The sequence below is a fragment of the Megalobrama amblycephala genome, linkage group LG23 (genome assembly GCF_018812025.1).
Source record: "Megalobrama amblycephala isolate DHTTF-2021 linkage group LG23, ASM1881202v1, whole genome shotgun sequence".
NCBI classification, from domain to species: domain Eukaryota; kingdom Metazoa; phylum Chordata; class Actinopteri; order Cypriniformes; family Xenocyprididae; genus Megalobrama; species Megalobrama amblycephala.
Window position 1 is genome coordinate 25,893,907 of NC_063066.1, and position 144,179 is coordinate 26,038,085.

The following is a 144,179-nucleotide window of genomic DNA, read 5'->3' on the forward strand; positions in this document are numbered from 1 at the left end:
CCCATAAAGCTAAGTAGTTTTTTAAGTTTGATAATTAATCTGCTATGTCATGTTTATGACAGGTTATGATGTTTTGCTAATGTCAAGTTGTCGTAACAAAGACATCTCAAACAATGTCATCTTTGCATTAAAAATGACATAACTGAGCGAATGACACTTAATGACAGTTGTCATAAACATGCATAAAACCTCCTTCATATTCATGACACGTGTCATTGTTTGAGATGTTCATTGTTTTATTTTTTTTTATTTTTTTTTTAAGTTTCCTCCAACAGAAGGTCAGATAATAGACAATTTCAAATTTCGTAAAAAAGATGACACTGTTATAAAATAATGGTAACACTTTATTTTAGGGTCTTTTAACTAGTTGCTTATTACTATTAGCATTCATATGGCTAAAATATTGGCTATTTATTAATAATTATTAAGCACATATTAATGCCTTATTCTGCATGATCTTATTCTACATTCTTAATCCTACCCAATACCTAAACTTAACAATTAACAGTAAATTAAGAGTTTATTGAGGGAAAAGTCATAGTTAATCGTTTATATATGTGTTCCCTATACTGAAGTGTTACCAAAATAATGTAATGTAATGTTAACCCATAAAGCTAAGTAGTTTTTTAAGTTTGATAATTAATCTGCTATGTCATGTTTATGACAGGTTATGATGTTTTGCTAATGTCAAGTTGTCGTAACAAAGACATCTCAAACAATGTCATCTTTGCATTAAAAATGACATAACTGAGCGAATGACACTTAATGACAGTTGTCATAAACATGCATAAAACCTCCTTCATATTCATGACACGTGTCATGTCAAGATTATGAAGGCGTCATGTCAGTCTTATGCACACCCCTTCAAGTAAAGTGTAACCAAAGTCTGTTATGCTGCATTATATTGCAAACTGATATCATATTATTATCATTGTTATCATATTATTTTAATGTATTCTTATAAACATAAACACACTTGTTTGCAGTGCTAATGGATTTACTGTTTACTGCATTTTGTTATTCTTAGTTATTTACCTATAAGGGCTTTTCACACTTGAAATAGTTAACCCTAGGTCATTCTAAACCTCGGGTAAACAGAATCCTTGGTTATCATGCTTCACGTTTCACATAATTTACCTGGGGTTAACAATTAATACTGGGTATTCATAAGCTGACGTTTCACATTGTACATTCCTAAACCCTGGGTTAATGTTCTTATTTGCATATTTGCTGTGTCAATGTCATTGATTGGATAAACGCAGCACGTGACCTGCTGTTTACATAGCTCTAGCATTGCGCTTCCTCATATTGCCGACTGTTCTGTTGAGTTTATACTGAATGGACATTTTGGACTATTAAGATAAGAATGAAATTGTCTCTTCTTCATTAAAATTGTTGTGTTTTCTGTCTGCATTTGACATTTTCCCTCTCAAACATTGAATTTATGTTAAGCATCTAGTCATAGCATTCTAACACTGTTGTCGTTTCACACTGCACAAGTTTGGCACCGCAATGCGGGGTTAACGCCGCAAAAGTGGTGCTAACCCTGCTCCGGAGCAGGGTTTCATAACCCTGGGTAAAAAGTGGTGCTAACCCTGCTTCTAAATTACAAGTGTGAAACGTTCCTTTACCCAGGGTTAAAAGCGGTGTTTAAAACGGCGATAACCCGGGGTTAAGTGCAGTGTGACAGGGCATATAGTGGATAATGAATCGGAAGTCTTGACTTTCACAGAAAATAGCTCACTTCTGTGTTGAAAAATAAGGTGGATACACATGGGTGGATTGATTGGATTGTTTGGGTTTACTGGTCATAGTGTTGCATTGTGGGAGACTGTGTGAGTGAATCTCATGAAGGAATGTCTGGGGCATATTTCACAGTAATATCAAAAGACAAAAAGTGAGATGACCCATCTTTTAGGACTAGGACCATTGTTTGTTTGTTTTTTTGCACAATTTTTTTTAAATATATATGAATCGTACTAAATTGAGAGGCACTACAGAGAAGAACCAGTCAAGCTGATTGACTGTGTGGACAATGATAGTCTCTGTGCCAACAAGCATTACATTTTTAAAGTGATTAATGTGAAGTGTCGGGTTAAGGCTTCAACTGGTGCCAAAATACTCTAATGACCTCATACTGAAATTTAATGCAAGAGGTCATGGAATTTTTTCCAGTAATTCACCAGCCTTTCGTCAGACACTCTGGATGTGTCTTAACGATTAAAGCACAGCTTTATGCCATTGATTTAGTCCTTCCCAAGGCCTCTCTTTAGCACTCTTGGGCTTCTCCCAAACAGACAGTGTCTTTGATGGCTGACTTGAATTCGTTGGACTTCAGTTAAAAGTCTTTAGATGAGTGTCAGAGTTGACAGTTCTGGCACATCAAAGCTTTTGAATTTCAACTGTCAGGGGATGCTATCTAAAACTGAGTCAAAAAACCCAGAGTCCCTCTGTTTGAACTTGGGATTTTACCCTCTTTTAAAACCAGAGCTGCTCTCACAGTCTAAGCTAAAAGCAGTTTATTGCAGCCAGCTAGCTTTTGACCCAACTGGCATGGAAAAAAACATCTAACAGATGCCTCCTGAAATGGAAACTTGATCTACAGTGGAGCTAAAGAGTAAACAATCTAGTAACCGAGTGCATTTTTTCAACAGCCAGTTCCTCAGTAATGATTTTCTCTGTTCCATTTTACTGCATTGTACTGACTCCATCTCAGCCTTCTGGCCTTGTTTCCACAAGCTCAAATGTGGAGTTGAATTGGTTTCTTGGAAAATCTATTGCAGGTAAGAAAGATTAATTCCTCCCCCATTACCTTTGAGTTATTCTTCTGCTCCACTCCGACAGTTTCCAGAGGCCCGCATTGCCGTGTATCATGATTTCTCTCGCCGTTTGTCTCAAACTCCCATGAGCTCCATCTCTCAGCCCTCTGTGGAAGATTGCCTTCATCTCTCTCAAAGTCTCTTGATTAAACTGCATTCATAACCATAAGCTTTGTATTCATCATAGAAACCCCTGTGCCTATAACATGCTCACATATTGGGTTGTTTACACAACACAAAAGAGTGACATGAAAGTGGCATTTCTTTTATTATGTAGTAGACCTCGGTTGTCATCTTGTCAAGGTGCTTGGCTGCCCTAGTATTGTAATAGTTGGAATTATTGGTGATCTCATTCAATATAATGCCTCATTGATTATTTTTGCTTTTGGTAGTCCTTTATTTTGATGCTCCAACAACAGACATTCTACCAACTATAAATAACTTTGCAACTAAATGTCAACTTATTGTACTTGAACCCTAGTCTCAGCCTCAGATGTCACACCCATGGACTGTTGGCTGAACATCTGATGCATGTGGCACACTTATCTGGAAACATTTCAGTAGTTTCGAAGTTGTCATCTGGTTGGTTGAATTACACAGGATGTCCGGGAGACGCATGTGTAGTGTTCTTTAACGGTCCGCCTGGAAACGAATGCCGTGACGCTAAACCCCCTCGTGGAAGAAGAACACGGTCATGTTTACAATCGCTTCTGTTATTGCAGGGACATCGACTTTACATTTTCACGCCCCTAAACATGACACAGAACAAAACTAACTGTGACATCCTCTTGGCTGGTCCTTGGCCATTGAAAGCTGTGATAGAATCCAGACCTTCTTCCATCAGTCTGAAGGTCTGGCTACACGAGACTACATGAACCCTAACAGTCTACTACAGTCTTCTAATTCTCTAATGAGAGTTAGTTGACATCTAGTTGACAAGTTACTTATAACTAGTAGAATGTTTAAAGTGGACCATCAAAATAAAGTATATATATGAAACTATACCATAGCTACACATAAACCAATGGAAGTGGATAGCAATGTTCCAGTGCAGTGACCACAGTTGATTTGTAGGAGAAAAAATACATTGTTATTACTTTGATAGAGGAAGATTTGTGATTCAGACAGGGTTCCCCGCATAATGAAATGTATTCCCTAGAACAATATCTTTTATCTGTGTATACACATCATCTCCTGTGTCCCAACTGAAATAAGCCACCTTTCAGACCATGTTCTCCATCTTGTAACTGAGACAAAACACTTCACTATTTAGAGTGAGCAAGTCATTTGAAAACATGCATAGCTGTTGCCTTGATGCTAAAAATGCAGTCCTGAATCTCCTCACATATAATCAATCATTCATTTGGTATTCAAGTCATTTTCACTCTCACGTGTAAAGGCGTGGCAGGCTTCTCACAAGTCTCCCTGTGAGGAGTGAATGTACAGATCAAAGAACAATAGGTTTAAGTCTCTGAGATGAAAAGAAAGTCTCTCAGTGCAGAGGTGGTGAAGGATATACTCACAGGGATTTATAGGTTTTGTTGCGATGGCAGTTAGCAGGCAGTGTTAAACTGTTCCAGCTCTGGGCAGCACACAGCTGTGACACGCTGCTAACGGTGAGCTGCGACTGGAGGTTTGAGGGGTTAGAATGCGGTCAGGGCCATTATAAAGATGTAATGTTGAGTCCTTGGATGACAGGAAGTCAAATGATCACAATCACGTTATGCTCGCCTAGATGCTCGAGTATGAATGCACTGCATTTTGGTTCCCCGATGGCCTTCATTGCTCATGCTAAATATGGCAAATCGAATTTGGGAGCCAGTATCATTACTAGTGGTGAGATTTCTTTCTTGTGCATAGAATAATTTTATTATTTAAAAGTATGTATAAGAGCATTTTTAATTGTTTTCCTGTGGCTACACACATCCTAAAATGATTTCTTTTTTCTGTGTCAACTTCACTTAAATGTGCCAAATACTGAACGTTATGTAATATATTTTTTTCTCAGTGACAAATAAATCATTTTTATGGTCTAAATTTGTCATTTTGTTCAAGTAGGCCACAAAAATTCTGCACAATTTAACAACTTCATTCTGGGCTCTTGTGTACTTAGTTGATGTGCACCTTCGAGAGATTTTGAAAGCTTTGTAGAAGTCTGAGAGCTGATATGGAGCAAGTGTAAAAGATCCGTCTGGCCTTTCACTCCCTCTGTCATTCTTCAACAGCGTCTGACAGCCTGATGCAAATCCGGTAGGAAGTTTGTCTCTATTTCGAAGCCACGCGCTGAGAAAATATTCCTAGGGCAAAGTGTCTAAAATTGCTGCAGAAATTAGAGTCTGAAAAATGTTCATTCAACCATGGAATAGAATGACAAAGTATGAAAAGTGTCTTTCAGTGTAGCAACAGGGATTCAAGACATGTGAGGACAACAGATATATAATTAGAGATGCCACAAAGGGCTTTTCACTGTAGGGAAATCTCTTAAGAAATATGCTTGTGGCAGGTTTTTATGTAGTGCTGCACACAAATGATTACAAATAGGCAGAAAAGAGCAGGTTTGAGAACCTATACAAATGAAGCAGTGGCACTGTTTCAAAAAGGTGTATAGAAGAGGTGACAGTCAAAATTGTGTGTAAATCAAATTCACATCTCTCCAGTGAAGATATGCTATTCCAGTACTATAATTCGTAATTGCAATCATGGTTGTTTGTAATGCTGTTATGATGTTTTATTAAAATCACAATGGTAGTTTTAAAGAGTTAGTTCACCCAAAAATTATTTTTTTTTGTCATTAAGTACTCACTCTCATGTCATCCCAAACCTGTAAGACCTTAGTTTGTCTTAAGAAGACAATACGTTTTTATAAAAAATCCAAGGGTATCTGATCCACACATACAGGCAGCAATGACATTTCACCTTCTGAGGTCCAGAAGGGTACTAAAGACATTGTTAAAACCATCGACGTGACTATAGTGGTTCAACTTTAATTGTATGAAGTGATGAGAATACATTTTGTGTGCAAAAACAAAACAAAAACTTTACTCAGCAAATTCGTTTGTCATACTGCTACGCTATTACGCTTTCATTGCAGAGCTTCAGTGTCTGAAAACGGGCTCAGTATTGTCCGGCTCCTGCGTCAGCATCACATGCATGCATCGTGCTGCTCACATGACCAGAGCCAGCCAATATTGAGCTGCCGTTCGGATGTAAACACTGAAGCTCTGCAACGAAAATAGCGTGGCAGTATGACAGGGGGCAGACAAATTTGTTGAATAAAGCCGTTATTTTTGTTTTGTTTTTGGGGACAAAGGTATTCTTGTCGCTTCATAATATTAAGGTTGAACCACTGCAGTCACGTAGACGGTTTTAACAATGTCTTTAGTATCTTTCTGGACCTCAAAAGGTGCAATGTTGTTGCTGCCTATGTGTGGATCAGATACTCTCGGATTTCTTAAAAAAAAAAAAATAATCTTTTTGTCTCTTTTATCATTTGTGTTCCTAAGACAAACAAAGGTCTTACGGTTTTGGGACAACATGAGGGTGAGTAATTAATGACAGAAATTTTTGGGTGAACTAATGCTTTAATATAAGGTTTTGAGTCAAAAATCACAATGTGTTTTTTCGGTGGTTTTCTTTGCTGTTTTCAAACACAAACTCAAAACTGTCATGTTTTATAATATGTAATATAATATGCTATTAGATTAAATATCAGACAATAGAATATATGAATATTTTATATATTTCTTTTATGCTCACCAAGGCGGCATTTATTTATTAAAAACAGTAATATTGTGAAATACATTTACAATTTAAAATGACTGTTTTTTCAGAATTATTTGATTTTTTTTACTGTCACTTTTGATCAATTTAATGCATAAAAATAAATAAATAAGAAAGAAAGTTAGAAAGAAAGAAAGAAAGAAAGAAAGAAAGAAAGAAAAATAATCTTACTGACCTAAAACTTTTAAACATTAGTGTGTATGTATGAAACAAGGAAATATTCATTAATTATTTTTAATTTTTTTGCCATATAGTTTTTTAATATTTAGATGTATGAATTTATTGAAATAAACGTACAAGTTGCTGTTTTATGGCATGTTCCTTTTGTGAAAACTTGCAGCGCATAGTGTGACAGCTACTGGCATGTTGTCACAAAAGGTCAAGTGTGTGTGTGTGTGTGTTTTTCTTGGGCAGCATTAATGGTGGAAATAGCTTTTCTTTTTTTGTAGACTTTATGATATGTACTTATACAGAAAAAAGTGACAACTAGTCCCTATATCTCAGACCTGTGAGCAAACCCTGTCCTTCCTTATAAAAGTTCCTATACATCTACGCTCATTATCCCATGGCCTTTCTGTAGTGTTGTGCCATGCTGCTTCTGTCTCTCTGAGAGACAGATGGACAACGTTCCCTGTCTGTCAGTGGGAAGAAACCAACCCCCGATGTCTCCGCGGCTCTCTCAACTTTTCCTGGATCCTTATTGTGCCACCTGGCACCAGAGCTCAAGCTTCTTCACGACACCGCTCACCCTGAATATCAGCATCAGAGGCTGGTGGTGAAGCTGTATTTTTAGATGTCCTGTGCTGTGATTGACCCACAATTATCTGCAGACTCCCAGCATGACGTTGTTGGGAATCAGGGGGTCTAATCAGGAGTTAAATGAAAGTTTTCTCTGTTTGTATTGCTGCTAAGGAGGACCTCCAGATTGCTTGTTAACACAGGCAGAGTCTGAGTCATTTCACTGTCAGCTCCCTGTTTGTACACTCGCAAAGCCCCAGGCCTGAGAACAGACCCCTGTGCTGAGAAAAGACCCCCCACCTTGTGTCATCTCCTCTTCTGTCTTTGGCAAAATAGCGGCTTGTTGCACAATATGCTGGGCTCTGACAGCACCCACAAACCCGGCGAGCATGATGGCACACACACATATTCAGTCAGGAGCTGTGGCACAAACATGCTGAAGAGGCCGTGTGTCAGAGCCTGTCACCTTACTTCCTGTGAACCTGGATCTCTGAGTCTTTGCTGACAGGAACAGAAGGGGCAGAGGAAGGAGGAGAGGGGTAAAACAGTGTCATTCCTGTAGTTCTTTCTTTTTTTTTTTTTTTAATGACAGGTCTCTTGCAAGTCAAAGTGTGATGCTGGAAGGCCAGATGAGTGGCAGAAACATGGAGTGGTGCCCTGAATTTTCACTTTGACGCAGGCTGTGACTCAGAGTGATTTAAAAAAAAATATATATATATATATTTATTTATTTAGTTAGTTTTTTCTGCTTTAAGCCTTCCTGTTTAGCTTCTTCTGGTTGTTGCAGTTCTATTGATCTTGATGGTCATACAGTAAAGCTTTTTTTTTTTTTTTCATTGTAGTCTTGAGCTGGAAAAAATAAGCATGTGACATAATTCAATGATCCAATTACTTTCTAATCTGCAACTACTGTTCAAAAGTTTGCGGTCATTAAGATTTTTTTTTTAAATGAAAGAGGATTTTGTGCCTTGCTGCATTTATTTGATCAGAAATACATAAGAAAATTATAATATTGTAAAATATTATTACAAATATAATAACTGTTTTCTATTTTAATATATTTTAAAATGTAATTTAGTGATAGCAAAGCTGAATTTTCAGCACTATTACTCCAGTCTTGTCACATGATCCTTCAGAAATCATTCTAATATGCTGATTTGCTGCTCGACACATTTCTTATCAATGTTGAAAACTGTTGTGCTGCTTAATATTGTGCTGTTTTTTTTTTTCAGTATTCCTTGGTACATAAAAAGCTCAAAAGAGCAGCATTTTTTGAAATAGAAATTATTTTAACATTATAAATGTCTTTACTGTCACTTTTGATTTATTTAATGGATCCTTGTTAAATAAAAGTATTGATTTCAATCAATCAATCAATCAATCAATCAAAATTAATATTGAGTTAACAGAACTGGTAATTATTAGAATTGAGAGATGTATTCACTGAAGAGTTGCATATTTCAGGTTAACAACCTTTGTCATATTCACTAATCACCTGCAATCCAGTTTAACTGGATGTTAAATGAGCACAAACACATCTCCTTTATATGAAAATACTGCTCATTATTAACTTAAATTTCAGTCAGTTTGTCACATAAAGCATTCGTTTTGTTTCAGGCTTGAAATACACAAGTCATATGGGTACTTTTATGATGCTTTTTTTTATGTCATTTTTGGAGCTTGACTGCATCCTCCCCCATTCACTGTCATTGTATGCTAAAATTGTGTTGTGATACAGGTTTGAACAACATAAGGATGCGTAAGTGATGGTAGATTTTATTTTATTTTTGGTTGAACTATTTACAGCATCATCCATTTTGTTTTGTTGAGATCTATGCTCTGGAAAAAGTTGTAGAATAAATGACAGTCAAGTGATTAACACAGCTTGAGTCAGAGTGAGACATGTAATACCATGATGTGCCCATCAGTTGCTGAATCACATCAGGTTTCGACATGGATATTTTAGCATACAGTCACATTCCACCATCACCACTGAGCTTTAACTGGCAGCAAACTCCCACTGGCATCAGTCACAAGGAATGACATCATATTCTGTCTGCATATTCAATTTCAAGGAGGTGCTGGTGCATAAAATTAAAGAATGAGGAACAGGGTTGATCTGAACCATCTATCATATCAGACCCATCCACCCACCTACACACGCTTTTGAAAGATATATTAGAGAGGATCTCTTATAGATGCAATGATTTTCATACTAAGATAATGATATTTGCGTTACTGCACACATGATCCTGTTGACATTAATACACACGGTTTGGCTGATTTGGAGCATTTCAAATAAGGAGAACTAGTTAAAATGTCCTCACAAGGCGATTTGACATGTTAACATGTCAGCAACTGTGGCTGAAATGAAGCGCACTATGAATGGAGTACAAAAACAAAAAGAAACCACTAGGAAAACAGAATAACTCAACCACACGAAATGCAAACATTGACAATACCAGACAGGAAACTAAGGAAAACTAAGGAACTAAGGTTTAACTCAAATCACCATAGAAACAAACAAGTGGAGGGAAAATGAGAACAAAGGAAACAGGTACAGGAACTAGGGTTGTGTTTAAGTCAATTTTTTTATGCCCTTCCCTTGCTAACTTCCCTCCGTCTCGTTCACTCGGATGTACATCATTGCTTATGTTGCATGCCCACTACTGGCGGAACCCTACAATAAACTATAACTGTGTTTAAAAAAACAGTCAGCTTAAGGTAGCTACAAGTCTTAAATGTGGTTAAATGTCAAAATGATGCCTATATCATACACTAGAGTTGTGTGGGGTGGGAGGAAATTGATCTGTTGTGATGTCACAGTCATGGTGCACAGTGGTATATGGATCTGCCTGAAGTGTACATGTTGAGTAGACTCGCTCCCTCAGTCAAAATCGAGGGGTCGAGGGTTTGTTCAAATAAACTTCCCTTGTCCACTTTGCTAAGTTGAACACACTTCAAAATGGCGGTCGGGATTCCCTCGAGAGGAAGTGCTTAGGTAAGTTCACGAGCGTATGTCTAAAAGTGGAGTTCAACACAGCCTAGATCTAAACCAAAACAGAACATACACATGACAATGGCCATATACAGTACATATGCATTTTATGAATTAAATGAATTTTGTATGAATTGTTTATCCAGTTATGAATGTCCCAGGATGTCTCCCACAGGTTGTTTTGTCAGATTTAGCTCACTTATTAGAACAATTTGGTCTTTAAAATATTGCTAAGTACACACATATTTTGTTTTTCATTGTGGGGATTTTCCTTTGACTTCTTCTATTATTTTCATATTGAGATAATTATATTTTCTGTCCGATAAACCTAACCCCCACAAGAAACATTTAGATTTTTTAGTGAATATTAATTAATATTTATTCTTATTAAGTAATGTTCGTAACTTAAAGGGTTAGTTCACCCAAAAATGAAAATTCTGTCATTTATTACTCACGCTCATGCTGCTCTACACCCGTAAGACCTTCGTTAATCTTCGGAATGCAAATTGAGATATTTTTGTTGAAATCCGATGGCTCAGTGAGGCCTGCATAGGGAGCAATGACATTTCCTCTCTCAAGATCCATAAAGGTACTAAAAACATATTTAAATCAGTTCATGTGAGTACAGTGGTTCAATATTAATATTATAAAACAACGAGAATGATTTAATGCGCCAAAAAAAAAAAAAACGAATTATTTATTGATGGCCAATTTCAAAACATACCTTCAGGAAGCTTCGGAGCATTATGAATCAGTGTGTCGAATCCGCAGTTCGGAGCACCAAAGTCACATGACTTCAGCAGTTTGGCGGTTTGACACGCGATCTGAATCATGATTCGATATGCTGATTCATAACGCTCCGAATCTTCCTGAAGCAGTGTTTTGAAATCGGCCATCACTAAATAAGTCTTTTTTTTTTTTTTTTTTTTGGCGCACCAAAAATATTCTCATCGCTTTATAATATTAATATTGAACCATTGTACTTACATGAACTGATTTAAATATGTTTTTAGTACACTAATGGATCTTGAGAGAGGAAATGTCATTGCTGGCTATGGAGGCCTCACTGAGGCATCACTGAGTCAAATTAAAAATATCTTAATTTGTGTTCCGAAGATCAACAAAGGTCTTACGGGTGTAAAACGGCACGAAAGTGAGTTATTAATGACAGAATTTTCATTTTTGGGTGAATTAACCCTTTAAGGGTCCTTTAGTTGGTTACTTCTCTGACATTACTTTTATTTATTTGTATTTATTTATTTACCTACCTACATACATATACATCATACATATACATATGTATCATTTATAAGGAGAAAGAAGTGTAATGTGTTAGGGAAAAAAAAAACTTCATACAATAAAACCATAATCCCAAATTTTGGAATATTCTAATTCCTTACAAATGGTGTCAGAGGTGGGATATAGGTTATTTTAAGTTTTGCTATCTTTACTCACATTTTAGGTAACCTTGTTTTCTTGGGTTTTTTTTTCAAACACAGTATTAAGCTAATTATAACTGGCTGAAAAACCCTTGAGGCTGTCATTTTTAGCTAATTGTCTATTTCCCATTAACGCATATGATTGTAAATATATAATGGGTGAAAAGGCCGCCATTGTGTCACAAACAATTACACAACAACGCTGGAATTATTCTTGGACTAGTGCGTCCATGACATTGTCATTAACCTTTATTAGTTTAACAAATTGCCAAGTTGAACTTCTCGTTCAAGTTTGACCTTTCTGATGTATTAGTTAAAGCTTTTTAAATCAAAAGAGTCCACTGGGAATGCTGGTGCTGTCTGTAGGCATTCTTGTGAGAACAGAAGGAACAGTTGAAGGTCATATGAAGATGACAGGCAGCTTCATGGTTTTTAACTCCACCACCAGGCTGTGAATTTTAGAGCAGACTCCAGTGTTGTAAGAAAATTCACAGTTTATATCATAGCATCATACAAAAGAACGCTAAATGGTTAGATGATATCAAGTAGGAATTTCCCACTTCCTCCCTCAAGCATTAATTTTTCAGGCACACCTGCAGGAATGGAGGAAGTAAGGAAGAGAAGTGTTCACGATGGAGAGAAAGAAGTGAAAGTAATGCCTTCCTGTCCTTCATGATTCACTGCCCTCCACGCCTCGCTGGTAATCCCGCTCATCAGACTCACACCTGAGTGGCAGCAGGAGAAGAGAGACTCTCCTGAGAGACTGACTGCTGAAACAAAAAAAAAATCTCTAACAGCGCAGTCTGCCCTCGCCGTCTAATGGAAACACCCCACTGAAGCCGGTCTGCATGATGGATGAGATGTTCACTATGTGGCATCTTTCAGTGTTGATTTAACAGGCTGCAGGCGAGTGTACTACTGACCTTGCTTTATCTTACAGCACTCTGTTCTCACAACACTGTCAGTTTAATATCAAAAGCGGTGTTTCCATTTATCCAATTTATGTTTTGCTGTGCTCCACCTTCCTGGTTACTTTTGTTTTCAGACATTGGCTATGTGCTCATAAAACCAGCATATAGCCTAGCTTACTGATTACAGCATGATATGTACTGTATTCCAGTGTTAAGGAGTAAATAACAGGAAAATTGCATTTTACAGTAGTGTGACAGTAGCTCGTACAGAAGATATCTAAAGACAGTTGATTGTAGCCATGGTCTTCCATATTAGGAAAAAAAAAAAAACTACGGAAGTCAATAGTTACAGTCAACTGTCTGGTTACAAACATTCTTCAAAATATCTTATTTTGTGTTCAACAGAAGAAAGAAACTCATACAGGTTTGGAACAACTTGAGGGTGAGTAAATGATGACAGAATTTTCATTTTTGGGTGAACTATCTCTTTAAATTAGTGGGACAAAAGTCAAATAGTTGTTTTGTATATTTAATCCAAATTTGTGTAAAAGTACTCTTGGCTGTCCAGTCAAATAGCCTAATTAAAGTGAAGACAGAAATGGTAAAATTGTGTCAGATAATATTTCCATTTGTTTAAAATTGGGTTGATAGGAAAAAATCTAGGTGCATCAATTAGGTTTTGCTTTTGATATTTTTTAGACAAAAGAACAATTTACATGACCTTGCACTTTGTCAGGCTGTTAACTCTTTTCCCAGCCATTGACAGAATTTTCATTCAATCCATGTTTTTCAATCCCAAAAGCATAAGCAAGTGATAATAGCATTGCTTATGAACATAGAAAATAACATGATCATCAAACATTAAACAGCATTTAAATCAAAACTGTCAACCGAATGAAATGTTGACCCAGGTTGAGGTATAGGACTGTGAAGCTTTGGGGGTGCTGATGGAAGCGATCTACACCATCTGTGTTTTGATAGTCATTCTGAATCCAATCCTGATGTAGTCTTTGACAAAAATGTGATTTTCTCAGCTTTTTGTTCAAAATGTTTTTTAATGAAACTTACCCACATTCAAGTAAGAGTGCTTGATTAAAACAAATGCAGCTCATTCTTGAGCAGTTAATTTTCTTGTGACTTTTAAAAATCCACATGATATTTTCAGGCTACTTGCATCGCTAAATGTCAGCTCAGCTTACCAAGAGAGACACCAACTGCACTTTCGCAGATCTGACACCATCGCTATTGAGTTACTTTCAGACGTGTTTCTCACCTCCCACCAGCAGGTTTGAGTGGTTTCCATCAGGAGACATTTGAATTATGCAAATGAAGTAAATAATACACCACCCAAAGGCAAGTCCTGTTTTTAATTTTGACTGTTTTAATTAATCTATTGTGATCTAAATGAATAATTAACTTCCCAATAATTATTTCAAATGATGAGTCTGTAAAGGCTCTTTGGGGGGGGGGGGTCAGATATATAAGTGTGCCTGTGTCTTTCTGGTGGTTGAGTCTCTTAAAGGTGCCCTAGAATCAAAAATTGAATTTACCTTGGCATAGTTGAATAACAAGAGTTCAGTACATGGAAACAACATACATTGAGTTTCAAACTCCATTGCTTCCTCCTTCTTATATAAATCTCATTTGTTTAAAAGACCACTGAAGAACAGGCGAATCTCAACATAACACCGACTGTTACGTAACAGTCGGGATCATTAATATGTATGACCCCAATATTTGCATATACCAGCCAATGATCAAGGCATTACACAAGGGCAGCCAGTATTAACGTCTGGAGCTGCACAGCTGAATCATCAGACTAGGTAAGCAAGCAAGAACAATAACGAAAAATGGCAGATGGAGCGATAATAACTGACATGATCCATGATTACATGATATTTTTTGTGATATTTGCAAATTGTCTTTCTAAATGTTTTGTTAGCATGTTGCTAATGTACTGTTAAATGTGGTTAAAGTTACCATCGCTTCTTACTGTATTCACGGAGACAAGAGCCGTCGCTATTTTCATTTTTAAACACTTGCAGTCTGTATAATGCATAAACACAACTTCATTCTTTATAAATCTCTCCAGCAGTATGTAATGTTAGCGTTAGCCACGGAGCATAGCCTCAAACTCATTCAGAATCAAATGTAAACATCCAAATAAATACTATAGTCACATGATCCGACACATGCATGCAGCATGCATGACGAACATCTTGTAAAGATCCATTTGAGGGTTATATTAGCTGTGTGAACTTTGTTTATACACTGTATTATAGTCGAGAGCTCGGGGGGCAGGAAGCGCGAGATTTAAAGGGGCCGCAGCCTGAATCGGTGCATAGTTAATGATGCCTCAAAATAGGCAGTTCAAAAAAAATAATTAAAAAAAATCTATGGGGTATTTTGAGCTGAAACTTCACAGACACATTCAGGGGACACCTTAGACTTATATTACATCTTGTGAAAGAACGTTCTAGGGCACCTTTAAAGGGATACTTCAAAAATGACAATTCTGTTATTTACTTGCATTTTGGACCCCACTGACTTTCAAATGGGCAAAAACAGTTGAATAATTCTTCAAAACATCTCTTTTTGTCTTCACACAGAAGAAAGAAACAGGTTTGGAATGAATATGAGGGTGCGTAAATGATTTTCATTTTTGGGTGAACTATGGACTTTAGGTACACTGGTTTCTACTGAGCTCCTAAAGGGAGATGGTGATGATAAATTACATGTTAATGCTTTTACATACACTCGCAAATGTTTGCGTTCCCTCGAGAAACTTTGCGTTCGCTCACAAAACTTTTGCAAGAGAATGCTAAAGAATAGAATTTTTTTTCTCCCATCCCATATTTTTTTCCACCACCATGTCCCTTTAGGGGCTCCATAGTTTTCAGACTGGTTTTCAGAGCCTCATTAAGTCACATCACAATGTTCTAGATTAAATTCAAATGAGCCTTGAAGAAAAATCAACCAAATATTTTATCATATGGTGAATTTGTTCCTCGTCCTTTAGGCTATTCTTGCAATTCAATCTTAAAAACAAACTTCATTTGATTCCTTAGAGTCTCTCTTATGTTCTGTGCTAGTTTTTTGAGCTGTTCTGAGTAGGAACATTTTTGTCAAACCGATGAAGTTTCTGATAAAAAGAAATCTGAAGCAGTCATATCTGTTTTAAAGAAGCTCTCTCTTTTTGAACCTCTTAGTAGTGTTCTGTATGACATTACGATGAGACATCAACAGAGGCAGGCTGAGTTGAAAGAGGAACTGCAAAACCCTTTTTAAGATGGACGTTTCTGTTCAAGGTCTTTGCTTTGACTTTGGTGGCAAAGAATGTAGTTCGTTTTCTCACAGCAGAGGAAGGAAAGAGAGTGAGAGGCAGGAATCAGTGAGCTGAGAATAAACTAAGTTAGACCCCTTCGATCTGTCACTTAGGCTTTGTTCAGACAGGCAGCAAAAATCCGATATTTCCGTATCCGTCCACAATCCGTTTAGTTCAGAGGTTCTTAACCTTGGGGACAGTGTCTGAACAAATGGATCTGATTTGATTACTTGCACAATGACATTGCACACATTCTGTCGTAAAGATTGGATTTGAAAAAAACAAGAGCCTTGGAGTGCCCCATCCATTTTTAAATAGCATAGAAATTATTGAACCTATGGTGTAGATCTTTTCTTAGCCTCATATATAGATGGTATACATATTTCATTGACTACTTTTTAATGCATGCATCTCATGTGGACTCACTAGCAGTGAATGTGAAGGGCTGTTTCATGCTATCTAGATGATAACACTTGACTAAAATAGAAAAACAGTCTATGATACACAACAGTGACTTTTATACTGAACATTTGATTGATTTTAATGGCAAGTGAACAGTTCCTTTAGTTAATCAAGATTTTTTTTTTTTCTACTATTGAAACTGGAATTTCATACAAACATCCATCTTGGCTTTTTGAGAACATTGCTCTGTTTGTTTGTGGTTCTAGTGCTGTTCAAGAATAAATGTCAAAAATAATAAGCCACCTAATCTCATTAGAGCCTCATAAAACACTGGTGTGTGTTTGCAGTTCCCACAGTGTAAATGATTTAATATCTACATTCAGTCCTTTAATTAAAAGTGTTCAAATAAGAGCTTTGGCAGATTAATTTAAAGGTGCAGTGTGTAATATTGACAGTTAGTTTTAATATGCCTCTGGACATAGAGATTTTTAGATGGATGCCAAGGCTTTTTAGGTCAGGTAGAATCTGTGATCACTGACCTAGTTTGTTTGCTGGCTTCCATGGCTACAATATGCAGTGTTTTCCACCAACTGGCAACCCGGGGTGCCGAAATACTATTGGGTAAACTGGCAGAGGGGGATATCAGACAGATCAAAACAAAAACAGACATTCCGATACGGAATGCACATTTCAAAATAGAATAACTGGCTGTAGCATATATGTGAACTTATCATGTTTCTTAAATCTCTGCAAACATATAATGATATATTTGTGCTTTATGGTGAGTTCAAGTCACGTTGAAAAGATCATATTTATGAGCTGAACGCACATGAATGCCACAAATTTGTAAAATACGAGTGGCAAGCTTGGGATTTTCTTTAAGCCCCAAGTGAGAAATTTGGCAGAATACCACAATATTTATAGGTATTTAGCAGTGACATTGTCAGGCTTTTTTTATTTACAACAAAATAAGCTAATTCCCTGCACAAAATATAATGGCATTGTAATACAACAATGTAATATGTAACAATATATTTTACAGTGGCTTCATAAATTAATTAAAACATTGAAATGCAAAACACACCTGATGCACATTCTTTGTTCTTCATTTTCTGGAATTAGAGTTTAAAAACCTTGCTGTATTTTTGTGTAGTTAATTAAGTGAAGGTAAACATCCTGCTTTGACAAAAGTGCCTTGAACACACCTGATATAGTACTTCCCAGGAGGACCAGAACGCACCAATAGTACAGTCAAAAAAAAAAACCCCAAAACAAACAAACAAAAAAAAAACATGTCGTTCCAAACCCTTAAGACCTTCATTCATCTTTGGAACACAAATTAAGATATTTTTGATGAAATCCAAGAGGTTTTTTTTTTTTTATCCCCCAGAAAGCAACATAATTACTGTCATTCAAGTTCCAGAAAAATAGTAAAGACATTGTTAAAGCTGCTAAAGCTGTTAAAGTCCGTAAGTTTTGCCTCTTTGTTGCCATCTCTGTTTGAAACCTGCAATTGCAGTTATATACGGAATTATTATTATTACGTGCGTTATGCATCGGCATGACTCCTCAGTGCGGATGAATCTAATGTTTGGTGTCAGTCACCACATTGGTGTGGATACTGTACTTCTTGGAAGTATGACCAAAGTAAGAATTTTCACCGGAAAATATCATCTGAACAAGTCAATAACATGTCTGCCACTTTTGTTCTGACCAACTGAGGATAAAAGCATTATAGGCCTACAATAAATCGTGCTGCCAATGATGATTAAATCACTTCGGATCATGCCAAACCATGCAAATTATTATTATTGTTATACTTTGTTCTCAAATTGTTAATGTTAACAACATCAGCATTGCGTGACTATGTGTGTATTAGCATTACCTGTAGATTTCAATTTCTGTAGCCCTCCACAGTCCGACATCTTTTGCTTTTGACTACAGGTGAATCTCCAGTTGTCACTGATGATGGTCATTTGGACCTTTCTGGATTACAATCCGCCATCAAAATGATACATTTAATTATTCCAGCTGCTGTGAGAAAAGGCTGTAAATGATCCGCTACAAGCAGCATCTTCACACGATATAGCTACTAGCTGGGACTCCTTCCTTTCTGTTTACAGACGTGACATAATGATGCAAAGACGAAGGGCTGCATGCTCGAATTTCCTGCGGAAACCCACCAGTACCGCTCTTATAATAAAACATTATTACAAGCTTACCGTTGTGAATCGAGCTAATGTAAGGAGATAGTTCTGAACACTAGAAAAAAAATGTTTGTTTGATCACTTTGTTTCTTACAATAACTTGGTAACAAGGTAGTTTACAGAGTGCAGTCAACACCATTTGTATAAAAACTGAAAAAAGAAAAGAAAGAGATTTATGTATAAATTGTATAAATCACTTCCTGATTGTCACAATTTTTTTTTATAATGGAGGACAAAATCATGCGGTAATGTGGCACAAAATGTGGGACCAGCTAAATGTTTTTGGTAAATAACTTACAGGCCCCTGATAGGCCAAAATCACAATTTTTAAGTGGATATTTCATGTGTATAAAACCACCTACAGTACATTTCATTCTAGAATAATTTTATGAAGGATCATAGTTTATCTAACATATTTAATAGTGCTTACTACAAAATAAAACATGGGATTTGTCCTTTAAAAAATAACGGGACACTAAAATGTTCTGTATTCTGTTTTTTTGTCAAAAGTGTAGACTAATGTTTTCTCCTCTTCCCACAGTTTGTTTTGAACACCATTAGTATGTCACCAAGGGCACGAGTCACAGAAAGATATATTTATTCTCATAACCTTTGCAGTATTTGTTCCTACTCTCCGCCTGAGTTCCATCACCTTGCTTTAGAGCTCACGAGAAAAGGGCTGGGTTATGTGTCCCCTACCCCCATCTACCCACTCTCGCTCTTTTTTTCACCTTTTTCTCTCTTCCTTGATCCTTTTTTGACTGAAAGTGCAGAGCGCAGGGATTTCCTCCACCCTGTGATTTGCAAGAGCTTGGCAGCTGTCGTATTCCAGCATGGAGAACAGAATGAATTATGGGAGCCCATCGGAGCATGAAGCTCCAACATTAATGAGATACAGCAACACATTAACGTAGTAGGTCTGCCTTCCACAGCGGCAGAACTTAGAAAATCCCCTGTTGAACAACATTAAATTGTGTGATGATGTGAGAAGTTGTTCTCTTTAGAAAGTTTTTGCTTGAAAATAGATGCTTTTAAGGCTTTGCTAATATTATACAGTGCCGATTGCATGCATTGCAAATTACTATTGATTTTCACCTCCTCATGCACGAGGTTTGATGTTTTAGCTTCTATAGAGCATATATTGTTTTATCATGCTTAAAATAGTTGCTTGTCATCCAATTGTTCTTGTTAGTTGCTTTTGCTAGAATGCCAGGAAATAAATGAATTGTGAAGAAGACAAAAGGTGCGAGAGAGGCATGCTTTCTGGGCTAAAGAGATAGACCATGGTTTTCTCACTTCCCTTAGCTGCCTCTTAAAGTGATTCTCAGAGAGCTGGTTACCACAAGGCCACCGTGAGCTCGTTTCACATTTAATGTTTGAGGATTTCCCGTGTCTCTCAGCCTCCTCCCCAGAGAGCCAATCTTGCCATGTTCTGACTCTGATGGACCACCACAGAGTCTTCTAAAGGCAGAGCAACAGGAGAGCTGTCACAATTGCAATGGTGCAATCACCTTCCTGTGAAAGCTATGCGAGGAAATGCTTTTAAAATAAAGCTTTGCCTCTTGAGTGACCTTCGTGTCTGCTGTAAACCCTGCACTGCCTTATATGATCCAAGTAAGCATGTTAAAAAAAAGCAATCAGCATTCCCAGAATCCTTGTTGGATGAAATGTCACCACTTTGACATTTTCAGGGCTCAGTTTTAGCCAGTTGTTGAGTCTGTTTACTGACAATATGGTGAGAATGCTATATACAGGTGCTATTTTCTATTCCAGTCTAGACAACACCTGATTAAACTGTATTGCAGTTTAATACTTTTAGATGAAAATATATTCTTCTCTCAAAGTTCTGTACAACCAGTCATGGAGACTTGAGTGGCATTGCAAGTTTTCATGAAGAACAGCTTTTTTGGTCTGTTATTATGACTGATTTTATTTTTTACACAAGGCACATAAAGGCAAAATCAACAGTTTATAACAGATTATTGGCCAGAATAAGCTGCGGTGTGAACCAGAATTTATCAATAGTAAAAATATACCTGACTGCATGTGACTGTGCTCTCTGTGAAGGCCAACAGGTTATCTTGGACATCTCCCAGGTTTTTTTATATAGCAGGAGACAATGACATTGCGTCCTTCAGCAGAGGTGAAGTGATTGGTGGCAGTGGTGGGGGAGGAAGCTTAGTTTTGTTGATGGTGGGCTTGAGGTGACAACCAGGTTGAAATGTCAGTGACAGATGGGATGTGGAAAATTAGAGTGTTGTTGGCAAGCAACTCATATCAGCGGTGTACAAAATCGAGGTTGATGAGCTAGATTCTTAAAGGTCCCGTTCTTCGTGGTTTTTTGAAGCTTTGATTGTGTTTATAGTGTGCAATATAACATGTGTTCATGTTTCGCGTGTAAAAAAACACAGTATTTTTCACATAATTTACTTATCTGTATACCGCTGTTTCCACTGTCATAAAAACGGGCTGATGACTTCCTTGTTCTATGAAGTCCCTCCTTCAGAAATACGTAACGAGTTCTGATTGTGCCAGCGGTTCCTGTGTTGTGATTCGACAGCAGCTTAGCGCTCCTTGCCCGGAAAGGTCACGCCTCTTACCATAACGGGGAGATGCATGCGCTCAGTGTTATTTTAAACATGTCTTTAATTTTACCCTATCAATTTGAGCCGGAATAGGACCCGGAGAACATAGATGAAGAGGATCGAGTAGAACCTGTGCAAACACGTCTTTTACAGGACGTGTCACAATGGAAAGCTGTTTATTTACAGTAGGTAACGTTACATAGGCCTAAACATAGAACAATGATTCGCGTGGCTGCAGCTAAACCAGCATGTGGTTAAACAGTAAACAACAGATATAATCAACAAATAATTTAAACTGATCATAACAAACACCAACAATCGATGGTGTCCGGTTGAATTACTACACTTTTTAAAAGTTTTGGTCGGATAAGTTTCAATTGCCATCTAGTTAACAAAGCTAAACAGCGTTGCCCTTTGTGTGATAAGTTACAGAAACTGTTAAACGCACCAACGTAAATAATAAAATGCACTTACCGGTTGTGGTCCACAAACAACGCCTTCTCCAGACAAAGAGGGAACTGCTCCATCTTTCAAAAATAATCTTTGTGCGAATCCGGCATTAAACTGACTGAGATTGAGGAAGCTGTCCTCAGTAAAATGTGCTGCACATAGTTTAACATGTGGATTATAATTTTCGGGAACCGAGTTAAACATCAATTGTAACCACTGATTTCTAAGTACAGCGTCCCTGGGAAGGCCAAACAAAGGTGATTGGACTGCGGGATGAAAATAACAGCGTTTCGACAACATGGCGACAAACACACTTTACAAACGCAACTCTTGCTCTTCTCCGTGGGAGCGCAACAAGACCACGCCCCCTTTTTTTGTGTATTCCTGTGGGCAGAGGTTAGTCAAAAAACAGTTTTAGTGACGTCATTAAAGAAGGAAGTAGAGGGATGTAGTCCAAACAGGCCGTTCGTTGTAGGCTATTTCTGTTAAATAAAATATCTCGCTTGGCATTGAACTTTGAGCTTTAAAATTTTACAGATTTTATTTATACTCTAACAACAACATTACACACTAACTAAAGTTTGAAACATGGGATCACGAAGAATGGGACCTTTAAAGTGACAGACTACCATTTATCAGCATGTTTGAAGATATGTTCTTTTGGATTTTTAAATTTATGCCAGGGCTCTTCAGCCCTTTTCAGGACTTCTTAGTGCCTAGAAAGATGGAGCAAGGACCCCATATATATATATATATATATATATATATATATATATATATACCTTCCTAATATTGTCCCCCTTTTGCTGCTAAAACAGCCCTGACCTGTCGAGGCATGGACTCCACTAGACCCCTGAAGGTGTGCTGTGGTATCTGACACCAAGATGTTAGCTACAGATCCTTTAAGTCCTGTAAGTTGCGAGCTGGAGCCTCCCTGGATCGAACTTGTTTGTTCAGCACATCCCATAGATGCTCGATAGGATTAAGATCTGGGGAATTTCAAGGCCAAGTCAACACCTCAAACTTCTTGTTGTGCTTATCAAACCATTCCTGAGCCATTTTTGCTTTGCGGCAGAGCATATTATCCTGCTGAAAGAGGCCACAGCCACCAGGGAATACAGTTTCCGTGAAAGGATGTACATGGTCTGCAACAATGATTAGGTAGGTGGTACGTGTCAAAGTAACATCCACATGGATGGCAGGACCCAAGGTTTCCCAGCCCAAAGCATCATACTGCCTCTGCCGGCTTGCCTTCTTCCCATAGTGCATCCTGGTGCCACGTGTTCACCCGGTAAGCGACGCACACGCATCTACGTGATATAAAAGAAAACGTGATTCATCAGACCAGGCCTCCTTCTTCCATTGCTCCATGATCCAGTTCTGATGCTCACGTGCCCACTGTTGGCACTTTCAGTGGTGGACAGGGGTCAGCATGGGCACCCTGACTGGTCTGTGGCTATGCAGCCCCATATGCAACAAACTGCGATGCACTGTGTTTTCTGACACCTTTCTATCAGAACCAGTATTAAATTCTTGAGCAATTTGTGCTACAGTAGCTCGTTTGTTGGATCGGACCACACGGGACAGCTTTCACTCCCCATGTGCATCGTTGAACCTTGGCCACCCATGACCCTGTCACCGGTTCACCACTGTTCCTTTCTTGGACCACTTATGATAGATTCTGACCACTGCAGACCGGGAACACCCCACTAGAGCTGCAGTTTTGGAGATGCTCTGACCCAGTCGTCTAGCCATCACAATTTGGCCCTTGTCAAACTTGCTCAAATCCTTACGCTTGCCCCTTTTTCCAGCTTCTAACACATCAACTTAGAGGACAAAATGTTCACTTGCTGCCTAATATATCTCACCAAATAACAGATGCTGTGATGAAGAGATAATCAGTGTTATTCACTTCTGTCAGTGCCTGATCGTGTTGTATTTTAAGACTCGCTCCGAAATATCATGCATTTAGTAAACTGATCACTCACGTGTTTTCATATTTTTGCAAAAAAAAAAAAAAAAAAAAACATGATACATTTTTTTTCAGGATTCTTTCATAAATAGAAAGTTAGACATTTGAGTAATAATGTAAAATAATCTTTACAGTCACTTCTGATCAATTTAATACATCATTGGTGGATTCAAGTATTACTTTCATTCAATACAGTACTGTGCAAAAGTCTTGGGCACATTAGTATTTTCACCCCAAAAAATGTTTGTTGTCAGACTCCTTGTGCATACAAAAATCTCCCTGGATTATTACAATTTAATGGCAAAATTAATGTTTGAAAATGTAAGATATTTCCTACTGACACACTATACAGCAAAAGATATAAACAACTTAAAACCTTTTTTTTTTTTTTTTTTTTTTTTACTTTTGCACAGTACTCTATATATAATGTATATGAAAAGCCATTATAGTAATTGTTATTTATATACAGAGACACTTGTACTTTACATTTATTGTACTTTTTTTCACAAGAATTAGTTTCAAGTTTACCATAATTGGCAGACCCCCTGAAGTACTGATGTGGACCCCCTGTTGAAGACTCCGATTAATGTGAAAAGTGTATTTTTTTCATTTGCTTTGCACTTTTACTATAATCACAAAGTACTGTGTAGAAACACATTGTGAAAAAATATCATTAACATACAACATCAACAATACTGTTGATATGTGTGACCAGTTTAAATATAATTATTTTTAGCATCGGATGCCGCTTATTCAATACCTCCCATATCTCTATTTTACCACTGACTTTGATCATTGTGAAAGAAGTAGAGAATAACTTTTCTCAGGAGCTTGCTTGTTTTGTACAGATGGCTCTGAGAGACACTTGTGTCTAATCAGCCAAGATTAATAGCTTCGGAGAGTTATGCAGTTGTTACAAAAAAAGAAAAAAAAGAAAGACAGACAGAGACTGAGAAAAAAAAGATAAAAAGATGATGAATCGCATTCCCAACAGAATTAAATTAAAAATGAGTGTGTAACACTTAATTATGATCAAGATAATTACAGATGTTGAATATTTAAAATCCATGAGAACTTTGTCTTTGTCAGACATATTGTACTGTCACTTTTAGGCGTTTAGAGGTTCGTATGAAGACAACATAATATACTTTAGCTATAATTTAGCCTGTTTGAATTAGTTTAAATTTATATTAAGTTTCCAGTACTGAATGTATTTATATATATATATATATATATATATATATATATATATATATATCTTTTTGCCTTGAGCCATGTGCATATATTTATATTACATATATTCAGCTGAGCCTTTCAACTTTCAACATCATGAGAAAGAGAAAAACGCTTCTTTCTCAAATAATATTTACTTATGTTTTGAACAAGATGGAAATTTATTGTAATGAATTAAATGCATGTACACTACAGAATCTCGGTTAAAGGCCCTAGTTCTGTGTTTGTGGAAATAACAATCAATCAAAGCAATCTCTGACATGAGACACATGAATTGGCCCCTAAAGCAAGGCTCTGCGATATAATCAGCTTCAGTGAGAGGCAGGTAGAAAACGAGCGTGAAGGTGCAAAACGAGAGGAGAGCCCCATGAGGTTCATCTGAACTTTCAAAGAAATCCAATTAAACGAGGGAGATAAAGAGGCAAACACCAGCAGGGTTCCCTTTGTCTGCAGCTCTTTTCGTACAAAATGTTATTTGTTCACTGCATTGCCAGGAGACGTTAGGAAAATAAATAAATAAATAAATGAAAAACAAGCCCGGTCTGCTGCTATTGAGGTATGACATGTATTTTTTTTTCTTTTTCTTTTTTTGTGCACGGGCTCAAAGTGAACTCAAACCGTGGTGCTCTGCAAAGCAAAATGGGTGCCAAGGTGCTTATCACATCTGCTTGTTTTCAATGAGTCACAATATACCTTTTCTTTGCATGTGACATGAGACGTGCACGCTGGAGACTAAAATAAAGCAAGGCAAGGAAATCCATTATTCGCACATCTCTCATCCATCTCAAATTGCGTAACGCAAAACTAAAGAGCATTTGTTACGGATTTCAGACCAGAGTTATTTTTATTGTTGATTTGCATTAAATTCATATTAATATTGAATTTATGTCTTAGATCCTATTGGTGTTTTTCTTGTTCTGATATTTTAGGGTCATTTTTTTAATGATGGATGGATGGATGGAACGATGGATGGAAGTGTAGAACTAAAGGGTATGTGTTGAATAATGGGAATAATTTTAACTAGTTAGCTGTGATTTAATCAGAGTCTAAAGTAAACTGGATAATATCACTCAACATACAACAGAAACATGTGACACAGTAGAATAGAGTGCTGCAGGCGTGACAACAAAACCTGGAAGACTAATAATTCAGTGGTTCCCTTGAGATTTTCCTGTGGCTTTTTATAATGGGGGTTTTCAATTTATATAAGGTTGGTTATCATTTAAATGTTAGTGATTCAGATTCCAATTCTGCTTATCGATTCTGATTTTATCATTTCCCAGTTTCAATTCCAATAAGGTAAAAAAAGTCAAAGATTTAGATATCAAAGAATACTAAAAATCTTTTGCTTTATCAAAAGAAGAGGAAGTGCAGCCAAAAAAAAAAAAAAAATCATGTAAATTGGAAAAAGGTGCAACACACAATCTTGAAGAAATCCAACTTTATTGATTAAAAAACATGCACCCTCGCTTAAGAAAGGTCTACCAGTGAGTCAGCAGCATAGAATTAAGTGCATCTGTGCAACAGAGAATTGGTTTGAGATTAGAAAAATTTAAAGAAAAAGACTAGATGGGTGGTTGTACTGTGCAGAGGATAAATTAAAGCTGCTGTCCGTAACTTTTTTTGTTTAAAAATCATCCAAAATCAATTATTGAGCAAGTACATAACCAATCATTGTTCCTTACCTTAGGAACGCTGTTCGTCTTTGCGTCGTTACGTCACGTCTGTTTAGAGTCTCGTGTGGATGTTGGAGGTGGCGGATCATACCCTCTCCTTACAGCAGCTGGAATAATTAAACTTGTCATTTTAATGGCGGCTTGTAAGAAAAAGAAAGTTCAAAGAAAGTTCAGAATGACAATCAGAAAGTCCAAAAGACAGAAAGTTCAAAACGACAATTATCACTGACAACTGGTGAATCACCAGTAGTAAAAAGCAATGTCAGACTGTGGAGTGGCTACAGCAAAGAAGGGAATGCGGCCAGGCCCGTGCGAAAACAAAAATAAATATTGACAGGGCCTTTGAAAGGTGGCGTGTTCGAAGGAGCATTAAATTGCTTTTTGAGGTTAAAATAAATTTTTTTTAATGTGAAATTCGAATGGTTAGAGTGAACGCACAGATCCAATATACTGTTACACATGCGTTTTATTTCTCAACTGTTTACGTTCACTAAAGACAAAACCGTTTGTGTTTACAAGGATATTTTGGCCCCATTTACACTGCACGGTTCAAGTGACCCAATTCCGATTTTTTCCTAGCCTGGTAATACCAGACTCTGCTACTTCACTTTGCTTCGTAGACAGAGTCTGGAATGGCATAATAGAGAAGTGTTTTCTCTCTCGCTAGGGGGCGCTTGTCTGAAGTTTAAAATCATTGGTTACCTGTAAGCCAATCAGATACGTTTAGTTATGACGTATGTTATGCGCCTGTACAGCCGCATCGAAGCACAGACATCATGCATCGAACTCAAATCTATGATTGAACTTCCACTGTAAACCTGTTGTAAACACATGATGATGCGAGCGAAATACCGGAGTGAACATGGTATCCATAACAGAGCGAATTGCATCCCGTGTCTCGTTTCCCATTTCCGCGGTCGTTTCGGTTTTCGATTTCTCTAACCTACAATGTAAAACTCGGCGCTTAGCATCTACGTCACGGCTCTCAGCCCGCCCTCTGTTCGTTGATTGGCCCGGCTGTTTCCAGACCGGTGGCAAACAGAAAGCTCTGACGTACAGAAGCGAAATGAAATTGAGCTGAAGTAGGAAGTCTGACGTAGTCAGGCTAATTTTTTCCTCCCATGTGGCACAGATCGGATATGAGTCACGACCGTGTAAGCAGGAAAAAAGCGCATGGATTCCGATTTTCACAGATCGGTTTCAGGCCTCATTCATATGTGGTTATAAATCAGATATGAATCAGATACGTGCGTTTGCGCCTGCAGTGTAAGCGGACAGATCGGATGTTCCCCTGTAAATGCGACTCCTGCGTCATTGAAAAGTGAGGGTTTTTTTAACATTTTGCGGTACAGACATAGCTATAACAAACGGAACATCTCTAGTTGACTGGCAGATTATTAATTTAATTTGTTTGTGTTAAATAAAAGGCGATCCGACGTTGAAATGTGTTGCTCTTGAAATCACACTGAGTGCTCGTTGCCGCTGTTGTCAGTGACGACGGCTCGTGCACAGACGCGCGCTTCAGTCCCTATTCGTTCTATTGAAACCACAAAATAAAAAGCACACAAACTTGCAACTGCCCTTGATATTCAATCACTGATGAATGCATTTGTTTTAATGACAAAAAACAAAACAAAAAACAATTGTATAGGATGGCGGATTCGAGCCCATGAAGCTGTGAATATCTACCCCTACCCGAGTATTATTCAACTCACACGCTTCCAGCGGAGCTGTGTACGCATACTGTCGTGAAGAATTTGTATTATTTTTATGTAGGGATGTAACTATTGCATTAAAAGGGTTTCTATATGAATTCATGTCAATAAATTAAGCTCAATGTACCATTGAAATTGATCTGTTACGTCATATAGGCTATTTTTGGTACGTTTCGCCAAGTGCAGTGTAAAAAGGAGACATCCGATATAGGTCACTTTTAAAAGAAATGTAAGCACGTCGTCCAAAAAAATCGGATATGGTCAAAAGATCGGATCTGAGCATTACGACTTGCAGTGTAAATGCGGCCTTTGACATAGTTCTGACATAGTTTGTCTGTTCAAGTGCAAGAAGACTCGAAAGAGAACTCAATTCCGTATTCGCACGCTACATGAGAGCCGACACTGTATATAAAAAAAAAAACATTGTGAATAATGTTGCTGCTTTCCTTTATTAAGAATAATATGCATAGATAGATAGATAGATAGATGTAATTTTTAGGAAAAAAATTCCTTACAACTGCAACATTGAGTCCTGCTGGTGCCTCTGGGAATCTGTCCTTGTAAAGGGTCTGCTCGAACAGCGAGGGTGCAGAGTGATTTACGATGTCTAACTGATGCCAAAAGCTGTGACCATGAGCTGCCAGTGTGGCTCCACTCACCTCCTTTACTGGTCAAGAGCCATGGCAACAGCCAGACGCCCATTATATTTTGCAATGGCGGGTCTAAATGGAAATATTTTAATGTTGTGGAGACTGGAAACTCTACAGTATATCCATATGTAGTCCACAGTGGAATCTATTTCCTGCTCTTACAGAGTTTTATTAGGTTAGACAATGATGTTCTTAAAACATGTTTTTCCAGTTTAATGTGCAGAGACAATAATGTTGAAGGCTGATTCCATCAAAAAAAAATGTAAGCACATTCAAAACCTGCCTGACACAGCAAAAATGGCTCAACCAATGGTATGAGTTTACAGCAGGAATATGTTTAATTGGCCAGTGGCAGATGGGAGGCATGTCTAGGAAACCATTTTGACAGCAGTCAATATTTTTGCAATTATGGTTGGTGGAACAGAAATTACACCCTTCACATCCTTGTGAACGTGTTCTAGATTATAATGGACATAATAGATTATAATAAAGAGTTCATTATTTCACTGCACTATAGTTTGGATGAACAAAGTGGCTCCCAAGTTTTTTTCTTTAAAATTCTGAATGAAATATGAGTTTGAAGTAAATTTTTTTCCTGTTGGCCTTCTATATGAAAATAGGTCTTTTCAAGCTGTGCAAATTAATTTGAGTAAAATCTCTCCCGGGATTAATAGTGTCCTTTGATGTTCCTTTGGGTTTTATGAAATGGTGAATTTGACTGCAGAGTGCGTGTTTTCACTCATGCAAATAATTTATGTCCTCTCTTGTCCTTGTCTTCTGGTGGGCCCTGCATTCTGTGATCTGTAATGGGTCTTCCAACACTTTTAATCTAATCAAAATAATTATTAAGAGCAGCAGCTCTAGTGACATAGCTAGCTCGTTTTTGTGACATTGTCATTTTGTCACATTTTATGTGACAATGTGCACACAGCTTTAATGAAGTTATAATCAAAAACTGCTCTAAAATATCCTCTCTATAGCATTGGAGAGATTGATTTGTTCATTTGGATTTAGCCTACATGAATATTTTAAAGGTGCCCTAGAACCAGTTTTTACAAGATGTAATATAAGTCTAAGGTGTCCCCTGAATGTGTCTGTGAAGTTTCAGCTCAAAATACCCCAAAGATTTTATTTAAATAAATTTTTTTAACAGTCTATTTTGTGGCATCATTAACTATGCACCGATTCAGCGCGCTGCTCCTTTAAATCGTGTGCTCCCTGTCCCCCCCCCCTGAGCTCTCGACGATAATACAGTGCATTTACAAATATCACGCAGCTAATATAATCCTCAAATGGATCTTTACAAGATGTTCTTCATGCATACTTCATGCATGCATGCCCTTGTGTAATGCCTTGAACATGGGCTGGCATATGCAAATATTGGGGGCGTACATATTAATGATCCCGACTGTTATGTAACAGTTAAAAAAAAAAAAAAAAATTAAATAATAAAATATTTAGTTAAATGCTAATGTTCATTACTCATACATTCATATTTAGTGTTAAAGGGGTGGTTGATTATGATTTCACTTTTTTAACTTTAGTTAGTGTGTAATGTTGCTGTTAGAGCATAAACAACATCTACAAAGTTACAACGCTCAAAGTTCACAGCAAAGGGAGATATTTTCTTTTAAAGAATTCTCTGTTTAAGGACTACAACAAACGGCTGGTAGGGACTACAACAAGCTTCTTCCCGGGAGATCACCAACCCTAAAATTTAGATAAACCCTGCCCCCGAGAACACACAACAAAGGGGTGAGGCCATGTTATTGCAATACAGTATGCAACACAAATGCAATAGCATGTCATAAATGCATGACAACATAAGTTATAACCATAATTAAACTAAACTATACCTGTTCTATCTTCATGCAGCATATATTCTCTGGCTCTGTAGGCATCTTACAACAGTTCCCACACAAGCGATTTATAGATTATCATGACAGAATATGCTAATCAATGACTTTAAGATAGCTACACCAGATAGCTAGACTTTAAATCAGCTACATAAATTAACTAACCATTCAGAAACGTCCTGTCGCATTCTACATGTTGTCACTTCTTCTTGAGTGTCTCCATCATTGTCTGACTCCGGTTTGAACATAAAAGGGTGAACAGTTTCTGACATTTTAAGTGAGTCTGCGTGAGGTAATCGTATCTGCTAATGCTAACACAAGCTCTTGAAACTCCGCCCTCTTCTTGAGAGCAGCAGCTCATTTGCATTTAAAGAGACCCACAAAAACTGAGTGTTTTTGCTCACTCTCAAAAAGTGACAAACTTGCTATAAAAAATGATCTGTGGGGTATTTTGAGCTAAAACTTCACATACACACTCTGTGGACATCAGAGACTTATTTTACATCTTGTAAAAGAGGCATTGTATGACCCCTTTAATGAATCTCTTCAAGATTAATGTTGTCACCCTAATCAAGATTCATTCAAAAACCTCATTCAACATATCACTGGGGAAAACATGCCTCTACTGTGTCTACATTTTTGCAAAAAAACACAAAAATATGCATACAATTGACTGAAAATTCCAGATTTACACTAGTGGCAGTAAAACACCAAAACATTTTATTCCCTTTCACAAATTAAGATTACAGGGGCAGATTTTTGGTACATTTTGATTGATTAATTTTTGATTTCCTTGCACAATACTTTATTATGAGTATGACCTCAAAACACTTTTACCATAATGCATGATTTGTAAAGTAATACATTTTGAAGCCTGCATCACATAACCAGCTCCATATGGCTTTTCTGACATAGTAAACTTGCTCTGTAGCTCAAATGATACAACATTGCACTTGTGATGCACTTTGGTAAGAGAAACACGAGTCACGATAAAAGAGATTGATTCAACAATGTTTTTGATCTGTCTACATTGACACCATTGTATGCAAACTGAACTGAGCTGGACAATAACTTCACTGTTTTCTCCAGTGCTGATATATAGATAAATTAACTAAATGAATAACTATTGATTTTTACAATGGAATGAATCAATACTGAATTTATTTAAGATGGTCAATGACACCATTTTCTTTAAGAGCTGGTGTGTAGCCAAAATTATTTACCAGTTATCACTATAAAGCTGCTTTGACACAATCTGCATTGTAAAAAGTGCTATATAAATAAAGTGCTATATAAATAAAGACTTGACTAACGTTTGCTTTTGTTAACGCTATCAGGTTGGTTTATTGCCAGGGGGTGGGTGGTATGTTATTTTCAAATGCGATAGAGCATTAACCTTTTAGCTCCTAACTGCTGCGATATTTACAACAACCAGCAAAATTCACGTTTATCCATTTCAGATAAACGTGAATGCGCTTTTAGTGCCGTTCACTGGACATTTCACTTTTATTGTGTCATGAAAAAGTGCAAGAAACTATTTCATTTTGCAGAAATGTTGCCAGAGGCACATTTTTCCAATGAACCTGGGTTTTTATCCTCATTTATTTTGACACAGGGAAAAATTATACATTATATAATCTGGTTATATTGTTATATTTAAATTATACTTTTATTTTATATATTTTTCAGTTTCAATGTATAGTTACATTTTGTTAGTAGCTTGTAGCATAACTGCTTTTCTCAGGTTTTGTTTAGCGTCTTTAAATTAAGATTAGCTTGTATCTTTCCAAGGTACAAGCTAAAGTAGCACTGATAATAAATGTAGTTCTGTGGTAAACAGAGCTCAGTGATAAAGGCTTGGTTCACAGTTCCTAATAAGAATGCAAGATTATTCTTTGCCATTGTGGAGTCATCAGCCTAGCCAACAACTTCTGAAACACTGGGGAATTACCATTTCAAAGGCTTTCATTCATTTACCTTCTCTCCTTTGCATAAATCTCATCTAGACTCCTCATATTGAGTGCACTGAACATCTTAACTTCAATCTGAACCAATTAGGTCTTCCACAATAAGTAATTGGTATTCTGATGGACTAGCCTGGTGGACTACACGTGACTTTGTTGGCCATAGAGAGTTGAACTTAAGTGGCCCAGATGTTTCATCAATCAGTAAGATAATAAGATATCAAAGGGCCCCTCTGGGATGGTGGTGATGCTCCACCAACTCTTGAATTTGTCTTCTGTTTCTTCATATATGGCTTGCTTTAATAAGCATGAAAAGCTGATTTACTTAACGCCACTCTTCTCAGGGGCTATGGAAAAAGAGAGAAATTTGTGTTCAGTGCATAGGCTCAGTAATCAAATTTCTATAGGTGGTTGGCAGTTCAATTTTGCAGCCCAGCAGAGCTTAATCCAAAAAATGCAGTGCGTGAAGTAAGAAAGCGGATTTGCTTGGGAAAAATGGGCTGTGATATTTAGTACCGCCATATTCAATGGCAGCAGAGCTCGTGTAAATATTTTTTCAGTGCACACTGGGGCTGTACTATCTGCTGTCTGGATACTTTAAACTGCATGAAGCACAGCTAAGCTCCTTCTGTATCTTAATGTTATTTCGGGGCTGCAAACACACCAGAAAACAAGGCATTACGTAAACCAAGGCACTCAAGTGCACAGATGTAAGCCCTGTTTATGTACACCAAGATCTGCTGTGTGACAAAAATGTGGTTCTATGGCCCTGTTTACACCTGGCATTAACATGCATCTCAGGTGATCTGGTCACAAGCAGTATGGCGAGAGAGATTGCTTTTTGCATTGGTAGTAACATGCAATCTTTTAATTAATCTCCTATGACCACTTGTGATTGGATTTCAAGAAGAGGGTAACAGATTTCATGACTGCATACAGTCAGTGTATTACTGCATATTTATAAGTAGCATTCTAACTTGGATCATTTCTATCACTTAACCCAGGGTTTCCCAAACAGGGCTTTGTGAGTTTATACTAATAATCAACTCACAAAAGCTATTAATTAATTAATCAAATGTAAAATTAAAATAAACAAATGGGGATATAAAACTGAAATAGCAGTACATCTTATCAAATCACTATTATTAAATCAAAGGCTGCCATTTAATTTAAACTCCAATCTCTGGAAGCACAGTGAGTTTAATGTGCATTTCGGAATGCAATGTGTGTTATATTTCAGCATTTCACCAATATTTTGCCAAAAAAAATGATCAAGGATTCGACAGGTTAAAAGCTTGAGGGTTTGAATGCTTGAAAGTGAGAAATGTAAAGGGGTGGTTGATTATGATTTCACTTTTTTAACTGTAGTTAGTCTGTAATGTTGCTGTTAGAGAATAAACAACACCTGCAAAGTTACGACGCTCAAATCTGAATGCAAAGCGAGATATTTTCTTTTAAAACGTTCTCTGTTTAAGGACTACAACAAACGGCTTCTTCCCGGGTTGGTGACATTCCCAACCCTAAAATTACATGACATGATGCTAATCAATGACTTTAAGATAGTTAACTCCACATCAGCTACATACATTTATCAACTAATTATTCAGAAATGTCCTGTTGCAGTCTACATATTGTCACTTCTTCTTGAGTCTCTCCATCATTGTCCAACTCTTCGTTTTGTGCATAAAAGGCTGAACAGTTTCTAACATTTAAAGGCAGGAACACACCAAGCCAACACCGACGAACTATTGGCGACAAAAGCAGACTGCAGGGTTGGCTCATGTCGGCAGCGTCTGGGTCCAAAGTTGCCCAGACACACCAAACCATAGCTGTCAACATTGAACACTGAAAATAAGGGAGATTTCCCGGAATCCATCCCCAAAATAAGGGATTTTTTTTACACAATTATTACGTTGGCACGGGGGACAGGGGGTCAGGACCCCCACAGTTTTGAAAAGACAGAAATCGACCCCCGCACTTTTGATAAGGGCTGCTTCAATCAGTCACTCTATATCATCTTTTAGCTTAGGATATTTTCTTTCAAATGAGACCATTTTCATTTTCACGTTTCTGTGAGCCTTCGTTCGTAAACAATCAACGGAAATGCGCTCTCGAACGGAGAAACACGCGATCTCCAAACCATCGATCAAAGCGTGCTAACGTTTTAGGACAGGTCCATGATGGTATATAAATCATGCCCGAACGTTAGCGTTTGTCAATCAAGCCAAACCGCCCATTCAGAAACTTGGTGGCTGATTTCTCAGGTTGACGCGAGAGCTGGCTTGACTGAAGTTTTCGTGAGGATTTATAGTTTATGGACTGTTTTGATTTCGGTAAATACATCTAGAAAGGTAAAAGCATTGCTGGCATCTATAAAAGATATATCTGAAAGCGAAACGAAAGTGATATTGCCTCATCCAGTGAGGAGGACGCACGAGAGGAGAACTTCGCGTTTAATTGCTATGTGTATACTGTAATACTGCATTTACAATGCTTATCAGTGGCGTGCACTTTGATCGTGAAAGTGAAAGTGCCCTTTGCGGTCGCATCGCGGTGCCCCCGTGTTCCCATTTCTCCCGATGTCCATTACAATTTATATACTTCATTTCCCGCGAGCCTTTCAAAGAAACTCCATGAGCGCGGAAAGACGCGTTTGGCGCATGCATAGCCTACGTGCATCGCCCGTGGTCAAGTGCAAGCCACTTCTCAGACACAGATAGTTGCGTGTTCTCAGTTAACACAATCAGAGCGTAAAAATACGGGATATTTTACGGGAAAATACTAAAACGGGAAGACATTGGGAAAAGAGCTAAAATACGTGAGAAACCCGAAAAAAACGGGAGGGTTGACTGTTGACAGCTATGCACCAAACCGACGCTCCACAGCCGACGGCCAACCAGCGCGTTCGTTCTGTGCCTGCGCAAGATGAAATGCCTTTCCGTACCAGCAGGTGACAGTAGCTAAACAGCCAATCAGAATGATCAGATGGACCGACAAGCTCCAACGCCGATTCAACATGTCGAAATGGCAGGAAAAAAAGCCGACGAGGACCAACTTCAGCTGACGGTGCAGAACACACTGAACAAAAACTGCCCGACGGCCGACCGTCAGCTTGGTGTGTTCCTGCCTTTAAGTGAGTCTGTGTGAGGCACTGCTAACATGAGCTATTGAAACTCCGCCCTCTTCTTGAGAGTAGCAGCTCATTTGCATTTAAAGGGACACACACAGTAACGGAGCGTTTTTGCTCACCCTCAAAAAGTGACAAATTTAACATGCTATAAAAAATTATCTGTGGGGTATTTTGAGCTTAAACACATACACACTCTGGGGACATCAGAGTCTTATTTTACATCTTGTAAAAGTGCCATTATATGACCCCTTTAAGAAATAAACATTTTTTTATTTTATTTTCACTTGCAGGCCTAGACGATTCTTGTACTGTAAATATGATCCCAAGTGAGGAACACCCTTAAAAGTAACTATTATTTCCATTAGCAGTAGAGTCTTTGTTCTTTGTCTTATGTCTTAAATTATTGAAATACTAAATCTCAGGGGGTACTTTAAGTAAATATTTTATGTCTAAGGGGTTGCCCATTTAAAAAAAAAAAAAAAAATTGGGAACCCCTAACATAACCTAGTCACAGTGCATTTTGGGATTGCAGTGACAACAAACTTTGAATCAGTACCATGCCTACAATGCCTTAAAATACTGTCTAGGTAGGCAGCTCACTAGGCATTGGAACAGAGCTATTATTTCTCTGTTGCCCATAAACCATGCAGTGTCAGTTTAGCTGAAGGTAACTGACTTTATCTCATGCTGTTTACTGCTTATATGTGTCTTGATACATTTTGTGCTGTTTTGTCGCATCAACTTGGAATCTTCTGGCATTTGGGCTTCCGACTGAGAGTGCTTTGTCCCTGCTCCTCAGTATCTGTAAAATGGCTAAGGACACAGACTCACTAATTGAGGTCACAGGGTCTCTCCAGTGGTGCTTTTCTAATCTCCATAGCCTTCAATCTCGCTCTTTATAACATGCTGAAATGGAGAAGTCCTCCAGGGGTAACCTTTGAAATGAAATGGCCCATAATTCTACTGATATGTGTCAGTGCCTGTCATTAGGAGGTGGGGTATGTATATGTATGTGTGTCTGTGAATGTGTGGCCATTTTCTCACCTGTCCCTAAAAGCTCCCAGAAGAGCTGCCTTCATTAACTTCAACCATTGCTCTTCCATCCCATATCACATGCTTCTTTTTACCAGTTGCGTGTCAATGGAGCTGTCAATCATGGTGTCCCCAGGCCATAAAAAATATCTATCATATTTCAGAGGATGAATCTCAATTCCAGGGCCAAAAACTCCATCTCTCAATGTGATGCTGCTGTGATGGAGATTTGATGATACAACACTCCCCCCAATCTTCCCTCTTCAGCCTCATTTACACATCTAATCTCAGAATCTATTGAATGCAAATAGATATGTCCTGACTAACAGACATGCAGATTTATGGGAGATAGTCTGGATAGGTGTTTGAATGCTTATATTCTTGGAGTGATACGTTCATAAGCAGAATTTAGAAAATTCTTGGTAGTCATTCATCATGATTTGCATGAATTAGAATATATAGTTCATTTAGTCGAGATAATTTATTGCCAATGCTAAATTTCTCACATGTTGAGATTCATGGAGACATCCATACTAGTATTAAAAGTGCAAACAACATGCAGTCATAGTGCTTTGTGACTTATATTTGAATAATTGAACTGGATGACTTTTGAAAGTAGGTAACGTGATTTAGGGCTTCAGAAATGTGTACACAAATTGATGAAAAGGGGCCTTTAGACTTTTACTTTGTCCAATATGACAGGAACAATAAATTCTCAACACAAAAGCTGAAAATGTCTGGTCTGACAGCCGGCCCTAGTGGTCAGCTTGCACTACACTGTTAGCTTGTGTTTAATACATTATACATAATGTTTGGTTCCCAAAACTCTTTCTTCTGTGGAACACCAAATAAGATATTCTGAAGAAAGTCATACAGGTTTGGAACAACATGAGTAAATGATGGCAGAATATTTAGGTGAACTATCCCTTTAAATGCATTTTGACACAATCAATTTTGGTCTCACAAAACAATTCTGTCATTATATTAACCCTCATGTTGTTCCAAACCTGTATGACTTTCTTCTGTGGAACACAAAAAGATATATATATATTTTTTTTATTAATATAATTGATTGCTATTTTCTATGCAATTTGATAATTTTGGGGGTGTAATTTGAGTGTACAAGCTTCTTAAAAATATCAGTCCATGACTTAAGATATCTAAAACCCCAAGGTCCAGTTAACTGTTTGCTAAAGGTTTTTCAGATCCAGATCATTCAGATTCATAAACAAAACACTCAGACCGGTTTTGTGTTCTTTCAAGATTTTCAGGTAAGGTTTTCATTTATTAATCACACATTTTGCCATTTTGACACTTGAAAAGCCTCGGTCCTGCGTCACATTCATTAAATATAGCATAATGAATCATACAGACTTGAAACAACATGAGGATGAGCCTAAATGATGACAGAAATGTCATTTTCATTATTCCTTAACTTTTACATACTACAGTTGAAATGTTTGGGATTGGTAAAAATATCTGAAGTCCCTTATGCTCACCAAGGCTGCATTAAAGGTGCAGTATGTAATAATTCTGTCCGCTAGAGGCCTATTTAAAACAAAGGCGTAGCTTGATGATGCCATGTTTGAGCGTGGAATCTTGGGACATGTAGTCTTCACCTCAATGGACAGTGCAAAAGAATCAGGATAGGACTCGGGAAGAAATCATGTTCATGGATGCGATTATTAATGTTGTTGCAGTATGAAGCAGAGCAGGACCGAGTGTTGTGGGAGCTGAACGAGGCCACTGGAGTGATTGTGCAACACACGCCTCACGAGCAGCAGAACTTTTCTGTATTACTTTTACTATAAATAAAGCTGCATCTGATTATGTTATGTTAGCTACTTCACAAAATAGTGTTTTTCTCTGAGGCATGGTACAGCAATCACAAAAAATCAAGAAAATTAGATTTAAACAATAAGACTAAATGTGTTGAGCTATATAACAATAATTAGTTTTCTGTCTATAAATATATCAAAACAGTTGTTCCCTTGTCTAATATAACATGTAATATATTAAAGCGTCTTTAGTGTCTGCATGGTTTCTACAAAATAAAACCGAAAACCGAGGGTAACGCGGGGTATGACGCAATTGACAGGCGACTCCTCACAAGTCCCGGAGCCTTGGTTAAAATTTCGATTTTATCACGATTTACAAATAGTTGGAAACATTTGCGATATTGTAATTACTCAAGTGAACAAAATATATAACACTGGCCTAGTGGTTTTTGGACATTTTACTGCAAAAATGTTACATATTGCACCTTTAATTTTAGTAAAAATAATATTGTGAAGTATTATTACAATTTAAATGAATGTTTTTCAATTTTAATATATTTTAAAATATAATTTATACCTGTGATGGCGAAGCTGAATTTTCAGCATCATTACTCCAGTGTTGTCACATGATCCTTCAGAAATCATTCTAATGTGCTGATTTGGTGCTTAAAACATTGTTTCTTATTATTGAAAATGTTGTTGAAAACATGTTGAAAACCATTGTGCTGCTTATTATATTTGTGGAAACCATGAATGATTTTTGCTCAGGATTATTGGTTGAATAGAAAGTTTAAATTAAAACTCTTTTCTGTCACTTTTGATCAATTTAATGTGAGTTTGCTCAATAAAATTAATTAAAAAAAAACAAAAAACAAAAAAAACTATTTTACCTACTAACATGAAGTATTTCCCATACTGCTGCTATTGTTTAAAATAAGCTGAATTCAGGTTGTCGAGAGAGCCATCTCAAGAGATTACCTCAGAAACGTTTCTTACGTAAGATGTGACAAGGGTCTCCTCACTAGCCTTTTGTTGGACCCAACAGAGACCGTTTAATTGACATAAACTTTTCATGGCCGCAGGATGCCAATTGAAGCCTGGATCTCCTACCAGCAGAGTGCTGTTCTGAGACGAAGAAAGCAGCTGAGTATGAAAAGGCCACCCTTGAGCGTAAATGATAATGGAATTGATTTTTTTTCTCCAGCAGCCTCATGTTTTTGTAGAGCAGGAAGTGGAGTGCGTACATTGGTACAAAAGCCCAGGCATGCTAGTAAATGGATATGCATGAATACCCTATACTATGCAATTAGAGCTCCAGTTGATCTTGATTTCCCCCTTGTGCAGTTTAAAGGAGCCACAAGTTGTCAGTTTACTTTCATTACAGGATTTAGACAAATGGAAATTTGGGGATGCAAAACAACTAGTTTCTTTCCCATGCTAATATCTAGCATTCAGGTTTTATCATGTTATATTAAATCTCAAAATTTCACAAGTAATACAATTTGGTTTTGAGACTTCAGATTCAATACTACACTCGAGCTTGGACCTAATTATGAAACTACAAGCTACTAGAACCACGAGAGTTGTGTCATGAGAGATGCCAGATGTCGAAGGAGTGTAGCAAGCAGCTGTATACTGTATATCTTCTCCGTCATCTTATAGCCTTCTGGCTCTTTCAGAACTGTCATTCTTAACTCATTTATTAAGATGAATCACTTAGCTCTTGAATGGCTGAGGGGATGCCAAACCTTATATTCATTTCTAATATGTTTTCTGAACTAGCAATCAATGGTAAAAGACTATAAATTATGTGACTTTTTAATGTGGACAGGATGTTTTGTTTGCACTTTTTAAAAAGGTCTCATAGATCTTAGGGTATATTTAATTTTTGACAAGAATGAAAACAAGGCTGTGATGGATAGAAATACAATGTGTTCAATGGATTGTACTGATGTTTACCAACAAACTGATTGTTCGATTGATGAAATCTATCCAAAAAACTTTCAGTTAGAAAAGGTCTCCAAAAAAAGTTGGGGGTTGTGTAATTTCTGTGATATAAGACCTTTATACAGTGCCATTGTAAAGACTGTAGATTTATCTCTGACAGCCTTGTTTTATCCACATAAAATGTAATCTACCCTCACCCTGACTAAGGTAAATTTTAGGGGTGTCCAAAGTCCGGACCGTGGGCCAAATACAGCCTGGGGATGAATTTCAAAAGGCCCACAGTTTGTGTATTAAAATATATTTGTTGCCTGCCACGCAAAATATTAAAATTAGGCAGTTTCACAATGTCAACACAAGGTGACAGCACTAGATTTTAGTCAAGGTGTAGCAGTAAACCATGACAACAATTTGAAAACTTATAAACGCTGCCATTTCTGTTTCGTATATATATATATATATAAAAAAAAAAAACATTAAAAGCGCCAAATTGAAAAGCACTACTTTTTAGAACCTCGCCACATGGATCATTAATTAGCTCTGCCCAAAAGACAGCACCATGCGAGCTCAGAACAAATTCCATAACTTGCTGACCAGCCTTGATCACACAACCACTAAACAGCTGTGAGATCCAGTGAAAAGTGTTCAAGGTCTCTGAAAAAAACACAAAATCTCTCGAAGATTTAGGCTGCATCCGAAAATTGCAAAACGCTACTCTCAGAGGCTGCATTCCAAGCCTCACTTCCTGTCTCCTGCGATACCTTCATCTGATCGATTTTTGAAGGCAGCATAGATGTGTCCTTAGCTGCCTTTGATATTCCACAATCCTGTGCATTCTATTCTGTGACAGTTGAAATAAAAAATAAAGATGGTGTCTGAAAGTTGCAGTTGGTGGTCAGTTTGTGTGTAAATGTACATTTTTGGCCAATGTTTTCCACTTTTGATGTAATTTCTAGAGAGAAATTACTAGTGTAGTAATGCTTAGTTATTACCAAAGCTTGCTCTATTTTACTGTAGATCATTAAACCGTTACGATGCCTCAGAAGTCTGTCTGTTTTGTGAGGTGCTTTCAGGTGCAAACGCTGCCTGTAATGTCATTGCCTGATATGACAGCGAAGAAACAAGTCAGCATGTCTACGTTTTCAGAAACAGCCTAAACTAGTGTAAAGCAGATGAAACTGTACTAACATTCTCAACAAAACCAATGCGGAAAGCAGGAGAAACATTGAACCACAAAGATCCGGTTAGAATAGGCTACTTTTCATTCCACAAATCACAAACATTTACCATGCATTTACTGTGGTAACACTAACAGTAACCATGGTATTGTGGCAGAAATGTGAGATATTCATATTGAATTTTATTATATTATTAATGTAGACATTAAATTTAGTAAAGGAGTAATGAAACAGAGGCCAAATAATCAGACATTTTATAAACTAGCACTTTTGTGCCTGTGGTCATCATTATCTAAATATATGATACTATGGAAGACCAATGGTTAAGTTTAGAGTTCTAACTCATTAATATTTCAGTTTTACCCTTTAAACTGAGGTTGTTAAAATGAGCATTTCTGGCCTCCTTTAAAAAACTTGTGGTGCTTGTGGCAAAGCTCTTTTTCGTTCTTCACTTTGGGGTAAAAAGAATTTCGAAATACCTGAGCAGCGGTACACTGTTAGTGCTTTTCTGGTAACTTATGGCAAAATTATGGTAATGTTTTAGATCCAGTTGCTGTCTTTCCACTGGAGTTGCTCCCATCATTTTTGTGATCTGGTCACAAATCCAATGCACTCTGGTGTTCAAAAAGGTCAGTTAATTAAGATTTGACAGATGAGCCCACACCTCTATTGGACTCATTCATTAAAAATCATTGTGTCAGTTGTGACATCCTGTTCTCAGAAGTCGTCATCTTGAATGTTTAATTTTGTCAGTCACTATGGTTACCTGCGCCATAGCAATCTATTGGTGAGGACAAAATAAACCAAGAAAGTTGGCACACTACAACTGTAAATAATGTTTCCTCTTAATTTAATAAGACATTTCCACATTGGCAACATTTCGAGCCAGCCAGCTCTTACTGGCTCTTTACTTTGTTTTCATGAGCACATACAGTAATGTTTTTTGTACTATTGAACTTTTATTGATGAAGATAGAAAATATAGAAGTTGGTGCTGTTATAAGCTGTTGTACAAAGATGATGATTTAGGATTCATTCTGTAAGTAAATAGGCATGTGGATGTGATGACTAATAACCTAGGTTATGTCAATGTTGAAAATACATTCATTAATATTATCTGATTAATCCAAAAGTACAAGTATCTTTTTGCATAATCCAGAAGTCAAATTGAAGTCATGTGTCACTGTCATTTTTGCATGACAGCTCTGATGTTCCAGAATACTAATGGCCACTGTCGTTTGGGCAAATGACTTTTGTTTTTAAATCCTTTGGCATCACTATTTTGTTATTTTATCATTATTTATTTAGCAGTGAGATTTATCAATTTCATCTTTTGGAAAAGAGGATCTAATCATCATTTGAATGAGACAGATTATTTTGTTCAAAGCCCTTTAATGTTTATTGAACTGATTTCATATTTTTTTCCAAAAATGTGTAAATGTAGTACAGCATCAAAAGAATATAAAACGAGAAGTTAATGCAAAAATGATAAATATTTGGATCGACATGGGTCACACTGCAATAAAAAAACTAGATGCTTTTGAATTTTTTTGCAGAAAAACTTCTTATAATATCCCTTGAATCACTGCATAAGATATTAAAGGAGCCATAGAATGGAAAATTGAAAATGTACCTTGGCATAGTTGAATAACAAGAGTTCAGTACATGGAAAAGACATACAGTGAGTCTCAAACACCATTGTTTCCTCGTTCTTATGTAAATCTCATTTGTTTCAAAGACCTCCGAAGAACAGGCGAATCTCAACATAACACCGACTGTTACGTAACAGTTGGGATCATTAATATGTACACCCCCAATATTTGCATATGCCAGCCCAAGTTCAATGCATTAGACAAGAGCAGGCAGTATTAACGTCTGAATCTGTGCACAGCTGAATCATCAGACTAGGTAAGCAAGCAAGGACAATAGTGAAAAATGGCAGATGGGGCAATAATAACTGACATGATCCATGATAACATGATATTTTTAGTGATATTTGTAAATTGTCTTTCTAAATGTTTCGTTAGCATGTTGCTAATGTACTATTAAATGTGGTTAAAGTTACCATCGTTTATTACTGTATTCACGGAGACAAGAGCCGTCATTATTTTCATTTTTAAACACTTGCAGTCTGTATAATTCATAAACACAACTTCATTCTTTATAAATCTCTCCAACAGTGTGTAATGTTAGCTTTAGCCATGGAGCACAGCCTCAAACGCATTCAGAATCAAATATAAACATCCAAATACATACTATATTCACATGATCCGATGTATGCATGCAGCATGCATGACGAACATTTTGTAAAGATCCATTTTGAGGGTTATATTAGCTGTGTGAATGAGGATTTAAAGGGGCAGCAGCCTGAATTGGCGCATTTATAATTATGCCCCAAAATAGGCAGTTAAAAAAATTCAACATTCAAGGGATACCTTAGACTTGTGAAAAAACGTACTAGGGCACCTTTAAGACTCTTTCTCAAAGAATGTATCTTTTGACTAAGTGTATTTTGTCCTACTGCACTGGTTGATGTTTTTCACTTGTTTAATACAGTAAGTCAAAATTAGTTGTATTAAAGATACATACTGTAAAAACAAGTCTTAATATTTTGTACAATTGTTGCTTCTGAACTAAACCTTGTTTCAAAGATTTTACATATTTTGAGTGGAAAAGATAAAAGAGCACACTTTTGGAAGAGCACACTTTATAAGCTATAAGAATCTTATTTGTAAGATGTCTTGTTTGTTCTTTACATGCTAAAATGCCTCTTTTTGTTTTCCTTCAACCTCAACAAAGGAGAGCCTGAAAGCAGGAACACACAACTATAAAACAATTATATGAAATCACTTTATTATCCGTGTGTGGTGATTCCATTTGGCAGGAATGTTACAGTCTAAAATCTGTCTATAACGGGCATGCAGTGAGGCCTACAGGTGGAGCGCTCGGAAAACACAGAAGACACACAGAAATATCATTTATAACCTCACCTACAGTGCACATCATATGCATGCATACAATTCGTCAACAAAGAAGAGGGAGGAGAATCTACAGTGACTTAAAAAAAATGCACCAAATAAGAAACAGAATTTTTCCAAAATACAACCACCTAGAGACAGGAACAGATTACAGACGGAAAATCACACCAAGATAATTTATCGTTTTTAACACAGAGGAAACCACATAGGACAATGCAGTAGAACAGTAGACACATACATTCAGATAACAACAATGGAATATTTCATAACGCTACTGTGTTAGGCAGTTTCTTCATTAGCATCTGAGAGACACGGAATGACTTTGAGTTAATGCATGTCAAATGCTGATTTACATTTAGAGAACATCATGATGATTATGCAATATTTTTTCTATACTCATACAGTACTGAAGTAAACATACAAAATATGTTCAGAGAATGGGTGAATGTTTTGTTGTTGATTTTTAAACTTTTAAATTTAATTGTGTGATAATTTCTTTGTTCTTTGTTTTAGGAATCTGTTTAAGACAATCACAAAGCCCAAAGAACTGACATGGTAGTCGCATATTACACCACTTTAGACAATAATGTAAAAGAACAACATTAAATTTAAGAAATCAAAAATGTTGATAATAAAAATAATAATAAAAGTTGATAATAAATAATAAAAGTTGATAATAAAAATAATAAGAGCAGACAATCTCACAAACAGGAACACTCTTTGGTTTAATAAAACAGGTGATGATATAAGATGAGCGATGGGTCTCGGGCAGTATTTATCAGTGCAGCTGATGAAAATTCACCATGTCACACAGACTATAAGAGCGGCAGAATCAAGGGCAGTTGATAGACATGTAGAAAAAACATGTTTGTGCTCCAAAAAAGACCTCTGTCGATTGTAAAGTACACTCTGGGTGGCGGAAATGGGAGATTTTAAGTCAGTTGCATGTATTTAGCTAACTATGCTAATGCTATGCAAATGTTTTTAGCTGAATCTCCTCTCCGAAAGCGGTATAGCTGACATTGTCATTTCTTGTGAGTAAAGGCCTTAAACACAAGTGGCAGTAAAATCTGACAACATTCAGTATGATTGACCACTAATATTAAATTTAGCATCTTAGCAACTGGCTAGTTTGTTCAGCTGTTGAAGGACACCATTCTAATCTGCAAGCACATTCATATCATAAACATTAATATAGATTTAATTAACTCCTTGGTTCGTGTGGTACATGGCAGGAAAGCTGTTACATCAACGTGCCCGTGTGCTATATGACACTATTTACTCTCAAAGCCATGGCGTATCGTATGATTTCTAGAGACACTGAAAAAAAACATTTTTGTTTTTCATTCACAGGCCAGTATGGATTGGATGGAATGTCTTAAATATTTGGAATGTTTAAAAACAACAGAATGGCAGCCTAATTCCTAGTTGTATTTTTCTGAATATTGAATGTTGTTAAAATTTAAACATACACATTTGCGACTAACAGGTTTTCCTGAATGCATTGTTACTTACAGTAATTGCGGACATAATCTAATGAGAATACAAGCACACGCTATCAAACCATGACCAAGTAGCTTATCTTTTTATTTTCTTAGTAAAAAAAGAGAGGATGGATAATACAATCTGACTTTGCGTCTTTCAAATCTGATTTTCTCATTATTGAGGAATTCAGTCCCGCTGTTTTCCCTCTTGTCAATGCAGTTACAGCAACGAGAAATAACGTCATACATAAACTAGCAACAAGCAAGCATAAAAACACAAGTCAGATCCATTCATAGCTCATAAAATAAGAGCCAGGCTTTGTTTAGAGACTCTAAAAAGTAGGAATCGCGCAACCTCCTTCTCCAGTTTCCTTTTTACTAAGCTTGCTTGACTGATACTAGGAAGACGACATGGCATTTGCACACAAACATTCTCTAGCAAATAAGCTGAATACATAACCATGAAGATTGTCTGTTATTGCTGATCTGGGATCAGAGTCCCATATACAACCAACGGACACAGGACATCTTCATTCAGAAACAAATATTGCACCATTGTCACTGTCTGTTTACGTAATGTGTGCTCACAACCATATTGTGAGAGCTAACGTAAATAAATGTAGACACTAAAGAACTAGATTCTACTGTACAGCAGTGAATATGAAGAGATTATATATTTATATATATATATAGCCCTATTGATCCAATTGTAGTTGTATGTGATCGATGTCACCCCTCACAACCTAAAGTACTGTAAAAGCACAAGCAAGTCAATTCAAGAAAACACCTAGCGCTATGGTTTCTCTTGCTGTGGCTGGCTAACATATGTGATTCGTTTTTAATCAGTCAAATCCAGTTTACTAGAGTGTGATGTGAATGTGCGTGACGACGTAATGAGGGACGTATAGTTTACTTTTCTCCAAAGGAAGATCTATATATATGTGAGCAATTTGCCATTTAACACTGGTTTATGTCGGACAACAAAATCCAAAACCAGAGTTATTGCCTTAAATTTTAGTGTATTTCAGCTAAAAACGGCAATGGAAATTGGATACAGTGTACTGATAAAGAAAAAAATTGTTATTATGCTTAGAGCAAACAGCAAAACAGCCAAATCATGTGATAGTGTACGTTCTCTTCCATATTACAGTTTTCAGTCAGATACAATGTGACAATTCATGATGGCAGCAACTAGTTTGAAGTATGGATGTTAAATTAATCTGTATACAGTATATATCTATAGGTATACCACATGGATTCATCAATAATATCTATAACAGAGCAACAATCAAAAATATGATATGATTGGAGAAATTCCTCCAAGATAAATTTATGGCTTTTACTCATAGTCATTGTTTATATATATATATATATATATATATATATATATATATATATATATATATATATCCTAAAGTCATATACAGCTATTTTTTCATTTGCTATTTACAAACAAAATTAATGAAGCATGAGGAATATTCTTGTTCTAAGGTCTGGACTCAGGGGGCATTAAATTTGTCTTCAAGCAGAGCGTATGCAATGTAACATTTCGAGTGCACAGATTGTATTTTTCCCCATTCTTTTCATCAAAAAATGTCACATGTATCGCAGTTAAAGACAGATGTTATGGCACACGTTTTGAATCCAGAGATCTTAGAACAAATGAGAGAGAGGGGAAGGGGAAAGAGGAAGTGGCTTTCATGACATTAATGATTCCTGTTTTATCACGACTTGTCGTGGAATGTTGTTACTTTTTATTGAACATATCTTGAAGCGGGCCTGGGAGGAACTTCATGACGGTGTCAACGATGCTTTCCTCCTCCTCTTCTTCATTGCCGCAGCCGGCAGGGATTGCTTTCTTGGGACGGGTCAGACTACCCTCTGACGCCTGCTCCATGGCTGCTTGGGCTTCTGCCTCCTTCTCTTCCTTCTTCTTTATACCATACTGAAAAATACACAGCAGCATGTTAGGCCTTTCCACTAGTTAGTATGTCACCTTTTTTTGTAAACTTTTGTAACTAGTTTTTGTTTTGGCAGTTTTTCTGCTGTATCATTTTTTATTACATTTTCGAAACGCACTTAAAGCAGTTGACCAATCAGAGCACACTGTGCTTTTTGGAAGGACGGTCTTCACAGAGACCGGAACTAAACAGAGTGTTACTGACAGAATGGGAAGAGAGTTGCTGCAAAAATGTAAAACGTGGAAAAATAGGTATTTTTTTAAACAATAAAGCATGAAAACCTATTAGACCCCAAAGAGAAAATCTTTTTTTTTTTTTTATTAAAAAAAAAAAAAAAAAAAAAAAAAAAGTCTGCAGTCAGTTGTATCAGCCTATCGTTGTATTGGGGGGTTATCACTGCTCTCCCCAGTGTTGCCAAGTCCGCAGTTTTCCCGCGGAATTGGTCTACATTAATACTGTTACCGAAGGTTGTTTTTCATGTCGCGGGTTGAAGTGGCCCCCAATACCATGATATTTAGCCCCTGGAATGTGAATTTTACCTGGTTTTACCTGGCTGGTTTTGGGCTGGTTTCGAGTAGTAATTGGGCAGGTTTTGTTATGAAAACCTGGCAACCCTGGCTCTCCCTGCTCTTACTCATACTAGGCTGCCCAGAACAGAACCATACTGCCAATCCAAACTGTATGCTAATTGTCAATCATCTTTGAAGATAGTGATCCTGACAGAAATCAAACGTAGCGTTAGTTCAGGCAGGTCATGAGAGTCAGGCTCACATCAGCTGACTCTCAGCTGATCCACATCTACCTATAAGAATATGATGCTCTCACAGCTTCCGCATACAAGGTTCATTCAGCTATCAGCAACTTATTGCATTGCTCAGGAGCAAATTACCCTCCTCCATCCCCAATTCCACCTCTCATTTACAATCAGGACTCGACCTCTGATATTCCTTCATAAGACTCATTTATATTGAATTATGTTTTACACTAAAATGTCATTAAGAACTAATGACATCTGTTTTTCTGCTCTGTTTACCCTAAGGGGAGTTATCGCTGCTCTCCCTGCTCTTATCTAGGTTTTTGCTTAGAACAGAACCATACTGCCAATCCAAACTGTATGCTAATTGTCAATTAAATTTGACGATAGTGATCCTGACAGAACTTTGTTTTAAAAAGTGGGTGAGACAGGAATGTGTGTGGTGGTGGGGGAGTTGCTAATACAATGGTGTATCAGATATGTAACAATTGCCTGGGACATTTAACATTACTTTTTATGGTATGCTTATATGCAGCTGTTGGCCGCAGCAGTTTTATTTTGTTGTTTATGTTTATTAAAGTTACTTTTAATGTCCACCTCCTTTTTCCATGAATTTGAACTTTGTTACAGTTATGTTTGATCAATTAAATTCACATTATTTTATTTAATTCTAATGAAATAGCCACAAGTGCTGAATTACTACTCATACAGGTTTATTTGAAGAAGAAAAATTGTGGGGTAACGCAACGCTGTTTTACTTGGCCAAAACAATCATACTAAAAATACACTTGTGCATTTAAAGTTATGTTATAATGTTACTGTCAGCAAGGTGCAGGCAGATGATGAAGCAGAAGATAATTCAAAACACAGAGTTTAATAAAAATCCAAAAGGTAATTCACAGAAGGCTTAGAAAAAACACAACTTACACAGATGCTAACTCGAACATTAACGCCAGCTGACAAACAGAACTGACAACACAAGAACTTAAATACTCAGGCAGACAGGGTAATTCATGATACACAGCTGAACTAATTAGCAAATCATATCTGTAACCAAGACAACTAAAGAGTGGCATGAAACCAAACAAAGGAACATATGTGACTGAAAATAACAAATTAAAAGTCCATGAAAATAAATTTAAGGTCAAAATAACTGAATGTTCGTGACAGTTTCTCTGTACGTTCGCTCTGTGGCTGGTATGAGACACTTGTTGCAGACTGCAGCAAGTTAGATTGATATTAGAATATCATATTAATAAAAGCTGGATTACCTGTGTTGCTAAATGGCATGCGATTTAGAATACTGATCCTTCATTAATGAATAACTACACAGGAACAAATGAGTAATGCATTATTAACACTCTAGTAACTACTATTAACTAACAAGTAACTCTGATGAATGAATTAGTAAGTAATAGTGCTCAGTTGAAGGTCGTAGTTCCCTATTAGCTAATCAGTAACTACTGTTTTTTTCATACCTCCCAGAGAACTATAAGAACTACTATATACATGTTCGTAATTAATGTGAATAATGAATAATGTATAATTAATTCTAGAGTAAAGGCCTTGGTAACCCACTAGTAATGACTGAAGTATTACCAAATACTTAATAAGGAATTATTAATTATTTGGATCAGTATTCTAAAGTGAAAAGCATGATAACTCTCTAGTAACTACTGTAGTCATTGTAAACTTTTGAGGTTTTTGTAAAGTATTGGATAGTAATAACTCAAGAGTTACTGTATAACTCTAAAGTAACTACTTCTTATTTGATCAGTACTCTAAAGTGAAGATCATACAGTAGTAACCCACTAGTAATTACTCAAGTGTTACTACATCCTTCTAAAGGAACTACTAATTATTTGGATCAGTATTCTAAAGTGAATATCATGGTAACCCACTAGTAATTACTTAAGTGTTACCAAATATATCATAAGGAATTACTGTACAAAAACATACAAAAACATCAAAAGTTTACAAAGACTTCAGTAATTACTAGAGAGTTATCATGTTTTTCACTTTAGAATACTGATCCAAATAATTAGTAATTCCTTCTTAAGTATTTAGTAATACTTCATTCATTACTAGTGGGTTATCAAGGCCTTTACTTTAGAATTAATTATACATTATGCATCATTCATGTTAATTATGAACCTGTATATAGTAGTTCATAGTAGTTCTCTGGGAGGAATGAAAAAACAGTAGTTACTGATTAGTTAATAGTGAACTACCACATACTGAGCACTATTACTTACTACCGGTAATTAATTAATCAGAGTTTATTGTTAGTTAATAGTAGTAGAGTGTTAATAATGCATTACTCATTTGTTCCTGTGTAGTTATTCATTAATCTTAATTTTAAAACACAGTATATTGTATGGTGGAGAAAATGCTGTATTATTGTTACTACAAATAAAGCTCTTTCTGATTGTGCTTTATTAGCTACTAGATTAGTATTGTCTCTTGATGCATGATAAAAAAACATGCTAAATCAAGAAAACAACAGATTCAAACAATAAGACTAACCATGGTGAGCTATATAACAATGGTAACAATTGTTAGTTTTCTGTCAATAAAGGTATCCAAACAGTTGTCACCTGTCTAATATAACACAAAATACACTGATCAGGCATAACATTATAACCACTGACAGGTGAAGTGAATAACACTGATTATCTCTTCATCAAGGCACCTTTTAGTTGGTGAAATATATATTAGGCAGCAAGTGAACATTTTGTCCTCAAAGTTGATGTGTTAGAAGCAGGAAAAATGGGCAAGCGTAAGGATTTGAGCAAGTTTGTCAAGGGCCAAATGGTTATGATGACTGGGTCAGAGCATCTCCAAAACTGCAGCTCTTGTGGGGTGTTCCCGGTCTGCAGTGGTCAGTATCTATCAAAAGTGGTCCAAGGAAGAAACAGTGGTGAACCGGTGACAAGGTCATGGGCGGCCAAGGCTCATTGATGCATGTGGGGAGCGAAGGCTGGCCCATGTGGTCCGATCCAACAGACGGGCTACTGCAGCTCAAATTGCTCAATAAGTTAATGCTGGTTCTGATAGAGAGGTGTCAGAATATACAGTGCATCGCAGTTTGTAGCGTATGGGGCTGCATAGCCGCAGACCAGCCAGGGTGCCCATGCTGACCCCTGTCCACCACCAAAAGAACCAGCAGTGGGGACGTGAGCATCAGAATTGGACCATGGAGTAATGGAGGAAGGTGCCCTGGTCTGATGAATCATGTTTTCTTTTACATCACGTGGATGGCCGGGTGTGTGTGTATCGCTTACCTGGGGAATACATGGCACCAGGATGCACTTTGTGAAGATGGCAAGCCGGCAGAGGCACTGTGATCCTGGGAAACCTTGGGTCTGCCATCCATGTGGATGTTACTTTGACACGTACAACCTACCTAAGCATTGTTGCAGACCATGTACGTTCTTTCATGGAAACGGTATTCCCTGGTGGCTGTGGCCTCTTTCAGCAGGATAATGTACCCTGCCACAAAGCAAAAATGCTTCAGGAATGGTTTGAGGAGCACAACGAGTTTGAGGTGTTGACTTGGCCTCCAAATTCCACAGATTTCAATCCAATCAAGCATTTGTGGGATGTGCTGAAATAACAGGTCCAATCCATGGAGGCCCCACCTTGCAGCTTACATAACTTAAAGGATCTTCTGCTAACATCTTGGTGCCAGATACCACAAGCACACCTTCAGGGGTCTAGTGGAGTCCATGCCTTGACAGGTCAGGGCTGTGTTAGCAGCAAAAGGGGGACCAACACAATATTAGGAAGGTGGTCATAATGTTATGCATGATCGGTGTATATTATCGGTCTTTGGTGTTTCCATGGTTTCTATGGAAGTAAAACAGGTAATCGAGGGTAATACAAATATGTTATATTACAAATACAAATGTTTGAGCTGAGCATTGGAGAATTCTGGCTACAACCAATTCTAGATTGTCTTATAACATGACTGTTAGAAACATTTAAATTGGGATGGTGTATGTACATAAATCCTTGGCAGACTGCCATTTGGCAAGCCAGTGTAATTATTTGGACCTGACAGTTAGCTTAGTGATTCACAGAAGCTTCATTTAGATCAGAGACACTTTCTCATTTACAAATAAATGCCCTGATTTTTAAATGGTGTGCTGAATATTGGCAAGGAAATCCACTTCATTAGAGAAGTACTTAGATGACAAATGGTCCATTTCATCTTTGTTTCACACCCAAAGGGTCTGAGGCTCGTTAATTCTTGCCCATTCAACTGTTTTGCCCTTTTAGCTACATTATAAAAACCACAAAGACATGAAGGAAATTTCACTTAAATTGTGCTCATGTTGTTATGTTCTCATGATATATGTAAGGTTGCGTTTGTTTTTAAGTCTCTTTTTTTTCACCAAGGTTGCATTTATTTAATCAAAAATACAGTAAAAAAAAAATAATATTGTAAAATGCAATTTATTCCTGTGATGCAAAGCTAAATTTTCAGCATCATTATTCCAGTCTTCAGTGTCACATGATCCTTCAGAAATCATCAGAAACCTGCTTATTTGCTGCTCAATAAACATTTCTGATTTTTTATCAATGCTGAAAACAGTTTTTGCTGCTTAATATTTAGTGGAAACTGTGATACTTTTTTTCAGGATTCTTTGATGAATAGAAAGTTTAAAAGCACAGCATTTGCTTTTGTAAAATTATAAATGTCTTTACTGTCACTTTTGATCAATTTAATCTGTCCTTGCTAAAAATATTAATGACCCTTTAAATACTTTTGAATGGTAGTGTACATGTATATACTGTTTCTGTGTTGCTTTTTTTAACTCTTACAGTCAGCACATGATGGGTTCTGTTTCATTGTATTGCTTCGGGAATCATAGTCACATCCTGAGGAATGACGATGTATAGTAATGGGAAGAAGGGAGATTTATGAAGGAATGATGTTATGGCAAGGCATATACCTCCCTTAGGACTCTTAGCTGCTCTGAGATATATTTAATTGTGATGTCTTGCCAATAAATGGATTTAACAATGAATGATTTCTCCCTCTGACTACTGAGGTCACAAACTAGCTCATGCAATCAGCGGCTGACCTTATAAACAACGATTTTCTATTTTTCTTAAACTATCTATGTATTAGGAATAATGTGGATTCCATCCCTTATGTAGACATGAAATCTTATTAATGCAGCTTAATCTGAGAAATACTCAAACGGGTTACTTGAAGGGAGTACTTGGCAAACCCTGCAGTTCAGCCATCGTGGATAAAACATAAGGACTTCCTTTATTGCAGTCACGTTTTGTACAGAATGTGGAGATGCTGCCTTAATCCTCGTGGTAAATAAGACCCATGGGGTGATGGCTTAGTGAAAAAAAAGACAGGCTCTCTTTGGTCTCCTATCCTCTCTTAACATGGCTTTGCATAAAAAACTCAGTTTGCTCATAAGAGGAGATCATCCTCCATTTTGTACAGCCATGCGTTCAGTCTCTGAGACTCAGCAGCCTAAGGTAAATTATCATGACAAATTTGTAAATGCCAAGTCTGTTAAGCAGAATAATCATTTTTATTTTTTATCTCTGACTTTAGTATATATGATGAAGAATATATTCTTAATGTCATTTAAACAATCAGTGTTTGGCCTGTAAATTTGTACTGAAGAAGAAAATTTGTAATTTATCTTCCAATTGATCTGTTGTGATTTCCAGAGTGTACGGTGAAGTAAATTTATATATATATATATATATATATATATATATATATATATATATATATACAGTTGCAAGAAAAAGCATGTGAACCGCTTGCAGAATCTGTGAAAATGTGAATAATTTTAACAAAATAAAAGAGATACAAAATGCAAAAAAGAGAGTACAAAATGCACATTATTTTTTATTTAGTACTCTCCTGAGTAAGATATTTTATATAAAAGATGTTTACATATAATCCACAAGACAAAAAAATAGCTGAATTTATTAAAATAACCCCATTCATAAGTATGTGAACCACTGATTCTTAATACTGTGTGTGGTTACCTGGATGATCTATGACTGTTTGTTTGTTTTGTGATGGTTGTTCATGAGTCTCTTGTTTGTCCTAAGCAGTTAAAATGAGCTCTGTTCTTCAGAAAATTCCTCCAGGTCCTGTAGATTCTTAGGTTTTCCACCATTTTTTGCATATTTGAACCCTTTACAGCAGTGACTGAATGATTTTGAGATCTGTCTTTTCACACTGAGGACAACTGAGGGACTCACACAACTATTAAAAAAGGTTCAAATATTCACTGATGCTCCAGAAGGAAACATGATGCATTGACAGTCGGGGGGTGAAAACTTTTGAATAGGATGAAGATGTCCAAATTTTTCTTATTTTGTTTAAATATACATTTTTTTTTTTCATTTAGTACTGCCCTTCGGAAGCAACAGAAGATACTTTCATGTTTCCCGGAAGACAAATTAAATACAGTTTACCTTGATCTTCAAATTCCAAATGTTTTCACCCCCCGGCTCTTAATGCATCATGTTTCCTTTAATAAATTCAGCTATTTTTTGTCTTGTGGACTATATGTAAACATCTTTTATGTAAAATATCTTACTCAGGAGAGTACTAAATAAAAAATAACATGCATTTTGTATTATCTCCTTTATTTTGTTAAAATTATTCACATTTTCACAGATTCTGCAAGTGGTTCACATACTCACATACTTTTTCTTGCAACTGTATATATATAAGACTGATGCCAGACTGGACCAAGAGAGTGCTACTCTCTGAGAAAACAAAGGAAATGAACATTTGAACTTTCTCTTGCAAATTAGCATCCCCATCTGAGACGAAATCACATTGAGTTGATCATCTCAGTATTGTCCCAAGTTACATCTCATTCCCTTCACCCATCTCTCACATCTCATGTGTTGAAATGACCTGAAATTCACAGAAAATCTATATGGTTTAATGTGAACAATTATCTCACAATGCTATACAAGTTTGGTATCATTTGAAATGTCTCAGTGTGACTGGTACAAAGGACTCATTCCCACAGAAGTAAACCAATAGGTAATAAAGGTTTGAAGGTAATAAAGGTTTGACCTGACTAATAAATTGTCACATTTGATTTTATTCTGACTTGCTCTGAAATTATTGACTCTAGTAGATTACGTTAAGTCCATAACCCCTCAAATCTACGCTATAGGTTAGTAATGGACTAAAGTACAGCTTAGGTGGAGCAGTGGGGCACACCAACTGATATTTTAGAGCTCCAACTAACACATTGGCAGTAGTTATGTATACTTAGACTGTGTAGGCTAATAATGGGTTTTCCATTCAGAACAACAGAGTGTTGTTAGACCAATCTGAATAGGGGTAGCCTCAACCACTGATTATTGTAATATTATTCTAATTGAGTGTACGGGGAAACCACAGCATGATTATATAAAGTTAAAATTAGAGGAAGTTAAATTGGTCAGCTTGGTTCTATGGTAATGGTCATGACCTCTGGTTAGATATAGTCCTACTTTAATTCAGTGTGTTTAGATCTATCGGAAGTAAATAATGTATTCTAGAATGAGCAAAGTGGGTATGGCCTCTAGAATATTAGTCATCGCCTCTGTCTAATGACCAAGACTGATGAGTTTGTAAGTATGAGATCATATACCCGGCCGGTGCGAGACTCAAAGCATTATAGGAATCTGAATGAACAAGTACATTAAGAGTAAAGAGTTAAATAGAATAATCAAATGTGTAGCTAAACTACTATACAAAATGACCAATAATCAATTGGCATTCTAAATTATTTTCGAGGTCATATAAAATGGAGTCAGATAAAAGTTTAATTGGAATTAAACTACTTTGTCATGTTGAAAAGATTGAACGCGCAAGAAACCTTCCCCGCCTTATGGGAAACCGCCATTGAGTCGATTGGGCGGGCCTTATATATATAATATGTGTGTGTGTGTTCAACTTATGGAATGAACGTGGCGCAAGTTTAATTTTTTTCCGTAAGTAGAATAGGGAAGGTGTAGGACATACGGCGTAAGCTTTTTGAAGAATGTGGAAAGCGGAAGCATGTGCAAGATGATAATTTGTGTTTATAAAGCTTATACAGTTGTATTTTTTTCGAAAATGACCAATCGTTACGCAGCGCTAGATAAGACCCTTATTCCTCGTCTGGTATCATTTAAAGCCCTTTGAAGCTGCACTGAAACTGTAATTTTGACCTTTAACCTTCTGGAGGCCATTGAAGACCACTATAAGGAGAATAATCCTGGAATGTTTTCATCAAAAACCTTAATTTCTTTTCGACTGACGAAAGAAAGTCATGAACATCTTGGATGACATGGGGGTGAGTAAATTATCAGGAAAATTTTATTTAAAAGTGGACTAATCCTTTAATTATTAAGTGCGCAACTGATCGCAGTTAATCCGTTATCCGTACGGATAAGGTCCAACGGCATGCATGTGATTCGCTGACTAACTGCTAAATTTAACCATCATAGAGTGAAAGTTTATCATTTGGACGTATTCTCTCGGTTTTGTCATAAGTAAACATTTGAGAAAGTAAGTGGATGTGTGTCAGTTATTCAGTCCGTGCTTTCCTTCTTAAAGTGACAGCAGCCTTTGCTGTTGTCTGTGTCATTAATGTTAGTAAAAAAAAAAAAAAAAAAAATATCATTAAATATTATCATTATCTACCATGTTCCAGAGAAAAGAAGATAGTGAAGAGAGCAGTCAAGAGGAAAGTGATGAGGACCAGTGGCGGTGCTAGGCCAGGGCTTACAGTGGCCAGAGTGGCAGTCTGACTTCACGCTGCAGCACTTCCGGGTCCAAACGCTCTGTCTCATACCACAAGAAAACAACAAATGGTGCTAATATACACACACGATGTGGTGTAATACTTCCAAAAAATTATAATCATAACCTTTATCTCCATACCAAAATCCCAGATGGCCAGACAGTGATTCATCTTTTATAAATCATTAAAATATTAATGTCTGTGACGCTGTGAGCACGGAGACTGTTGTGTAGACTGTAAGTATTTTAAATGTTAAACTTTAAAATGTTAAATGTTTAATATGAATAAATAGTGCTCATAAATGGCCGTGGAGATGCCATTCTCAAGTGAAACGAGTCAAGGCTTGGACCCAGAAACGGCGTTCCTTACGTCACGACTTAACAAGCAGATAGCCCCACCAGAAATGTGCTTAGCACCAGGGAAAAAGTCATTAAAAACCTTTAAAAAATTAAATAAGGTTAATAAATGTTGTAAACGTGCCTATACACAATGGCTTTACTGGGGAGGAGTCATTGCACGTTCAGGTACGGCGCGCGCATTAGGAATAGCGATCAAGCACCTCATCAACAGCCATCATATTGAAGAGTTTTCCTTGTGTACACTTTACAAGTAAAATTTAATAAAAGGGTACTGAAGTTAAGTTATTTATCTAACTTCCTTTTTTTCTTAGCACCCCCTTTGAACTGTTATTATAAGTGTGTCACGTAAAGTGTGAGTACCAAGCAACATCTCCAGGTGCTCCCTTGAGAACCAGACCACAAAAGTTATGTGCACCCCTGTACATTAACTAATACTCTTCATTGCATAACATAACAGTGTTTATTATAATAATGTAATGAAGCTGTTAAATATCACTGTCTTTTATTAGAACAGCATTTTCATTATAATAATCCCTGGGTCTTTCCTTCCATGACACCTTTTTCTTTCTTTTTTTTTTTTCCTTTTTTTTTCCATTTTATCGCACAGCACCGCAGCCATATGGTAGAATGAGCGCAGAGACTTAAGCATAGTCAATCTCTACATACAGTAATGGAATGCTTGCCAAAGCTAGACTGTTATTTTTCCAGTCCCTCTGGTTCACAGCATGCACCCTCAGGGCCCGTCCATTCCCATACACAATGTAGCACTCAACTGCATTCAGTCTCCCCATGAGTAAAACAAAGGAAAAAAAACATAAATACCTTTTACTTTATGTATTTATGTGGTCTGTTGACTTATATATAGAGAAATGTCTTAAATGATTGCATGTACCACAGTTTGAGAATTACTGTGTTATTTTAGTATCATTGATATAGTATTATAGTTTTTGTTATTAGTTTTATTTTAATATGTCTATATAGCCTTTATTAATGAATGTTGCCTTGGCAACTAGCTAAAACAATTTTTTTTCTTTTTCCTTTCTTTTATTTCAAGTAACATTTTTTTATTTTTTATTATTGGTTTAGATTTAGCTAACAATAATAACCCTGGCCTAGACTATCGTGAGTGATCATACAAATATTTTGACACCTCATAACATTGAATTATCTCATGGTACATTTACCTTGTCCCTGATGCCCTGTCGAATCGATTCCCTCTCCGCTTCCATTTTTGCATACTTTGCCTTCCTCTCCTCCTCCTGTTGCCTGAGGGCTTCCTGTCTTTCTTCCTCCTTTCTCTCAGCATCAGGGTCCTTCTCCTCCTCGCCCCCCAGCATTTTCCCCATGTCTTTGGTCGCCCCTTTGAGAGAAAGAAGGAGAGAATCGGGAACAGGAAATCACTCAACAGTCCACAAAATACATCCAAAATCACAAAGAGAAAATTCCAAAGACATTTGGAGAATAACCGCTAACACAAGGAGAATTGAAAAGCTGATAAATTAGTTCTCACTGTCATCCAGATTCTTTTATAAATACTCTCAATGGCAACTGCTATCTTTGTCGACATGAGATGCAAGTAGGACAGTCGCCAAGAAAAGCACAATGGGTCAGATCATTATAACAAAAGGACTCCATTAGGGCCATGAGAATACAGGATTTTGACAAAGCAGATAATAAGTTCTGATTGCATCTGCAGCTCACATTCATCTGTCATCAAGTCGCTTGTTAGTGCTTCGCAGTGTGACTGAGATTGCGTATCTCTCCGCTGTTGGTCAAACCGTATTAATGCAACACGTTGTAAGGTTGTGTCTGTTAATGAGGGAGTAATTAGCATTTAGCAAAAGACAAGTACTTAAAATCACACATGGTCAGAAAAACCTGGTAACACTTTATTTTAGGGTCTTTTAACTAGTTGCTTATTAGCATGCATATTACTAGAATATTGGCTATCAGTACTTATTAAGCACATATTAATGCCTTATTCTGCATGACCTTATTCTACATTCTTACCTAAACTTAACAACTTCCTTACTAACTATTAATAATCAGTAAATTAGGAGTTTATTGTCGGAAAAGTCGTAGTTAATTGTTTATACAGTATGTGTTCCCTATACTAAAGTGTTACCAATAACCCTTTAGTATTTGGGAACATTACTTTTAAATGTAAAATGTTACAGAATTGCACTGAACATTATAAAAAGTGATTAATTAGGGGCCAAGCACTGAAGGTGCATATAGGCATCTATTGTATGTTAGTGGTGTTCTTATTATTTTTCTTCCATCTTCTTCTTCCTCTCTTGAAGTCTATGGCAGCCCACATAACTGCTTGCGTCAAAGTTATGAAAGTTTCACTCTTATTTATGGAAATACCTTTTGAACTTTAAGGGCTAGAAACATTTTTTTTCCCTCTGATTCCTTGCACCCTGAAGTCATTTTTTGTCATGAACTACTTTTTTGAACTCCTCATAGACTATTTGTCCGATTTTCACAATATTCGACTCAGATAATCTTCAGACCATGTCGGCAAAAAGTTAAAGATTTAGGGCCCTATAATACACCCGGCGCAATGCTACGCAAGGCGCAGCGCAAGTGTGTTTGCTAGTTTGCGTCCGGCGCCGTTCGCGTTTTCCCGTTCAGCGCCACGTCCTTAAATTAGTAAGTGCATTTGCACCAGTTAGTGCGCCCATGGGCGTGCTGGTCTAAAAAAGAGGTGTGTTCAGGCGCATTGCCGGCGCATTGCCGGCGCATTGCTATTTTAAGGAGCTGAAAATAGACTGCGCCATAGACCAACTCAAACCTGGTCTAAAGTATAAAGTCAATGGTGCAATATTTTTTTGTTAGAGCACGTTGGTAGAAACTGCGCCTCTGGAACGTCCACAGTGCGCGTTGACTTTGCTTATTACATACAGGGATGCGCATCACACAAACATGCCAAATATTAAAAACAAAAGGATTACAGTGTAAAAGAATATTATTGTGTAGGCTACATAAATATAAAAATGTAATGATGAATAGTCATTGCGTGTATTAGAATTAGGCTACCTATTTTCAATTCAGCCTATTACTACTTATAATGATGAACGAAATTGGCTAATTAATTGAACAATTTTGCCAATACACACACATATATATTAACTGACTCATCGCACGGAGCTATTTGAAAGCTTGCATTTGCAAGCCCGCTTTAACTTCGTGCATGAGCAGATCGGTTTCTTCGCTTGAAAAGCGTTCAGCTTTTCCGCCAACAAATTCCGCTATGTAAATAGCAATCCGCCATGACGCGAGCGCATCTCACTCTTAAAGGGAATGGGAGATGACACTCTGATTGGTTTATTGAACGTTACGCCCATTACTCATTAAGAGAATAGGGACAACCCATTTCAAAAATGCGCCCCGGCGCACGGACCGTTTTTCCGTCGTTAAAATAGCAAAAGTGGATTTGGACACGCCCTGAGTGCACCTGTGCCGTGCGCTTTACACTTTGCGTTTAGATCGTTAAAATAGGGCCCTTAATGTCAATAGCTGGAAAAATATACCGTATCAACAATGTTGATGGCATGATGCCAAAACTTTTATTACTTTTTATTAAAATACCTTTTTATTAAAATCATTTTAAAATGTCTTTAATTGCTCATTGTTGCAGTCAGTCTGATGCTCCCAGCCATGCTGGCATGACTTATTATGCCTTCTTTGTGCTTGGCCCCTTAATTGCTGCTTGCAGCTATATATATATATATATATATATATATATATATATTTTGTAACTCTTTTGTTTCTAATGATAGGGTGAATTCAGGGTCATTGAGACACTTTTTTGCCATTGAGATGAATTGGAGAAAGTGCCCCAATCAACCTTAATTCACTCTATATATTTTACATAAATCACTAATATCTTGTATAATGCTGAGCTCAAATAATAGCACACATCTTGCCACATTAAAAACCAAACCAAACCAAACTTTTGTGTCTGCGTTAGGCTGACGTAGCAGAACAGAAGTTATCCAAGTTCATGCAATATGTATTCATGTCACGTCAGTTTATGCTGGGAGACAGAACACCATGTAAATGCATGAAGGGTTCTGTTTTCAGTCCAGGAGTTTTGTTCTCCCTGGATCAGCAGTTGAGGGCGGCACACTGCCATTGCCCACCAGTCCATGAGGTCTGCGTTCAACCTGCGTGACACATGGTCACGCATTTACTGCTCTCTAGAAATTGATTTTAATGAGGGCTGGGTCTCTCTGACAGCAGAGACGTGGAAAGACTTCAGCAGTTAGATCTGACGATTCATTTCTCTTTCATCAGCCTGGGCTGCTCATACATATCATATCTGCATGAGGGTTGAGAGGACAAGGCTTGTCTTTACTCTGGAGAGGGTTGGTGAGCATATAGCCATCTGCTTTTTATTGGGCATTTATGAGAGACCCAGTTTTACAGTTAGTGCCTGTAAGAGTTTATACATGTTGAAAAAGCTGCTAATGACTAGATCGGAAGTTATAGCAACAAAAACAAAAGTTTTACTGTACTAATTTAAGTTTAACATAAAATCAAAATTGAGCTTGCACGTTCCTGGTCTTATTGTGCATAATTCATGCTACATAATTTTGAGGAGAAATAAAAAGCTATTTTCCTTTTTGTTGTTATCTAAATTCTAGACCACATATGCTACTAGCAAATGCTAAACATTGTCAGAAAGGTTTTTAGGTCAAAAAGTCAACTGCAAACTCACATTCAGTCTGACTCTGTTATAGAACAATTTCAATCCATTTTTTTTTTTTTTTTTTTTTTTTTTTTATGAATCCAAGTTTAGCCCTTCTTTTTGTTTTCTTGCAAATAGTCAGATTTTAGGACAGTTTTGGCCCTGTGAATGATGTTTGTTGGTTTAAAAATGTGTTGGTCTAAAAATTTAGTTGCATGATGTGGGGTCAAAACATGAATTTATATCAAATACCAATTGACTTTTCAGTGTATGTGACTCACTTCACTTGCTGTAATTCCAACTGAATGAAACAATTATCCACACTCATATTACACTGGATCCAGCCGTTCAGCTTTAACACAATCAATAGCTTAGCAAGAGTCAGAACTGTACAACTTTATGAGCTTGAACAAAGCATGCCCTCAAGAACTGCAGGCTTACTAATATTCTCAAAATGACTTCTGGGAAGAAAATGGGAAAATGAAAGGAAACGTTGGTCTTCATCTTAAAAAAAAATCCAGTGATTTTAGAACAGTTGATTTGGGGGTTTAATTTTTGGGTAGGATTAACCTATGAAAACTGACTCAGAGATGACTGAAGTGAAACTACCCACTAGGGCATCCATGGAAAGGATTAGCTGACGTTACCGAAAACTTGCTGAAACCGAGAGATTCTGTAGAGAGCTGTCATCCTGAATTACCATTCGAGCGCAGAGTATATATCCCTGTACTGAACAGCTCTAGCAAACTCAAGGTTTGAAATAAGAATAGCTGGTGTGTATTCTTGGAGAATATCTTTGGTTGCTGTAGGTGAACATCTTGAAGGTACAAATAGAGCTTCACTGCAAAGTATATTTTGCTTTAAAATCACTCTTTTATATTGCTCAACATGGGCTGTATTTGTATCATTTCAGTGTAGGAGAGAATAAAGTAATGCCTGATATTTGAGGTAGCAAATAAATTCCATGTTTATTTTCTAAATATTTGTAAGTGAATTTGCATTTAAGTCAACATGAGATGGTATGTGCATTTTATGTAGGTCTACTTCTAAAATGTGACATATTTCAGATTGCATGAGGATATTCAACAAGTAAAAACTCTAGGGTAAAGGCCCATTCACACCAAGGACGATAACTATAGCTATAAGTTGTAATAATCGTTCTCAATCTGTGAGAATAGGGAAGTCCACACCACAACTATAACAGCAACACAGAGAAACGATATCGTTGGACACTCTTTCAGAACAATTCTTTTTCCAGCTGATGAATGATAAAAACATTGACAACCAACCACAATACAACATTCATTAAAGAGATTGAGCATTTAAAGCAGCAGACGACAAAACTGCAGCATGTACTTATAATAAACATATGCTAATATAATTATGGTTATAGTTATTGTTCTTGGTGGGAATGTGCCTGAAGACATGATTATTGTAATGGTGGCTGTATTGATCTTTATTAATAAACAAAACCAACATGCAGCACATTTCTGGACCATAATAATCCAACACAAACCAATAAATCATATGCAAGAACCAACAAGGGACTGAACATAACAGGGAGTTTAAATACAAGACAAACACAGTGACTGACAGGTGATAATTATACTTAACCGTGGAAACAAACAAAGATAATCAATAACCCAGGAAACCAGAACTAAACAGAGCAGGACTATAGAAACTAAAGAAACAGAACAGAATATCAACATAATATCAACATCAACAATTATATACTTTGGGAATTTATTTTAGATTATACTAATACCTAAAAACAACAACAATAACAACAACAAAATCCCAATAATGATCTTAAAATGGATAATAACCTTGGTTGGACCATATTCCCTAACCAAATACATTTGAAGGAAAAACTTGTTTCAAACATATATAACCACATCAACTCAACTTCCAGTCCAATTAATATTAACCTTCTTTTTTTTTTAGGTTTTTGAAGATCATAGGCGAAAGCCGTCACTCTGTTCTCCCGTTTGAACTCTAATGTTTTTCATTGTCTGTTTTTAATTAGAGCTGTTTTCAGCTGCTTGGCACTGGCTCTTGTCTCAGCTCCTCTGCAGCACGTGCTGTTAATCTGCGCTCCTGAGGCTAATTAGCTCATCTGATCGTGACAAAGTCGCCGCGTGACACACAAACTCTTTACGACGTCTCTGTGCAGCGTAGCGTTATCTACTGCTCAGCCACTTGTTCAGACCATACCAGAGTCCCTAAAGTAGACCTCTTCATAACAAGCAGCTAACCACGCTAAAGCTAACGCTGTTCAAGGGTTTCCTCTATGTGTCATCGTACGCCTGTCGGCCAGGAAGCACTGAGCGATTTGAAAGACTGCAAAGTGATGCTTGAATTTTGAAAATGGTACAGTCACATGGGCCGTGTTATATAAAAAGAGTGTGTTTGCTTAAGTATGTGTCTGTTGTAGCGGAAAAAGTCATGGAGATGGAGTACTTGACAGGTGGCGTATCCTCATTCCTTTGTGTGGCTGTCAGTGTGTGTCTATGTGTCCTTACTGTGAGAGGAAGTGTGGGTAGATGAGAACAAAATGTGCCACTCTTTAGCCGAGTGCCTGTGTAGAAAAGGAAAACATGCCCGTAGGGCTGTACGATATGTATCATGTGATAGTTGAAATGTGCCAGTTGGTGGAGATTTTGCTAAACCATTTATGCCACAATATATGTATTACTGGGCAGAAGTTGGCTGGTTAGCTTCAGCACTTAGATTCCTATTAGATGCCATAACTGCACCAAAAAGTGTATTTGTTCTTTGATGGCTGGTATCTGTTTATTTTGCTTCATATAAAATTTCATTAAATTAAATATATTTAAAATTATGTCCCTGGATGTCTCCAAAGGGATGTATTGTCAGATTTAGCTCATTTAGCTTTAGAATATTGTTAAATGTTACATTAATTGTCAAAATGTGAGCTTATTTCTTATGAATAATCTAATCTTTTGGTTTGCGTCCTTAACAGAGAAAATAAAAAAGTAAAAAAAATAAAATAAATTAAATTTATGTGTAAAGCATTTAAAGGTGCTAAAGAGGATCTTTTTGTCGACTGAGAAACCAAAGACCGTTAGTGAGTTTTTGAAATGAGCGCATGCATAAGAACAACCCCCCTCCTTCACAGCTCATTTCGAGGGAACGCCTCCCAAAACTCGTGCACGAGTATTGGAACACGAGTGTTTACCACCGGCATTCGCTGTGTTGTGTTAGTGGATTCATTATGTCGGACTCACCGCAGGTAACTCCAGTCTCCTGACAAAAACATTGCATGCGGAGCCTGTGGAGTGTGGAAAGTTACTGGAGCGCGCAGCCGCGCACGTCTCGCACAAGGAACGTCAAGGCACTGATTGACAAGCCAGAGGGCCGATCATCGCGTAAACGATTGGCTGATGTTTTTAAGGCCCAACCTCATGCACAGATGATGTATAATATTATTCATTTCAGTGCACCTAATAAATAGTCTTTTATCAGTTAGTAAAGACAGTTTCAAGTAATATTGCAATAATGTATAAAACAAAACATCCTCTTTAATTCACTGAATTAATTCCTTATAATAACAATATATTGCGATTTATACTCTTATTGTGCATAAATGATGCATCTCAACTATTCTTTTCAAGGTTATTTTTGTGTGTGAGTGTGTGTCTGTGCATGTGCCTGGGTGTGTGAAGGTCATCTACACACTAAAGAACTGTGAGGGGTGACCAAGTCCCCCGTGGAGTCCGGGCACATGGAGAGAGTGCAAACTCAAGGACTCTGTGTTCCCTTCTTGCTCCATCTGTCTTAATCTCGCACCTGCTAAACAGCGAGAGCCCAGTGGCACACCTTCCTCCCTGCGAGGACATTAATGTCCACCGACAGATCAGATACCACACAGAACACCCACAAACACAGTCTCTTCTACAGTGCCAGACAGCAGAGAGGGCACGACCTCTGCACTGCTCTCCGTATGTTAGCGGTAATCACGTGTCTCGTGTGACGTACTTAATCCATCCCAATTAAATGATAATTTATGGTGAAGGTGCATCAACCTTGAAAAAAAAAAAAAAAAAAAAAAAAATTATCTTTATGAGGCTTTGCAAACAGATTTTTTAAGACTTGGCATCCTGTCCTTGATTATCTCCATAACTCCAAAATAATGATGTCTTAATATTATAATAACTTCAAACCAGTGCTTCTGATTTTTTTATGTGATTTTTCCCTTGAATTTATTCAGTCTACAAAGTTTATTTTAAAGGGGTGGTTCATTGCGATTTCACTTTTTTAACTTTAGTTAGTGTGTAATGTTGCTGCTTGAGCATAGCAGCAGCGCTGAAAGTTCAATGCAAACAGAGATATTGTCTTTTAAGGTTATGGCAGTTTAATGCCTACAATTACGACCGGTTTGGACTACAACGAGCTTCATCCCGGATTGGTGACATCATAAACCCTGCAATTAACATAAACACTGTCCCCGGGAACACGCAAAAAAATGGACAAGGCCATGTCGCGCTGCAATACGGAAGACAGCTTCCAGAATCTTCACAAGTTCAATGCTGGATTTGCACAAAGGCTATTACTGAAAGATGAAGCAGTTCCCACTTTAAAAACAGAAGCTGCCATTTATAGATCCCAACCTGTAAGTATGTTTTATTATTTGTACATGTCTTTTAAATATCTATTTTTTGGTTGCATCAAGGATGTAAACAAAGACCAACGCGGTTTGGCTTCGCTAGCCAGTTAGCTAAATTCTATTCTCCAACAAACACCAACAAACTTCTATGTTCATAGACAAACAGTTGTTCATGCTATAAATTAAACAATACCTTTACAAAAATGATTCTACTGAGTCATGTATTCAGCTACTACAGTAAAGCTTTAATCAGGATAAAATCATATGTTGAAAGCTAACAGCAGTAACATTTACAAGTGACAGCATATCTAAACACTTTGACACAAATACAAATGGAAATACTTACTATTCAGAAACGTCCTTTAAAAACTGTGCTTGAGATCCATAAAGGTACTAAAAACATATTTAAATCAGTTCATGTGAGTACAGTGGTTCAATATTAATATTATAAAGTGACGAGAATATTTTTGGTGCGCCAAAAACCCCCCAAAATAACGACTTAGTGATGGCCGATTTCAAAACACTGCTTCAGGAAGATTCGGAGCACAAATGAATCAGTGTGTCGAATCATGAATCAGATCACGCGTCAAACTGCCAACGGCTGAAATCACGTGACTTTGGCGCTCCAAACAGCAGATTCGATACACTAATTCATTTATGATCCGAAGCTTCATGAAGCAGTGTTTTGAAATTGGCCATCACTAAATAAGTCGTTATTTTGGGGTTTTTTGGCGCACCAAAAATATTCTCATCGCTTTATAATATTAATATTGAACCACTGTACTCACATGAACTGATTTAAATGTTTTTAGTACCTTTATGGATCTTGAGAGAGGAAGTGTCATTGCTCCCTATGGAGGCCTCACGGAGCCATCGGATTTCAACTAAAATATCTTAAATTTGTGTTCCGAAGATGAACGAAGGTCTTACTGGTGTGGAACAGCATGAGGGTAAGTAATAAATGACAGAATTTTCATTTTTGGGTGAACTAACCTTTTAAGACATGTTAAACTGTGCCCCATAAACACAATCAAGCCTAGAAAAAAGCCAGTGAACCACCCCTTTAAAAAGTTGAACAAAAAATCGCATTAGGTCAATGCCAGATAATAACTTTTTTAATGTATTATTTTGTCATCCTATTTTTTTTCTGTTTATTTATAATTATTTAGCAATTTCATATTTAGACAGCAGGGAAGGTACTTAAGGGTTTGGTGATTATGTAAGGTAGCAGTAGGAAAAAATCCTTGTTGTTTTGTGTTTTATATGATTACATCAATAACAAATGCCTAAATTATAATTTATGATATCAGGCAAATGTCATCAATCTTTGATCTTTGATCATAAAAGTTTATGTGCTCCTGAATTCTAGCAGATTGTGTTGGACAGCTTTTCCTTTTCTTTTTTTTTTTTTTTTACACGCACACACTCACACACAATTCTCAGTACTGAGTACACCACAAAAAGAAGAGCAGTATGATATATGTGTCTTTCAGGAGAGGTCACGGAAACTAAGAACTGTGCAAAAGCCTGGAGCCAAAATTGAAGGATATAGCCAGTATTCCATGCTCTAATGAGATGTGGATTTTTTTTCCTTAGGGACTGGGTTACAGGAAGTGAGGTGTATCTCCTAAATCTCCCAAGAATAGATGGGAGAAGGTGGCAGGAGTGCTATCACGAAAGCCTTTTATCACCCATTCTCTGCCATTATCTTCCCTAACCAGTGTGCGGAGAGCCAGGAAATGGGACTGATTGTGCAGGGCTGGACAGATCCATCACCATCTGGGACATTTTACAGGCCACCATCTATCTGTACGAGTGTTTTGTTTAGTTGAGTTGTTTTGGAAACAATTTGACTCATAACAAAAGTAAAATCAGCTATTTCTACCTTGACTCTATGTCAGTTGATCCTATTTAATAGCTGCAGTGTATGTTGTATCTATCTATCTATCTATCTATCTATCTATCTATCTATCTATCTATCTATCTATCTATCTATCTATCTATCTATCTATGATATCTCTGTCTGTCAATTGAATTTGCTTGGAGAATTACTCGTTTTCTTGTATTCTAAACCATATTTGTAGCATCTGTTCTCTCGTGCAGATCCTCCACCTCTCTAGTCATGCGTGCTGGAAGTACTGCAGTCCTGGGCAGCTCAGCATGCTGATTTCGGTGGGCTGCCAGAAATCATGTACGACTGAAGCAGCCTTTCTCACACTCTATTGCTTTCATCTTGCTGGGTATAGAGTTATAGCAGTTATCCCTCAGTACAGAGAAACAGAGAGAACCCACTGCACAACATCTTAACCTGGGGCAAAAGGATTATTCGAACGAAATTCAAAGTGCTGCCATTGTTGCCCAATGATTGCCCTTCACCGCAGACGCTTGTGTCATGCGTAAAGGCTCGGTGAAGGGAAATGAAAGGGCAGGAAGTGGAGAGTGAGGATTGCTTTTGGGGACTGGCATCCATGGGATATTTAATCATCAGCTGAAGGATTCAGGGACACTACTTTGTCTCAGTAATGGAAGTCTGATCAGAGGAGCTTATGTTCTTGTAACTTTGAAGATTCTTTGGAGGGTCTATGATGAGCTGTGGTAATCTTGCATACCAATTAGCAGAGAGCTCAATGACACCTCCTGCGTAGTGTCCTCTGCTCTGGTGTCTAAAGGCATCAGGGAATATTTTAAAGCTGATTATTTTTAGATCCAAAGGGTTAAAAATAGTTTTCTTTTTTGTTGGTCTGCTCAGATAAATGATGGAACATAGAAGCCCTGAAAAGTGTGCAGAACAAGAACAATGAAAAAATTACATTCTAGAGTCTCAGGGTCTTGAGATACAATATAAAAGACTTCCTTCTCTCCCGAGGAGGTTATAAGAATAGATCCTACACATTGATGTTTAGGAACTAGAGTAATTCATCACCTAACAGCATCTCGGTCGTCTTTGCAAAAGAAAGATTCACATTTTCTTTTTCAAAAGAAGTGAGAGAAATTTATGACACCCACATTCTTATTTATGTGGAGCTGTTTAATTATGGCTTTTCCTTTCATGTTTCTGTTATTTGTGACCTTGAGCATTTTCATGACACACATAGGCAAGCTGTGCTCTTGTATTAACATGTATAATGCAGTCAAACAGAGCTCTACTTTAAGGGTTTAACTGAAGAAATGGAAAAAAAAAAGCACCTAATCCAAAACCATAAATTGTGCTTTCTATTAAAAAAATAGAAATACTTCTGCTTTGGCTTATGTATTACTCTGGTTTACTTTTAAAATTTAGTATTGCAGTATTGCTCATAATGGTTTCTGGTACTGTAGATTTATAAGGTCATGCACTTATTTTTAGATGTGATGTGATAGTCTAGCAGTGTAGTTTTTGTTTTAATATTTTGATAAGAGGGTGCACATACTTTGTGATTTTACTTGTCTGATAATGCAAAAATATAATGTAAATGTAACACTTGTCTGTGTTAATTAGCTAACATAGCTATTTGTAGCTATAAACACCACTGAACAGACGATACATCTCATAAATGAAAGTTAGCACTGCATGTTGGGTGCATTTTATGTTAAATTAAAGTGAGTATAAAAAGCTTTGATAATTTTATAGTTAGCAACACATTTCACATCTGTGAACCAAACAGGAATTTGAAGAAAGAAAGCCTACTCAGTGTAATTAAGGTATCTAACTCACCTATTTACTCTATAATCTAAAGAAAACCATGCGAATGAACTATAATGAGATAAGGCTCATTTCATTTGCATTTCAGGTGCAGCTACACATGCCCCTAATTGTGGATTCGGCAGCCAATTAAAAACGCTTCTCTGGCAGGGTCACAGAGATGAAGCCGGTTATTAACACCTACTCTAACACATTTACACATTAGCATTCAGCTAACCAGGAACTGGTTTAGACTCACTTACAAATTACATGCTGCATGTTTGCATTGTGTGGTCTCTTAATTGTCCTTGTCTTACGCAAAATTAGGACTTTTCTTTGGGCCATCTAATTGGTATTAATACTTTTAAGTCTGAAGTGTTTAAGTTGGTTTTTCAACTTTCTTTTCAGACTTTTTATTCCCACTGCTGGTAAAGTGTTAATAGGATGTCTTTTTAAAAAGTGCAAAGACACGGTTGGAAATATCAAAACAGCTATGTTTTAGTGTTGTGCTGTAGAGTGAGTGTTCATGTGTGATGTGCGCTGTCACCTCACTGTGAGAATAGATTCAGATGTGTAAATTAACGCATTGCACTGTCTGCTTGCCCTTCACCTGATATGTACCTTTTATATTTGCACATATACACTGTAAAATACAACTGCTGATATTTTAAAGTAGCTTTTAATTGGGTTATTTTATACTAGAAGTGCAACATAGGCGACCAACAGGGTGGTGCTAAAAGCCCAGTGACAGGTTTTATGTCATCTAATAACATGCTATTGTTCAACTCTACTCAAATAAAAAAGGATGTGTTCATTTTTCATTAATTTAACACATTTAAATATTAAAAGCAAAACTGCGTACTTCATAGTGCTATCAAAAAGAAAATTTTATGACTGGGATGTGCCCTTTGATACACTTACCATTTATGTTTTAGGTATCAAGTTTGTCTCACACTCTTAGAAAAAAGGGTCACTTGGGTTTTATATAGAACCCTAGGGTTCTTGATGCAATTTTAAAGAACACTGTATGCAGGAAATATGGAGAAATGTTGGTTAAACTTTATTTTGATGGTCCACTTTAGACATTCTACTAAGTAACTTTTCAAACTACATGTCAGCTAACTCTTATTAGAGTATTAGTAGACTGTTAGGTGTTAGGGTTTCAGGTTAGCAGAATAAGTTGGGGAACTGGGGAAATGTTAAGCAGAGACTCTACTAACACTCTAATGAGAGTTATTTGGCATGTAATTCCAAAGTTACTTATAGTTAGGAGAATGTCGAAAGTGGACCATTGAAATAAAGTGTTACCGCAATGTCTTAAATGATTACAATACTTTCATGTTTAATGGGTTATTTCATTTTTTTCCTAGTGATAAAGTGTGTTTACAAACTGTTTAATTCATAAAATGTAATCAAATGAATTACTTAATTAACATAAAAAATCAAAACTAAATGATGTGATCCCATAAAAGGTTCTTTAAATGAAGCGCCTAACAGAATAGATTAGAACATTTTCTTAAGAGTGCAGATGCTTTTTATGTCTTTTTTCTTTTTTTAAGAAGAAGAAGAAATAAAAACAGGAAACAAACAGGACAATTGTTGCAAGTAAGTATAGTTGCAAGTATGAAGTAACTAAACTTTTGCTATATAAAATTTTGGCAATACACTCAAAAAAATGAATTGTTGGATTTACTTAAAAAAGAAGTGTCAAGTGGTTCCACGCAAGAATATTGAGTAATTTGTTCAAAAAACTATTTAGTTGAATGAACAAAAGAAATTCAAGTAAAGCTGACAAAATTTATTTGAGTAAATACAAATCATTTGGATGTCACTGTTACATAATATTTATATGTGCAGTTTACTTAATAATGTTATGTTGATTACGTAAGGTGAACACATTTTTTTTTTTTTTTTTGAATAATCATTTAAATAAAAAGGATACAACATATCAGAATGCTGCCCCTTACCCCAAAATGCACTCAATAAATAACTCATTGAACAAACTCAATTGAATTGAGAGCAGGAATTTCATCCTATAAGCATGCATATACGAGTGCACACAGCCTAAACACAGGCGACACTCTTCTGCATGATGGTAACCACAAAATTCAAAACCATTACAGAAACGACTCTAAATGTCCAACATAACTGAACATTAAACACTAAAATAAACTAACATCTTTCCCTTTACTGAAAAACACATAAAATAACACTTTAATCCCTAAAATTACTCTCCTAATGCAGTCCCCTTGCAAAGCATGCTGGGAACTACGGATCCACTGCACAGTTAGTTATGTCAACAATAATGTGTGCGTTTTACACAGCAATGTTAAGTTGACTGAACAAACACTTACTAAGTAAAGCTGACAATACTCATTTTTAGTAGAAACAACGCAGTTAAATTACGTTCATGTAGTTACATGAGTTTTTTAAGTAATGTGAACAAGGGTGGTTTGAGTGAATCTAACAACAGTGAAAGTTCATTTTTTTGAGTGTACTCTAGTTTACGATCCAATTCTCACTATTAAAGGGGTCATGAATTGAGATATCAACTTTTCCTTTAGCTTTTGATATATAGGTCATCGTACTATAAGAATATCCTGTAAGTTTCAGAACTGAAAATTTCCTTGTTAGTCAAATAAAAGCTTTTATTGACACCAGGCCTGTTGAACGACTGATCCTGGAATGTGCCTATGGTGACACACCACCTTGGCAGAAGAAATCAACACCTATTTCATCATAGCAACGTTAGCCCCGCCCACTGGCATAGTGAGATGCAGAGGAGACGACTGATACAACAGGACAAAAATAACAAAGGGTCCTTATGCTAGGAATATGGTTATTTATTTACAACAATGTGAATGTCTCAGCTGAGCTTTATTTCTATTTGGTATTTCACTGTGGATTCTTTGGTAAATCAATTGCATTTCGGCGCAGGCTTTGCAAACAGACTTTTACGGCTTGACAGTAATGCAACAACATGTAAGTAACATGTGAGTTACTCCTACTGTTCAAATGCCTGATCTGATATGATTCATGTACAGATGTTCTTTTTCTATGTGTCAGTAAATCAAACCAGTGACTAACGGTCACTGGTCAACTTCAGTTGTTTCTCTTAGTAGGATGAAAATAATCTGTTGTTTAAACGATGATTAAATTATATAAAGAAAGCGACCAAAGAAAGCTCCCTTTGCAATCGTTGGAGCTGTCAATCAAAGAGGGCTAAAATCAGGGTAGCAAAATGCCTTTTATTTCTAAACTATGACAATTTTGGATGTAAAAAGCATACTAACATTATATGTGCACCCCAGAAAACATTATAAAACAATAAAACAGCGCAGTTCATGACCCCTTTAACTAGTTGCTTATTAGCATGCATATTACTATGTTATTGGCTGTTTATTAATATTTATAAAGCAGACATTAATGCCCTGCTTTTGAATTTTCATGGGCAGTGTCATTGAGTTTAAATGTTTATTTTTTAAGTGTAACTTTTTAAAGTTTGCATTATAAAGCACATTGATATGTATTCAGCAGATTTACAGTAGGTTTGTGTGCTGTAGCAGCAGTAGAGCCAGTATTATTCTCTGCATCTGATTGGCATCTACTAAAATCATATTTTCCTCATGACTGGAGGCTGTGCTGCTGTTTTCTCTGCTGAGTTCTGTCCTTTATCGTTTCTGTTTTTTGGAGCTCTTATTTCTACCCTGGATTATATTAGTGTGTATTATTAACCTGTGGTTTATAAATGATGAAAATTTGTACAGCGGAAATTGCTTTTTTGTTATAGAGGGAGTTTCACTTTTGTGTTTTGAGGAATATAGGTGAGGAGCACCATATATATCACTGCATTTACGCAGGCTTTTTAATGCACATAGGCTGCATAAATGTATTCACACAGAATCACACTAAATCAATTTTGTTTTAAACAATTCTAGCTCTGGCCACTGGCCCATGTTTTTTATTGCTTTTACCCACTTTTAATTTAATTTTGCAGCAGAAAGTTTTGGTACAGTAACACTTTACTGAAAGACTTTATGTATAATGCATTATAAAAGTATTTCAAATGCATTAATAATGACTTGTAATGCACCTTATAATACACTGCGTGGTCTCATGAATAATTGTAACCATAGATATAATACACATTTAGAAAGTATAATGCATTAAAACACAACAAACAACCAATTTCAGATGAAACAAGACATCTTTGAATATTATAATGCTTTTTAACTTAGGTTCCAATTATTTATGAAAAGATATAATGCATTATAATGTACATTATGGATACTTTTATAATGCATTATGCATAAAGGCTTTCAGTAAAGTGTTACCATTTTTTTTCTTAAGTTATCTGCAATATTAAACCAGCATTGCTTTTCACATGTCAGTATTAGGTGAGAGTGACTGATAGCTCATTACTGGGCCTGGTAAATGTCAAAATAGGTTGAATAAGGTCAGTCTTTAGGTCCACTGACTGAAACAGATAAAGGTCACAGAGAAAGGTCAGACTCAATGATTTGTCATTAGGACAGAATCACTGGAGCCCTAAAGAAACCAACACCAAGGTGCTGATATTAAAGAAAGACTAGCTCTCTGCTTCTGTTCTCTGATATGTGATTACAGGCATAACACGTACACATACAAACACTGACGAAATCACCATGTCACATCACACATACTACACACACATATTTTAAACCACTTTTCTATATAAACTCAGGTGCCACAACTTCCTTCCAATACCGTAGTAAAGAAAAAACACAAATGAGATTGGGATTAAATGGAATTGAGAAAGCAATGGGATGAAAGGTTAAGGATTTTTTCCCCTCGTTTGTTTCATTTTCCTCCTGCCTATCAGGCACTAAAAATCTCACATGTGTGGGAGGGGATGCATTATAAACCTAATCAGCCTGGCTCATGAATATTAATTAGCCGGCATAATTTTCACCAAGTAGTCCTGATTTGCTAAAAGGTATAGGTTTAAGAGATCAATAATGACTCATAATGTCCTCACACATGTGAGAGGGGCACATTTTTAAACATTATCAGCCTGGCTCATGCATATTAATGAGGTGACAACGTTCACCCAGTAGTCCTGATTTGCTGGAAGGTTGGTAAAAGATCTCAATAATGTCTCAATGTGCTCAGTTTTCCTAAATATAAACTAGAAGTTTTAGGAGAAGCATCTGAAACAGTTGGTACTTAAATGAAACAGGATTGAGAACTCCAGGTATGTTCATTAACTATAAATGGGTAAAATCTAAGCCCTCAAATTCTCTTCTGTTGTTCACTGGCACTTGACTTGGCATGGTAAAGTATTTGCCATCTAAATATGCCTTTTCTTATTCTGTGTAAACATATCAGCTTCCTCACTGTGACTCCCAGAAGTGAGCCATCGATCTCACAGCCGTTCTGATTCCCAGGATAACTAACATCATTATTCAAATTTGGTCTTGCCTACGTCCCTCACAGCCTCTGCCAGTGTGTGACAGAATTTGTTTGCATTCAGTTAATCGTAAGATCTGTGAAAACTCATTCGAGGACAATCCCATTCCCAGCATGACGCTCATGAGAACGCTATGGACGGGTCAGAGCGACACTCAAAAAGCTCTCGAGTGAGTCTCATCAGAATACATTATTCAAATGCACAGTGTTGGATAAGCAGCTTGGTATTTGCCCTCCTCTTTCATCTTTTTCTCCCAGCAGCCTTAAAAAAAAAAGCCATTTGGCGAGACATATTGAAGCATGCATTGAGCCAATAAGCCAAGGTCAAGGACAATTGCACTCCATGCAGGTCACGTCATTTGTCGATTCACAGGATTAGACTCACTTTATCTTTCTGACTCCATTAAGGTTAAGCTCTGCTGTTTGCCCTGCTGAATAGAACAGGATAGCTGGTCACTAACCAGAAAGAAACATGCAGTATCACCAGTTTGACAGGTGAATTGCATGGTTTTGTTGGTCAATCAGCTAGTCCAGCACCAAACATGATTATATTTATACCAAACTTATATTTAAATTTTAATTTAATAGCTTTCATGAAGCTCAAACAATAGAGCACGGCGCTAGCAATGACAAGGTCATGAGACATTCTTATTCAAAAGGTTTTTTTTTTTTTTTTTTTTTTTTTTTTTTTGTAATTTATTGTACAGTTGTAAATAGTCTGGTGAAAATGGTCAGCCCAGAATTCTCTAAAAGGTCTAAATAAAGGCACTTTTGTGTGTTGGTCCAATACATTATTTAGAAAAGTGCTTATCTGTTCTTTTCAAGGTGTTCAGGTATTCATCAATCTGAGGTGTCCAATAATTGCAGAGGGACGGGACCTTGACCTGATTATTTACTTACTGTCTGATTCAGAGCTCTTCAATGAGGGTGTGATTCTGCAGTCATTCTGAGTCCATTAATCTAGTGTTAATATGACAGTTATAGTGTTTGGGGTCTTTCTTGTCAGCCATTCTGGCCTCTGAAACCACAGCAATGAATGAAGCATGTTGATCAAAAGGATCTCTCTTCTAATGGTATAAGCAGGGTAGAGCATTTACTATTTGAAAGAGTATGTCTAATTTTTGATCAGTGATAATGAGTTGTTTTTAGCATCTTGTGACACTGTCACAATGCGGAAGCCATTGATGAGAACAAATGTTTAGCCTGATGTTTTTTACACTTTGCATTGAATTGAAACTCTGAATCTGAGTGCAAATTACACAATGGCGAGACGCAGTTAGGTGTAGGGCAGAGTGGTGTACCCCTGAGGCATTTAACATCCTTCAGCTATCTCCTCGATTTCACTTAGATTGTAATCATACCTTTTCCATTAAGGGACAATATTCATTCCCCAAATATTGAATTTCAGGTGCATTTTTAACCTTTATAAAGGCAAAGTTTTTCTAACCCTATTAACCCTTAAATGCATACCTCGGGTCTTTAGTGACCCGGGACATCATTCACTACCCTCCTCCTTGTTCATTTTTTAACGTTAGACATCAACTTTCTTAGTATTCCTCAATCAATTCATTATAAAGAATATAACAAGAAAAAAAAATCATAAAATTATAAAAGAATGCCTATTTTTGTATTCATTTTTTGTAAAAATTGTATAGGGTCGCTAACGACCCGAGGTGTGTATCAGTGTACCTGTATTTTTTCTTCACAACAATAACTGAATCTTAGATGACGGAATAAGTGCAATTCACCTTTATTCCACAAGGTGGCAATGTCTGATACACAATGCTGAAGTGATGACTCATTCAGACAGAAAACAAAATAATAAGAAAAACATAAAATGGCTCAGCGATTTACTACAGAGAAAGTACTGAACGCCATCAAATATGACTGTAACTGTCACTGGATGGATCTGGTGAAGCTGTTAGCGATTGAAATATTGATTTTGAAGATGTTGAAAATCATATAGTTTTGAGAATACATTTGAGATCGCGAATGGGCTCATATTCATGACTTCAAACATAAAACTAGCCTATTATTTGCTGAATTTACTGGGAAATGAGCTCTGATGAGGACAGGGATGATGGCATAAAACATCTGCTCAAACGGAGCCCCTTCAAGCTCCAAAAGGTAACAAAATGTGCTTTATTTTATTCTTCTGTAATTGTTACTCTAATATCAGAGGAGTTTTATATTATCACGACAGGTAGAGATCCTTCTGTGTTAGATATAGATCCGGGTCGATAAAGACCCGAATATGTAAGAATGATTGGCGAAACGGTCATGCATTTAAGGGTTAAATGTATGTATCATGATTTGTCAAATTCTGAAAATTCCATTAATTTAATTATTAATATAATAAACCAATAAATTAAACTAAATCAGTCATTTCAAACGAAATCAGTATGTGTCATAGTCTGTTCTGTTCTGTTTCAGTTCTCATGGACATTCAGTTTGTTTTCTCATGTCACATTGTTTTCCCACCACTCCTTGATTACCATGATAACTTCATTATTAGTTCATTCTGTTCAGCTGTGTTGCTCGTTACCTTGTTTGAGTTCCTATATAAGTTCTTCCTTTTCAGTCACTCCTTGTCTGTTCACTGTCTTAGTTTGTGTGTGCTGCTGCCTGATCGTCTGTTTGCTAGAAATACCATTAAACCTGTCGTTTTTGATTTATTATCTTCATTTTCCTCCCACAACCACTGTAACAGATGAACGGACTGCCTAATTTTGATGAACGGGCTAAGTTCATCACTGTGGCCCAGGAGAGCCATGATTTTTTTTTTTTTTAAGAACTTTTGTGTTTTGGCCAACAACAGCATTCTGGAGGATGAAGCCCTTAACACCCTGTTCTGGATCAGGACAAACTTCCACAACACCATCCACCTCCCAGACGCCACCGAACTGAGTTGGAGAGATGCCGTCGTGAAGTGTCTGGAAAGCGTGTGATCCCGATCCAGAACCCAGCCAGAGCCCAGCCCTATACCACTGTGATCGACGACGCCCGAGCCCCCCGCAGACTGGAAGCTTCCGCCTGCCATGACAAGTGAGCCCGTGTCCGAGGATGGGATGACGGAACACAACATCGCCCTGGAGCCGAAGCACCATGGAGAGTCCGACCAGGGGTGTTATCTGATGTCAACGTCCATCGCTGTGGGAGTCCTCCTAGAGCTCGAGGGGATGGAAGTGAGCCCCGCCCACCCTCCTGCCACTAAGAGCGAGCACCGGCTGGACTTGCTAGACCAGGCAAGTTCGGTCCTAGAAAGCCGCTGTCCTGCAGAGTTTAGCTCCAACCCTGGAAAAAAAAAACCTTCAGCTGCCTATAGCCTTAGTAATCCTGAAGAGCTTGATTAGCTTGTTCAGGTGTGTTTGATTAAGGTTGGACCTAAACTCAGCAGGACAGTGGCTCTCTAGGACCGAACTTGCCTACCCCCTGGGTCCTGTGCCTATGCTCCTTCCTCCCTCGACTCCAGCGTCAACCATCGAGCATTCGGCCTCGTTGGGCTTCCTCGGACCTTCGTCTCCACCAGGGTCAGACATCGCCAAGCCTCAGCTGCAGACTTGCAGGCCATCTGCTTCTCACCCTGCCCTCCACCCCTTTGGCTTCAGAAAGCTCCGCCCTCCCTCAGGCTCCACCTCCGCCTTTGGTCGCCCCAGCTCATCCTCTGCTCTCTGGATCTCCACCTCCGTCGCGGCCATTCAAGTCATCGGCATTCTATCACTGGCTCGGACTTCCGTCCGTGCGGTGGGCTCCACCTTCCAAGGCTCTGTCGCCGTCGGTCCTCTCCCCAAATCCATCACCATCATGGCTCCCACCGCCAACGACTCCGCCTTGGGCATTCGGCATGGCTGAGCTCTGGGTCACTTCCACCTGGCCACTCCTACCCTCGTTTCCACAATGGATGCTACCTCCTGTCCCGCCCTGGTCATTGTCCTCTGTTTGTCTGCCTGCCCCTTGTACCTGCCTTTTGCCACGTCCACATCCTCCTCCCAAGCCGTCTCCATCTTCCCTCTACGGCGTGAGGCCACGCCTTCCATGTTCTGTTTCGGTTCTCATAGACATTGTTTGTTTTCTCATGTCACATGCCTGTCTTTGTTTGTAATTCCCACCACTCCTTGATTACCATAATCACTTCCTTATTAGTTCATTCTGTTCAGCTGTGTTGCTTATCTTGTTTGCGTTCCTATATAAGTTCCTATATATTCCTTTTCAGTCACTCCTTGTCCATTCACCGCCTTAGTGTGTTGCTGCCTGATCGTCTGTTTGCTAGAAATACCATTTAAACCTGTCATTTTGGATTTATCTGTGTCTGCCTCGCTGCAACCACCGTGACAGTATGAACAAAAGCCATCTCTGCACTGCAGGGGCACAAACTGCACCCAGGGGTGTTTACACTGTTTAATGCTGTTCAGAGGTGGCAGGAATGCAATTACAATAGCATAAATAATGTTATGAGATAATTGAACTGTTTTTATTATTATTTAAAACATTAAGAAATATGAAATGAAAAACGAAGTGATACTTTTAAATATTAAATTAAAACTGCCAGTAGGTGGCGACAAGTCATTCATTGATTCAGTAATGAAGCAAGTGGCTGTATTTATGAATGGGTCATTAAGTCTCCTGATTTGTTCAAAGCCACAGATTCATTCACTAATAAAAAAAACACTGTGTGTTAGAGAGGCACAACAGTTCTGTGGCATTCATTTGGAACAATTATTTTTTTGCAAAGTAGAGCAAACAATATTGACGATACTGTGTTTACAATGCACATCACTTAATATTACCTTTTTGTTTGTTGAACCAACAGCCCATAAGAAAGATTAAACCAATGTCAAATTTGCAATCGTGTGGATATTCAGGGAAAAAATGCTTTTGCTCGTATAATATATTATCAACATTATAAAAACAAGAATTCACATAGGGTATGTTTCTGTATCGAAGAGAGTTGTAGAGAAAGGAAGTAATGTAGTGTGATTTGCTAAGGCAGTATAATCTGCACGCAACCTATCATATGCACGCTGCTTATGTGGATGCAGTCGGTTTTGACGGCAAAAGATGAGGATATCATGCATGTGATTCGATATCATGTATTTGACCTTTATGGCACTACCATTTTCCTGCTTTTACACTAGATGCAGTATTTTGCCTGTTAAAAATACATGCTCAGTTTTAAAGGTCCCGTTCTTCGTGATCCCATGTTTCAAACTTTAGTTAGTGTGTAATGTTGTTGTTAGAGTATAAATAAAATCTGTACAATTTTAAAGCTCAAAGTTCAATGCCAAGCGAGATATTTTATTTAACAGAAGTCGCCTACATCGAACGGCCAGTTTGGACTACATCCCTCTACTTCCTTCTTTAACGACGTCATTAAAACAGTTTTTTGACTAACCTCCGCCCACAGGAATACACAAGAGTTTGTAGAGTGTGTTTGTCGCCATGTCGTCGAAACGCTGTTATTTTCATCCCGCAGTCCAATCACCGGGTCTGATTCCGGCTCAAATTGATAGGGTAAAATTAAAGACATGTTTACAATAACACTGAGCGCGTGCATCTCCACGTTATGGTAAGAGGCGTGACCTTTCCGGGCAAGATGCGCTAAACTGCTGTCGAATCACAACACAGGAACCGCTGGCACAATCAGAACTTGTTATTTATTTTTGAAGGAGGGACTTCATAGAACAAGGAAGTCATCAGCCCGTTTTTATGACAGTGGAAACAGCGGTATACAGATAAGTAAATTATGTGAAAAATACTGTGTTTTTTTACACGCGAAACATGAACACATGTTATATTGCACACTATAAACACAATCAAAGCTTCAAAAAAACACGAAAAACGGGACCTTTAATGTTATTTTGAGGCGGGCTGCATTTTGTTCACTTTCCCCCTCTGTCACCTCACGTACCACCAGGGGTACGCATACCCCAGTGTGGGAAACTCTGGTGTAGGGTCAAAGGGCATTTCTTGGGTTTATTGATGATGTGCAATCTATTAAAATGTACACTTAGCCCAATGTAATGTATCTTGATAAACTTGTTTAAACTAAAGTTTAGAGCACTAAAGTTTTGTGTGTGTGTGTGATAAATAAAGCTACAATAAAGTTTAACAGTTTATGTTTTCTCAGTGTAGAACTTCACATAGTGATCCAAACAGGATGTGCTCAATAGCCTACTGTTGCTATGGTTACCCCCATCTGGCAAATACAACTTTTGGTAGCAAGCATCTATTTGGGGTCAAGTGAAAATACTTTTTTATCTTTTAACTTTTATGGTTACTAAAACACTGTTGCTTGAATTGAAACTTTTCTGAAACTTTTGCATTTGTAATAAAAAATAATTGGGGAATTGACTCTTTTTCAAATACATGAGTTGGAATTTTAATTGAATTTATATAACCCCACAGGAAGTTGAATTGGAATGACAGGAAGTGGAATTTACTGGGAAAATCTATTTATTCATCACTTAATTTTTAATACCACCACATTTCATAAATGCATATAATTATTTTCACATCTTATTTTATCATACATAAGGCCTGTGAATTAAAAGCTGAATTTCTTTGAATTTCAGTTCATTTTAAAAACTACTGCTTAGTCACGTTTGAATTGTTACCTCACTTCAAACTAAGAAATTCTTTCTTTTAATTTAATTCAGCATTGTGTACAACTTTGTCTTTAAAACCTAATGGACATCAGACATACAAGTTGTTTAAAAGAAAGTAGACAATTAAAGATTATAAAACAACAAAATGGAATATAGGCCTATAATAGGTGATATAAGCCAATCTATCTGCATCATGCACTCGTGATATCTCAGTTATGTGTCAAGCAGAGCTGCAAGTTGTACATTGTACAACATGTTCAAATGTTTCAAGGACAGCTGGCGACCTGACAATTATTCAGAGTTATTTCAAATGTCTAATTCCTTAAGCAAGTTCTGTAATTATTTGCCAATCCTCTAAGGTGTTGGTGTTCTAAATATCAAGAATTCCCCAATGTGAATGAGTGGACAAGGACATTGAAACAAAGAGAGCCAAGCAATATGTTGAAGGTTTTGATATATGCTGACTCATTCACAATGATGACCTTCTCCTGGAGTGCCCAGAAATATCAATAGATGTATCTTGCAGAGCCAGGCTGTTTATTTCTCCCACCGTTCCAAGCTTCCTTTTGCTATTGCCTCGTTTGGCTCATCTTTCAAACAGAATGTTTTAGACAAGGACAACAGCAATGGTACAGAAATACCCAAAAGGCACAAGAGGGAGGTCTTATTTTAACAGCTCTTCCCTTTCCTAGTCAGACTTCAACTTGGTTCTCAAGGCTGTCAGGTTTTAAAGAGCAGTGTTTTAAGATGTCAAAAACTTTACTGCAGACTTTATGCCTTAGTTAGCCCATGTTATTGGTGGTGTCCTTGAAAAGATGTTTTTGACAAGAATTTCAAAACATTTTCACATCTGGCAACTGATATTTCGCTAAACTCCATCCCCCTTGGTTACTGTTGTTACAGACTGTTGCTTTGGAATCCTTTCCATCAACAGTGTGATTTTTTTCAATAAAATGTATTCTTAAAATGTTAAAAAAAGAATTATTCTTGAGCTGAAGTGAGCTGAAATGAATTGTGGCAATGAAAAGCATTTTTCTTTAAACAAATTGTTAAATTATTCAGTAAAATCATTACAAATTGGAATTCATTTAATGATTTGAGAAAAATATTTTACATTCTCATAACATATATTTTTTTATAAAAGTCCCAGCACTAACATTTTATCATATTGTGGTACAATTATTGTAAAATATAATTTAAAATGATACAAAGACAGAACTTCCATAGACTTGCATTAGAAAAGAGCAAGTGGTTCTCTGGCAGATTGCTGATGTATGAATAGTCAGTAATGTTTTTAAGGCGGGGATTATAGTGAAGGCGTTACATTGCAAAAAAGATTTTCTTACTGTTTCTCTTACTCTCACAATTCTGTCTTTTTTTCTCAGAATTGCAAGTTTATATCACAATTCTGACTTTGTAACTCGCAGTTGCCTCTTTATATCATGCATTTCTGACTTTAAAACGTGCAGTTGCGACTATCTTGCAATTCTGACTTTATAACATGAAATTGCGACTTATATCTCGCAATTCTGAGAGAAAAGTCTGAATTGTGAGATAAAAGTGATGACCTTTTTTATTTTTTTTATTCCATGGCGGAAACAAGTTTCCATAAATATCTTTCAATGGGGTAAGAGAAATAAACTTAATTTAAAGGGAAAACAAGATTATTTTTCTGACCCCATTGGCAAATTTTTTTTCTTGTTTTAAGCATAAACTCACTTAATTTTGATACATTTTTCTGAAAACAAAACTTAATATCTTATGTCATTTTGCTTCTCAAGTAAATGTATCATGATTTAAAGCTGCTGTCCATAACTTTTTTTTTTTTTTTTGTTAAAAATGATCCAAAATAAATTTTTGAGCATGTACATAACCAGCCAGTGTTCAAAACTATCTCCTTACCTTAGCCCGATTCACAACGGTAAGCTTGTAATAATATTTTATAATTCGGGTGGTAATGGTGGGTTTTCACGGGAAATTCGAGCATGTCGCCGTTTGTCTTTGCGTCATTGTATCACGTCTGTTTACATAAAGAATGAGTCCAGCTAGTAGGCTATATCGCATGTGAGGCGGATCATTTATAGCCTTTTCTCACAGCAGCTGCAATAACTTATCATTTTAATGACGGATTGTATGGTATGACAAATTAACGCTAGAGATTAGACTGTACAGAAACTGAAATCTACAGGAATTACACACTAAATACACATAGTCATAGCTGATGCTGTTAACATTAACAATTTGAGAACAAAGTATAACAATAATAATAATTTGCATGGTTTGATGTGATCTGAGCTAAGCGATCATTAGATTTAATCACCATTGTCAGCGCGATTTACTGTAATGCTTTTTTTCCCTCAGTTAGTCAGAACAAAAGTGGCAGACATGTTACTTATTTGTAAAGATGACATTTTCCAGTGAAAATTATTTTTTTGGTCATACTTCCAAGACTACAATCTGTGATTCCGAAGAACAGTATGCATCCACACCGATGTGGTGATTGACAGCAAACATTAGATTCATCTGCGCTGAGAAGCCGTGCCGAGGCACAACCCGCGTAAAGATGACAACAACTGCAGTTACAGGTTTCAAACAGAGATGGCGACAAAGAGGCAAAACTCGGACTGCAGCTTTAAGAATGTTTAGATATTTGTACTGGATAACAAGACAAAAAAAAATTGTAGGAAGAAAATCATTTTTTTGCCATGTATTTCTGAAGCAAGTGTTGGGGAATTATCCGACTGTCACTGTCTTTCAGGGAATGTACTTACGATAGTACTGAATGATTTATACCTAGATAAAAGATGACACCTACTGTGGTATAGATGAACCTCTAGTAACTTGTTTAACTAGAGATATACTCATATTTCATTCAGCCTTGCAGGCACATTAAGTGTTGGAAGCCTTACATTTACTGTACATCATGATAGGCCCGGAAAGCTCAGTCTCTCCTCGAGTTATCTGACTCAACACTCAATGAGCCATACGGTGAGTGTACTGACCCTCTGGCCGTTGCTCAAAGACTCACACACAGTCATTGTAGAGATGCAGTCAGTGTACACACTGCCATTGTCTGGATCTATTACATTTGTCATTACTGTAATGCATCTGACAGGACCTGCTCACTTGGAAGATTAACCTTTTTATCCTTGAGGGGAGATTGGCGAACGGCAAGGGCCTGGTAGCCTTCTGTGCAAAATGCTAAAGAAAGCAAGAATGAACATGAACGTTGATTTATCTGGTGCCAGAACCACTTGCATTGTTGCACACTTGTGGTAAAATCCTGGGGCCGAACAATACAATGATAGGCTCAAAGCAACGCAAACAAAAGCCCACAACTGCCACAGAACCACCAGGACAACAGGCGATAAAACTAGCATACGTCTGTTATTTGTCCAAATAGATCTGTCAAGAAAGTTCTGGAAATGTTAAGGTCTTTTCAGACTAAGCTTTGTTTGTTTTTATGTGACAGTGCTAACCCCAAATTGTTGTGCCAAGGCAGAAACAATGCAGTGAATGCTAAAGCCAGTTGTTTAGCAAGACAACCAATCATGAAATGTCTCAATGCTTGCTCATTAAATATTCATGCGCTTTGTGGCCAGAGAAACTTTCATGTGTTGTGTTTACTTTCAATGGCTGAGCTGAAATATCCAAGAGTGATGGCAAATACTCCTTTGTATTTTGTTGTTTTGTTCACGTTTCAGAAGATTTTTGACACCTAAAATCAGTGTTTTTATGTAGTAAATAAGCAAAGAAAGGATCCTTTTCTTAATGAGTACAGTTGTATTATTTTCCTTTAAGAAAACTGGCACTAGAGAGAAACAACACTAGATTTTATTTAAAAATGGGTAACACTTTATTTTACAGTGCCGTAGTTACATGTTACTACATGTACTTACTATAGTAATAACAGTAAATTATGCATAATTACAAGTAACTAAACCTAAACCAAACCCTAACCCTAACTGTAACTTTATAGTAGTACATGTAGATAATTAATAGTACTCGGTACTTATTTGAGTAATTACAATGTAACTACGGCACTGTAAAATAAAGTGTAACCTAAAAATGTAATAAGAATTTTGCCGGTATCTAAAATTTTGATATTTTTCAACAAAATATGCTTGATATATACAATATAACTGTTATGAAATAAAGTTTTGCATAAATGCAGGTAGAGGCTTGTTTTTCCAATTAACCTATGTTGCAAAAACAGTGTATGGCATGCGATGTAAGAAGATGCAATAATGTATATATCTGGCAACCCAGTGCTGCACCTGGTGCTATACAGACCAACAATGGTAACCATTCTGAACCTTTAAAGACAAAGAACACACTCTCAAATTTTCACAAAATTCCAGTCTTTGTGAGCATTTGGACCCCAACATGGTCAGTGCTCATGCTCACCCTGCAATGCATGATGGGTAAGTGGTGGCACTACAATATTTTTAATAGAAGTGCATTTTGTCTTACTGTACTGGCTGATTTCTTTCACTTGTTTTAAATGTGTACAAGTGTAAAAATCTACCAGTACACTTAATCTATCAAGTGTTAATATCTTATACAGTGCTGCTTCTCAAGTAATGTTTTGTTTGAAGGATTTTTAGATATTTTTCCTAGGAAACCAGTCAAAAATGCAAATTAATTAAGTATTGTTTTGCAGTCTGAAGAAGAGTTAAAATGTGAGAAATTTGTGGGAAAATTTGTGAGACTAGCATTGTGGGAACTACAAACATGTAGCTTTGATTTTGGGTTTACACCCCTATTCCTGGTTAAATAATCTATTTTAAGGTCTTATCATGTAATGAGCAGATTCTAATTAATCAGCTTCACCCTGATTGCATTCCAACATCCCTCTTCCCTAATCGAAATCATTAGTAATTAACCGCTTCAAGCATGTACCACCATTGTTCCTGTCTCACCCCTGAAGCCTAGCATATCATTTTGGTTTCCCCCTCATTAACAAAGCTCAGCATGATGCCATCTCAACTTGGAACATGGCCCATGGTGACATCATGTCCTGTGATGGGACAGCCTTTGTACCATGAACACTGTGTAGACAATGTTTGCTTTTATGAATGCACTTCCAGAACCACCTCCTCTTCTTGATGATTGTGGATTCTGACATTATAATTCAACTTGGTGATTTTTCTTCATGCTCAAAATAAGCCAAAGCATTGTTTAAATAATTAATCATCCCTGGCAGAGGTGTACTAGTGACATAAATCACGGATTCTATGTAAACATGTTGACAGCTTACAGAGGAAAACAAGAAAAATGTCATTCTTTAGAAATATTATAGTGCTATCACATTTAGTCTTCAAATTAATTTAATATCTAGGTTATGTGAAATAGTTTAAATAGAATATTTTAGGATATTTCCACTATAGTGTTACATGATCCTTTAGAAATCATTCTAATATGCTGATTTGGTGCTCAGGAAACATGATAGATAGATAGATAGATAGATAGATAGATAGATAGATAGATAGATAGATAGATAGATAGATAGATAGATAGATAGATAGATAGATAGATAGATAGATAGATAGATAGATAGATAGATAGATAGATATTAGCAAGTGTGTCAAGAGTTGCATTATTTTCTGGCCAGACTACAAGAGAAAAAGCAAACCCAGTTTCTTTTGACCTGTTAATGTAAAGTAACAAAGGAACTTCTAACCTCCCCTTTGAATTGTATGTTATTATGCAGCTAATAGTCTCTATGTCAGCCCCCATTTTCAGCTATTACACAGCTATGTCTGTGCATTAGCCACAAATGGGTTTCTAATTACATTCTTACTTTAGCTTTGCTCGTCCACTGTCTGAGGTGACTTGCAATAACAACAAATGACACTGGTGTTCGGCCCTCTGCTAATGTTTTCTTTCATAGAGTACTCTGTTGTGCACTTTCTGAGATGTGCCTTCAACGTAAATGACATTCATTGTTGAAGTGTGCTAGAATATTGGTGTGCAATTCCATTCACGTCTCTGACCTTTCCATGCGTAGCCATGCGTGACTCTGGAATTGTTCACCTGCAGAATTGGTTGATTGCAATTGATCTTGCTCCCATTATTATTTTATGGGAGTCACACTATCTGTCTATGTCTTTGTTTGTCTCCATCCACCTGCCCCCCTTCTGTCATACTCATATGATAATCTAATGCAAGATAAACTAAGTGCTACAAATACACTTCAAACACGAAAAAACTTTTTGTTTTGTTTTGTTTAAATTGGATGTTGAATGTGGACTCTGCCTTTTGGATCCTGTGTTATCTTTCTTTCCCAGGACAGGTCGGTTTGATCCAGTGCATTTGGCTTGTAGTCAGATGTATTTGTGCATTGGAGTGCATGGACGAGACAGATATCACTATAGCTGTTGTTTCAAGGACAATGCCACTCTTTGATGTCAGTCCCAGAAGTCCACCAGTCTCAGAAGTCCATCTGTCTGCCAGCCATCCAGATGAGCTTAGCATTTCTAAAGATACAACCTAGCCTGTCTTCTCCAAAACACAGACTAGTTTTGAAATCAAGTTGATCTGAGCTGCCTGTACTGGTTTGACCCTCTTGAGGTGATATTTTTACGGTGTTAAAAATGTTCAGGGAAGGAACATGGAAGGAACTGTAGACACAAGATTGATTCTCTGTTTCATTTGCCCTATGAACCCTGCTTTTCTTTTTCTTTTTTTCCCCTGGAAGCAGGCCTGTCTGTTTATCATGCAGAATGCTATGACATTTTAGAGGCATCTCTAATCAATGGGAAAATGTTCTGTCTTTAATTCAGCTTGTCAAAGAAAACAATCACTTCAAAGTGATTTGCCACGCTTTTGCATCTTTGAATTTGTTAGATTTTCAATTTCTTTGTCAGATGGATCAATTTAGAGGGATAGTTCACCCCAAAATGAAACCTCTGTCATCTTTTACTCACTCTTACGTTATTCAGAATTGTCATTTTTGGATGAATTATTACTTTTATCAATGATTGTATGTAAATAACTAAAATTAGCAATGTTATCTTAACTACATTTTAGTGGCATTCCAGTAGGTTTTCCAGTAACACGATACTTTGTACAAATACTAATATAGTGTGACAAAACAGTAGGCTAAAATGTTAATTCTCTCATCCATATAAAGCAGAAGTCCATTTCATTTTAGTGAATCGGTTCAAAAAAAGTCCCATCATTTCCCAGTACTGTGACGGTTCACGCAAAATGAAAATTCTGTCATCATTTACTCACCCTCACCTGCTCCAAAAGATATTTTAAGAGATAAGATATCTTTGAGATCCAAACATTTGACCCCATTGACTTTCACTGTATGGATAAAATATCTTCTTTTGTCTTCCACAGAAGAAAGAAAGGTTTGATTTCTTGGCAAACTATCCCTTTAACACTCCTACCTTTGCTGTTGTGGTATGAGGTAAACTTGCAGATCTAATAAGGCCGGTGTGTTCAGATTTATTATTCTTATTAGTAAAACACACGGAATTGGCAAGCCCATGAATTTTAGCGAATCTGCAGCCTCATCGTTATAACACCAGCTGCAGCCACAACTGGGGATTTGTGTGTGTTAGTTACTAATTTGTCATTTTGCTGAAGATTTTATCCAGAGCAACATGCAGTACACTTATTAGATGCACAAGCTCCTTGGTTAAAGGGAACAATGCATAGTTCACAGCTCAAACATTGTGAATTTGAACCTATATCCTTATAGTTACCATTACAGATCAGATTTTAACCCATTAGATTAGACTTCCAAAGCTATAGCTCTCTGCTTTTAATTTCCTAGTTTATTTGAACATAACTAATGTCATATGCAAACTGAATGAATACCAGAAAAAGTATTCCTTGCATTGTCTGTTTTCTTTCATTGTGGTTTTTGATCTGAAAGTAGAAGAGTGCAAAATATAATAATATTACAGACATTATCCAGTTGCTAACCTAATAATGCAAAACCTAATAACGCAATACGCAATAAGAGAATGAATATGTACAATTTTAATTACACTTAAGTATTTTACTTCACACTGTGTTTGTGTATGTGTGTTGCAGGTATACCTGTCGTTACAGGGACAAAATGCCCTCACAAAGATGGCAATATCCGAAATCCTTGTCCTTGTGGGGAAATCATTTTTTTTCCCCATGAGGAAAACAAGAGCAAGAAGTTTCCTCTGCACAAACATCCAAAGTGCGCGCCCAGAAAGCTACCGGTCAGACAACGCGCAAATAGCCTATTAGATCGAGTTCTCTTTCGTATCTTCTTATGCTTGAACAGACAAATTCACACAAAATTATGTCAAAATGACATATGCAAGAATCCTTGTGAAACATAGTTAGTTATGTCTTAAGTGAATGTAAACAGTTGAGGAAGAAATTGTGTGTGTAACAGTATTTTGGATACTTGCATCTTTGACAGCAGCCTAATAAAAACTACTGCTGTCTTTGTTCTCAATGTTAATCTAACAACAAAAGACAAAGAGAAAATCATACATTATATATATATGTATAGAATTATATGTATATGTAATTTTTTGTTAGCAGAACATCATCTAAACATCTAAATACATATTTATTTGCATACATATGCACAGAGTAAATAGTGTTATATTAAAACTGTGGTTGGACTCTACGATATATAGGCTATAAATCACTGTGGATTTCAGAAGACAGGCATTAAGCAAAAGTCAACTGTAAGTGAAGAAGTGTGTTTGGCAGCTATTGCTCTCCCTGGCATTGAGTGCTGGCTAAATGTGTTTGTTTCAATGGAGGTGGTGCTTTCTGGCAGGGCTCTGCAGGGACTCTATAAAGTGTTGGTGGGTCAGCAGAGACCTCTCCAGACGCCCACTACCCTTTTCTGACGCCTACCTTCACCATGTGGGTATCTCTCCAAAGGCATACCGAAACACAAGATTAGTTCTGAGACCTTCAACTCAAATGAAAAAAAGCAAACCATTCGAAAGTAATTTTAAAGATCGCATAATTCTGTATTTTTTTTTTTTTTTTCTGACCCAGCATCAAATGGAAAAGTTTGGTGAACTCTGTTTTTTGGAAAGAGTTTAAAGTATTTTAAAAGCACATGCTTTGAAAGCATGTAACCTTTTGCAGCCATTTTATTTTTGCACACACAACCTGTTTTGAGGCCATGGACTCCCCTTTTATATTCCTAAGGTTGCTCACAGCGCAAAGCTCACTTTGATGAATGATTTTGAAATGGTGTCACTGTAGGCCATAACTCTCCACCAGCGTCACGAGGACCACAGTGACTGCATATGCTGCACAATTTCATATTCACCATTTGATAAAAGCAAGGCCGCTCTCTCTCCAGGAATAGATTTTAGTGGGTGTGTGGGGCCAGGTGAGGAAGTGGTGAGAGATGCTGAATAAAAGGTTTTTATTATCATTTTTATTATTTCTTTATGTGCTTTAGGATTCAAGGCCTTGGATTTTTTCAAGGTGTTTGCCTTTTCCAATAAAATATCTAAACATCATTATTAAACAAGATAAATTAACTTAAGAAGAAAATTATTAATTAACTTATTTATATGTGTATGAAATTAAGTTTGTTTTACATACACTGCACTAAATTGTTATATTGAAGCATAACACAAGAAAAAAATTGTCATTCACACAGAACACATTTTCCTATTCAATTGCACTACTTTTCCATTGTTTTTCAATGTAAACACACGCTAAACATATGTTTGACCGTTGTGCTCAGGTCCAAATTTTTTTGCAGCGTTTTGCACATGAAACAGTGTTCAAAAAAAGTGATGCTCAAGTTAAAAGTTCAACTTTTAAACGAGTCTCTAGAAAAAAATGGGCCCATACACTTATTTTAAAAAAATGTTAAATTAGTGAAAAGGTTTTTTTTTTTTTTTTTTACTAATTTAAAGACTTTTTGAGGATTCTTCATTTTTTATTCTTCTTATTATTTCTTTATTTTATTTATTTATTTTTTGCCATGTAAACAAATAGAAACATATTACTACTGCTTTAGTATTTCAGGGAATATTTTTTGAAGTGGTCTGGACTCCATCTGCCAGCAAACGTGAAGCCAAAAATAGCTAGCAATGATCAAAATGTACTGTAGATCCTCACTTTAGTTCCGTTCAGCCCTTCTTCTTTTTATCACTTAAGGCACAGAAAATTTATTACAACTTTCACAAGAAGGGGAAGGAATTTCCCCGTGACAGATGGTGAATGACGTAGCCTGCTGTCTGCATCAGTGGAAGCTGGGGTAATGCTGGGATCCAGTTCTGTCTGAAACTACTGACAGTATCATGGTTTTCTTCCTTTAACATATGGAGTGATATATGCTGGTGACATATACTTTAGTTGACTGTAAAGGTGTGTAATTATTCTGATGTTAAAGTGCATTAGATTGATGTGCAATGACAACTATAAGTAAACCATTCATAGCTTGAGTTCTTGAAGTTTTTTTTTTTAAACTGCAGTTCTGTGGCGCTTTCAGAACATGTGTTTGAAATATTTGACATATCAACTTCTGGCTCAGCCAATGGAGTGTTTTAGGAAACCTGTGTGGAAACAATAATAATTTTAGCATTTAGGTTTTGTGCAGCGGCACAGAAATCATACTCTTCACCTTTAAGGGACAATGACATTTCAGTAAATAAGATATCAAGACCTGTCATGTGAATATAATATATGCTCAATATACTGTTCAAAAGCTTGGGGTCGATACGATTTTTAAAATGTTTTTGAAAGAAGTCTTGTGCTCACAAGGCTGCATTTATTTGATCAAAAACACAGTAAAAACCATTATATTGTGTAATATTAGTACAGTTTAAAATAAAATGTAATTTTAAACATTTTAAAATGTAATTTATTTTTGTGATGGCAAAGCTGAATTTTCAGCATTTTTACTCCAGTCTTCAGTGTCACATGATCCTTCGCAAATCTGCTCTAATATGCTTGTTTTCTGCTTTAGAAACATTATTATCGTTTAAAAAATGTGTGCTGCTTTTTGTGCTGCTTATGATTTATGGTTTTGTGTAAACCATAATTTTTTTTTTTCAGGATTCTTTAATGAATAGAAAGTTCAAAAGAAAAGCATTTATTTGAAATATAAATCTTTTGTAACATTATAAATGTTTTTCCTTTCACTTTTGACCAGTTTAACCTGTCCTTGCTTTTGAAAAGAATTAATTTCTTAATTTCTATATATACTCTTATGTTTTTATTAACAATATTTATTCTCAAAATCTAATAATGATTGGTTATAATGAAATACTGATATAATGAAATATTTTGAAGTAATACTTTTATGTTTATATGATTTATATTTTGCAAGATGCTTTTGGCCTATGGAATGGTGTAGTTACAACATTCACCAGCAGGGGTTGAACCATGCTACCTGACAGATATAAATACTATAGGTAAAAGAACTCACACGACAGCTCATGTTACCACTGTATTGCTGTTGTATTAGTTTGAACGTAGCACCCAAAAAAGAACCCAAAGCTACAAGACCAGATTGGATAAATATTAATATAGATTTCAAATACAAAATAGATCAAATACAGAAGACTCAACTGAAGAATTCACATCAGTGGGCTTTCACTCTTGTAGCATGTTTCTGTATTGTTGATAAAAGGACTGACTCCATCTCTATGGTAATGAGGCTGAAATAGACATCCCATTAAAGAGTGTGATCACATAACGTGGTGTTACTGCCGGCAGTCCTAACGTCCATTGACGTTCACACGTACACTCTGTATTGAACACACACACACTGCCAAATGTTCTAGTAGTTCATCACAAAAGCACCAGACTGCTTAATAGACATCTATACCAGCCTGTGGGTCATAGCTGATAAGCGCTACAGAAGAAGTCGACAGAAAGTAGCGTCTGTGACTGCGGTCACAGAAAGGGAACGGCACACAACCTTTCCAGGACTGCTGTAGGATTAACTCTGCTAGTGATAGAAAGGATGCCAGAGTTCCTTGCTGGGCCGTGACCACCATTTTGGACAGCGGTCAAGGGCAAGCGGCGTATCGGCCAAAAGACCTCTGCCCTGTGCCAGCGAGCGATGGAGTTCTCTCGCAGGGATACCGGATAGCAGCTCGGAGACCCAACCGCTAGAGCGTGGCACGTCAAGGTTATCTAACAGCTGACGTCGGCAACCTATTTTTTGCTTGCCGAGGTTCCTTTATGTAATGTGCTTCGCAATGAGAACATTAAAGGGATAGTTCACTCAATAATGAAATTTATCCCATGATTTACTCACCCTCAAGCCATCCTAGGTGTATATGACTATCTTCTTTCAGATGAACACAATTGGAATTATATTAAAAAATCCTGGCTTTTCCGAGCTTTATAATGGAAGTGAATGGCGCTCAAGATTTTGAAGCCCAAAAAAGCGCATCCATCCATCATAAAAGTAATCCATACAGCTCCAGGTGGTTAATAAAGGCCTTATGAAGTGAAGCAATGGGTTTTGTAAGAAATGCAAGTCAAGTCAAGTCCCGGCAGAAGAGTGACCTCTTACCCGACGCATGACGTATTGACGAACATGGAAGTGCAGGGGATAGAGCAAAACAAAACACCGCTCACGAATTAGAAGTATAACATGAGAATTTTTAAAGAGAAATGTCTGAGGATTTCAGTATAAGAGGAGCTTGAATTTGTTGTCCAGCCCTATTTGATTGAACCACGAGAGGCGTCTGCTCTAACCTAACCTAAGCTCACCGGAACTCGACTTGCATACTGACATTACTGAAAGCCACTGATTATACGTTTTAAATATGGATATTTTTCTTACAAAAACCCATCGCTTTGCTTCGCATTTTTTTGCACCCCCTGGAACCGTATGGATAACTGGTGGATGGATGCACGCACTTTTTTGGGCTTTAAAATCTCGAGCACCATTCACTACCATTATAAACCTCTGAAGAGCCAGGATATTTTTTAATATAACTCAGATTGTGTTCGTCTAAAAGAAGATAGTCATATATACCTTGGATAGCTTGAGGCTGAGTAAATCATGGTATAATTTTCATTTTTGGGTGAACTTTCCCTTTAAGGGTGTAAGGAGTTAATTTTCACTTATTAGTTTGAGATTTTATTTAGAGCCTGTTCAATTCTCAAGAGACATCCTGAGTTTATTGTGTCTGGATCTATTTCTATACATGAATATTCCTAAATTAGGTCAGACGTCTTTATTCTTGGAGCTTAAAACAAGGACATTTTAAAGTTTTTGTCATGCCGGCAGACATATAATAATCTTCACTGAGGAGCTCTGGGATACTGCGTATGATAATTTTTCCCTGGGCCAAGGCTGTTTTATGGCTGAGATTAACCTCACAATGGTATCATGACACTGGATTAATATTAGGCCGACTGCAGGAGGAAAGTAACATTTGAGGAGAGAGCTTTGAGAGCTGCCTGTAATGAATCAAGGAAATGAAATGTCAAACAGGTTTTAATGGGGCCATTTGGACAACGTTGACCCAGATCAGTAGGTAGTAAATCATTTTTTCCCCTTATTTTCCTAACTTTTTTTTTTTTTTTTTTGTCAGACGAGGCAATAATGACTGTGTGTGCATCAGGAAAAGAGAATTAGCTTCTTTTTTTTTAACAAAGGTTATTATAAAATATTTATTTAGTTCTGATAATCAAATTTCAGTTTATGAAATGTTTAACAATGCTGTAAAGTTGCCATGCTGAAGGTGAGGATGAGGAGAAGCATGACGTCAGTAGTTTGTGACGATAATGATGATTACTAATGAGAGAGACCTTTCTAATGGTCTACTAAAATCAATAAATCAATTACTGCGCGGGACAAATCGAGATCACTGATCATCTGACTAGAACACGATAGATAGATAGATAGATAGATAGATAGATAGATAGATAGATAGATAGATAGATAGATAGATAGATAGATAGATAGATAGATAGATAGATAGATAGATAGATAGATAGATGATCAGCATAGCTAGTCACCCAAATGTTGAGTTTTGAATGCTGATTTTGTCTAATTTTCCAGTTGAAATCCTCAAAATAAGATATATTAACTTGAGAAGCAAGACTTCATAAGATAGTAAAGTCCCCCTGTGGTGAAAATCAAGTTTTTAATGTTGTTTATGTCTATCTGTCTATCTGGTGTTTTTAACATGTTTTAAGACAAACCATGTGCAAATTCATAAGTCAACACTGTTGATGAGTATTTTCTCTTTAAAACTGCAGTAAACCAAAGACAGTCTAAAACCCACCGTTTGAAATCGCTGGTGTTTCTGACATCATAACCAATCATGTCAATGTGCTGGTAGGCTTCAGCATATCATTAACTGACCACGCAAGGGAGTCTCAAAAGAAGGTTATCCCAGTATATTTTTCTGTTGATATGAAAAATCGGGTAGATTTAGCAATATGGAGGGTGTATGATGCATATTATGATGTTATGATGAACTATATGCCTTCCTCCACTAACGTTCTGAGTTGTTCAAAGCGTTTCTAAGGATACTGATTGTAAGAAGTCAGCTGTCTGACTTGTGAATGTAAACATGGTTTGTGTAAAATTAGCAACACATTATTAGCTGTTTGATAACGTAGTCAAGCAAAACACTAATCATATTAATTACCGTTATGTGTCTGACGTTGTAAAAAAGCCACCATTGTGCAGAGTTTACCTCAAGTTGACCAAGTGGATCTCGTCTGAGCTTGTGCAAGTGAGTGGAGGTGGGACTAATTATCAAATTCATAGATTCATCTATATTAAATGAGGCAGGGGTTTAGAGTTACATTCAAGCTATTTTAAGGCATTAAGATTTTTTTCACAGGGAAAAAAAAAAAAAAACGTTTAAATATGTTATTTTGGTGATCAAAGATGAGTTTTAAAAGATAAAATTATTGACTACAGCTATTTTGAAGTCTTGCTTTTCATCTATGATTTGTTTTTAGAGTATTTATATTTAATACTAGTGAATTTTGTCTTGCTACACTGACAGATTTTTTAACTAGTTTAAAATAAACAAGTTAAAAAGTTAATTTATCTTGTTTTAAGGATTTTTAGATTTTTTTTATTACAGCAAAACAAGTAAAAAAAAAAAAAGACTAATTAAAAACTCATTAAGAAGACATTTCTAGCAGTCCAGCATGGGATGTTGCCCACCCATGACACCAGCATGGAAGAATTAACTGGTGTAACTGGCATAAACCAGTCTAAGCTAACTAATTGGTCTTTTCAGCAAGATCATCATTAGTCCAAGATGGAATCTATGTAATGAGAATTGACTTTTTTTTGTGTGTGATGATTTGATTGGAAAATCTGCAGAAAACATTTAGAAAGAAAAATTAAACTATGAAAGTGCTACATTGTTATTGGTATGCTATAATGATAAGTAACGGTTCTTTTTTGGCATTAATGGTTCTATGAAGAACCTTTACATTCAGAGAACCTTTCCAATGCATAAAAGATTCTTTAAAATGGAAGAAGGTTCTTTAGATTAACAATAAGAAAAATATGGTTCATGGGGAAAAATATGGTTCAGGGAACTAAAGATGGTTATTCTCTGGCATTGCTGCAAAAAAAAAACCTCTTTCTAAGAGTGTAGCTGAAAACAGGGATAGGTAGATTTTTAGTTTAGGAATTAAAGGAATTAATTTTGCAGAAATACAGTTTTTTTTTCAACTGCTTACATTTTCCAAAGTTTACAGAAAAATCCAAGGATTGCACACACAAAATGCAAAATGCCTCACATCTCTTGCAAAATGAAGCACTGCATTCAAAATATCACAAACACATCTCAAAAACAAACATTTGTCTTACGTTGTAAACACCTTTGCCATATTCTATTTTTGAGTATATCATAAATACACAGTTATTCAAAATTTAAAGCTCTTCTTTCATGAGCTCCTATGTACATTTCTGTACAAGATTCAAAGTAATTGGGAGAGAGATGTTGAAAAATTCACAGTAAACATGAAAGCAAGACTGAAACCAAACTATTTTTTTTTTTTTTTTTTACTGTAAGCATTTGTGGTTGTGAATACAGTGTTACACAAAAGAAATGAAATACATCAACCATGTGTAGAAACAATGGTTGTGTTTGAAAAAGGAAAACAAGATACTTCCTTATAGATTTTTGTGTTACATAGAGAAATTGTGTGTTGTGTTTTTCAAAAAGTGTTTTATGAAATTGAAAACTGAGTCAAAGGCCGAGGATTAGTGTGTGGTTTTGCAGATTTGGTGAGTGGTTCTGGTGTTTGAGTGTCAGGTTTCAAAAATTGTGTGACAAGTATGGATTTTGTGTGCAAGCAGTTGAAAAAAAAATACCTTACTAATGAAGATCATTTCACTTCCAGTTTTTTGCGCTTTGCTGTGTCTAACTGGCAAAGACCTTTTGGAGCCACATGGCACCGTGTAGGACCATAGGCCAGTCCAAAGTCATGACTCATCCATTTATAACACACATGAATGGCTTCAGCTTGACCAGATATCTAACCCGCAGTCATTCTGGGGATAGAGCCCATCTGTGCTGTGTCTGTGTGTGTGCTTATATGAATGTATGTGCAAATGTGACACTGCATGTGACTTGGCAATTAAAGGACATTGATTGTGAATTGATGTGTTGACAAGGTGTCCACATGGCATCATTTGCACATGAGCAGATCACAATGTCAATTTGATGCATGAATTGGTGCATTGTGGATGTGTGTGTGTGTGTGTGTGTGTTTTCATGATTTATGAGGACACAAATTTGTATAATGTGTATATTACACTGGTATTATGACGTAAACATGAAATATGAGGACCTTTAATGAGTCCTCATATTTAAAATAGCTTTACATACTAAACAATGTTTTATTAAAAATGTAAAAATGCAGAATTATTTCTCTGATGGGTAGATTTAGGAGTAGGGGTAGTGTAGGGGGATAGAATGTACAGTTTGCACAGTATAAAAACCATTACGTCTATGGAATGTCCTCACTAAGATAGTAAAACAAACCTGTGTGTGTGTGTCATGATGGCAGGTGTTTTCTCTGTGTGGAACTGAAAGGGCCATTGCACACATGTAGTCCCTGCAGCTCAGAGTCATAAACCTACAGCCGGAGAACCTGCCCATGTGTCCTACCATGTGGTCATCTGCTGACCCAAAAGAGAGATGGATTGAGATAGTGAAAGAGAGAAAGAAACAGAGAGAGCACTGTGTTCCGCTCAAAGGTGTAAGGTCAGGCACGATTCACAGCAATACTGTTTCTTACACTGTCTACAGGAGGGACAGGAGAACATATTGCATCCTGTCCTGGAGAGCCATTAAAACAGGTGTGAAAATGTATGAGGAATTACAGTCTGTGGATGGGTATGAAGGTTTACTGTAGACCAGTGTTTTTCAAACTTACTGATGCCAAGGACCCCCAAATATGATAATATCCTTGTGAGAGACCCCTCAAAATATAAAGGCAGCTCTATGTATTTATTCTGTATGAGCAAATATTATATATATGATATCAAAATAAGATATTTAAATATGTTGGTATACTATTTTGTTTACTATTTCATACTTGCCAATTTAAAATATAATATTCATATATATATAATTTTTGCTCATACAGAATAAATGTTTCTTTTTCATTATAACAATAGGCACATTTGTTTTGTTTTATCTCTTACTGTTAAAAACAATGACTGTCAATAGAATAAGATAATTACAACTCTCAAGATTTCACATTTTTAAAAATCAGAATGAAATATAAATGTTATGTATGAAGTACTAATTTAAAATTCAGTAAATGTTAACATTTCTCATCTCAAGTGTTCTGCTGACCTCATTTGGAAAACACATGCTCCAAGGCAGCGTTTCTCAAAGTGTGGGGCGCGCCCCACTGGTGGGGAATAGAGACATGACAGGTGGGGCGCGACAAACGAGAGGAAATTTGGTCATTTTTGTGCCCATCTCTATTAACCTTTTGAGTCCCACATATATGGGATTTTTATTCATGTGTCCCTGAGAGTACGGTCCCAAATATGGGATTTATAACGTTCAGTGATGTCACTTAACTGCCAGATTCAAACTCTGCTTTCGCGCTTTGGCTGGCGCTGAGCCAGAGACGGACGCGTTCAGCAGCGCTTGTCATTTATCACAACTACTAAGCAGTGTTTTCAACAACATAATGTTTGTTTTAGGTGTTAGATATTTAAATATACATAAGTACTAATAAAACAATGCATTTAGAGTTTGTAAAGTACATACTGATGTCTATGGAAGCAGCAGTAACAATTAAAATATAATTTGCCGTCGTGTTTTTTCATATCAGACACGAATAGTATAAGTAACTATAAAGTTTACTCTATTTGTATTTTTCTCCCAGATCACAGGCCACTTACTTGCATGGATTTCGGGAGAAATTGATGAATTCACGTGCTATAAATCCAACTGACAGGGCTCGCTGAACAGCTGCGCAAACAGACATGGCGGCGCCCATCTCGCGTTATAGATCAAGATCATGTATTAAAGGGATAGTTCACCCAAAAATGAAAATTTGATGTTTATCTGCTTACCCCCAGCGCATCCAAGATGTAGGTGACTTTGTTTCTTCAGTAGAACACAAATGATGATTTTTAACTCCAACTGTTGCCGTCTGTCAGTCAAATAATGCGAGTGGATGGGAACTTTTACTATACGAGTAAATAAAACTTGCATAGACAAGTCCAAATTAAATCGCGCTCTGACAGCGGCAGTGATGTCTCGCTCTCATTGAAGTATATGTGTGAGACATCACTGCCGTTGTCAGAGCGCGATCAGACCTCACTAAGTGAGTGCTGAATGCAGTTGGACATAGTGGTGTTTTAGTGGTAAAAAATGATATAAATACTGTTCGGTTTCTCGCACAAACCGATCGTTTTGTGTCTTAGGACATCAATGTGTCGTCACGAGCCGCAGGGTTTAATTTGGACTTGTCGATGCAAGTTTTATTTACTCTTATAGTAGAAGTTCCCATCCACTCGCATTATTTGACTGACAGACGGCAACGGTTGGAGTTAAAAATCTTCATTTGTGTTCTACTGAAGAAACAAAGTCACCTACATATTGGATGCGCTGGGGGTAAGCAGATAAACATCAAATTTTCATTTTTGGGTGAACTATCCCTTTAACGTATTTAAACGACAAAACAATATACATATTTGAGAATCGGAATATCAGATAGTTGATGACATGGTAAGCAAGTCTGTGAATATTTTGAATAAAAAAGGAGAAACGAAATAAAAGCGTTACATCTGTCATACAGTGTTATTGTGGCTGCGGCGTGATGTGACAAGCATGATGCGTCGCCATGGAAACAATAAGGGGAAACGTTCTAAAATAATGGTCGCGTAAAAAAAAAAAAAACTCAAATAATTTTGAATTTATAATTTTTATATAATAAAAAATAAATAAATAAATAAAAATAATATAATTGCACTTTTTTTCTCTGTTTGAAAGTTTTTAATGCTGTTATTTGATGTAATGTTTTAAAATGTGATGTTAATAGAATAAATTAATACATTTTAACAGTTAAACTTAAAGCCTAGTTTATTAACATTTTGTTGGGGCGATTGGGGACAGGTGGGGCTCGGAACCCTTCCCTACCTCCAAAGTGGGGAATGGCAGAAAAAGTTTGAGAAACACTGCTCTAAGGCAAAATTACAATATAACAAAATTTGGCCAAGCAGGATGTTTCATTGGTCCTTCTAGACTTTATCGCTCCTCCTCTGTCTGATTTCCCTCCCTTCGATCACCGTAGAGGCTCACATTACAATTAAAAACTTGATGACTGTCAGATTAGTCCATGAGTCTGGCTCTAAGAGCTCCTAAAAGCCTTATAATCAATTTAATGTTTGTCTGATTCTGGCCGAAATGCCGGATCTAGCATCTAACCTCCTTCCTCCCAGCGGAGGGATCGGCCCTTGGACCAATCTCAGCTGATGTATTGATTTCAGCACATCGCATTTACCGTCCTGCTCATTACATGGTTAAAAATCATGCCGGCTGAGCGTAAGTGATCAGTCGTTTATAGGTCATCACATATCAATCAATGGTGCTGCACTGAGCTGAGCTTCCTGACGTCACAGGCTTTGTTTTCCCCTAGCCTAGAAAGATACACAGGAATATAGAGAGACAAACTTCATTATCATTGATGAGCATGGTTACTGTGGTCATTTAAAGGTTTGGATTTTAATTCATGACTGTTAGCTTTTAGGTCATCTGTATGCTAGTGCAAGGGCTCAGACAAGGTTTTGACTTATTTTTGTCCAATAAAATGCTCTGAATAGAATGAATGAGTAAATTGAGTCCCTCCCTCAACACCACTTGCAACCGACATGCAAATTTATTGGGTATTGAGTGTTTTGATATGCCCTGCCAACACAGGACAGAAGCTTTTTTTTTTAAATGAGAAAACATGACATAAGAAATAGCTTGTTTTCACGTGATTAATTTGTTCCATCATTAATGTAAATCTAATTAACCCCTGTGACAGCCGTGATGTGGAATTACAGCACAGTTTTGCACAGCCATCAATTCAATAGAACTCAATTTAGTTAATTTCAGTTGACTTGAAGTTGCTTTGTGCTTCTGATTAGGGACCTTTGATTAGATTAAGCATTTTCACGACCTACGTTAATGTGTGACCCTTTGTCAGAGCTGCCTGCCAGACCCCCGCAGGAGGTGCGAGAGTGCTGGCGCTAGTGTGAAGGTGATCTGATTCAGGTCCGAACGCTTCAGTGCATGCAGTTGTTAAAATTGGATTCAGCCGAGCAGCTCCTGCATATTAATGACAACAGGTGTTAATTTACCACAAATTTGAGCATCCCAATTATTCATGAAAATTATATATACGGTGAGGCCTAAGAGCACATTGAATTCTGTGATTGTCTTTATTTAAACCTGGAAATAAACTTTTAAAAATGAAAGCACAGACAGGCATGTCAAGCTTATTAACAACGCTGACCAACTCTATTCAGGACTCTCTTTCCACTTCAGCAAGCTGCTTTAGCCAGAGAGATGCAAAAAGAGGGCGGAAGGGACGAAGTGGTCAAGAATATCATGGTTGTAAGTGGAAGGAAATACTGCACAAGTGTATGTGCAAGTGAGTGGTACTGAGCAAAAGATTTGGAAGAAAAGAAGACAGACCAAATGTGTGTGAAATTCAGCAGGAAAGTGAGATGAGTAAGTGTGAGAGCATGTGTGTGTATAAGGGTAGACTCCCATTCTGGTTGCATTCTGGCTGATGCTGCAGGGATGCCCAGGAGATTTCTCTCACATAACCATGATTAGTCTTACATCCGTGAGCTTTAGTGCCGAACTCTCTCGCCACATGCTGACCTGCTGCCTCTAAATCTCTTACTGAGCCAGACAGGCCCATTATTTCACTTCAGCCTGAGCTTTATTATCTAATGCCGGTCAGAACCGTGTGTGGGGGGCCCGTCAAAACGTCTGCTGGCAAATGGAGATTGCCTGTTCCTTGATTTACAGGATCAATCAACAGTGGAGACTGCAAGCACATGGGCCAATATAGTAATGCATGTATGGATGCAATAAAAGCTTTAGAGCAAATACATACAACCACTTAAATATATTTGATATTCCAAGATGCTGCAAGCAATTTCCTGCAACCATTTGCATTGGCCTGGTTCTCCTTGTATATATTTAAAGGCTTTATCAATTTTTCTTTGTAGCATAGCTGTTTATATATATTGCAAAAAAAACTGAAACAGTATTTTCTTGTAAAACTTACTCCAGTAATCTTTTAGAGTACAACTTTCATTTTATTTACAACTTTGAAAAATAATTTTTTACAATAAGTGTGTACATTTCTGTGACATAATGTAGCAATTTTACCATGTTGAACATTTGCATAATGGCCACCTACTGGCCGCCTTGGCACAACCCTTAACCCTTGAACACATAACTCAGGTCTTTATCGACCCAGAATGTCATTCACTACCCTCCCCCTCATTCATTTTTTAATCTTAGACATTAACCATCTTAGTATTCCTCAATCTATTCATTATAAACAATATAATAAGAAAAGTGTACTCATTTCTCTCATAATTACTGCAGGCATAAAACAAAAGAATACACAAGTATCATCAGCAAAACTTGCAATGCCTCAGCGATTTACTGCAGAGCAAGTATTACTGCAGAGCAAGTACGCAGAGCAAGTACGCAATCAAATATTAGTGTCACTGTTACTTGATGGATCTGGTGAGGATACTGTCAGTGATCAAAATATTGTCATATAATAACATTTACAGCTGCTCATAAAGCCTTGGGACCAGAAACCAGATTATGTTACATTTCTGACACACTCTCTAAGCAGTTGACTAATCGCAACAGACTGGGCCAATTGACCAATCAGAGCAGACTGGTCGTTTCAGAAAGGTGGGCTTTAAAGAGACAGGAGTAAAACAGAGCATTTCTGGCAAAGGGTGAAAAGAGGTGCTGCAGCAATGTACAGTAAAAGAAAAATAATGTGTTTTTCAAACATTAAATAATGTAAATATATTCAAGAAGGCCCCCCAAAAAAAAAAAAAATGTACTTGTAAATTAGCATAATATAGGAACCGGCAGTTTATCGCTGATTCTTGTGTGCAGCCAAGTGAAAACAAGAAGCACCATGAGTGTCATCATCATTTGCACAGAACCGAAGCCTGAAACTAAGCTCATCTAAAACTTATTCTCCTGCTGCCTTGCAAGTACTGGTAATTCCTGAAGGACATGCAAATCTAGTTATAGGCGACTTCAGATCTTTAAAACATAACAATCCAAAAACATCTGAAGCCAGGATCAATTTGTCTTAGACACGCACTGCTACTCTTAGAAAAGGACATGAGAGGATGAGAGAGGAAAGTTGAGAGTAAACAAGAAGCCGGGGACCACTTTTTCTTTTCAGGGGTGAAATCCCTTTCCGTACAGCTCAGTGGATTTCACTCATTTTCGATATCGACGAAGCAAGTGGACTAGGGCAGGACCCTCATGGGCTGCTTTACCCGGCAGCTGGTTAATGAAACAGGTCGTACGCCACCTTTTTATAGCACATCCATGCTAATCAACCGCCGCAGTCCTGCTCTCCTGACATCCCTCGGGACTGGACTGTCAATCTCAGTCTTGATGGGACTAAGTGCTTTGACGAGCGGAAGTCGGCACAGAGTGAGACGGATAAAATCCTCATTATGAATGCAAAGGAGATTAATGAACCACATTAAGATGTAGTTCTGTTTGGACATTTAATGCCAATATTTATGGAATTATTATCTTTTTGATTAGGCTATGCAGAGCACATTGTCAATAGTTATGATTCTAGTGTGTCTGGATATAAAATGTCTTGCAAGAATAATTAAAATGGAAATAATAATAATAATGAGCAAAAAGATTAATCAAAAAAAAGTTATAGTAAAAAGAGAAAAACATCTAAATTGGCCTCCAGCTAGAAAACAAACCCCTTTATCAAGAAAACAACAGGCAGTGTGCGGGTGCTGCGGCAGATTCTGAAATGCGCAAAGACACACAACCTCTATCTGTGATGATATTGATCTGCCCAACCAATCAAATGCTTTCTAACTATCACGATATTATTCTAAACTTAATTTTTTGAAGCTAAGCTATGCTAGACTGAGATAGGTAGCCTGCTACAAAGGAAAAAGCAACACTTTGTTCACTTTCTATGTGCATGCAAATAAAGAGCAGTGCATGACATACAAAGCAAGAGAAAGGAAACATTTAAATATATATATATATATATATAAGATATATATAAACATAACTGGTACAGCTATGTAAGCATACTGCATGAGTGTACAGTTTCGTTAAAAATAAACTGCTATTCTGTCTATTCTCTCTCTGTGTGTGTGTGTGTGTGTGTGAGAGAGAGAGAGAGAGAGAGAGAGAGAGAGAGAGTCATGTTTGGAGAAACAGGACAATCTGAAACTTACCTCCCAATGCTTGCTTCATAACAAAATTCATGATGATGGCTTTTTATTCCTGCCTTCTTCAACCAAATATTACATTCAGGTTAAGCTTTTCAAGTAGTTCCTTGTTGCCAGATCTACAATGTGAAACAGACAATTACTTAATAGCAAAAAAAAAAAAAAACTGTTTAAATAAAGAGCTATTAACTGTAAAAAGAAGTGGATGTGAGCAATTATTTCCCTAAGGAAAAAAAAAAAAACTTAAAATTGTAGAATAGTGTAACTCAACATATAATACAGCGTTTTTTCATATTAAATAATGTTATTGAATTGATTAAAACCAGTTATTTTGGTGTTATACATGAATGCGTTTTTAGGTTATATGGCAAAACGTTACTAAAGACTGTAATAATAATGACTACATGGCATACACAATACTATCCAGTCGATCAATTCACAAGATGCGACAAATGAAGGACAGTAAAGGTCAATATACCTCGCATACAGTTCACACAAAGTGCAGAGTTGTAAAATTACCACGGGCTACCATTAGTGGCTTATCGGTGCCTGCATGTAACTTAACCTTCACTAGGAAAAATAACGTTAATGACAAGCTCTGAGACAAGCATACATCGTGTACATTTGAAGTAAATCTGCAGGGAGCGTTTGTTCTTCTCGTGGGGAATGGCAACATTAGCCTACATTGCAACCTGCATATCAAATAACATTTGAGGAAACTCTCATTTTTAGAGTTTAAGACTGTAAATCCTAGAATGTAAATTTAAGGAATATTATAATCCAACGCATGGCCCATTCCCTTAATCTGTGTGTAAACTTTCCCTCATCCATCCGAATCAAACACGCACGCTTATAGTCCGAATGCACCGAAACGTTGGTTGATGAATGAGTCCGGATGAATCTCGTACGTTACTATGCTCCAGGTATCTTCTTACGCTTATAAATGCGTTAAAATAACCCGCTTTAGTATTTACTCCAGTTCCCGATACGTGCCGAAAACAAAATCACTTCCTCGTTCATTGAAGCTGATTTCAGCACCATTTCTGGCGGACAGCTCCCGCTCCATCCCACAGCCAAACGCTCGCGTTCCACATTCACACACACACATAAAGGTCATAATTACCTGCACGGGCGATTTCAAATTCTCAAGAAGCTGATTAACTCCTCAGAAATGAAAGTTGAGCAGTAATGATACAGCGAGTCTTTAACTGCTCGTTCCTAACATCTCTGGTTTCTAGGCAAAAGAAGGACGTCCTTGTTTCTCTTGCTCAGAGAGGCAGTGTGACTGTCTATGAGGGGAACTGCAGCTGCCGCTGATAAAGGCACTCACTGAATCACATGGAGAGCTCCCATCTGAAGCGTCCCATGTTCTGAGCGATCAATTTTTAACGACTGTGGTTGTCGTGGGTAGGTGTCCTGCTGTATGTTCCCGTTATTTTCTTGTGCAATCCCAACGCTATTCCAGCTGGGATGAGCTTATTTAAAGCACCTTGCCTTAAGATGCAAAGGTCTCATACAAATGGGACATGCATGGAAGGTTACGTGTATATATATAGAGGTTGTGGTGCAGTGCTTTTAGTGTTACGGTTTGATTAAACGATTAAGCCGCCGGTTGCTCGGCCTCACCTCGATTCGTCCTTGAAGCTGTTTGATGCGATTCTCTATGCGTTTCCCTGACCAAACATGATTTAAGAAAGTGTGGCCGATATGTTTACACCGTGAGCGTTATGAGTGCTGGTGAAGTGTATGTGCTTCTGGTTTCAATTAGCAGGTTGTGTTGAGTGCAATTACAGAATATTTAGTGAAACCATCTGGACTGGATGCATTAAAGCAGGGGGAAGGTGCTGCTACTGCCTGTGTCATTTGCAAGATATTCCCAGTTACTTAGTTCATTTAGCTTATTCAGGTCTATAATAGCTGAATATATATATATATATATATATATATATATATATATATATATATATATATATATATATATATATATATAGTCGTATAAGTCATTGGATTTAAATAGGCAAATCCTTAAGAGTCTATGCTTGGATCATTATTGCAATGGTTATTGTTTCTAGCATGTTATTCCTAATTCCAATTCTTCTATTCCTAATTGATGGAGTGTGTAGCTTTTCATTTCTTGTAGGAAGACACTTCATGGCCATATTCAATGTTAAGATTGTCAAGATTCATATCAGGCTCAAATTGTGAAAGAATGGTTGGGATGGAAAATGAAGAATTATTTTCACACATGTATTGGCACCTCTGAATCCAGACCTTAAATTCATTGAAAGTCTTTGGGATGTGTTGGAGTATAGACTTTACAGAGTGCTTGACTCTTGCACAAGATCTTGACCAAAAATGTATGCAAGGCTTGATGGAAATAACATCACAACATTTCTTTCCATCAAGAAGTGCCGCAGAGGGATTTTAAAGCCATTCCTCTTCCAGAACAGTGGCCAGGTTACTATGTGATGCTGGTGGAGGAAAACGTTTTCTGACTTGCTCCTCCAAAATACCCCAAAGTGACTTAATATATTTAGATCTGGTGACTGTGCAGGCCATGGGAGATGTTCGACTTCACTTTCATATTCATCATATTAACTATTTTGTCACTAGTCTTGCTGTGTGTATTGGTGCATTATCATGTTAATACATGGCACCCCCTTCAGGGTATACAATGTTTGAACCATTAGGTGAACATGGTCGTCCAGAATGGTTCGGTAGTCCTTGGCAGTGATGCACCCATCAAGCACAGTTGGGAATGCTATGATATTGCAGCCCAAACCATAGCTGATCCTCTGACTTCTTCTCACTGTAACTCCCATGGATGTGGGAAAGACACTGAAAGTGGACTCATCAGAGAACAATACATGTTTCACATTGTCCACAGCCTAAGATTTGCTCTGTTGGCACCAATGAAACCCACATTTAGCATTGGCACGAGTGACCAAAATTTTGGCTATAGCAGCCCGATGAATATTGACTTTGTGGAGCTCCCAACGAACAGTTTTGGTGGAAACAGGAGAATTGAAGTTTAATTTAATTTAATTCTTCAGTAAGTTTGGCAGCTGTTTATTTTTTCTTTTGGATACAGTTTGGGTTAGTACCAGGACATCCTTTTCAGACAGCTTCCTGTAATGTAATTCTTGCATCTACCAGTAGGGGCTGAATTATTTGAAACCACAGTAATAGATGTGGCATGTTTTGTCAAATTCAGTGATTAATTCTCCTTCAAAAGCACTTATTTTATCAACCCAATGACTTGTAAACATAAACATACGCTCCATTTTCCAGCCAATTCAATTGAAACTGCTGATTTTTAGAAATGGCTTGCCAGATTTGTTTTCATCAGACAGTTAGTAAATGGACAGTGGGCATCTGTGGGTGTCTGTATAGCTCCAGAAAAAAAAAGTTATTTCATTTAAAGTAGAGCTTTTGACTTGTTGCCTTTTGTACCCCGATATGACAAGAAAGAAAATCCATTGTTTATCTAATCTTAAGTGTGTATGCAAAAAAACTTCAAGTGCTAGCAGGCAGACGTGAATTCGAAATTGTCATGAGAATAACACTATATATACAGCTATATCTGTTTACACTGAAAACTTCCCTGCAAAATTGATCTGAAAGGCTAAAAGTGAAGTGGCATATTGCAGCAGAATTTAGAGTGCATGCAGTAGTGATATATCATCTTTTACAATTTGACCGTCCTCTCTGCCCTTCTGCACTGCAATATTTTATTTAGCTTTGTTTTCAAATCCACTGATTTGTATTGATGCCAGAAGAGAAAATGATTCACATATGGGGGAGTGAAGGCTGGTAATAACCTGGATTACAGACTGCAGTGGGTGTCAGATTCCCTGGGAATTTTGAATTTGACATTTTGAGACATTTCGCCTCCCACCGCGCTGTTACAAACAGCAGTGGAGAGCATTCAGCCTCAATCAGCGTTGTCGCCCACACAAGAACCTCACAAACCCTAAACATTGCCTAAATACTTCACTTTCTGACCAACAGCAAGCTTACAATAGTGATAAGGACTATTGTAGTGGTGATGACGAAGAAGCTAGGTGGTGTTATTTTGCGATCACCTGTGCTTTTGCATTGTTTTTTTAATGCATTAATGAATGCTGCCTCCTTAAATCCGCTCCTTAAATTAGAGATTCATTCCCCACATCTGTGTTTATCTGTGTTGGCTATGTCTCTCTCATTTCAATCTAAACACATTAAAATGTAAAATGGCTTTGGGGTTGAATTGAGTAGCATTATCAAAACAGCCTGTCAAACTTAGCAGCATTTGATTTCTTGTCTCTATTTGTTGAGTTATTGCTACCTAGAATTGGAGATGGCTTTTGAAAATTGTGACATTAGAGTCACTATCCAAACCGTACATCTTTGTCATCTTTGTCTAATGATGGTTTGTCACTCAGCAACACACATTTTTTCCCATAGCAGACAAGTAAGCCAATGAAAATAGTCTGATATTAAACCTGATTTAATTAATAATTAGTTTTTGCCAGCACTCAATTGATTTTGCCCAAGATTTTGCCATTTAATTTTTAAAATGTAGCATTTTTAATAAGTAGCAGCATCTATTAATATCCCAATTCATGGCTAAATAATGGAAAAAGTAACCAGGATTAACTCATTATTGGTAAACAACATGAGTATCTTTTCATTAAAGCTCTCGTGTCCTTCATCTTGAGCTGTTGCCATGCCGGCTGTATATTGTTTTCATTTTTTTAATCATGCCATAGTCAATTAAGGGAACAACCTGCACTTAACATGGGTATTAACAAAAATCCCAGGCTGCAAAATTGTCTAAATCATGAACTCTAAAAACCAAAACACCCACACATCATATTTTATAACAGGTACTGCATCTTCAACCTTCAAAGAGAAAATGGAAAATAGAGAAAGGCAGAAAAGACAAAAGTGTTTACTGAAGTAATGGATGTTCTGACTCATCGTTCCAAAGAAACAACACCGATCCTGGCTGTTAATCTCTTATATAAAACGCTCTAATTCTCAGGATATTTTCAACAGTCTTCTGAGTTTTCTGTGTCCTAAATATGAAATTCTGACTGCAGTGCTGTTATAACATACTAAATGTGTTAATGCACCATGTGAATGAAGTAATGTGTCGTGTGCAAACAAGCAGTCTAATGGTACCCTGCAAGTAAATGTCAAAAAAAAGAAAAAAAAAAAAGACCAAAGAACCGAATGTAGCACAAACAAACCAAAACACAGTGAGGAGTAAGTATATACCGAGCAATATGCTTGCTCCCAAAATGAACTGAATTACCCTGAGTAAGCACAGTACTCCATCTGCGCTTGTGTTCATTGTTATTTCTTGGTAGTTGGTGTGCAGGTTTGCAATAATGACCGTGGGTAAGTGGACGCTGAGAGACCCCTGAATAGGATGATTGCAATTTTCCATCCCTCCTGGTCCCTTCCATTTGCTCTCCGGGAGGACTGTTTTCAGAGCTATACGTCATGAGGAATGGGTTAGAAAGGGTCATTTTCCTGTACAAACTTGATTTGCCTCTATGCTACATCTCTGTTATGTGATGATAAGATTTCTGTTTTATCACCACCTGCGGGACTGATTTGGTTTCATTAACAGCATCATCAAGTGCTGAAAAACAAGTTGGACCTTGAATTTAAACATTCATCAAGTCACATGATTTGAAACAGTATCCTTAAGGTAAGAGATAATTATTAGATACAAATCCCCACTGGTCACTTCCCTTTGGATTCCAGGCGTTTATGAAAGTTGGAGCGTTTCAAGGGTTTTAATAAAAATTGCTTTAATTATGAAAGATCTTATGTTCAATTATACCCCCTGGGGTAAATATGAAGGCTGTAGTAAACAAACCTGCTCACGTCCTTGATGCTGTGATGACAATTCTCTCCTCTGAAATGATGTAGGTATTGTCTTCAGATGCACATTGAATCCACCTGCAATTTCAAGAGGATGGTTTGCCAATGAACAAGGTTAATAAACATCTGCACGTAATAACCTAGAATATTGTCTAACACTTGATGGCTGCTCTGTTAAGTCTTCGTCGTCAGTTAGGAGCCTGGGTGTGCTCTATTCTTCCATCTTAAAAATATATCTTAACTACAACATATGCTCTCAATGACAAATGTGAAACAGTTAGTTAATGCATTCATGACCTCAAAGCTAGATTACTGTAATGATCTACTGGGTGGTTGCCCTGCATGCTTAATAAACAAACTACAGCTGGTCCAAAAACGCAGCAGCTAGAATTCTTACTAGAACCAGTAAGTATGACCATATTAGCCCGGTTCTGTGAACACTGCATTGACTCCCTATTAAACATTGTATAATTACTTACAAAGCACTAAATGGTTTAGCTCGACAGTACCTGAGCGAGCTCTTAATGCATTATAGTCCTTCACGTCTATTGCAATCTCAGAATTCTGGCCAGCTGATAATACCTAGAATATCAAAAACAGCCGCAGGCGGTAGATCCTTTTCCTATTTATCACCTAAACTTTGGAACAGTTTTCCTAGCATTGCTCGGCAAGCAGACACACTATGTCAGTTTAAATCTAGACTAAAAACATCTCTTTAACCTGGCATACACATAACACATTATCGATTTATATTTTTACACCCGTTAAAGGATTGTTAGACTGCATAAATCAGCCAGAACCGGGAACACCTCCTATAATACCCAATGTACTCGTTACATCACAAGAAGAATGGCATCTAAGCTAATATTAGTCACTCTTTTTATCCAGAGGTTTACTGTAGTCAGCCAGATCTGGGCCGTATCCAGAACACATGGAGGACCTGCGCCTAAACACGAGCACAACACATCCCTGAAATGTCAGCTAGATTGTGTCAACCTGTGAAGGCCTCATCGACACGACAGCCAGTGGCACAGATCCCAACAAAACCGTTTCCACATCGGCGTGATGAATACGATCTTTAACCAGATGAAACTGGGTTAAATATTTTGACTGTTCTGATCCCAATCTGACTCATGCCCTGTAATGTGACTGGAATCATGCACTGTTTTTTCTCCATTTTAACACCTATCTGCCACTTGTTTGACACCTGATGTCACCTGTTGGAGTTTGGGTTCCTTGCCGCTGTCGCCTTTGGCTTGCTTAGTTGGGGACACTTGACATTTGACTTGACATTTGATATTCAACAGTGCTTTGATCTGCCTGCATTGACACTATTCTTTAAGAGCTGCTGTGCAGCCAAAATAGTGTACCAGTTATCAATGTAAAGCTGCTTTGACACAATCTACATTGTAAAAAGCGCTATATAAATAAAGGTGACTTGACTTGACTTGACTTAAGCTGGACAATAACACCATTTTTTTTCTAGAGCTGCTGTACAGCCAAAATGATGTTCCCTCTATCACTGCAAAGCTGCTTTGACACAATCTGCATTGTAAAAAATGTTATATAAATAAAGATGACTTGACTTGAATGAAATGTGAATTGTAATTATCTATGTGATGTGCATCCACTTGCTGTGAACTAAACTAATTCTTAAAGAGACAATTCACCAAAAAAGGAAAATTCTGTCATCATTTACTCAAATGTCATTTTCAAACCTGAATTTCTTTCTTCTTTGCATTCTGTGGAACACAACAGGTGATTTCTTTGAAGATTGGGATGTCCATTCTTTACAGTATAATGGAAGTGTCTGGGAACTGTAGCTCTTAAGCTTCAAAATGACAAAAAAGAATGATTACTGTATATGCTTCAAAACTTAAGTACATAAAAGCATCATTAAACCCATGCACTTTACTCCAAGTTTTCTGAAGGCATATGAGAGCTTTGTGTGATAGACCAAACTGAAGTCATTATTTATCAAAACTATATATGAGAGTTCATGAGAGAAATATAGCAATATCTGAATCATAATGAAATCAGTTTATTGAATTGGATATTTACAATGAATTGTTTGATCCAGTTGCCACACAACATTTCTATTCTCTCTTGGTCCATTCTCTCTTGCTGTCAGGGTTGTGGGTAAGGGATGAGGCAAGGACTCAAGAGAAGGGGGAACATGATGACATGAAAGCACAAGACAAAACATAACATGAAAGCATGTGGCCGATGTAAACACGAATGGTGGAAACAGACAAAAGAACGCACGGCTGAGTGAACTCGAAACTGAGTGCTCACACAACAACACAGAGCGCAAAAGAACGAGAGAATGCTCATTCCGTGCACACACAACAGAAGACAAACACAGCTTGAATGTTCGAATCCCGACACAAAACCGAAACCAAGCTAGACCGAAGTGCTGGGATCCGAACATCATGCCCCGCACACAAGACATCTCACATGGACAGAAGAGCATACAGCCCTAGCGAACTCGGATCTGCATGCTTACTATGACAAGACAATACAGGAGTTTCAGGGCTCTGACACAAAACCAAGAATAAACTAGAACGAAGTGAAAGAAACCTGACACTTGCATATTTTGTGTCTTACAGAAATAGGCAGCTAAGATAACAATGTCTAAGTCTAAACCTTAATATCTCTAGGTCTCTCTGCTTCTTTTCAGTCATGACCAGTGGTCCTAATGATAGACCCAATTCAGGTCGATTACACAGAATTGGACTACCTATTTATAACCAGACAGGGATGCATTTCCCCAAAGCAATTCTTTGAAACCATAGTTCCAATGAACAACAACGTTTTTGAAGAGTGCGCATAATCATATGTGCTCTAGCACATAAGAATGAGCCTATGATTGAATCTGGAGAAAATGAGAACTACTCCTTTGATGCCAAGTCTGTAATGTATAGCCAAAAAATCTAGCATTAATTAGATCTCAAACGGATTCATTAGAAAATGTATTACTCCACCACCTCCACATGACATCATTAACCAATGTAGTTGAACAAATTTGTGACAATATGGTTTCGGGAAACAGTCATGGCTAGCTAGGTGATTTTTTCAACAATGCATCATACTTTGGTAGCAGTGAGTTACGTTGTTGTGCGGGAAACGTACCCCTGATTGGTTTACATTCAGTCCTTATAAACACTGTGAGCTGTTTACTGCACTCTAAAAGTATGAATTTCCAGTATATTTTGAAACTACAGTTGCTGTAATTATACAGTAATCTTTCTTAGTATTATATTAAATACAGTTCTGATGTATAATTCTGAATACAGTATTTTATCATAAGATATTAATGTTAAAATGTTTTAGTGTGAACACGTTACTGTGCACCCTTGCACTGAAACAATATACGGTTTCACGGATGCTATTCATTCTATTATTATTTTTTTTTTTATCTCTGTTAGAGTGGAATACAATAGTGTTGCGCTTCACATGGTTTTTGTTGTAACATGTCCCAAGATAATAAGACTATTCTGCTGTGTTGTGTCTTTTCTCCTTTCAGTTCTTTTCTTGTCCCCTCCCTCTCTCTTTCTCACTTATTATATCTAGATCAAGACTGTTTATGACACAAACTGTCATTTGTTTTCATTAATGCTGTCATAACTAAGCAGTCTGGAAATAGGAAGCCTTTCAAAGAGCTAAACCTGGAGCAGACAATGTTGCTTTGATGCAGATTCTACTGTTAGAACATAGTTCTCTCAAGAACATTAAACAATGGGCCTCATTCACTAATAATTTCATATAATTCAAATATGTGCACAGAAGAAAAAAAATCACGCAAAATCGAAATGGGATTCACCACAGGTGCCTTCTCATATTCATTTATTCTTACCCTTGTTCTAATGTTGATGAATCTGTGTTATATTCTAAATGACAGAGCACGTCCACGCAGGGAGTAATTTGCATAAAACACGCCTGAACCATGCCTTAGCTCTCCTGATCGCTTGCCTGAGAGCATCCGCAGCAACATCGAGAAAATGACGGTTTTTATATGGCTTAGAGATTACATGAGATTGTGTTTCGACCATTCATTTGACAGCTTTATATACAGTGGGTACGGAAAGTATTCAGACCCCCTTAAATTTTTCACTCTTTGTTATATTGCAGCCATTTGCTAAAATCATTTGTTCATTTTTTTTTTCCTCATTAATGTACACACAGCACCCCATATTGACAGAAAAACACAGAATTGTTGACATTTTTGCAGATTTATTAAAAAAGAAAAACTGAAATATCACATGGTCCTAAGTATTCAGACCCTTTGCTCAGTATTTAGTAGAAGCACCCTTTTGATCTAATACAGCCATGAGTCTTTTTGGGAAAGCTGCAACAAGTTTTTCACACCTGGATTTGGGGATCCTCTGCCATTCCTCCTTGCAGATCCAGTTCTGTCAGGTTGGATGGTAAACGTTGGTGGACAGCCATTTTTAGGTCTCTCCAGAGATTGGGTTTAAGTCAGGGCTCTGGCTGGGCCATTCAAGAACAGTCACGGAGTTGTTGTGAAGCCACTCCTTCGTTATTTTAGCTGTGTGCTTAGGGTCATTGTCTTGTTGAAGGGTAAACCTTCGGCCCAGTCTGAGGTCCTGAGCACTCTGGAGAAGGTTTTCGTCCAGGATATCCCTGTACTTGGCCGCATTCATCTTTCCCTCGATTGCAACTGCATCTCTGGAGCTCAGCCACAGTGATCTTTGGGTTCTTCTTTACCTCTCTCACCAAGGCTCTTCTCCCCCGATAGCTCAGTTTGGCCGGACGGCCAACTCTAGGAAGGGTTCTGGTCATCCCAAACGTCTTCCATTTAAGGATTATGGAGGCCACTGTGCTCTTAGGAACCTTAAGTGCAGCAGAAATATTTTTGTAACCTTGGTCAGATCTGTGCCTTGCCACAATTCTGTCTCTGAGCTCTTCAGGCAGTTCATTTGACCTCATGATTCTCATTTGCTCTGACCTGCACTGTGAGCTGTAAGGTCTTACATAGACAGGTGTGTGGCTTTCCTAATCAAGTCCAATCAGTATAATCAAACACAGCTGGACTCAAATGAAGGTGTAGAACCATCTCAAGGATGATCAGAAGAAATGGACAGCACCTGAGTTAAATATATGAGTGTCACAGCAAAGGGTCTAAATACTTAGGACCATGTGATATTTCAGTTTTTCTTTTTTAATAAATCTGCAAAAATGTCAACAATTCTATGTTTTTCTGTCAATATGGGGTGCTGTGTGTACATTAATAAGGGAAAAAATGAACTTAAATGATTTTAGCAAATGGCTGCAATATAACAAAAAGTGAACAATTTAAGGGGGTCTGAATACTTTCCGTACCCACTGTACACTTATACAGGTTACATTTCCATTTCAATATATATCCTTATTGAATGGTTTGTAATCAAGTTAATAATCAATATTTATTCTAAATAACAAATGATTTAAATGACTTATGAGACTTAAATAATTATTTTTTGCAAGTCTTCTCACTGGAACGTGCTCTCTCCTTGTCTTCAAGCTGACCATGACAGGCTAGGTCACTGGGGTCACTCAGGTCTGTCTTCTATGTGACCAATTCACAGTTAAAGCATTTACTTCACTCTTCATCTTCAATCACTAGAGAATAATGCCAAATATTGTCTGAACTTCTTACTGAGAGAAAGTACATCTTGCCAGTATGTTTTGGGAAAGTTAACTGATCAGATCTAGAGCTCGACCTTGAATAAGCTGAGTCATTATGTTTTATTACAGGTCCTGGCTCCAGTGAGGTGAACAATGGGCACCCAGGGGAGATGAAATGACCTAGAAACACTGATATGTGACCTTGGTGGGTTACTTCGTACCTAAACCAAGACCCCTGTTGTCATCCAGATAATCAATGAGATATGCTTCAAACTATATGTCAATGTGTGGAGTTATCTATGTCTTAGCCAACCAAAGTCATTCAACCTGAAGTAATGACATAGTTTAATGACCTGTGTTAGAGTATAATTGCTGCTGTGTACGCAGAGTGGTGTACGAACTCTTTGATGAGTGTTGAAGCTGACTTCTGCTGATGAAACTGCAAACTATTATTCAGTAAAATTTTCTTCAATTGATGGCATCTCTGACTCCTGGACTTCATTCATCATATCTGTTCCTAGGGTCACATTACTTTAATATTAAAGGTTACAATTAACAACGGAGCCCAAACTATTAAATTAACATAATATATAGTTCATTTTCATAATATATTTTACAATGCAGTAGAGATGACAAAGTCTGTAAATAACAAAATAACTAAGAAATTTGATCACCTTGCACCTGTCGCTGAAAATTGTTGGCATTGCAGCTTGTTGAAAGTAATTACATAATCAAAATAAGAATCACTGCTCTGGGGATTCATAGGAACCTTTAGCAGTTTTTCAGTTTACATCAGCAGATCTGTCCGACTCCCTCTTGTACAATCCAGCCACCATAATGTCTAATTCTGTTTCTGTGTCATAGTAGCATCATCTTAATTTTAACAGTGAGGAGTTTCAAGCAAAAGACCACATGCAGTGCAGTTACTTCATTTTTAGTGTACTTTATGAAGAGTTTTAGCTAAAAATGCTAAGGGGAGAGTCCATCTTCTTTGGTCTGTATGTAAAACTGGACTAAAGAATTTCTGCAAAATCCTGCTGAATTTCCATGCTGGTGCAGGTTGGTTTATGTTAGTTAGTGCTGGTATATCAGGTGGACCAGTTTAGCCATGCTGTTCTCTCAGCACTAACTGGCCTATAATTCCATCCACCTGGTCTTTTGGGTGGCCATTGTCGTTCATTGCAACACTTCAGATAACCTAATGGCAGTAACTCAACAAATAAAATAAAGAGAAGAAGAGTATGAAACCTGTGACTAAGGAGGGAGGTTTATTATTCCCAACACAGGTGTTGAAATTTAATTTGGCAGTGTGAATTAGACTAGTGGCCAGCTGACCCACTCACAGTGGAGTAACATTAATTATCTTTCCCCAGAAGTAAAATGTTAAGATGAGACGGTTTTACGGTGAAGTATGAGCAAGACTTAAAATATTAAGGCCATCAGGAAAAAAAAAATGTTAATTATGTTCAGAAGTTATTTGAGGATATAATGAATATTTGACACATTTTTAGAGCAGCTAGTGGCTAGTGAGGATGTAGGCCTGTTCCTGGCAAAATTATGTCCAGGTGAAGAAAAGTTACCATAAAAGTGCAGCTGCCATCATTATGCTGAGGAAAAGTGGGAGGGAAAAAAGCTAATTTTCTCTATGGCTAACTGTGGTACATGAGATCAAATAGAACAATGAAAGTAGTGAGCCATACATCTCTGTTGTCAAAAGAGGAAGAAAACGAGGGTGTAGATAGGCAGAGTCCAAAAATACATGTTCAAAAAGTAATTTCAAGTGCATCATTTAAACAGACCATGTATTCTCTAATGTGAAATAATGACCAGTAACATTAAGTTGCTCCAGTATGTCACTATATTTTGGAAAAGAGCTATAATGTCAGTATTGGCCTCTAAAACATTTTGCCCTCTAAATCACTTTACAATAAGGTTCCATTTGTTAGCATAGTTAACATGAATTAACAATGAAAAATACTTCTAAAGTATTTGTTAATCTTAGTTACTGTTAATTTCAACACAAATACATTAAAATCAAAAGTTGATAATATCTGATTGAAGTTGACTAAATGTCTGTTAATATTATTTAATAGACCTAAGCTAACATGAACTAACAATTAACAGTTGTATTTTTATGAACTAACGTTAACAAAGAATGAAAAATTTAAAAAATGTAGCGCTTGTTGCTAGTTAGTTAATGTACTAATGTTAGTTAATACACTAAACAATGTTACATAACAGGAATTTATTGTAAAGTGTTACCAAAATATTATATATTTGTGGCAAGGGGGGCGTGGTTCAGCGGAATCTGCAACGGGAGAGAGAGGGAGGAGACGCGCGGGGACTGAGTGGATTAGACGCAAATAATAAACACCTGTCTCTTGTTTCAGTAATTGCCGTGGAGAGAGTATTTAACGCCAGGAGAAACAGGAGCCTGCGAGAGAGAGAAGGACTACTGGCTGTCACACTCCTTGGATTCCTGCCTGACATAGACGGAATGAAATTAATGCTTGTTTTGTGACTGTTTTGTGCCGGTCTGCACACCTTTTGATTTCTGTGATTATTTTCCAAATAAACAGCCAGTAGTCACCTGCCGACCCTGTCCTCTTCCCTCCTTATTTACGAACTTTGTTACACTGGTACCGAAACCCGGGAGAAGATGGATGCCGCCGCCATGCCAGAGTCCTCCGCTGCGCCATTTGTGGAGATTATTACATCCCTCGCGGTCATGCAACATGATCAACACCAGGCCCTGCTGGACTTACGACAAGATCAGGAGAGGCGGTTCCAGGCCGTCCTCCAAGCCCAGCAGGAAGACCGCGAGAGGTTCCGGAGCTGGATGGACCGGGAGGTTCGGCCGGAAGCCACGGACCAACGCGCTGTGCCCGCCCACATCCCTCTCAACAAAATGGGGCCTGAGGATGACCCGGAGGCGTTCATCGATCTTTTTGAAACAACGGCCGAGATCTGTGGTTGGCCTCGGGACCAGTGGCCGATGCGCCTGGTCCCGTTGCTCTCCGGGGAGTCCCAGGTAGCGGCACAGCAGCTTCCGGTGCGGAGCCTCCTGGACTTCAACGATCTCAAGAGGGCCATCATCCAGCGGGTCGGCTGGAGTCCGGAACAGCATCGCCAGCGCTTCCGCTCCCTGGAGCTAGGCGAGTCCGGCCGGCCCTTCGTTATGGCCCAACAGCTCCGGGACTCCTGCCGCAAATGGCTGCTGGCCGACGGAAGTGACGTGGAGGAGATCATCGACCGAGTGGTGCTGGAGCAGTTTATCACTCGGCTTGCGAGGAGAACGGCCGAGTGGGTCCAGTGCCACCGCCCCACGTCGCTGGAGTCGGCTATCCAACTTGCGGAGGATCATATGGTGGCGTGCCACGGGGTCGGCGAACCCCTGCCATCAGCTTCTCTCTCCCTCTCTTCCATCTCCTTCTCTCTCTCGCCCTGTCCCTCTACCCAGGTCTCGTCCACCCGGCCCTCCTCGAGTCCTCGGGGGCGGGGCGGGAATGACCACATTCCCTATGCAGCTCCCAGCCGGGTTGGACACGGCTCCTGTGTCTCCGCTCTCTCCACGCCAACCGTCTAATCCACTCTCTGCCACTGGAGCGGCGGGGAGGTCTGGGCCGGCCTGTTGGCGTTGCGGAGACCCGGGCCATTTTGTGGATAGGTGTCCTGTAATGGAAGTGGGAACGATGGTCCGGGTCCCGGATGCCCCGCAGGCTGCCCCCGGTCAAGCTGGATGGTACCAAATTCCTGTGAGTTTCGAGGGGGGTACCTATCAGGCGTTGGTGGATTCAGGATGTAACCAAACCTCGATCCATCAAAATCTGATACAATCCGGGGCATTGGATAATAGCCGCGTGGTTAAGGTGCGGTGTGTGCACGGGGACGTGGTAGATTATCCTATTGTGCCAGTCATTATTCAATTCAGGGGTCAAAAGCATAGTGTTGAGGTGGCAGTTAATCCGCACCTCCAGCATCCGTTAATTTTGGGAACGAATTGGCCAGCGTTTACAGAATTATTAGGGGCTTTATGTACGGATGCTTCTTGGGGGAAAATGCACCGGAGGGGAGTGTGAGTGTGCAGGCGGAAGAGACTGAATCGGGACCTCTGAGTACTGCCTCGGGGGAACAGAGCGAAATCGAGAGACTTATTCTCTCGGAGCGCGATGATTTTCCCCTGGAGCAGTCTCAGGATGAGACGCTGAAACGTGCGTTTGAACAGGTCAGTACCATCGACGGTCAGCCTCTCCATCCTGGACAACCGCTTACTTATCCATATTTTGCAATTATAAAAAATAGGTTGTATCGAGTGACCCAAGACGCTCAGACAAAAGAGGATACAACCCAGTTGTTAGTTCCGAGGAGCCGCAGGGAAATGCTTTTCCAAGCGGCTCATTCTAATACAATGGCTGGTCATTTAGGACAGGGAACGACACTAAATCGCCTCATGACCCGATTTTTTTGGCCGGGCATTCACGAGAATGTGCGCAGGTGGTGCGCGGCTTGTCGTGAATGTCAGTTGGTAAATCCACCGGCCACCCCAAAAGTGCCTTTGCGCCCCCTCCCATTAATGCAGGTCCCCTTCGAGAGAATTGGCATGGACCTCATCGGGCCATTAGAGCGATCAGCAAGAGGACATCGTTTTGCATTGGTCATTGTGGATTATGCAACACAATATCCAGAAGCAGTGGCTCTCCGCAACATTTCCGCTAAGAGTGTTGCTGACGCACTGTTTTCTTTAATCTCCCGAGTGGGGATTCCAAAGGAAATCCTCACTGATCAGGGCACGGCGTTTATGTCACGGACGTTACGCGAACTTTATGAATTATTGGGCATTAAATCGATTCGGACCAGCGTCTTTCACCCACAAATGGACGGACTGGTCGAACGTTTTAATCGCACGCTTAAAACAATGATTCGTAAATTCGTTCAAGAAGACGCCAAAAATTGGGACAAATGGTTGGAACCCCTGTTGTTCGCTGTGCGAGAGGTCCCGCAAGCCTCCACGGGGTTTTCCCCCTTCGAGCTTCTCTATGGTCGTCAGCCCAGGGGGGTGTTAGACGTCATAAGAGAGGCTTGGGAGGACGGACCTTCTCAATCTAAAAACGAAATTCAGTATGTGCTGGACCTGAGAACAAAACTCCACACTTTGGGGCGGCTATCTATGGAGAATTTGTTGCAGGCCCAGGACAAACAGAGCCGGCTGTATAACAGGGGGACCAATTTGCGTAAATTTGCACCGGGAGATAAAGTGCTTGTATTGCTCCCAACGTCAAGTTCAAAATTACTTGCAAAGTGGCAAGGACCGTTTGAGGTCACACGGCAAGTTGGAGAGCTCGATTATGAGGTAATACGCTCAGATAGGAGAGGAGCACGTCAAATTTATCACCTCAATCTCCTGAAAAAATGGAATGAGGGAGAATCAGTGATGCTGGCGACAGTGATTAGCGGAGAGGATGATCTTGGGCCAGAGGCGAATATAAAACAACAATCTCTCGCACTGGCCCCAGGGGGAGATCACCTCTCGCCCTCCCAGCTCATTGATTTAACCAAATTACAGGCAGAGTTTGCTGACGTGTTTTCTCCCATACCTGGCCGTACAAACCTTATTCAGCACCATATCGAGGTTCGCAGCCGGCCGTATCGCTTGCCTGAACACAAGAAAAAAGTAGTTCAGGAAGAATTAGGTGCGATGCTTGACATGGGGGTAATAGAAGAATTCAACAGTAACTGGGCGAGCCCGATAGTTTTGGTTCCTAAGACGGACGGCTCGGTCCGGTTCTGTGTGGATTATCGCAAGGTGAATGCTGTGTCGAAATTCGCCGCATATCCAATGCCACGGGTAGACGAATTGCTTGACCGGCTTGGTACGGCTCGTTTTTATTCGACACTGGACTTAAAGGGTTATTGGCAGATCCCCTTGTCTCCATTATCCCGAGAAAAAACAGCTTTCACGACGCCGTTTGGATTACACCAATTTGTTACACTTCTGTTCGGGGCACCGGCTACCTTTCAGCGGCTGATGGACAGGGTTTTACGGCCCCATGCGGCATATGCGGCTGCCTATATAGATGATATCATCATATTTAGTAATGACTGGCAGCGGCATATGCAGCATTTGAGGGCGGTCTTAAAGTCGCTGAGGGGAGCCTGGCTCACGGCCAACCCGAAGAAGTGTGCAATTGGGCACGTGGAAGTAAAGTATCTGGGCTTCCACTTGGGGCATGGACAGGTGCGTCCCCAAATTGATAAGACGGCAGCAGTTGCGACCTGTCCGCGTCCTAAGACCAAAAAGGAGGTGAGACAGTTCTTGGGGCTGGCGGGATATTATAGAAGGTCTGTGCCTAATTATTCGGACCTCACCAGCCCCTTGACTGATCTTACTAAAAAGGAGGCACCAGATACGGTCCAGTGGACGGAGCTGTGTCAGCAGGCATTTACCCAAGTAAAGGCTGCTCTGTGTGGCGGGCCGTTGCTTCACTCTCCTAATTTCTCTCTCCCTTTTTTGTTGCAGACTGATGCGTCGGACAGGGGGCTGGGTGCTGTTCTGTCCCAGGAGATAGAGGGTGAGGAACGGCCGGTGCTGTACATTAGTCGCAAGCTCTCTAAGAGAGAGACTAAGTACAGCACCGTGGAGAAGGAGTGTTTGGCCATCAGGTGGGCTGTCCTCACCCTCCGCTATTATCTTCTGGGACGGGAATTCACCCTCTGTTCGGACCATGCACCTCTGCAGTGGCTCCACCGCATGAAGGATACCAACGTGCGGATCACCCGTTGGTATCTAGCTTTACAGCCTTTTAAATTCAAGGTGGTCCACAGGCCGGGTGTTCAGATGGCTGTGGCCGATTTCTTCTCCAGAAATGGAGGGGGGGGGGCTGCAGGCTGGACGGCTCCCCGGCCTGAGTCGGGCGGTGGGGGTATGTGGCAAGGGGGGCGTGGTTCAGCGGAATCTGCAACGGGAGAGAGAGGGAGGAGACGCGCGGGGACTGAGTGGATTAGACGCAAATAATAAACACCTGTCTCTTGTTTCAGTAATTGGCGTGGAGAGAGTATTTATCGCCAGGAGAAACAGGAGCCTGCGAGAGAGAGAAGGACTACTGGCTGTCACACTCCTTGGATTCCTGCCTGACATAGACGGAGTGAAATTAATGCTTGTTTTGTGACTGTTTTGTGCTGGTCTGCACACCTTTTGATTTCTGTGATTATTTTCCAAATAAACAGCCAGTAGTCACCTGCCGACCCTGTCCTCTTCCCTCCTTATTTACGAACTTTGTTACAATATTATACTTGTAGGCCTGGTTTCATAGGCTAGATCTTAGTTCAATTACATTTAAGTTTCATAAATGTGCTTTCAAAAAAACATTACTGGTGTGCATCTTGAGAAAAAAAGCTTGCAAATGTAACCTTGGTTCCCTGAGAAGGGGAATGAAACACTGTGTGACAGGTGTTTGAAGCATGTGTTTAAATGCGTCAATTGTATTGGCCAGTGACAGCCTATGACATCAGTACTAGTGCAACTGTGAGGTATAAGAAGGGCGCTTAGAGAACACGTCATCCACTTCTTCATCTGAAGGGACCACGCTGGCAGCCCAGAGGCATGATCCCCTCCAATGAGAAGACCACAACACATCAGATTACAGAGATGGATGTCCTAAAATGCAGTAGCCTCAGCAAAATGACTATCCAAAAAGAGAGGAGGCTACTAATTAAATTATCACAAGACATAGTAGTCACAGATTCTACCTAAACCCTGACAACGTCCTAGTTATGAGGACACAGAGGCCACAAATAAAGTATTCTCTGAAAAGAGAGGCAACCTAACAGCGAAAATAGAGGATTATCAAAAAGGGAGCCTACAACTCCAAAGCTACACTCTGTGTGCCTGTAAAAAAATAGCATGTATCCTATTTTAAAAGCAACTAATGAAGCTACAGGGAACGGAGGTCTCTCCAATACACAACACATCAGATTACGGAGATGTATGTCCTGGGAAGCAAGACTCAACATAATGACCCTCCAAACGAAGGGGAGTGATACTGCTTAACCTGAAAGGGTTCTCCAGGACCTACAGAGCATAAAATAGATCTTGGTAAACTGAGTACTCTGCATAGTGACCCTCAATGAGGGGAATACCAACCAAGCTCTTACTAAAGCAAGTCCATCAAGGAGGCTCACAAAGAATCCTTCAACCTGATACTACTTTTGTTTATAAGGAGGCCAAAGGAAAGCTATTATCCAGTGCCAGGGAGCAAAGTACTTTGCATACTGACCCTCTCAAACAAGGGGAGTACTATACAAGCTCGACCACAAAGACAGCTTTGATGTAGCTAGAGGAGCGGAGTACTCTATATAACTATCCTCTCGACTGAGGGGAGTACTGGCCAAGCTCGGAAACCAGTTATCAAGGAGGTTCCTAAAGAGCCCTACAACCTGATACCAATCTGTAGATTTCTAGGGAGCAGACACATAACCAATTAGGGGAAGTACTTCAACAAACTAAACCTGAAATCTGCTTGTCAAGGAGGCCCACAGAGTACCAACAACTCCATAGTGAATCTAAAACTCTAACAGCAAATGTCCACAAAGGAGGCTAACACAAAGCCTCTGAGCTTGGCATAACTCCTGTAAGTTTTAAGGACAGAAAACATAAAGTGCTGTTAGAAACTTCGCTTAGCATGTTATCTCTGCAACATCTGTCAATGGAGCATGTTTTCTCACCCGAGCATTGATATTATTATTTTACTCAACATGAACATGTGAAACCCAATATGCCATATGCCGACTTGAGTGTAAATGTACGTTCTGTATGATAATTGGCGCAGTCTGCTTTAATAGCGTTTTTCCGTTCACGCCAATTCTGTTCTTTATATTTTTGTTTACACATATTTTTTAATGTTTTCAACTAAAAGAAAACTTTAAGATATAATGCATGCTTGTTGTGCATATATTGCCTAATCGTAAACTTGTACAAAATTGGTGACAAAAACTTGATGAATAAAAAAAAATGTCTTTCTCGTTAAACATCATTTAAATAAACAAATATTAGAATATTCATTTTTTTTATGAGTCCAAATATTCAAATACAATATTTTTGAAAAATGCCCTTCCCTAGTAATAACCCTCAGAGGGAAGGAGGAGATGTTATCTGCCTCTGCCAGTTCCAGGATGCTGATTACATCTATACTGGATCACTTTCCTCAGGTCTTGTTTTTTTCCCTTGATTCTCGCCTCCTATGTGACCTGCTCCTCAGCGGAGGAGGGGCACGAACAGCAACACTGGCCTTCTGGCCCTGCCTTCGGTCCTCAAATTGAGACAGGCCAGAACGCCCCGTTTGTTTGGATGTAGACTCAGACCAAACAGTTTGGAAGGCAAAATCGATGCATCGAGGTTCACCCATCATTGCTGCTATCAATCTACCAATCACGGCAGAGGTCTGTTTGGTAGCCCGGAGAGCCAGGTCTGTGGTGCGGCACAGCTCTACAATCGCCTCAGAGGAAAGACCCTGACCCTGACCCTGGTCCAAGTCTCTCAGCAAATCAGTCTGGTAAGCCTGAAGCACTGCCATAGTATGCAGTGCAGCCCCAGCCATTCAAAATCGATGTTTCTCCTAGTGAGAGATAGCTTGCGAACATCTCATCGATAGGGGGCATCGACACTTATCTGTGCTCACACATCCCCTTAACATTTGCATAATTTGGCATGCTGATGTCGATAGATGCGGGCCGAATACAGATTCTTCCATGCCTTCTCGATCTCAGTATGGAGATCAGTAAGTAATGGAAGGCTCACGGGAGCTGGGTGGTTTTGTCCAGATAGAAACCACTCATCTAATCTCCCATGAGTGGTCTTCTCCTTCTCGTTTGGCATTCCATAACCTCCAACAGCTCAACAGGGGGAGGTAGGCTGAGAGGGCTCAGACATTTCAACCTCTTCGCCTTCACTAGCCACTTTCTGCTTGTCTTGGCTTGATTCCAGCAGAGCATTGGCTGTTGGATAGGAAGATATAAGGGACAACACATCGTCCTCCAGCAGCTTGCTCTCGTCAGCCGCTAAAGAGTGTGAGAGATTTATACCTCTCTCAAACTTCTCAGTGAGCTCCACCTTAGACCCCTAGTCTCCTCCCCGCCTCAGCAAGAGCAGGACCCGATGGGGTACAGGTGCCTGTCTCCCCCTCTCTCAAGAAGAGGTACAGACAAGAGCAGACCTTTTTTTTACTGGAAAACACTCACAATGCATGCAAACAGCCCCTCGAGGACTGAGCATGCATGTTCCTCAACCAAACAAATCATGCACAAGTCATGTGTGTTATCAGGTGTCAAAAATCTTGGACACGGATCCACACACTTCTTGAAACGCTTAGGTTCACAAGCCATAATAAGTCACTTTCTTAACGTACTCAAACAAAACAGTACCTAAAGAAGACAAAGAGGATGGCATGTTCTCCAGGTGCCCTTATACCTCACAGTCTCACTAGTAGTGACGTCATAGGCTGTCGCCAGTGTAGTGATTTTGGACTAGCCTCACCCAAGGGTACCACAAATTTAGTGGTTTATGGTCTTAAATATTAATATTTTGCATTAATATTAATATTGAGTCAGATGATTCCTTCTAATATTTTCGAGGCACCAGTCAAGTTTCACCTTGACAATAAAAAACAGTCATGGAATATTGTTGACTGAATTACAGTTTTGGAGGAAGATTTGGAGGAAGTTCAACATCTGACCAATCTGAAGGATTTGTGAGATATCGTTAACTTGTAGAGCCTCTTACTGTATTATCAACACAAGGAAGACACAAGTGTAATAAATGGATTTTATTAACAAAAGGATAGACAAGAGTAACTAACAACTACTGAATGAATAGTGCAAAAAGACTGATAAATGCAAGTGAATGAGTTGGATGTTACTATGGCAGTTACAAGTTAATATTATGGAAAGATAAACTGTAGTTTCTCTTGAAGAAATAAGGTAAACCTTATTCTGACTTCAACAAATAAACCGAGAGATTATTTGTTATCAACTGATATCACCTATGCAAGATCTAATGCAAATTAGATAATCATATACTGACAATATACACTAATGCCAAGGTCTCTAGAAAGAGGTTTGGTAAGTGATATTTACGTCTGCCTGGTCGTGCTGAATCCGAAGGTGACGTCTTCCACTTGTTGAGCTGAGCAGCGTTGCAGTGGGAAGAAAGGAGTTGGAATCCATTTCACAGCCTTGAACACGAAGTACTTGTGAACATTGAACTCCTGGAGCACAGAGAAGGTCTTTTCCTGGAACACGCAGAAGAAGATGCCTTGAAGGTTCTGATGTCTGTGCAGACTATCCTTATTCTCTGGAAGACGCAGATGGAAGGATCTTTGGATTCTGAAGTAAAGTGCAGATCTGGGCAGTCTGGAACACGTAGATCTGGAGGATCTCTGATGAGAGGATTTTGAAGCTGGTACAGAAGATATCTTGAAGATGGGGGGCTAAGCTTGTAGTCGTTGTCTCTGTTGCAGTTTTCAAAATCTCCAAATTCACTTCTTGCAGAACTTCCTTGTTTCTCTCTTTAGAGCTTCAGAGTCTTGAGAGAGCAACTTCACAACTCTGTAGAGTTGGACTTAGCTTAGCACATCTTGGGACCGGAACCTTGAACCGTTACTGGATCAAGAACTGGAGCCTGGAACCAGAATGGGAAACTGCAGCAACCCAACTGGAACCCTTATCTGTCTCAGAAACAAGTCTTTTAACCTGTCCCGAGAAAGAGGGAAATGCAAATTGGCACCTTTCAGATGCAGTGTCTTGATTAGCTGATGCTGTCAGAGGTGGCAGCTGGATGGCCCCCCTCTTGCATGAGGTTCATTTGCATAGCTTAAAGTTCACATTTAGAACAATGTCTTTAAGGTTTTTCCTATGCATAATTCACTTTCCAAACCAATTTCAGACTACCCTAGGCATTGTGCTGAAAACATAAAGACTAAACATCACTGAGTTATATTGACCTTTTACCCATGCATTAATGTATACCTTGGTAGGCAAGTTTGTATAGTTTGCATGTACACAAACAACACTCATTAAGTATATAGAGTTCTTGATAATAAAAATGGAGAAGATTTGCTCCATTTTGTCCACTGTGTGTCTATTTTGTGTCCTTTGTGACTTCAAGTCACATAGCAAAACCTGTCTGGTAAGTGGAGTTCAGTTTACACCTCAGGTCTAACGACTGAGGGACTGGGTGAACAATGGGGGAGAATGGTGATAGAATTAGCCTGCTCAATGACATGCTAATGTCATCTTTCTTCCTTTGCACAAATGGTTAGGGTGATTGTCTTGATAGGCTTATCTGCTAGCCTATCTATTCCCTTGTTTGCTTCTCTTGGAGGTGTGAGTTTTGGAGTCCTGTGCTTTTCATCATGGCAGATGAGGTGATGAGGGGAGTCTTCCCTTATGTCTGCTTGCTGATCACTACACCAGCCAATACGATTGTTGCGTTTAAACACATGCTTCAGACACCAGTCATGCTGAGGCATTCCCCATTAGCATCCTGGGACGCAGTGCGAGTTCCCATTCAAAAGGGAACAACGGCACTGACATATTTTAAGATATGTGACCAGTCACGGAAAGTAGGGACACAAGTCGGTTCTGGGGCATTTTGAGTTATTCACAGATTCTGAAAGTGCAGTCTCCAAGCTTTCCAACGATGTGTAACACATGGAAATCTGATAATATTTGGAGAAGTTGTGGCCATTTGAAGGTAGGCACTCAAAAATGCTCAAAGGGCAGAAAATGACCTCTAATTTTGCAGTTCTCACCTGTTCTCACCTGCTGAGGTGACAAAAGGGCTCATTTACATCTCATTTAGATAAGCCATACCCCCCTGTAAAGCTGCATGGTTGCATAGCAACGACAGACGCAACGGGAAAAATCGGACCGCATACTATTAATAATAAAGGATAATGTGTATTGTAAATGTCAGTAATTTATCTTTTTTTGACAATAGGACTTTTTTAACAGGATTCTGTGATAACCGTATAGTCCTGGTTTAGACCTCAGTTAGTGGTTAGACCTGGTTTGAGTCAAAGGATTAAAAAAATCCTGTACATTAAACTCTTCAATAAATACTTTTACTTTTGACTTATAACGCACATTTTACGGCTACGGATACTTTATACTTTTACTTACGTAGGAATTTAATCTGATACATTTACTATTACATTAGTAAATCCTTGTTAAGAATATTAAGTAGTAACTGGCTAAAATTATTAGCGTCACATTCAATTCAAGAATAGTAAGGTTTACATGAGCTAAGTCATTCACACCAGTCAATTCAAGCAGTTGAAGCGTTATTCAAATTAATAGCAGATGCTAACATTACCATCTAAAAGCCCATTATAGTAATGGGGGTTTTTGGCAAGTGATACGATGCTAACGATTACAATTAAAACGAAACTCCTGAGCTAGCTAATAGCAAAAGACACATGAGATAACGTGTAGCCTACGTGTTCTTAGAATGAACACAAAACGACAAACTTTGATGTTTTTGGAAACTCACCCCATAAGAAACAGAAAAGATCTCGTTGCCTCCAATGAAATAAGTTGTTCGGGAACACTTTCTCTTTGTCGGGGTCTTCTTTGTGGATGTAACCATCTCCGAAGTTTGCACTACTATGCGTCTGTTTGCCTCTAAATGTCCAATAATTCGCATGTCCTGCCACTCTTTTTTCCGCAGCTAAAGAATCCAGCCGTATGTTGTACTTCAAAACATTTTCGGTGTAACGGCCACAGTTCAGCTCGTCTGCGATATTCTTTGCGGCGTCCATTTTCATTAAATTTTGATATCAGCTAGAGCCGGCCAGAGTGCTGCATAAATAAGTAGCCACGCTTCCCTTGGAGGGCAGCGGCAATAACAAAAGAAACAAAAGCCGGCGTATCCGATTCCAGTATGGAAATACAAACAGACAATGACACGCACCCCTACTGTGAGATAGAATCCCAGAAAAACAAGCCGATATCAACCTCAAAATGTACGCTTTTAAATAAACCAATATTGCTACCTAAAACACGGAGATGCTTCTTCGTGATCTCAACTAACAGATTCTGCAAAAAAACAAAAATCACCAATTTTGAAAAAAACGCTTCTTTCTCAGTTTGCTCAATAGTTGTGCTGCCGACTTGTGTCCCTGGTTTCCGTGACGGGTCACATATGTCAGTGCACATTGCTGTCAGTTAAAATGGCCCAAACTTGCATTTTAGTCTGGGACTAGGCTTAAGCCTTGTCTGTGAAACCGGGGGGTAGTTATATTTATATAGTTACATCTAATTAAAAATTTAAGATAAAATAGAAAATAAATACATATTTTAATAAATAAATAAATAAACACCCAATATATGTGTTATGTACATCTTTTCTTATTAGAGTATCATTTCGTTTGCTTAGCAACATCCTAAATCTTTAAATTAATTTTGTGATGTCTCTTCAAATAGATTTTTTATTTTTATTTTTTGACAGAGTTGCTTCCTATGAATTAAATAAATCATATGAGTTGCATTTTAGTTACTGCCCATATAGATAAACAACAAGGCAGCTCATGGGACTTTGGAAAAGAAACCATTTGTTGGAAAAAAACGAGAGAGTGAGAAAAAAAACACAAGAAGGAAAACAATGGTGGGGTCGCTTCTCAGAAAACCTTGATAAAAGCCTCAGGGTCATCACAAACCTCAATCTGATTTGAGGAGCAGGACATGATGGCGTTCCGCTCTCTAATGAGGGAGAGAAGAGCCTGAAGCCTCAGAGAGAGTCAATGTCTGGCACTCTGTCTCTGAGACACAGAGGCCTGTCACACACATGCTCTTTTCCTCACTCCCCTTTTCTCTCTATTTCTCTTCTTATTTTACATATTCATTCACATACACATTCGCAGAGACAAAGATAAGCAGGAAACCTCTCACAGGACTGAAATTGGTCTGTGTGACTCTCACAGTCTATACCTTGTATAGTTTCACCATGAGATCTGACACTGATGACCAGTTTAATGAGCTTGCCACTCTCTCCTGCAGCTTGCAGCCTTAGTCCAGAATGAATCATGTAAGTGAAACAGACCTGTGTTACAAACAACAGTACCTAAATGTTGTTTTACAATGACACATTTCAATCGACCCTATAATAAGCATTTGACTTGAGGACAGAAGCGAGTGCTGTCATACTTCAATGGATTGTGATCAGCAAAGAACATTATTCAATTATTCTGTGCATTTCCGCAGGAGATTTTCAGTGACATAACAGATTGCAGATTGAAATGCTCTAAAATATTTCAGAATGATAAAATAGCTGTTAAATGCATAACAATATTAGGCTTTTTTTTATGAAACCCTATCTGGAAATCATTAAGGAACCATAAATAATCTTGACTCCATAATTATTCAAACAATCAGTTGTATTTAATTCAATTTCCAAATATTTTTAAAAAAAAAATACCTAGGGTTCACTCAAAGCACAGTGAGTCCATTTTTAGCTATTATGCCAGCCGCAGCTGGAACCAGCTTCCAGAAGAGATCAGATGTGCTCCAACAGTGTAGTCACATTCAAATCCAGTCTCAAACACATCTGTTTAGCTGTGCATTTACTGAATGAGTACTATGCTACGTCTGACTGATTGCACTGTATTTCATTTTTGTTCATTAACTGTTTATCTTTGTATCATCTTTTTACTCTTTTAAATTCTTTTTATAACTGTATCATCTTTTTAGTTTTTTAATTAGGGCCCAAGCACCGATGGTGTGAGGACCCTAATGTAATTGCTCGACCAATTATTCTTCTTCTCCGAAATTAATCGCATTTTTGAGGGCCTAAACATGCTCGAAAACTCATGAAACTTTGCACAAGCGTCAGAAGTGGTTAAAGTTTACGCCTGATATGGGTTTTAGAATTAGGTGTGGCAAAATGGCTCGATAACGCCACCTACAAAATTTTAATTAAGCACCCTTCGTGCTATGTTTCACGTACAGGTATGAAATTCGGTAGACAGATGTAACATCCCAATACCTAAAAAAAAAAGCCTGTGTGTGCAAAATCTGTAAACCCAACAGGAATTGAGATATTTTAAAAATTTGGGCAGTTTTTGCCATTTCCACATGTTCTACTTTAACTCCTCCTCCTAGAGATTTAATTAGATCAACATCATATTTAGTCAGTCAAATCTAAAGGCCTTTGAGATGTTAAATTGCGAAGATCTAGAGTTTTCACTGAAGGGCGTGTCCGTGGAGGCCTGGCAAAGTTCTATGTAACTCAGGCATACAGATCTGCCCCAAACTCCAAAGTCCTGGCCTAAAGACATCTATATGACAATATTCAGTTAGTCATAGCGCCACCTGCTGGCCACAGGAAATGGCATGCTTTACACTGTAATTCACTCCCAGAAACACATTTCAATATGCCACGAAGTGCCGAACATACTAGAAGCATGTTAAATCATGAAACACTTGGCTAAGTGCTAATGTATGTGATTAACGCCACAAAAGAGGAAGTTGTTGTAACTCAGGTATACGATATCTGATCTGCTCCAAACTTCAAATGTTTGATAACAGTCCTGGCCTGAAGACATCTACATGGCAATATTCAGTTACAGTCAGAGCGCCACCTGTTGGCAGCAGGAAGTGTAGCACTTTGAAATGACTGAAATGCCATATTTCACTTGTATTTACTCGCTGACATGCATGTAGCCCACTGTTCCTTGTTTTCCTAAGGCCAACGGGTGGCGGTGATAAACTGTAACTGTGATAAAGGACGCAAAGCATGTATAATTGTGAAAACTTAGTGATTCAGGCAATATTTTAGCCTTTAGTTAAATACAATTGTTATTTTTTATGCATGACATTTTTATTTCTTATGCATATGCTGTGATTATTTTATGATTATTTTAATTCCTTTTCTGAGTAAAGCACTTGGAATTACCACTGTGTATGAAATGCACTATATAAAGAAACTTGCCTTGCCTTGCCTAAATGTCTAAATATTTTTTAAATATTTAATGTCTTTAATATATTTAACTTTAATATTTACTTCATATTTATTACAAAAAAAAAGTACTAGACATTTTGCATGATGGCACTGAACTGGTAATTTAACTCTTACAACCCTCCCTCCCTATAAATAATATAAAAAATTAAGGTTGTGAAATCTGTCACTCTGGTAAACTACATATTGATTCACTGTGCTTCACAGAATGAGAACAGCAGCCACAGCAGGTCATATCAATTCAGAAAATAAAACACTGTCCTTAAAATTTTATGAAGGCACAAAATTCATGAAGTTGAAGAAGACTGTTTTTGCCACATCTTATAATGAAGAAGATACTTTTATGTAGCGGCTGGACCAATCAGACACACAATTATTCATTATAGTGTATTTCAACGGCTATTTGTTGGTTTAAGGAAGTGACGTCTTTGTTCCTTGGACGTTTCCGGTTAGTTGTCGAGCGCATTCAAAACATCTGCGCTTGATGCACAGTCGGATTGCAATAATTTATTTAATCCTGCTATTAAAAATATTAAAATTGAAATTAGGTCCATGTTGCTCAGTGGTTGGATGCTCCCTCAGGCCCGGAACTAACCTACTTTAGGAAATAAAAGTGTTCAAATTTACTAAAAACGATGTGACGCCTGGATTGCAGCAGTGAAGCGAGAAGGCTAGATACCAACTGGCAGCTCTAGGATATATACAGCACATATTTTGAGGTAAGTAAATTTAAATTTTGTTTTGTAAATTTTCCCCAATGAATTATTTGTATTTCTTTACGTTAACTGTTTTAAGTATGATGCAGCATAATTTTAGCTAGCATTGTGGCTCCCTCAGTCAACAATTTGATCTCACAGTGATCTCACTATGAGCTTCCAGGATATGGTCACAGTGTGAGGTCACAGCAAGCTAAAAGTGTAACCTCACAGCACAATCCCTATGTGCTCATACTATGGTCACAATGTGAGGTCACAGTGCACTCAATGTGCACCCAAACCATGTGAGACCATAGTGATATCATTGTGTTAAACTCTCATTCTGTTAGTTTAGTGAGTTCAAAATTTCTCTAATATTGGTCAGTTATATCACAAACATCATGTAGAAGTCCATATTTTATTTCCATCAACAAAATATTTCAAAAATACAGTTTCCTTGTTTATTTTGTATTCTGCTTAGCCTGGTGTTGGCATTTGACATAAATATTTCTATTTGATGGATGCATTCAGATTCTAGTGTTGTTTTTGTGACTCCTTTTCACTTCTTAACCTCTAATTCTTTTTCCCTTGAAAAGACTTGACACATCCTGAAACACAGAGAGCAATATGTCAGTGCAATCAGTTAGCCAGCTGGTGTGATTACTGAAGCCAGGTGATTCTACGCCTGAGCTAGCAAGATGGTTGGTTCACATGTACCTGGCCATGTGCCAGTACTCACCTAACACAGGGCCAGGCCACAGTGCATATTGGCATTATAATATCATATGAGCATATGTGAATAGCAATTAAAAGATTAGTTTACTTTCAAATGAAAATTACCCCAAGCTTTATTCACCCTCAAGCCATCCTAGGTGTATATGACTTTCTTTTTTCTGATGAACACAATCGGAGATTGAGCTGAAGAAAGTGACTCCATCCATATCCATCCATCATAAACATATTCCACATGGCTCCGGGGGGTTAATAAAGGCCTTCAGAAGTGAAACGATGCTTTGTGTAAAAAAAAAAAAATCCATATTTAACAAGTTATGAAGTAAAATATCTAGCTTCCGCCAGACCGCCTTCCGTCAGACCGCCTTCATTCTACTTATGAAGAAAGTGTAAAACTCTAGCAGTTCAAAAAGCTTACACTACATCCTACGCCTTCCCTATTCAACTTACGGAAAAAGTGTAACTGATGCGACTCCAGTTTACACTTTCTTTGTAACTTTAAAACATTAATCGGACACCGCTTTTGCGTCTCTGAGCATGTGACAATTTCTTCATTTTAAAATAATGAGTAACAATATGTTTTATGAAATGTAGTGGAGCAAAAACTATGATCTTATGCTTTAGAATGTAGTGAAGTAAAAGTAAATGTTTCTCAAAACAAAAATACTCGAGTAAATACAGATACTTGAAAAATGTACAGTACAGTAACAAAGTAAAAATACTTTGTTATTGTCCACCACTGATATATATATATATATATATATATATATATATATATATATATATATATATATATACACTGCTCAAAAAAATTAAAGGAACACTTTGAAAACACATCAGATCTCAATGGGGAAAAATATCATGTTGGATATCTATACTGATATGGACTGGGTAATGTGTTAGGAATGAAAAGATGCCACATCATTTGATGGAAATGAAAATTATCAACCTACAGAGGACTGAATTCAAAGACACCCAAAAAATCAAAGTGAAAAAATGATGCAGCAGGCTAGTCCATTTTGCTGAAATGGTACTCAGTAGTTTTTATGGCCCTCACGTGCTTGTATGCATGCCTGACAACGTCGGGGCATGCTCCTAATGAGACGATGGATGGTGTCCTAGGGTATTTCCTCCCAGATCTGGAAGAGGGCATCACTGAGCTACTGGACAGTCTGAGGTGCAACCTGGAGGCATTGGATGGACTGAAACATAATGTCCCAGAGGTGTTCTATTGGATTTAGGTCAGGCGAGCATGGTGGCCATTCAGTGGTTTCAATTCCTTTATTCTCCAAGTACTGCCTGCATACTCTCTCCACACGAGGCCGGGCATTGTCGTGCACCAGGAGGAACCTAGGACCCACTGCACCAGCGTAGGTTCTGATAGTGGGTCCAAGGATTTCATCCCGATACCTAATGGCAGTCAGGGTGCCATTGTCTAGCCTGTAGAGGTCTGTGCGTCTCTCCATGGATATGCCTCATCAGACCATCACTGACCCACCACCAAACCGGTCATGCTGTTTCATGTCTGTCATGTGCTCAGGGTGAACCTGCTCTCATCTGTGAAAAGCACAGGGTGCCAGTGGCGGACTTGCTAATTCTGGTGTTCAATGGCAATTGTTTTGTCAGAGACATTCACACCAGTGGCCTGCTGGAGGTCATTTTGTAGGGCTCTGGCAGTGCTCATCCTGTTCCTCCTTGCACAAAGGAGCAGATACCGGTTCTGCTGATGGGTTAAGGACCTTCTAAGGCCCTGTCCAGCTCTCCTAGAGTAACTGCCTGTCTCCTAGAATCTCTTCCATGCTCCTGAGACTGTGCTGGGAGACACAGCAAACCTTCCGGCAATGGCACATATTGATGTGCCATCCTGGAGAAGTTGGACTGCCTGTGCAACCTTTGTAGGTATTGCCTCATGCTACCAGTAGTGACCCTAGCCAAATGCAAAACTAGTGAAAAACAGTCAGAAAATATGAATAGGGAAAAAATGTCAGTGGCCTCTACCTGTAAAACCATTCCTGCTTTGGGGGTCGTCTCATTGTTGCCCATCTAGTGCACCTGTTGTTAATTTCATTAACACCAAAGCAGCTGAAACTGATTAACAACCCCCTCTGGTACTTAACTGACCAGGGGCCATATGTATAAATCCGCTCAGAGTAAAATTTTACCCTTAAGTGTGTCAGGATTCTAAGAATTATGTAATTTTACTCTTTTTCCTAGATGTAAGAATAAGTATGATTCATAAAGGTTCCTAAGTGTCAAGACTAGGTCTCAGCTCCTAAATTATTTAGGGGAGCTCGAGAGGTCTCCTAACCTAGTTAGGAATAACAAGATGGCAGCAAAGAAGAGGAAACACACGCTTTCCAATGAAGATATGATGTATTGGAGTTATATGATGACATGGAGTTGATAAAATGATATAAACTTGATTTACAGTTCTTTTTGTAACTGACCTAATAAGAAAAAAATTAAAGTAATAACTTTTAAATAAAATGAATGTAATACTTAAATAATAATGAATACATTTAATGACTTTGAATAAACTTTTTATAAATTTAAATGTAATAACTTCTCCCACTCTACAAATCAATGCTCTAACTATAGAAATAAAATAGTTGTTATTTTTTTGGTAACTGGAAAAATACAGCAGTGCACTGGTGATGACTTGGACCCATCAGTCTACAGTAAGCAGGCTCTTAAATAGTACTATTGCTAAACTTACCACACCAAACTATAGTGGCCAAAAATCATGTCTAGTGCAAAGGTGTTTTTTTTTTTTTTTTTTTTTTGCTTTTTTTTTAAATTCTGCTTAAACCATCAATTTAAATGTTTTAAAATATGAGGGAAGAATAAAACACTAAACCATGCAAAGGTATTTTTGGCAAAAAAAAAAAAAAAAAAAAAAAAAAAGGAAAACTACAGCTACAGGTTTCAGAAAAAAGAAGAAAATAAAACTGAGAAAAAAGCACACATTGACTACAAGACAATCAGTTTTTAATCATTGGTCCTCTTGTTTTTGTACGTGTTCATAATTTCTTTGTATGATAGCCTGACCAAAAATAATTTGAAACAATTTGAAATAATTTGAAATTTCACACATGAAACAATTGACTCCAAGCACAGCTACGTGATATGCTTATATCTTTTAACACATTTTTAAAAATATTTGAATTGAAGATGTCAATTTTCATATGGCTGGACATCAGATTTGGCCACTACACTATGGCAGTTGATTGACTATCCAACAGACCATCAAACCATGTGGCAAAAGCAAGCCACTTTTATGTTGACTGTGGGCTTCCCTGGAGTTGTTGGAGCCGTTGATGGAACTCATGACACATCATTGCTCCAATTGTAAATGAGGAGACATATATCAATAGAAAAAGATTCCACACCATTAATACTAATTTATTTTTGCAAAATGCAAAGCTATTTTTAAAAATAAATGTAAACATTAAAATGTTTCAGTGTCTTTTTTATTTTTTATTTTATTTTTTTATAATAACATTAAATTATTGGTGTTGTGCTGCTGTGACTCGCTATTGGCTGATTCAGAGGTTGAGGGCAGCCATTTGAGTTGACATCATTGTAGTTCTTAGTTCACAACACTTAAGTCAGCATTTAAGAATCAGTCTTAGACTTTATTAAAAGTTGCTTTTATCTTCTTTATCTACACTTTATCTACACTACAATCCAGAAGGGGGAGCATGCTGTAATGCAACACTGTTGCTAACCACCACAACAGGAAAAAGCACAGAAGAAGAAGAACAGACGATCTATGCATTGAAATGTTTATGTGTAATCTCTCAACCAGTGTTTCAACCTCAGAAAGACAACAATAAAACAGCTTGAGAATAATATCTCACGTAGCATTACATTTACCTCAGGCAAGAGGCTTTCACACTTGGCACTTTGCTGTGATCTGAGTCTGAGCGTGATTGTTCCCGGTGCCCCCCGCAGTATTGGTTTAGTTTCTTAACTTTATTTTATCGAACCCCTGGTGCATTTGTGTTCATCTTACGTCATCACAAACATGCTCGGCGCATGATAGGAAACAGAACTCGGGTAAATATATTGTGTTTTTTTATTATTTGTTGCTATTATGGGCAGCTGAGTAAACGACACTTGGGTTTACTGTATGTGCGTCGCATAAGGTGGCTTTCTGCTGCTTTTAAACAGACTCTCAGTATTGCATTCATGTGATGCTGACGCAGGAGCCGGCCAATAACGAGTCAGCATTCTGACATAGAACCTGGAAGTGCTGGATATAAAAGAATGACACAGAAAAGAAGATATTGTTGATTAAAGTTGTTATTTTTGTTTAGTTTTTGTGCACAAAAAGTATTTTCATCGCTTTATAAAATTAAGGTTGAACCACTGCAGTCACGCCAACTATTTTAACGATGTCTTTAGTACCCTTCTGGACCTTGACAGTGCTTGTTAAATTGCTGTCTATTGAAGAGTCATAGAGCTCTCAAATTTTAACAGAAATATCCGGTAACACTTTAGAATACTGATCCTTCATTAATGAATAACTACACAGGAACAAATGAGTAATGCATTATTAACACTCTAGTAACTACTATTAACTAACAAGTAACTCTGATGAATGAATTAGTAAGTAATAGTGCTCAGTTAAAGGTGGTAGTTCACTATTAACTAATCAGTAACTACTGTTTTTTTCATACCTTCCAGAGAACTACTAAGAACTACTATATACAGGTTCGTAATTAATGTGAATAATGAATAATGTATAATTAATTCTAGAGTAAAGGTCATGGTAACCCACTAGTAATGACTGAAGTATTACCAAATACTTAATAAGGAATTACTAATTATTTGGATCAGTATTCTAAAGTGAAAAGCATGATAACTCTCTAGTAACTACTGTAGTCATTGTAAACTTTTGAGGTTTTTGTAAAGTATTGGATATTAATAACTCAAGAGTTACTATATAACTCTAAAGTAACTACTTCTTTTTTGGATCAGTATTCTAAAGTGAAGATCATACAGTAGTAACCCACTAGTAATTACTTAAGTGTTACTACATCCTTCTAAAGGAACTACTAAATATTTGGATCAGTATTCTAAAGTGAAGATCATGGTAACCCAATAGTAATTACTTAAGTGTTACCAAATATATCATAAGGAATTACTGTACAAAAACATACAAAAACATCAAAGGTTTACAAAGACTTCAGTAGTTACTAGAGAGTTATCATGTTTCTCACTTTAGAATACTGATCCAAATAATTAGTAATTCCTTCTTAAGTATTTAGTAATATTTCAGTCATTACTAGTGGGTTACCAAGGCCTTTACTTTAGAATTAATTATACATTATGCATCATTCATGTTAATTATGAACCTGTATATAGTAGTTCTTAGTAGTTCTCTTAGAGGTATGAAAAAACAGTAGTTACTGATTAGTTAATAGTGAACTGCCACCTACAACTGAGCACTATTACTTACTAATTCATTAATCAGAGTTTATTGTTAGTTAAAAGTAGTTACTAGAGTGTTAATAATGCATTATTCATTTGTTCCTGTGTAGTTATTTATTAATGAAGGATCAGTATTCTAAAGTGTTACCAAATATCCTAATTTGTGTTCCAAAGATGAACGAAGGTCTTACGGGTGTGGAGCAATATGAGGGTAATTAATGACAGAATTTTCATTTTTGGGTGAACTAACCCTTTAAGTAGGTCTATGACTGCTGTGTTATTTCTAGCAGTGGTTTCCTTTTTCTCTCAACCATGCTTAGTAGCTTATTCAGGCTTTCATAGTTTCTGTTTCACTGAAAGTATTACAGTTTTATTGACACTACTACGATAAGTCTTAGAACTAATTTGTTGCCTCTGCTGCCTGCTGTAATGATGAAGAGGATGAAATGTTCCTCTGGGGGACTTTAAAAGAAACAAAACAAATTACAGCAATTTGAAATAAAATTTAGAATGAATAAATTGTTGTTGGTGTAGAGTGCTCACTGTGTTCACTCTTATGAATACAAATCTATGCTTAGATGCAAATCCAATGTAAGGATCATAAAAAATAAAATACAATGTAAGGATCAGATACTCTCAACTTGCATACTGTCTTCTGGATTTTAAACACATTGTGGGTCTGTTTAAAATTGCTTGTTGGTTTGTACTTTCTTTACAATCAACAATTTGGCTTTGTCATGCTTAATTTTTGTCTTCAATGGTAGAAGCTTTTAAAAAACAAATCTCAGTAACAATAATATTCAGAATAGATGGCTTAGTATTATTGTATAGTATTCTAGAGTGGTCACTTTGTTTATTCTTATGAATACACATTTGAGAAGCCACAGGGCATCAGACAGAAAATCTAATATACGGATCATGTCAAAAGAAAACAAGGCCTCCGATGAGAAGTGAGATAATGGAACAGAATAAAGAAAAGCTCGGTTTATTTTTCTTCACAGTTGTGGCCCACGGCGTCTGGTGAGCAGTGGCTTGTGTATCTGCATAGGCTGCAGTTCACAGTTTACAGTTCAGTTAATAGCAGCCAGAGGCAGTTCCAGGGTCAGTGGATATTCAGCTCAAACATCTGTGAACCATCCTTTGAAGCAATACTGAAATATGATACACTTAAACCTGATATAATGTAAAATGTTATATCAGTGAGGAGTTGATTTTATGAAAGAAATCTTTCAGTATTACTGCCGCTACAACATCAACAAAAAAGTCTCACTTACCTGTTCTCAACCTCAGACATGCCCAAAGGTACGCACTTTTCTCTTTGTATTTAGTCCACTATTATTTGGAGGGCTCAAATAATTCTGTGAAATAGTCTGCTGTTTTCCCTGTCTACAGCAATGAGTTCTAATATGGGATATCTGTATAGACACTATTACTGCACTATTACTTAAATGTACAGTATAAGCACTTGTGTGCTGGGAGCACTGTGGGTAAACTCCTACTGGCTTCACAACCTGTGGTTCAACACTGAGTAATTGAGACAGACATTGCACTTGTTTCTCAGTTTGGGTAAGATGAAAACTAGTTTGTTTCAGGGTTTTTCTGTTTGAAGTTTAAAGTGCCCATATTATTTGTAGTCTGAATGATGGCGTTCGGTAATCTTGAAGTGCTGAATTTGTGCCTCCGTCTTTCCACCATAAGAAGCACAGATAATTCCAGTCATTTTCTTGGACATAGAAATCG

General features: G+C 37.8%; 1 protein-coding gene across 1 annotated transcript; it reads right to left on the minus strand.

Moving 5' to 3' along the window:
* Positions 1 to 44,617: 44,617 nt before the first annotated feature.
* LOC125259121 (complexin-1) lies at positions 44,618 to 108,481 on the minus strand. Its single transcript, XM_048176516.1, has 4 exons — positions 108,190 to 108,481; positions 107,073 to 107,185; positions 59,285 to 59,460; positions 44,618 to 48,188 (listed from the first exon to the last, which is right to left on the minus strand). Exons 2-4 carry the CDS (start codon positions 107,101 to 107,103, stop codon positions 47,991 to 47,993), a joined length of 405 nt encoding a protein of 134 aa, XP_048032473.1. The 5' UTR covers positions 107,104 to 107,185; positions 108,190 to 108,481; the 3' UTR covers positions 44,618 to 47,990.
* Between the last annotated feature and the right edge of the window lie 35,698 nt (positions 108,482 to 144,179).

Excerpts from the sequence above, each read along its gene's own strand:
- LOC125259121 (XM_048176516.1), bottom strand. The coding sequence starts at position 107,103 with ATGAATTTTGTTATGAAGCAAGCATTGGGAG. Across the intron at positions 59,461-107,072 it reads TATGAAGCAAGCATTGGGAG|GGGCGACCAAAGACATGGGG; the intron begins GTAAGTTTCAGA and ends TTTCTCTCAAAG. Across the intron at positions 48,189-59,284 it reads GACAGGGCATCAGGGACAAG|TATGGTATAAAGAAGAAGGA; the intron begins GTAAATGTACCA and ends TGTATTTTTCAG.